At 48.5% G+C, this 144,179-nt stretch overlaps 1 protein-coding gene across 1 annotated transcript; it reads right to left on the bottom strand.

The window, feature by feature from the left end:
* Positions 1–23,439: 23,439 nt before the first annotated feature.
* Positions 23,440–133,271, bottom strand: FNDC1 (fibronectin type III domain containing 1). The gene is made up of 23 exons (XM_058289543.2): positions 133,072–133,271; positions 104,591–104,785; positions 102,225–102,311; positions 101,754–101,822; positions 76,588–76,794; positions 69,289–69,387; positions 67,913–68,030; positions 66,881–67,068; positions 65,554–65,661; positions 62,799–62,987; positions 59,626–61,587; positions 57,672–57,772; positions 55,637–55,748; positions 54,287–54,838; positions 47,406–47,474; positions 45,978–46,121; positions 43,345–43,575; positions 37,404–37,512; positions 30,793–30,872; positions 28,313–28,342; positions 27,404–27,565; positions 25,542–25,664; positions 23,440–24,110 (listed from the first exon to the last, which is right to left on the bottom strand). The coding sequence occupies exons 1-23, from the start codon at positions 133,163–133,165 to the stop codon at positions 23,995–23,997; spliced, it is 5,145 nt and encodes a 1,714-aa protein (XP_058145526.1). The 5' UTR covers positions 133,166–133,271; the 3' UTR covers positions 23,440–23,994.
* Positions 133,272–144,179: the final 10,908 nt, after the last annotated feature.

Raw genomic sequence — 144,179 nt, 5'->3', positions numbered from 1 at the left:
TGCCACAAGCCTAAACACACGCTCCTTTAATTAGCACCGCGTCAGCCCCAGGGAAATTTTGTGGTGGATCAAACCACATTCCCCACCAAGGCATGTTCCTGGCCTGGCTGCTGAGCACGAGTGTGAACTCGTCTGTAAACGGGATCCTCAAATATCCCGGGATGAGGCCACACTGAACCAGGTGGGCCTTGGTCCAGCGCGGTAGGAGCCTCACAAGCCGAGGAAATTCAGACGCTGTCGCTCCATAGAAGCCAGAGAAGAAGAGCGAGCACACGTGGCGGAGGTGCTACCAGAGGGCCACGGATTTCCGAGAGCCGTGGCCTGCCGATGGGCTGGGTTGCTGGTCTCCAAACCGTGAGACGACCACGTCCTGCTGTCGGAGCCGCAGCAGCAGGTGGCGTTTGTCACAGCAGCCCTGGGAGCTGAGACGACGATCCTCCCGGGCTCTTGTCCCACGTCCTGAAACAGGCCCGTGGGCTGTGCTTTGGAGGAGAAAAGCCCACAGAGCCCTGCAGTGGCAGGCAAGATCGAGAAGAAAAACCGGCTCGCCAGATCTTCGGCATGCGTGCAATACATTCTTTCAAGATGAATCTTCTTTTTCCAGTGGTGTCAAATATCTATTTTCTTGCTTCATTTTCTCATCCTGGTCTGGAGCTACTCACAGATTAGGATGGTATTCACAGCAGTTGCACATGGAGGCTAAAGAGCATCTTTCAATATTAAACAATTCGTCTGACTCTTAAATTTGTATAGGTCTAAACAAAATGTGCACAAAGTACTGTACGAATTACCTACATTGGCAACCAAAGAGCCTTTGACTGCTAGTTTTGGAAAATAGTTGAATGTTTCTAAAATATTTAGTTTGCCTAATTAAAATTTCAAAACACTAAATTGAAAATTGGGGGCTTTGTTTAAATATTAATTTAATATTGCGATATTAATTAATCATATTGCCATCCTGCCTTGTAATTTTAATAGATAAATCTAAATCCTTTGGGGGAAAAAAACTCTTGAAAATGTGGGGAAGAACTTTAACTTTCAATTATTTATATTTAACTTACAATTTGATGACAATATCTTAAAATATTGCATACTTTGAATATAATCTATTTCATTTTTAATGCTTTAAATCTACTTTCAGTAGAACACAAATTACACAAAACTGTTATTGTAACAACATACTTTTTACTGAAGTGAAGGCAGGAAAAATAAATCTGGGATAATTATAAAATGATGGGGGAAGTAGTTGGTGTGGGAGGAGTGGGGTTGGCGGTAAGGAGGTATACGGGAACCTCTTATGTTTTTTATAATGTAACCTTTTTTGTGATGTATATATCTTCAAAAAATACAATTTACAAAAATGATGGGGGGGTGGGAAGTGGGTTATATGGGAACCTCATGTTTTTTTAATGTAACATTCTATGTGATCTGTTTAATAAAAAAAAGTGTTACAAAAATATGTAAAAAATATATAAATAAATAAATAAAAGGATCATTGAATTCTGGAAGTATTTATTTACCACTTGCTCAAATACGTCCAGTGCATCCGAGGCCCGAGGCATGTGTGGCCCTCGATGTCGCGTGGCCTCCAGCCCCATCAAAACCATTGCTTACACGTCTTGGTCCGTGCACGCCGACGTCGGTGTCTATTGTTTATTGGGCTGATCTTCACCTGCTGCTCCTGGCTGTGAAGGTGTCCGTGTCGGGTGAGGAGGATGACTTCCGGTTAGTGACCCTGGCGGGGACCTTCAGATGAGGCCCAGGGGTCCTCCGGCCGCAGGGAGTTGGGGGCCGGGTCTGAGCAGCCGCCTGGAAGCCCGGGTGCCGGAGCAGAGTGCCTGGAGGGGTGTGTGCCGCCCCGGGGAGCGGGAGGGGTGGGTCCTGGGGGCTCGGTCTCTGTGTGAACTGGGCACCCACTGTTGAGAGCTAAATGTTCTGGGCACCCCCGGGAAGAGAGCGTGGGCATGTGGCAGACGCAGCGACGGGGGCCACGGCAGGACCCGAGTGAGCGTGCGGCCGGGACCAGGGCACGAGCCCAGGAGGCGGTCAGAAGTCAGCTCTGGATCGATTTTGAAGTGAGACCAAAGATTGGATGTGGTGCAAGAGACGGCAGTGGAGGCTGAGCCCGGCAGGTGGTCCCTTCTCAGGAAAGGCTGGTGCACACTGTCCACCTCCTCATTGCGTAGATGGAGGAAAGGAGCTTAGGGAAGGTTCACAGTGACCACGTGATGGCATCAAGTTTCCCACCCAGGCGGCAGACTTGGCCCAGTGGTTAGGGCGTCCGTCTACCACATGGGAGGTCCGCGGTTCAAATCCTGGGCCTCCTAGACCCGTGTGGAGATGGCCCACGTGCAGTGCTGATGCGCGCAAGGAGTGCCCTGCCACGCAGGGGTGTCCCCCGCGTAGGGGAGCCCCACATGCAAGGAGTGCGCCCCGTAAGGAGAGCTGCCCAGCACGAAAGAAAGTGCAGCCTGCCCAGGAATGGCACCATACACACGGAGAGCTGACACAGCAAGATGACACAACAAAAAGAAACACAGATTCCTGTGCCACCGACAACAACAGAAGTGGACAAAGAAGATGCAGCAAATAGACACAGAACAGACAACGGGGACTGGGGGGTGGAGGGGAGAGAAATAAATAAATAAATAAATCTTAAAAAAAAAAAAAGTTTCCCACCCAGTGCATCTGACCTCACTGCCAAGGGCACGACTCTGCCACATGCTGGTTCCTGGGTCATAAAATGACCTTCAGAGTACATGGAAGGTGTTTTGAATTTCTGAGTAATAACCTGCAAACAAAATATTACAAAGCCGGGAAGTTCCACAACTCTCTTTGTTCCTTCTAGATCTTGCATGGAATTTTAGCACACACTCAGAAGTGATGCAGTCTCAAGGTTTTTCACGCAACGGATATACACAGAGCAGCCTCGCATACCACCGTCTACATACCTCGTGATCAGAATTCACCCATTTATTCTGATACTCTGGCTCTTATTCCCTAGCCATTGAAATCAGTCCACCCAATGTCCATGGACGTCCTTCTTTAGCTTGGGAAGAAGTGCAGAGCAGCCACACAGCAACCTGCAAGCGGAGAAGCACTCAAGCTGGCCTGCTTACAGGGCACTGCCCACGCCAACTGGTTCCTACCCTCAGATGAAGCCAGTAAGCTGCAGAGATGCACAGAAGAAAAACTGCCTTTTATAAAGCTTACGTAAATGTAAATGAGCAGACATGCCAAGCACATCTATATTTAAAGGTTTTTTAAATCTCTTTATACCATTCTCTTCATTTGCTTTCATCTTTTGAAGAATAATGGTGGTGTGCTCTGTGTATAATCCCAAATATTTAGGAAATGCATTTGGAGCAGAACCACAGTTGTAACTGTAGGCAGAAAGGATCTGTATTTCCTAGTGTAGAGTGTAAGCCACGACAAACAAAATACCTTAAGATACCACAGTTTGGGTAGGACAGGAATTCTCTGCCTCCATATCACAGCCCAAAGGCAGCAGCAGGGCTGTCAGGCGCCGGCCCTCTGCACTGGCTTCCATCTCAGCATCCGGAGTTGCTGTTCCAGGTTTGGGTTCTGCTTTTGTTTTCTTGAACTCTTCAATCTGAAGTAATTTCAAACTTACAGTTGCAAAAATAACACAAACCCCATAGAGAGAACGCCAACATACCCCTATCCCGCAGACACCCGGGTCCACCCATCTCTAACAGGGTGCCGCACTTGCTGTATCGTTCCCCTCTAGCTCTCCGTCTGTCCATCCTCTAGCTGTATCACCCCTCTAGCTCTCCAGCTGTCCATCCATCTGCCCATCTGGGCACTGGGTTTCCAGCATTTGAGAGTACACGGGAGGCTCCTGGAACACATCGTCCTTCCCCGTGCTTCCCAGGAACACAGACATCCATTTATGGAACCACCTGAAGCACAGCCATTGCGGCAGTTTGAGGTTATTCATGAGTCCCTGAAAAGAGAAAGAGTACGTCTGTACAGGAATCTATTCCTCCGAGCAGGACACCCTTTGGTTGTATTAAACACAGCTGAGGGGCTTTGATTAGATCACTTGTTAGGATTGCCGCAGGGCTTTTGCTTGAACCACGTGGGTGAGGTGTGACTTGGGCTGAGTCCCCGCCCCCTTGCTGGGTCTGAAATAAATGGAAACATGGAGAGAGACTCAGAGACACAGGAAGACGGAGCGCCGCCATCTTGATCCTGCCTGCGAGAGAAAGGAGAGGCCCAGGAGCTGGGCCCCAGGGAGAGAGGAGCCACTTACCTCAGAGCTTACGGCTGACCCTGCAGAGAGCAGAGTCGCCCAGGCTGCTGCAGGAAGGCCTGCGAGACAAGTCCCACGCCAGCTGGCAGCTGGAGGTGGGGAGGAAGTGAGGCAGCTGAGTGCACATGGGACGGGAGGCCTCCACGCTTGGCGGCCATCTTGCTTCGCCGCGTGGCGGCGCGCCCGGTCAGCAGTAGCCGACTTGGGTGAGAAATCACCCCTGGTGGTACCTCAGAATGGACTTTTTATGACTGTGGGACTGTAAGTTTTTACCCCAAATAAATCCCCTTTATAAAAGCCAGCAGATTTCTGTTACTTTGCATTAGCAGCCCTTTGGCTGACGAAAACAGTCATCAAGTTCAAGAAATTTAACATTGACATAAAACTGACAGTCTATGTGTTCCATTTTCACATCTGTCCCAATAATGTTCTCTTGGGGTTTTCTCCTCCCTTATTAGATCCAGTCCAGCACCCCGTATTGCCTTTCATTGTTATTGTCTTTCATTTGCTCTTTTTTTCTTAATCATGGAAAGAGATATACGATATAACCTTTTATTTCTCACCCTGCCCAAGCACACCACTCAGCGGGATTAGTCACATTCACACTGTTGTGCTGCCCTCACCACCATCCCTTACCAGAACTTTCCACCACCTCAAACAGAAACCCTGAGCCCATTATGCAGTACCTCCCCATCTCTCCTGCCGCAGCCCTGCTAGCCTGCCTCTACTTCCCGTCTCTGTGAAGAGCAACCACACAGCATCTCTTCCTTTGACGTCCTCAAGGCTCATCCATGCAGTGGCCTGTAGCAGAACTCTGTTCCTTTCTATGGTTGAATGGTAGTCCATTGTACATACATACTAACTACATTTTCATGTTTCTCCTTCCATCTGCTGGTGGACCCTTGGGCTGCTTCCACCTTTGGGCAGTAGTGAATAATGCTGCTTTGAACTCAGGTGTGCAAGTGTCTTCCCAAGTCCCTGCTTCCAACACTCTTAGGTATAGACCTACAGTGGGATGGCTGGGTCATCTGGTAGCCCCATGTTTAAGTTTCTGAGGAAGTGCCAAACCATTTTTCTCAGTGACTGCACAATTTTACCTTCCCACCAGCAATGCACAAGGATTCTAACTTGTCCGCATCTTTGCCGGCACTTATTATTTTCTGTTTTTTAAAATAACATTCTAGTGGGTATGAGGTGGTATCTCATTGTGAGTTCATTTTTTTGTTCTCTTTTAGGAGGTGCCAGGAATTGAACCTGGGGCCTTGTACATGGGAAGTAGGCGCTCAACCAGTGAGCTGCATCTGCTCCCTCATTATGGTTTTTGATTTGCATTTCCATAATGGCCAATTGGGGTGGCTTGGAGCTATGTACCCCAGAAAAGCATGGTCTTAAACTTAACCCACTCCTGTGGGTGCAAACTCATAAATAGGACCTTTGGGTGAGGTCACTTCAGTTAGGGGTGGCCCAGCTGAATCAGGATGGGTTTTCATCCTTCCACTGATAGCCTTATGGGGAAGGCCACAGAGAGAAGACACTACAGAGGAAGCAGCCAGAAGCTGAAACCAACTGAACCCGGAAGCGAGAAGAGAAGCCAGGAGAGACCGCCATGTGCACGGCCACTGGTGGAAGAACCAAGGACCAGACCAGCTGGTGGCCAGCCCCAGAATGCCACAGCGTTCGGAGGGAAGCACCGCCTTGCTGACGCCTGGATTTTGAACTTTTCATATTCAAGTCCTTTGCCCATTTTTAAAATTAGGTTGGCTTTTGTTGTTGAGTTACAGGAATTCTTTACATATTCTGGATATTAAACCCTTATCAGACATATGATTTCCAAATATTTTCTCCCATTCTCTTGGTTATCTTTTCCCTTTCTTAATAATACTCTTTGGTGCACAAAAGTTTTTAATTTTTATGAAGTCCAGTTGATTTACTTTTTCTTGTGTTGCTCTGCTTTCACATGAAGTCTAAGAATCCATTGCCTAATACAAGGTCCTGGAAATATTCCCTATGTTCTCCTCTAAGAGTTTCATCATTTTAGTGCTTATTTTTAGGTTGTTGACCTATTTTGAGTTAATTTTTGTATATGGCATATATGCATGTGGATATCTAGTTTTCCCAGCAAAAATGTTAAAGACACTTTCTTTCCCCATTGAGTAGACTTGACTCCCTTGTCAAAATCAATGGCCATAGCTGTGTGGATTTATTTCTGCACTGTCAATTCAATTCCACTGGTCTGTATGTCTGTCCTTGTACCAGTACCATGCTGTTTTGTAGTAAGTTTTAAAATCAGGAAATGTGAGTCCTCCAACTTTATTCACCTTTTTCAAGATGGTTTTGGCCGTCAGGATCCCTTGCCCTTCCATATGGATTTGATGATTAGCTTTTCCACTTCTGTGAAGAAGGCTGTTGGGGTTTTGTTTGGTTCTGCATTAACTGCAAGAAGTGCTGGGCAGTGCTGCCATCTTCACGTTACGTCCTCCCGCGCACGCTGCTCCCGTGTTTGCCATCCCAGCAGGAAGGAAGGGCACATTGTCAAAGGAGCAAATCCTCATTCCTTTTAAATCATGACCTTTAACTTACAGTCATTGTTTCTGTTTTATTGGCCATTTTAGTGACCTAGTCACAAGAAAAGCTTGTGCCCTGCTGAAGGATGGAAGGTAAGCATTGGTGGCAGTCCGTTGCCCTGCCCCAGCTCCTGCGCGCTGCAAGGCCGGAACTCCAGGGCCAACCCCAGGTCTGCCTTCTCACGGAGCCTTGCGCAGTTTCCGTCAGTTTCCACTTCCGTGAGTCAGAGGAAATGGGAGCATCCACCTCCTAGGCCCTCTGTGAGGATTAAATGAAATGCTACTTAGAAAAATGCTTGGCACAAAGTAAAGTAACCGACACACATTAACTTATTATTAAAACCAGTTCCAACCAACAGAACGATGATGATGGGCAGGTCCCATCCCAAAAAGCTGGGAGTGTCTGCAGCGGGGAAAGGATAATTCCTTCCATCTGCCCCGTGGTATCTGGTCCCCGTCTCGGCCTGGGGCTGTCGGAGCAGACGTCCTCCCAAGTCCCTCGGGACTGCGGAGTGAACAAGCATGGGGAGGGGGCTGTGGCCACGGACCAAAGCGGGTTAGTTGTTACTGTGGCTCTTCTGTCGGCGGCAGAGCTTGTCACCTGATATAAAGATAGTGGCTGCCAGGGGTTCAGAGGGGAGGGGCGGAAATGAACGGGTGAGCAGGGCGTATTTGGGGTGGGGAGATTCTTCTGTAGGATATTGCCATGACAGACGCGTGACATTGCTCATTTGTCAAGGCGTGCGGAACTGTACCGCTCAAATGCAAACCATAATGTGAACTATAGACCATGGCTCGTGGCAGTGCTTCCACATTGGCGCATCAAAGGTAACAGATGAGCCACGCCTATCTAACAGCAGGGAAAACGCTGTGTACGGGTGTGGGGAGGTTATATGGGAATCCCCTATTCTTCCAGTGTAATTTTTCTGTAAAGGTAAACCTAAAACTTCTCTAAAAATAAAGTTTTTTAAAAAGTCCCAAATTAAAATGCTTTTCCCCCTCCCCAGTACCTCCTTTATTTGTTTTTTCTCTCTTTAATTTTTTTTAAATGTTACATTTAAAAAATAAAAGAGGTCCCCATATACTCCCCACCCCCCTCACCCCACTCCTCCCACATCGACAACCTCTTTCATCATCGTGGCACATTCATTGCATTTGGTGAATACATTTTGGAGCACTGCTGCACCACATGGATAGTGGTTTACATTGTAGTTTACACTCTCCCCCAGTCTACCCAGTGGGCCATGGCAGGACATACAGTGTTCAGCATCTGTTCCTGCAGCACCACCCAGGACAATTCCAGTCCTGAAAATGCCCCCACAACACGTCTCTTCTTCCCTCTCCCTACCCTCAGCAGCGACTGTGGCCACTTTCTCCACATCAATGCTACAATTACTTCCATTACTAATCACAATAGTTCCATAGTAGAATATCAGTAAGTCCACTCTAATCCATACTCTATTCCTCCAGCCTGTGGACCCTGGGATGGTGATGTCCACTCCACCTCTGTATTGAGAGGGGGCTTAGATTCCACATGGATGATGGATGCAATTCTCCTGCTTGCAGTTGTAGACACTCTCGGCTCCCTGGTGTGGTGGTTGACCTTCTTCACCTCCCTGTTAGCTGGCAGGAGTAAGTCCAATAAACCAGAGGGTAGGTTTATTATTAAAATGCTTTTTTAATATTTAAAAAAAAACATTTCATTATAGCAAAAATTACAAACAACCCAATTTTATTTTCTAGTCAGTATGTAAGAATTTGGACCAAAGAAAAATAACCTGAAAAGATAGTTAACCTCACTAAGATTCAAAGAAAAAAAAATTAAAACAACACTCAGGTATCTCTTTGGCTTATGAAATCAGCAATTTTTTTTAAAAAAAACATAAAATGTCATGTTTGCAAGGGTGTCAGGAAATGGGAAGCTTTCAGCGCTGTGGGTGGGCATGTAAACTGTAGAAGAACATGCTCCCCAAATGTTTCAAATCAAAACCATCCTATGACTTCAGCAATTCCATCACTAGGAATTTATTCTAAGGAAAAAAAGAAAAGCACAAAAAGACACATTAACAGTATTGTTTGTAGAGTGACACACCGAAACCATGCCTAATGTCCTGTGATAACAGATTAAGTAAATCATACTATACTCATATATCAGAATACTAAAGAATCATTAAAATAATAAAATAGACACCCATACTTACTAAAATAATAAACAGTTAAGGAAAAAAGAAGCCATACAATGGCATTTTTTTAAGGAAATAAGATGCAACCATTACATTGACAAACATGACTCGTGGATAGAATCACCAGGCAACCCTGGTTTTTTCTGCCATTTCCCTTGACATCGATTCAGCAGAGCTAGTTTCTTCTCTGTCCTTGGATAAGCACGGCACTGTACTGTAGGACATCTCTACTCATCTTAGGTAGCAGAAAAGCCCATGGTTACTTCTAGGAAAGAGGTCTCAATTTATTAGTAAAAATGTTTAGTCCCAACTTCATTTAAAGTGGAGCCCTGTGTCCTCACCCAAGTTGGGTCTCCTGAGGCTTGCAGCCAGAAAACTGCTCTGCTGCGCTCCGCTTGCATCCCTGCCCCTCTGCTTTGCTAACCTGATTAATTAACTCAAGGTTCTCTCCAGGGTGGGAGCCCAGGGAGGGTGAAGAGGGAAGAGGTGGGGTGAAGGAGTCTGGTCTTGGCTGCTAAGAGCAGGCATCGAACCCTGGATCTCTTCGGCCACGTTGGCTTTAGCTGACTCCTCTCATGGACACTTCCTTGTAGGCTGAGTATTTTTGGATTGTGTCGTGGCTATTTTGAGTGTTACATTGTGTGGAATTTGGATCCTATGTTATATTAGTCAGCCAAAGGGGTGATGATGCAAAACACCAGAAATTGGTTGGTTTTATAAAGGGCATTTATTTGGGATAGGAGTTTACAGATTCTAGGTCATAAAGCTTAAGTTACTTCCCTCACCAAAGTCTGTTTCCACGTGTTGGAGCAAGATGACTGCCGACGTCTGTGAGGATTCAGGCTTCCTGGGTTCCTCTGGGCTCAGCTCCCCTGTTTGCTCCACAAGGTCAGCTGTAAACTATGAGGCTCTCTAGGCTTTGCCTCTCTCCACAAGGTCAGCTGTAGACTATCAGGCAAATGGCTCTGTCTCTCGCTCCCTGGGACTCCAGCTTAAGACTTCAGCATCAAATTCTAGCATCAAAACTCCAACACCAGAAAACCCCCAACTCTGTGCTTTGCCATGCCTTTTATCTGTGAGTCCCTCACCCACCAAGGGGAAGGAACTCAATGCCCTAATGACGTGGCCCAATCAAAACCCTAATCATAACTCAATCATGCCCAGGTACAGATCAGATTACAAACATAATCCAGTATCTATTTTTGGAGTTCATAACTATGTCAAACTGCTACATATGTCCTTCCATAATCCTCTTAAGAGTGTTAATATTTTTAGAGTAGCTCAACTTCGTTGGGTTCAGTCAGCAAGCGCTGCCTCTCCTGCAGGCAGTGGCTCTAATTTTGTCAGTTTCCAAAGCTTTGCTGTGCTACTTTGTGTCTTTCTTGCTCACACATCCCTCTGATGGTATTTGGAATTTGGGTGGTGGGCAAATCTTAGTTCAGTGCTCAGAGCCCTTGCTATGCTGCTTTTGTTCTGTACTGTGCATGTACAGTTTGAAGCCTGGACTTGTGTAGGTTCATATGCAGAAAGAGGGGATTCCTACGTTTTTAAGTTACATTTGGAACTTAAACCACAAGCATAGAAATAATCCATGAGTCAAAGAGAAAATCAAAAGGGAAATTTTAAAATATTTTGAATGGAATGAATATGAAAACACAATATATTGATATTTTGTGAGATGCAGCAAAAGCAGTCCTTAGAGGGAAATTAATGTTATTAAACTGCTGATATTAAAAAGTATGCATTTTTCAAGTCAACAATGTAAGTTTCCACCAAAAGAAATTAGAACAAAAAGAATGAATTAAATGCAAAGCAAGAAGACTCAAGGAAATAATTAAGATAAGAGCAAACATTAATTAAATTGAAAACAGAAAAACAATACAGAAAATGGGCCCAAAATCTGGCATATGAAAAATCAATCAAATTGATAAACATCTAGCCAGATTCACCTAGAAAAAAAAGAGGAAAAAATAACCCATATCAGAAATGAATAAAGGCACACATCACAACACACTACACAAACGTTAAAAGTAAGAGAATATTGTTAAAAATAAGCTATGCACATACATTTAACAATTTAAGATGAAATGGGCTGATTAATTGAAAGACACAAACTAAAAAATTTTATGTAAGAAGTAATAGATAACCAAAGTAGTCCTGTATCTATTAAATAAATTGAATATATAGTTTAAAACCTCCAACAAAGAAATCTCCAAGTCCAAATGACTTCACTGGGGAAGTTTTCTAAATAGTTTCCCCAAACTCTTCCAGAAAATAGAAGCGTCAGTAACAATTGCCAACTCATTTTGTGAAGCCAGAATTATCCTGATACCAAAAGAAAACTAGAGAACTGGAGGCCATTATATCTCATGAACATAGACAAAGAATGCTCAACGAAATAGAATATAATAGCACATGAAAAATAAATAAATAAATAAAATAATAATAATGATAATGATAATACATGGCCAAATGTGGTTTATCTCAGAAATGCAAGACTCATTCAATATGTGAAAATATAACAATATAATTCACCTTCTCAACAGACTAAATTTTAAAAAACTATGTTTTAGTTTCCCAACTGCTAAGGCAAATACCATACAAGGGTTGACTTAACAGCAGAAATTTACTGGCTCATGGCTTCAAGAGCCTGGGAGGCTGCTTCCTCCCAGGGTTGGCATCTCCTGGCTGGGTGGCGATCTTTGGGATTCTTTGGTTTTCCATCACAAGGCATTGCCCATGGCAGCTCCTTCAACTTTCTTTCTCAGGTTCTGTCGACTTTCAGCTTCTTGCAAGTCCTGTAGTCTCCTTTTTGTGTCCAATTTCCTTTGCTTCCAAGGACCTCAGCCCTGTTGGATTAAGGCCGCCCTCATTCAGTTTGGAAACATCTTAACCAATAACATCTTCCAAGGTCCTGTTTACAAACAGGTTCACACCCGCAGGACTGGGGGTTGGGACCTGAACGTGCCTTCTGTGGGAGACACAGTTCAATCCCCAACACTACATAACTATCTCAAGAGATTCAGTAAAACCATGTGAAAAATTCAATATCCATTCATGATAGCAATTCCAAGGAAATTAGGAATAGAAGGGAACATCCTTAATCCGATAAAGGGCATCTGAAAAATGGCCTACAGCTAACATCAGGCTAAACAGTTAAAGACTGATGGCCACCCTCTCCAAGATGGGGAACAAGTAAAGATGTCTTCTCTAAGCATTCATACTCAACACAGACTGGTGGTCCTGGAAGAGAAAAACAAACAAGATGGAAAGGAAGAGACAAATCTACCTCCAAGCATTTTTAGGAGGTACTAGGGATTGCACCTGGGACCCCACACATGCAAAGCATATGCTCAACCACTGAACTACACCCACTCCAGAACAAAGCTATCTTTATTTACAGATGGCATGATTATCCATGTAGAAAATCCCAAAATATTAATGAAAAATCACCTAAAACTCATAAGTGAGGTTGGAAGGAAAATTACAAAATCAACTATTATTTCTAATTACTAGCAACCAACAATTGGAAATCAAAAATATTTTAAAGTACCTGTCACAGTTTGAAGTTCTTTAATGAATTCCAAAAAGAGAAAGATCATGTTTTAGAGCTAATCCATTCCTGTGAGTGTGGACTAAATTGGTGAGGTATGTTTCAGGTTGAGTCTCTGCCCTCTTACTGGAGCTGATATAAACAGAAACAGAGAAAGAGAGAGAGGGAGGGAGGGGAGAAGGGAGCGCTGCCATTTTTAACCCACTTCTATGAAAATAGGACTCATGGCTTGCTAGCACCAAAGCTTAAGCAGGAAACCCCCAGGAGGTTGGGCCCATGGAGCAGCTCAAGGCTGAAGAGATGAGCCATATGCCTGATAGCCCACAGCTGATCTTGGGAAGAAAGTGGAGCCGCCAAGACTGAGAGAGGAGATTCTGAAAGAGACAAGCCCTGTGGCTGGCCACCCTCAGCTGAGCTCCAGGAGATGGTAGATTCTACAGGGGAAGGCCGGGATTTCAGCAGAGATTGGCTGCCATCTTGCTTTGCCATGTGGCAGGGCCCTAGGATCAAAGGCAGCTGACTTTGGTGAGAAAGCATCTCTGCTGATGCCTTGATTTGGACATTTCACAGCCTCGAAACTATAAGTTCTACCCCTAATAAATTTCCCATTTTAAAAATCAACCCATGTCTGTTATTTTGCATCAGCAGCCCTGTGGCAAACCAAGACAGTACCACTTATAGTAGCACGAAAAAGGCAAAAAAAAATACGCACAAGTCCAACAAAATGTATGCAGGATTTGTATCTTGGAAACTAAAATCACTGCTGAAAGAAAGAAATCAAATGAGATTAAAAAAAAAAAATCAGTGGAGAGATATACCATGTTTATGGATTGGGGGGTGAAATGTTGTTAAAATAGGAATTCTTCCCAAATTTACATATAGATTCAATGTAATGTCAATCAAAATCCCAGCAGAATTTTTTGTAGAAATAGATAAGTTAATTCTAAAATTTATATGGAAAGGCAAAGGAACTAGACTAACCAAAACAATTTTTGCAAAAGAAGAACAAAGCTGGAGAACTCATATTACCCGATTTCATGATTTATTATAAAGCTACAGGAATCAAGAGAGTGTGCCGTTGACATGGAGATAGATCAATGGACCAACGGAACAGAATGAGAGCCCAGAAAAAGACCCCCACACATACAGTTAATTGATTTTCAATAAAGGGAAACAAACAGTGCCAAAACAATTGGCTATCCAGATGTAGAAAAAAAGAACTTCAGCCCCTACCTCATACCTTGTACAAAAATAAACTCAAAATGGATTATAGATCCAAAAGTAAGAGCTAAAATTATCAAACTTCTAGAGTAAAACATAGGAGAATATCTTTGTGATTTCTTAAGTATTACGCCAAAGGCATATTCATAAAAGAAAAACAGTTGATAAGTAGGGCTTCAGCAAAATTTAAAATGTCTGCGATACAAAGCACACTTACTGTTGAGAATTCAAAGGACAAGCCACAGATTAGGAGAAAATATATGCTAATTACATATCTGAAAAATGACTTGTTTCCAGAATATATAAAACTCTCTTAAAACTCAGTAACAAAACAAACAACCTAAATGAAAGACATGGGGAAAAGGTTTGAAGACACTTCACCAAAGAAGGCATAAAGGTGGCAAATAAGTACATAAAAGGATGGTCGATGCCATTACTCATTAAGGACGTGCAGCTTAAAACCGCAGTGAGATACCACTCCACATGTATTAGAAGGACTAAAATTAAAAAATCGACAAGTGACGAATTCAGGTGCAGGTTAAGGCATGGAAAAACTGAAACTCTCATTATTGGTGGGCATGCAAAATACAGCAGCCACTCTGGGAAAAGTTTGACAGTTTCTTGACAAAGTAAAACATACATACACTCACCTTGTAACTCACCATTTCCACTCGAGTATTTTTCCAAGAGAAATTGAAACTTACATGTAGGCCAAATCCTGCACATGAGTGTTTATAGTAGTTTTATTTATAATCACCCAAAGCTGGAGATTCCCCAAGAACTGAAGACTTGTTGCTCATGCATAATCAGCCGCAGTGCATTTATCTGATGGAGTCGTGCTTAGCAATAACAAGAATAAATTACGGGGACCTCAACAGCCCGTACGTGTCTTGAGTGCATTATGCTGGATTAACATGCAGGCTGGCCCCGAGGCTGCGAGCTGCATGATTCCTTTAGCATGGCATCCCGGAAAAGGCAAAATTCAGGACACAGACCCACTCCTGTGGTCGACAGTTGCAGGGTGAGGGAAGCAGGATTTGGGGGCCTGGTGAGACAGCTCTTTTTTCAGTCAGAGTGCTGATTATGGAACTGTAGGTGATTGTCAAGGGGCATAGATATGTATGCCACAAAGGGGGAGTTCTAATATCTATAATTTGTTTAAAAGTGAAGAGGAAACACAGAATGAATCTGCACTTAGAAGTGCCCTGGGCACTTAGCAAGCACTTGTTTAAATTAGCAGTTATTGCAAGGGTGGTGGCATCGATAATATCTGCTTTCTATTTGAACTTTGAACCAGATTAGAAACTATTTTTTTCAATTCAGTAACTACAAATTAACTCAGAAATATCCTGACTTCATATGAGTCCTGAATTTATGCCGAGAAAATCTTCTGGACTGGTCAACAAGTTTCGTACCTCTCTCACCACCATTTGTTTCGCATTAACTAGAGCATTCCTAATGAATAAACATCATTTTCCAATTCAACATCAAAACCAGATAGGAGCCCTGGTCACCAAATAAATATTTCCTATACAACAAGACAATCCAGAAATGCTGCAGATGGAATTTAGGAGTCTCAGAGCAGCTGCGAGTCGTGTGGAACTAGAACAGTACAGAAGCCAGCCTGCAGAGAAAAAAAACTAAAAATCCAGCATTTCAGTGTAATTTTCACAGCCTTAAAAAAATCCAGCTTCTCAAGTGTGGTTCGAAACTGGACTCTCAGGTGGGCACGGGCTCTGCAGCGGATACTGACCCTTACCTCCTGGCACACCGTGTACGCTCAATGTTTGTTGAATTAAAGAAATGAATAAATGCCAAAAAACAAAATAAGCTGGACACTCTTTCTAAAAATCCTACATGCTGAGGGTACAGGTCAGTTCGCACTCACTCCCCCAGCGTCCCCGACTCGGAAGCTGGAGGCTCGCAGACCTGGGACGGAGTGAGCACGTGGTATGGGAATGAATGGCCCATGCCCAGGCACGGAGGACACCGCTCATGCCATCCCCCCAGAGCGGCCCTGCCCGGGGCTGCCCTGCACCCACCTCCCAACCAGCTCCCTTGCCACCTGCCTTCCAGGTGGGCTGGATTCGAGGGAACCCTGGCAGGAAATGGGAGGGGAGGGGGGCAGAGCTTCCTCCCTGCAGGGACCCTCGCCTGGCCCGGCCCCAGGTGACCGCTGCTCCCCTAAGGTGGCCTTCTCCTCAGGAACGCCGCCGCCGCTCTCAGCCTCGGCCTCCTGCGTCCCTCGCGCTCAGGTAGCCACGGTCCACTGAGGCAGAACTCCCTGAGGTGCCCTCCCCACCTCCACAGGGTCCTTCCGTTAAATCCCCTTGAATTGCCCAAATTTGAACGTGACACCTGTTGACCCAACACAATGCCCCCTGCAAAGTTAGTGAGGAATCAATGTTTGCTTAATGACTGAAGTACGTAAAGGCCTCTGCCCGTTGACATGCTGGGTCATCTTTGCAGAAATCTGGCTGACGTGGCGAGCAGGGCTAGAGAAGATTTGTCAAGGGGACAGAGGCTTGTCCATACGAGCGAACACCCAGGACCACAGAGAGAGGAAGGCACTTACCGGGCCCCAAGGAGCTTCAGCCTCTCTCCAGCGCCCTCGCGCTCCAGCTTCTCTGTCGGTATTGCTGCTGCAATGTTTTTTGTGTTCTTTATTAGAGCAGTTGTAAGTTTTCAGAAAAATTAGAGTTCCCACTGAGTCCCCAGCGTTGGAATCTTGACTAGTTCTCTCTCTGTCTCTCTCTGTCTCTGTCTCTCTCTGTCTCTCTGCCTCTCTTTGTCTCTCTCTGTCTCCCCCCTCTGTCTCTCTCCATCTCTGTCTCTCTCTCTGTCTCCCTCTCCATCTCTCTGTCTCTGTCTCTCTCTCCCTCTGTCTCACTCCATCTCTGTCTCTCTCTGTCTCTGTCTCCCCATCTCTCTCTGTCTCTCTGTCTCTGTCTCTCCATCTCTGTCTCTCTCTTTCTCTCTGTCTCTCTCTGTTTTTTCCCTCTGTCTCTCTCCATCTCTATCTCTGTCTCTCTCTGTCTCTGTCTTCTTCTCTCTCTCTCTCTCTCCATCTCTCTCTGTCTCAGTCTCTGTCTCTGTCTTTCTCTGTCTCTCTGTGTCTCTCTGTCTCTCTCTGTCTCTGTCTCTCCATCTCTCTGTCTCTGTCTCTCTGTCTCTGTCTCTCAGTGGTGCGGAACGCTGAGTGCGTGAGGTGGGGGCCACAGAGCCAGGGTGTGGTGGGGTGAGAAGGGAACGGGGAAGAGGAGGTGGGAGACCCAAAATAGAAGGGATTGTTTCGGAAGCTTGACTTGAAGGAAGGGGAAGGGGATGGGTTGGAGGGAAGGGCACGTGGGATGACTGAAGATGCTTCTTAAAAAGCCGGGAGAGACCCCACCGGGCCTGGACGCTGGGAGGGACTTCAAGGAGGGAAGACAGTGACGTGAAAACCAACACCGGGGAGTGGCTTGCAGACCGGGGACTGGCCTGGAAAGAGGGCGGCAGGGATGGGGTCGCCACAGGCAGGGATGCAGGAGGTCAAGCACAGGGCGCCTCTGTTTGTTTTGTGAAGTGAGGTCACCTCAGGAGGTGGAGGGTGGAGGGGTGAGCAGTGACAGGGAGTTGAATTCAGAAAAGGGACAGTAGGACAAACCGCTGTGGAAATTGCAGAGTTTATCGGGAATAACAGAAGGGCTGGCAGCTGGCAAGGACACATTTTGCTTCATTGATGGTCCCAGATTGAAACACATTTTCTTTTTAATTGTCTAATTCACTTAATAATTCAAAAAGTATTTATTGTGGGCCTACTGTGTGCCAGAATCTGGGGCAGGAAGGCACTACAGCAAATGTGGTGTGGGGAGAGTGGTGGGAGGGGACAGGTTAGAGCGGAACAGGGGTGCTGAGAGGAGCTGTGAGGAGCTGAGGAGCTGTGAGGAGTTGAGAGGAGCTGAGGAGCTGAGAGGAGCTGTAAGGACCTGAGAGGAGCTGAGAGGAGCTGTGAGGAGCTGAGGAGCTGAGGAGCCATGAGGAGCTGAGGAGCTAGAGAGGAGCTGTGAGGAGTGTGAGGAGCTGTGAGGAGCTGAGAGGAGCTGACAGGAGTTGGGAGGAGCTGAGGAGCTGTGAGGAGCTGCGAGGAGCTGTGAGGAGCTGAGGAGCTGTGAGGAGCTGTGAGTTGCTGTGAGGAGCTGAGAGGAGCTGTGAGGAGCTGAGGAGCTGTGAGGAGTTGAGAGGAGCTGAGGAGCTGAGAGGAGCTGTAAGGACCTGAGAGGAGCTGAGAGGAGCTGAGAGGAGCTGAGGAGCTGACAGGAGTTGGGAGGAGCTGAGGAGCTGTGAGGAGCTGCGAGGAGCTGTGAGGAGCTGAGGAGCTGTGAGGAGCTGTGAGTTGCTGTGAGGAGCTGAGAGGAGCTGAGGAGAAGAGAGGAGCTGTGAGGAGCTATGAGGACCTGAGGAGGTGTGAGGAGCTGAGGAGCTGTGAGGAGCTGTGAGGACCTGAGGTGTGAGGAGCTGAGGAGCTGTGAGGATTTGTGAGGAGCTGTGAGGAGCTGAGAGGAGCTACGAGGAGCTGTGAGGAGCTGAGAGGAGCTGAGGAGCTGTGAGGAGCCAAAGAGCTGTGGGGAGCTCAGTGGATGTTGGAGGTTGACCAAATTGTGTGGGACCTTGCAGGCTGTGGTCAGGAATCTGGCACCTCTTAGCTCTCATTAAAGTTTATCCACAGTTTACTCCAAAGACTTTCAACCCCACTGTGAACATTTACTTGTCAAGAAATTTACTTCTCAAGAGTTTCAATAATTTTCCATCTCTGGCTCATCCATTGTATCTTGTTCTGGAATAATATTCATTATTCACTTCATAGTTGGTCTGATATCAGATAGCTGCAGAGAGACTTTGCATATTTGTTTTCTTATTTCTGCATAAAGGAATTTTCCTTGGGAGCATCTCAGCAAATGAAAGAATGTACTTATTTCTTTTCTCAGAAAACATAGGTGTGGTAGAGTGAACCTAGCCCATAATTTTATTTCAAATACCTGGGATAGTTCTGAAACTTCTTAGCATAAGAAGGAAGGTTATACCACTGGTAGCGAGGAAAGCCTGGAGTGTAGGAAACCTAAGGCCGCTTTTAAACCAATATGGAACTTCTAGAGTATTCTAAGTGAAGTCATGTAAAAATGACCAGTCGCCTACACAATGGTTCGTTTTCTTATCACTTTGTTTCCCATTTGTCTATGAGAATTTGTCCTAGTGATGTCAGTGTCTTCTCACACACCCTGCTTGCACCCCACACAGTTGACTGCACCAGGGTGGGGACCCCAACCCAGGCTGATGTGACCAGAGTCCCACCCCAATCTTTGTCCCGGGTGCTGAGAGCCCAGTGCAGTTGCTGAGAGAAGCAGAGCGAGGAGACCCACGGCGGCCCTGTGTGTAGGCCGGGGCCAGTGGCCTACAGGCGACCTGTGGCCAGAGAACCAGCCCGCAGAGGAGAGAGCGGAGCGAGGGAGAGCCTGTGGCAAGGAGGGCAGCGGAGGCAACGTGGCTGCTGGCTGGCCTCCCACCACGGACCCAGCAGGACCCGCCACGCGCGACTTCCTGTCCTGAGATTGATTAAGTCTCACAGAAATTTTTTACTTAATATGTGAGGGCATTTCTAGTCTTTGCATCAAACAATCTGTGCCTGGAAAAGTACTCCTTTCCCAATCTGGGCCCAGAATGTTTTCTTGGGTTAAATGTATCAGCTTTCATTCTCTATTAATTTTATGTCACTATTATCATAAACCCTATGTGCTTAGCGTTCTTTTTTTAATTACTATTTTAGCATTAATAATCTTACAGCTATGATTTGAGACCACCTCTCTCCACTCATGAAAGGTGTGATTTTGTTTTCATACAGTTTACTGAGCTCAGCCTAACTGGAAAAAAAAGGAGAGGGGGATGGTTGGGAAGACACTTTCCTTTTTTAATTCACTTCTTTTCCCCAGTTGCAAAGCAGTTACATTTCATGGAGATGACCTGAAGGCATCTATAAGGTATAAAATGTTCTGGGAAGGGGGGATGATTCTGTCAGTGGAATTGTTTTGTAATTACACAGCAACTATGCCCCGTTTTCCAGATGGAGGGGCAAGCCTATTTCAACCTCAACTCAACTTGCACATTCTCATAAAATCCCCCTGCCAAAGTGACCAAGATACGTGACTTCAGTAGGTCAGAGGGGGAAAACAAGCCAAACTTCTTCTGCTGAAAGCTGCAAGTTATGTTTTAACCAAATGGCCGTATTAAATATGCATGAAGCCTCCCAAACAGGATGATCCTTTCAGAAGCCACAGCCCAAGCAAGGGGCTTGTCAAAAAGGAAGCTCTGGAACCCAGGACGTAACCACAGACACAGAGTTCAGACTTCAGGCTGGAGGAGACGATGGTCAGAAAATAAATATCATCTAAGCGAGGGAAAAGGGAAACAGCATCTGTTAAGCATTATGTGCTTGTCTTTAAATTAGGCCTTTTTAAAAATGTCATTTAAACCTCAAGAAAACTCTAATCCATGGGTCAGCAAACTTCTTCTAAAAAGGCCAAACAATAAATATTTTAGGCTTTGCAAACCACACGCATCCTCTACCTCATATTCTTGGTTTTGTTAGTTTGTTTGTTTTGTTTACCACCCTCTAAATATGCAGAAATAATTCTTAATGCACAGGCCATGGAGAAAGAAGCTGGGTCCCTCACGCCACCACTTGAATCCTTTCCAGTTTCATGTGAAGTTTTTCAGTAATGGGCATCTCACTATTTTCCAATGAAGCTCATTTGATAGTTGGGCTTTTCTAAAATTCTTTGCCATATTAAGCTGAATTTCCTTTTCCTATGATTCCCACTTGTTTTTAATTCTGACCTCCAGAGTTGTCCAGCTCTCCGCCTGCAGCCTCTCAGCAGATGGAGTCTTCTCGCTGTAGGAAGACTTTCACAAACTCCATCCTACCTTTCCGTGAAATTGTTTTAAGCCCCTTCACCATCTCCAGTGACCTCTTCTGGGCCTCCCCTTCCAACGGCTTCTGAAACGTGGCTTCCAGCATTCAGACAGTGCCAGGAAGGTGCACTCACTGCAGACTCATGAGCTACTACTTAGCCCAATTTGGATAGATTATAAATGATAGTACTACCTAACCTTAAATTCAGCTGGTTGTTTTGGCAACTACATCACCTGGGGGTTGTAGTACTTTCCATTTAAATAGCAAACATTTACATAACAAAGTTCAGAGTCCTAAATCAAACACAGCCTAAAGAATCCAGGCAGGTTCAAAAATCATGGCATAACAGAATGCCAGGAAATTCCTTATACTTCTCTGAAGTGAGCCTAAAACCCCCGGGGTGGAGCAAGCCCCTTAGTGTATGAACTGAGCCTAATGCCCTTCTGAGACAGAGCAAGACCCTTAGTGTGTGAACTGATCCTTTAGCCCTTCTGAGGCAGAGTAAGCCCCTTAGTGTGTGAACTGAGCCTAAAGCCCTCCTGAGGCGGAGCAAGCCCCTTAGTGTGTAAACTGAGCCTAAAGCACCCCCTGAGGAGGAGCAAGCCCCTTAGTGTGTAAACTGAGCCTAAAGCCCTTCTGAAGTGGAATAAGACCTTTAGTATATGAACTGAACCTAAATCCCCCTGAGGTGGAGCAAGCCCCTTAGTGTGTAAACTGAGCCTAAAGCCCCCTGAGGTGAAACAAGCCCCTTAGTGTGTGTACTGAGCCTAAAGCCCCCTGAGATGGAGCAAACCCCTTAGTGTGTAAACTGAGCCTAAAGCCCCCTGAGATGGAATAAGCCCCTTAGTGTGTGAACTGAGCCTAAATTCCCCTGAGGTGGAGCAAGCCCCTTAGTGTGTAAACTGAGCCAAAAGCCCCCTGAGGTGGAACAAGCCCCTTAGTATGTGAACTGATCCTTTAGTCCTTCTGAGACGGAGCAAGCCCCTTGGTGTGTAAACTGAGTTTAAAGCACCCCCTGAGGTGGAGCAAGCCCCTTAGTGTGTAAACTGAGCCTAAAGCCCTTCTGACGTGGAGCAAGTCCCTTAGTGTATGAACTGAACCTAAATCCCCCTGAGGTGGAGCAAGCCCCTTAGTGTGTAAACTGAGCCTAAATCCCCCTGAGGTGGAGCAAGCCCCTTAGTGTGTAAACTGAGCCTAAAACCCTTCTGAAGTGGAGCAAGCCCCTTAGTGTATGAACTGAGCCTAAATCCCCCTGAGGTGGAGCAAGACCCTTAGTGTGTAAACTGAGCCTGAAGCCCCTCTGAGGGAACCAGTTTTAGTGGATGAAGAATGTGGCAAGGAAGGGATAATTGTCTCTTCTCGAGTCTGTGCTGAGCCCCAGTCGCCGTTTCTTTCCAAGAAGGCCCCGAACCAAGCCTGAGCTTGGGATCTGCCCACGTGCTTTCCTCATGCCACCCAATGAGGAGACGTTTTCAGGAAACACGCGATCCGCGGGCTCTCCCCTCACAGCCTCACCTGGCTTCTTTCTCTGTTCTCCAAAAGCGATCGCTGTGGGGGGAGGAGTTATGGGGGGGTGGGTAAAGGAAGCAATTCCCGTAGTCCCAGGAAAGTTCAATCCTATTTAAAGGCCTAATCTTTGGCTTGGCTTTGGGAAGCATATTTGACTGAAAATCAGTGTGAAAAGTCAGGTGTTTTTTGCACACCTTTTTAAAGGTTCCACCTTTCACATACAAAAGCCCCCACAGCAACTTCGAGGCTCCGGCCCCACGGTGCGAACTAGAATGTGAGTAACCTGTGGCCTCGGTATCCAGCGTGCCTCCCCAAGGAATTCCAGCACTTTTGGCGGCCACAAGGCCTGCGCTTCCTCTACCGTGGTTTACGTAGAAGGGGGATCGTGGGATTTGAGGACAGAGCCAGGCGTCCCAAAGACTCCGCAGAGCTCCTGGCGTCCTTGTGGGTGTTACCTTCAGACCCACCAGCTCCACCAGGTCTCACCTCACCAGACCCCCCCCAGGAGGGCAGAGCCGGCTCCACAAGCCTGGGCTATGTTCTGACGGGAAATCACCTAATGGCAGCGCAGCCGCCTTCCCACCGCTGCTTCTCCTGCAGGAAAACTTCTCTCTTTTTATCAGAGAAGTTGTGGGTTTACAGGGAAATCAGACATCAAATACGGGGTTCCCGTAGACCACTCAGCTTTTAACCCAGCAAAACGTTTATGGAAAGAGACAGAGCCTTTGCCCCACAGAGCTGCCCTGACCTGGAGGCACCGAGGACATGGAAAGTACAACGTGTTTTAAAAATAATTAGACTGAAAGGTCTTTAAATAAACTCTCTCTTACGGAGAAGCAAGATGTTTATATTTCCAAGAGTAAATATTAAGATAGGAAGGACGGGGAGAAGGAGTTTTTGAAACTGGCTTATGAAACCAGCGGGGACCTAAAATCTTCATCTGGACACGTCCTGGCAGTGTCCCCAGAGCTGCCAGGCACCCCTGCCCGCCGTCCTGGTGGGAAGCGCTCCACGAGCCTTGCGGTCAGACGGCGGCCCCTCTCCCAGGACCCCGGCCCTGCCCACAGCTCCGAAGCACCCAAGGGAAGAAAGCATAGCTTCACGCTGCCGCTACCTGAGGCCAAGAGCCTGTGCCCCGGACACGCCTCAAGCGTGTCAATAAACAGCCCATTTAGCTGGTGAACAAGTTCAAATTTAGCAATTTTAATTCATATTCTTGCAGACAAGTGTGTATATGTATATGCATATATACATATATATTATATATATCTCAAAATTGAGAATTTACAAATACGACTTGATACATTTAGTCTAGCGGTGGGAGGTCCGTCGGGGAAATCGGAAGGAGGCTGCACGCCCCTCGGCAGGGTTTTGGGTAATTCCGTTTGCTGCCTGGAAAGGGCTCGGAGAGTCAGTTCTGCCGGTCGTGGAGGAGCCTGGGAGGGAGGCGGGTGCCGCGCTCCGGGCCGAAGCAAGCTGGCTCCTGCAGATCCCGGGACCCGGGGTTTGGGCCTCGCAGGTCTGAGAAGCACAGACTCAGGGGCCGTCGCCTGGAGCTGCAGCCTCTGCCGTCCCCAGGGATGTGCCAGTGAAGGAAAGCATGGAGGAGAGAGCCAGCAACGAGACGGATCCCCGTCGGGGCGTCTGGGCCGAGGAGCGCGGCCGAATTCCGGACCGGGCTGGCGTCTCGATGGTCCGCTCCCGGCCCCGGGTGCGAGCGAGCCGAGCGGCAGGTCCTGCGGTCACCACTTCCCTGGAATGGTGACCCCACACTCGTACCAGCCCACGTAGTAGTAGGGGGTTCCAAACCCAATGCGGCCGAAGCTGACGGGCTCCTGGCGGTACTGGCGATGGTAGCCTGGACGGGCGAGAGAGAGGAAAACCCGCCTAAGGCTCCACAGCGGCCTTCCAGCCTCCGTTCCCGCAGGAGGCTGCCGGGGAGGCTGGAGGACCCTGGGACGCCGCTACTTCTGTGCGGTTTATCCCAGGCAGGGCTTGTGCGATCGCCTGGCCCCACGTGTCGGGACGCGGGGAGAGGGTGCCCACTAGTGCCCTCCCCCTCCCTCTGTAAAGTCATCTGAGCGGACGACAAGTGCGCGCTGCCCACGGGCCAGGAACTGGGCACATGGTGTGAACAAGGTCCAGCTGTTCCCGCAGAACTGGGGCCTCCCCAGCCCCTCCCCCCCGTTGCCCAGAACCCAGCCTCCCCGTGGCGAATTCCTAGAATCCGCACAGACTCGTAGATCTTTCCAGCAAATATCTCAACAGAAACAAGTGCTGCAGTACTTCCGACCATCACTCCGTGAGGGGGAATCGATGCCTCACCCTTAAATCCCGGCAGCCTGGGAGCTGCCCGCGCCCCTCGGCCCTGCTTACGGGAGGCGCCCCCTCGGAGAGCCGGCAGCCCTGGTAGAGCTGAAGCAGCAACCCTGTCCCCAAGACACAGTGACATGCGGAGAAACCCCGTAACAGAGCCCCAGGGCCCTGCCAGGTGCTGAAACACGAGGCAACATGGCGTGGCGTGTGGCCATTTTACTCTCTGTGTTTTAACTCTTGAACTGGGTCATCCACAGAGCAGCCTATGGTATTTTTGCTCCAAACGAAAAACCAGAAAGATCAGAACATCATGCGTCCTGAAAACACCAGCGCCCCAAGGGCTGAGGGCTCAAGCAACGAGGTGCTGGGCTGCGGCCGGGCGGGCTGTGTGCGTTCGGGCCGGAGGCGCCGGGGACAGGAGGCGCTGCCAACCCTGAGGGCAGCACATCCGTCCTGCTCACCCCTCCACGGGGCGGGCCACGCTCTCCCGAGGCTGCTCGGGGCAGGAGCGCGTCCCTGCACTTGGCGCTGGCTCTCTCCCCTGGCAGGTGCCCCTGCACGGCCACCCAGGCTCTGAAGCCTCAGGCCCCTGCGCCTTTTCCGAAAACCTTCCTCACAGCCTGCAACGGCCGCCTCCTGTGAATTCACACAGTGACTGCAATCTGTACAGTTACCCAACCGACACCAGCACAATCACATAATTTTTGTGACTGTACTTATTGACATTTTCAAATATTTATTTTTAATTCCCGGCCATAGAGAATGTTCTGGAGAGCTGGGATGAGGCCTTCTATTCCTTTGTGTCCCCACCTCCTCAAGGCCCAACGTAAGACCAGCACGTGGAGTCTTTTTTCACTTTCATGATCCCAACATCCATCTTAAAATGGCAACTCAAAGGCGGAGCCCCAGTGCCCCCCTCCGGGCCCAGCCCCCTCCCACCCTCTGGCACTGCCCCGGCATCTGGTCACAGTACCTTGGATGGCAGGGAGGGCCTCTATGTAGGACTGAGGCCCTGTTCGTCCATCCAGGTGCGAGTCCACAAACTGGCAATGGTCTTCTCCTCTCCCCCAGCTGTCCCCGATGCTGTAGAACGTATCTGCACGGAGGAACATGGAGGGTCCAGGAACAGCCAGAGAATGGTGCTAGGCAGGAGTGGGCGCAAGCCTGGCGCACCTCTGACTTGGGCGTGCTACCTAACCTCTGTGCGCAAAGGGCGACCGTCGTACCAGCCTCGAAAGCGTGGCAAGGGATTTGCTGGACCATGTCTGCTAAATACTTAACAGGTATTCGATAAGTGGAGACTATTAACATGACAGGCAGTTTCAGCCTACAAGGGGCAGACGTTTCACTCCTTGGTTAAGAAAAGGAGGTTTATAAAAATAGGAGACCCTCTTTGCACACAGAACTAGAGGGCGCGTGCCTGCGCCGAGAGGTGCTGTCCGTGGTACTGAACCACGATGGGCCAGGTGGTTCCCCCACTTTGGAAGCCCAGGTGGCTGCAGAAGCACTCCTAGGAATTCTGAAGGAGAAGAGTAAACAGGTGGTGGCAGAAGGGAAAGGAATGAGCAGAGAGAGACAACGAGGCAGTGGGGGCTGGGAGCGGTTTATGTTCACACCCCGGGAGAGATGAGGGTGGGGATGGCGGGGAGACGGCTTTGCACTGGTTTTAAATGTTGGCAGCTAGCCAGGTCTACTAAAGAAAACAAAACCAACCAGCAAACAAAAAGCTGACCAGTGACAAAATACAGAGCACCCAATGGAACAGTCTAAAATCATCTAGAATTAAGAGCTGTGCCAGCTTTGGAAGAGAAGGCAAGTGTGCGGGTGTGAGTCCAGTACAGCATGGCTGAAGTGTGGGCCTCTCAAAGGACTAATGCAGTTCCATCGCGTTGAAAACAACGTGATTTTTTTCCAACACTGAACAGATAATACTTCTGATACTTGTTTTGCCATCTCCATTTTCTTCTCCACAAAGCTGTGGCAGTGGCGGGGCTGGGAGAGGACATTTCCTTAATACTTGTGGTTTGCATTTGTACCTACTGTTATTGAGTTCATGGCAAAGAAAACAGCCTTTACCCAAAGGGACTTTGGACTTTATTCCTACAATGTAGTGAATTTTTAAGAAATATGTTTGGATGATGTAGTAGTTTGATATGGTTATGAATTCCAAAAGTAGGTAATGGATTACGTTTGTAATCTGATCTGTACCCGGGCGTGATGGAGTTATGATTAGGGCTTTGATTGGGCCATGTCATTAGGGCGTTGAGTCCCTGTTCCTTGGTGGGGACTCACAGATAAAAGGCAAAGGACAGAGCTGAGGGTTCTTAATGCTGGAGTTTTGATGTTGGAGTCTGATGCTGAAGTCTTAAGCTGGTGCCCCAAGAAGTAAGCACACAGAGGAAAGAGAAGCCAGCCCCAGGAAGAGAGGAACCTTGAACCCAGAGAGAAGCAAGCCCCAGGAAGAGAGGAACCCAGGAAGCCTTGCACATGTAGGCAGCCATCTTGCTTCAACAGGTGAAAATAGACTTTGGTGAGGGAAGGAACTTATGCTTTATGGCCTGGTGTCTATAAGCTCCTACCCCAAATAAATATCCTTTATAAAAAACAAACCAATTTCTGGTATTTAGCCACCCTTTGGCTGACTAAGACAGGTGCCAATATGAAAACGAGTGACTGACAAGTAGAGCCCCCAGGCTGGTTGGCCTTTGAGCCCCTGGGAGACATGACAGGTTCACACCTCCAGAACACTCTGATGCACCTGCTTTGTTGAGCCGGGACCTTAGAAAACCACACGTCCCCACTCCTCCCTGTGGCCACCCATCCTCAAAGACCTACCTTTCAGGTTGTCGCTCAGGTAGATCTTATACCTCAGGGAATTGCACAGCACGACTCCCACAAACTTCCTGTACCAGGTGCGCTTCACATACTGCCGGCCGTGGCAATCCGTGTAGCTGGGGTCGTGCTTGAAGCTAAACGGGATCCAGATGGGCTCGCCACCTGCACAGCACAGAGCAGACCACGGGTGTGGGGCTTCACGGTGTCCACTCTCAGCCAAAGTCTCCCAACACTGGACTTACTCATTGGCCCCTCACGGGGCTTTCCTGCGCATAGTGTGCCCGATGCCTTCCCACCTCCTGAATCCCGTTTTCTTTCTTAGTACTGCAGTTCAATTCCAGAGGGTTTTTTTTTTTTATTTTACCTAAACATATTTAAAGTATTTGCATTTCAATAAGGGATTCTTGACCTTAACAAAAAGCTTTTAAACCTCACGTAAAACGAGCTGTAAGGGCGCATTCTTTAGCAGCACGGCCCCGCCTCCCAAGTCCCTCTGAGTCAAGTCCTGTTCCGGCCACTCAAGGGCTTGCCCTGAACTTAAGCTACAGGACCTTGTCTGTTTGTTTGAAACAAAGTAAAAATGTGCTGTACACCTAGCGCATTTTGCTGTTTTGAACAATACAAAGTATTCAAAAGGATTACATTAATAAAGTTATCTATTTCACAGATACCAGCTACCCCACCCTGGTTTATCATCAATGTCGATGGCTGTGGAAGACACGACCAAAAAATTCCCAGATGGTTCTTTTCTCTAGATCAGGATGTACAAGGAAACCGTAAAAGTTGTCCCAAAATTCTGAAAATAAAAAGATGGTCTCCCATTTCCATCTGTGAGTAATTACAGTTGTCTCACATTCAGTATGCAACTTGATTGCAAGAAGGTCAATATTACCAAGCGGGGAGACGTACCTGGTGGTCTGACAACAAGCAGAGGATTGTCTGTAGAATGAAAAGGAAAAATTGACTGTACTATCATATTTCACAATCATGCCAAATGGTTGAAATGTTTATTGTACTGGAAACAGCTAACCAAACTGGAAACGATAAAGGAAAACCTAAGGTTTACTTTAGGGATGCCAAAGTTTTTTCTTAGTTTTTATTTTCCAACCATTTCCTTTTGAGAAATATTCATTTCTAGTTATATTGCCTTGTTAATTATGTAGAAACAGTGGGTATTTGAAAATAGTAAGATTTTGCCATGGGGTACTACAAAATAACTTAATAGTCATTATTCAAAAATGTCTATCTTTGGAACAGACATTTATAAATAGACAGAAATAAAAAGGATGAACTATTGATGCAAACGACATGAATAAATCTTAGAATGATCATTGTGCTGAATGAAAGGAGTCCATTCATCTAAAACTCTAGAGAGTGCAAACTATCCATAGTGACAGATGGTGGATCAGTGGCTGCCGGGGGAAGGGGAAAGAGGGGTGCACGGAGAGGGGGCACGGGGAGGGGATCCACAGCAACGGGGAGGCACAGGGGACGGTGGACTCGTTCGGGGTCTTCACCATCTGACGGCTTCGTGGGCGGAAATGACCTCAACGCTTCTTAACCTGCATGCTCGAAACAGGTGCAGGTCACTGTCCGCCAGTCACACCACAATAAAGTGCTGTTTTTAGCATCTATATCTTAGTCCAAATAATGCCATTAAAAGAATACAAAATGAGCTTTATAAGAAATTCTGCTCTTTTTACAAAATGCCCTGGGCTAAGTAAACACAGGCCATTCTGTTTATACTCTATGTTTAAAGTTATTATGCAGTAAAGTTGTGTTCTCGGCGTACAGTTGTATGTACTTTGACACCCGATGCCACCACAGTCAGGCTACGGAAGATTCTCTCTTTGTTCAGACCGTTCATTCCAACATTGCCCACTGTCCATAAAATAAAGGGGCACGCCGTTAGCTTTACGTGCACATGTTTGTCCTGCTCTCCTGCACTGAACTTCTCACATTTAATACTGCTGTAAAAGTCTCAAGTATGCCCGGGCAGAGCTGAAGGGAATGCCCTAAAACAACATGCAAAACTGAGAGGTTTCATGGAGACCCCCAGAGCAGATAATCATCTGTTTCTGTTGTGCATGCGGATCTCCGGGGAGGTTCCTGGAAATGAAGCTCCCAGACTGCCAGGAGAGTCTTATTTGGAGGCAGAGATGACACCCTGGATTTCCAGGGTGGGACCGTGGTGAGAGCTCTTCTTGGAAAAGAGGGTCAAAGAAAAGAGCTGTCTAGTCAAAACTTCATATTGCAGTTGCAGAAATTACACTGAAACCACTTGCTACTCAGGTGGATTTAGGACCCAAGTTTCTTGGTAGACTTCTAGGTTTGTTTTATCTGGCTTTTCTGTAGACTTTTATCATGTTAATTCTGATAGTTATTTTTGGGAAATGCAGCCATAAACATAGATGCATTTCTCATTTAGCAAATTCACCACTGAATGGTGGTTGTCTCTTGCTCTTCCTCAGCTGCTAAAGAGAAACACGCTTCTTAACTGCAGCAGGTAAAAAACCCCTGGAGGGCCTTTGCCTACACTTCCAGTATGAAGCATCTTTTCACAAAAGTTTTGTTTTCGGTAGATTTTGAGTGGTGGCACTTCAGAACACCTCCCACAGGCAAATCTACTGGAATTAAAGCACACGTAGGAAATAGTCTAACCACATGGAAGCCAGAGCGTATCTGCTGCAGAGCTGGCTTGGCCGGGCTGCTGGACGGGGCCACTTTGGAGCCACAGTCCAGTCCGAACTCTCCAGCTGGACTTGCTGTACAGAAAGGTCACTAACGCAAGAAGTGGCCCCGGGGTCAGCTCTCCTGTGTACCGCCTCAGACCGCGGACCACGCGGCTTTTCATCGATGGTCTGGGAGTTCACGCCAGCACCCCAAAACGCAGGCACAGTCTGAGGGATACTGTTTTTGGGGATGGAATAATATTTTAAGTAACTCTCATTACTAAGTAAAACCATCTCTGCCTCCTTGTCCAGAGACCTGACTAATTTCCTCTGGGACCAAATACCATTGATGATCTTCAGCTGTCTGCAATAAAAAACTTTTCATAACTCTGCAACTAAATCTTTTCAGATAGAGTCAAAAACTTGCTATCTTTTCCACATTGAAAACTAGATTTTTGCCTTTCATCAGAATTTATCCTCTCCACTCCACTCCTCTGGCAGTTCCAGGGAAGACTACTTTTAATTAGCCAAATTTTAACCTAGGAGAAAGAAAATAATGTTTATTTTGTACATAGATATCCAATATGATCTTATTAAATAGAAAAGTAAGGATATTACGTCCTTAGCTTTTTTTCTCTATTGTGGTCATTATTCTAGATCATTTGTTTAGTCTTTAGGGAAAGGAAATAGACACGTAAGAGGTAGAGTCTGCCATACCTGATTCTGTAACGAATGAGACCGACGGGCTCACAGGCCCATAGCCATGAGGATTTTGGGCTTGAACTTTGAAATAATACCTGAAATCAGAAGAAAACGTTTTTTGAAAAGAGAAATTTGTTTAATTTCCGTGTAATGAGACAGATTCCAAAACCCCCGAACACCTACTGTGTGCCAGAGCTCGAGTCCTATTTGTCACAAACGCCTACTTGGCCTTCACATTTTTTTCTGAACTTTCTTAGTTTTCCAAAACTTTTCAGAGCAGGACAAGTAACTTAACACAGGCATGTGGCTCAGAGACGCCCTGCGCCGATGCTGGGGGTGCTCGAGGCAGAGATCGGGTGAAGAGTGCGCTTACGTAGACAATCAGGAGCTGCCCTCGCTTGACCCCGGCTCCGCTCGACCCTGCTCCTGCTGGACTCAGGCCCCTGCGTGAGCTCCAAAGCCCAAAGGGGAGTGCCTGGAGCAGCAAAATACTGCAGCGGGCGTTCAAATCCCAGCCCAAGCCTTATCACTGCGATCTGTGGGAAGAGGAAGGCTGCTGGACCCGTGATGAGGCAATTCGTCCAGAGAGCGCTGGTGACAGAGAGCAGATGTTTGACTCTCAGGGGAACCAACATGGCAGTGATGTCCCGGGTGATGACAAGAGCTGGGGCTGGCCCAGAGCTGGCAGGGGAGGCCTCCAAAGGCACTGGGTCGCACTGTCTGAGCCCAGTGCTGCCGGAAAGAGAAGTAAGTCCAGGGAGAGTGCGTGGAGAAAGAGGCTCTCCTGCAAGGTGCAGCTCTGAGTTGGAGGAGAGACGGTGTTAGCAAGAAAGTGTGTCCGGGTTGACTCGTCTAGAGGGAGACTGGTAAGCAAGGGGTCTCGAAGCACCGTCCTTTCCACTCGTGTGAGCTAAAAGACAACAGGTACGGCTCTCTTACGCTTAGCAACCTACAGGTGAAGGGGAGGGTCAAAATCTGTGATGGGTGGCACGTCTCAACTGGAGAGAATTCAGAAAGGACCTGTTCCTAGGACGACGGCACCAAATGTCACAAGTGGCTGCCGTAATTACTTCGGGTTTAATAAAACAATGTAGGAAATGTCATAGCTGAGTCAGAAGATACTCATGAAATTCCTCGTCAGTTTGTAAAGTTACATGTTTTATTTGATCAAGTCAGACACACAGTTATGTGTTTTATTTGTTCTGATTAGAATGCAGTGAACTCTAAAACGGTGAATTATCTCTCTGCCTTTAGAGAGTAAAAGGCTAACAGTTACGCCCCAATACCAAGACTCTGCAGCAGCTGAGACCAGACAACATTTGGCCTCAGAGTACACAGATATTTTACTTTAAGTTGGATGAAACAAAAAGCAAAGGAAGGCGGTGGACTTGGCCCAGTGGTTAGGGCGTCCGACTACCACATGGGAGGTCCGCGGTTCAAACCCCGGGCCTCCTTGACCCGTGTGGAGCTGGCCCATGCGCAGTACTGATGCGCACAAGGAGTGCCCTGCCACGCAGGGGTGTCCCCGCGCAGGGGAGCCCCATGCACAAAGAGTGCACCCCACAAGGAGAGCCACCCAGCACGAAAGAAAGTGCAGCCTGCCCAGGAATGGCGCCACACACACGGAGAGCTGACACAAGATGATGCAACAAAAAGAAACACAGATTCCCGTGCCGCTGATGACAACAGAAGCAGACAAAGAAGACACAGCAAACAGACACAGAGAACAGATAACCAGGGTAGGGGGGTAAGGGGAGAGAAATAAATAAATAAATCTTTAAAAAAAAAAAAGCAAAGGAAAGCCCACTTCCTAAAATTAGTTGCCTGATGGGGTTCACTGCCATGTCAGATGGCCCTTCTTTGGAGCTGGTGTTTCTGCGTGATGGAACTGGACTCAATGGGATCTCTTTTCACAAGACTTTCATGATACTTTACTGGAATTGTAGTTGGTGTTGGGGTTTAAGATATATTTAGGGGATTTGAATCTCTGGACTGATAATATGATAGCCAGGCCCTAAGCCTCAACAGACTTCAGCTTCTACACTCTGATTTATTGGACTTACCCCACTCAGCTAACATGGAGTTGAAGAATGTCAACCACCACACCATGGAGCCTAGAGTGCCTACAACTGAAAGCAGGAGGATTGCATCCAGCATCCATGTGGAATCTAAGTCCCCACTTGACATAGATGTGCAACGGACACAACCAATCCAATGTCCACAGAGAAAATGTGGCATTGGTGTGGGAAGGGTGGCCATGGTGGCTGCTGGGTGCGGGGAATGGGAGGAAGAGATGAGATGGGGAGGCATTTTCGGGACTTGGAGTTGCCCTGGGTGGTGCTTCACGGACAACTACGGGACATTGTAGATCCCCCCAGGGCCCACTGGATGGAACATGGGAGAGTGTGGGCTATGATGTGGATCATTGACTAGGGGTGCAGTGATGCCCAGAGATGTACTTACCAGGTGCAATGGATGTGTCATGATGATGGGAGAGAGTGTTGGTGTGGGGGGAGTGGGGGGTGGGGGCGGTGGCGTTGAATGGGACTTCATATTTTTTGAATGTAATATTTATTAAAAAATGAATAAAAAATTTAAAAAATAAAATAAAATAAAAACTATGACATAAAGATAAAAAATAAAACAATAAAAAAATAAAATTAGCTGCCTTTTAAGCCTTTCAAGAAAGTCAACTCATCCCATGTAGGAAAATTCTTTTTTCAATTTCATTAAAAAAAAAGATGTGCACGATTAAGAACATAAGTTTCCAAATCCAATTCGCTCAGCAGTGCGCATTTCTCCCAATTCCGCGTACTCTGACTCAGGGGCTGTGAAGTTATTTAAGGCAAAGCCCGTCAGTGGAAGCAGTGGATTTGGCATCTGTCAATGAAACTCGTCAAACTGTACAGGGACTTTTTCCCCTTAAATAAAGGAAACCAAAGCCTACGGCATGAGCTCATATTCAGAGGCCCCACGTGAATTCTGTGGACGGGCTTCTTCAGCCGTGGCTGGAGCCAGGGGCGACCATGTGCCCACACTCCGCGGAGGGGACCACGGCTAAGACGCGAGGGAGAAGGCAAAGGGATGACCAACAGGTTGGGACCGAGATTTCTTTTTGGTGTCAATTTTGTTCTACCACCGAAACCTAAGGCTACCCCAGGTCTACCACCCCCAACTGCAGTGACTCTGGCCACGCATCACCCTGCCAGAGACATTTCCATTGGATTTTCATCTCCCGTGTCAAAGGAAACTTAACTATGCTGATCTGGAAAACAAGGAATTATGAGAGAAAGTAAAATTCCCATTCGCAAAACCCACACTGAACTTTTTCTATGGGCTAAAGCCCGTATTTCCTACTCAGCATTCTCTCCCCCAGGGACGTAACGAAAGCAACCCACACCTGGCCTTCTTAGAGGAGCTTCTGGAGCCTTCCTAGGAACAACTGTGACCTGTCTTTGTATTGTGGATGTGGATTTAAAACCAAAGGCTCCAGAAAGCACCGTGGGGCCCTGTTTGGTGAGGGAGTGGACAGCGCCCACTGAGAGTGGACAGGAAGATGCTCCTACACAGGTGCTGGCGGCCCCCCCCCCTCTGGGAGGCAGGTGCCTGTTGGACCTGCTGTCACTTCCCCCGAGAAGCCCTCAGGACTGCGCTGAGTGAAGGAAGCGGCCACCTCCGGGGCCCAGGAGAGTCCTCCACTGGGGGCCGCCCAAGGCAGGTGCCTTAGGAAGATGCCAAAAGGAGCAAGAGGGCCCTGGCACCCAGATCCCAGCCCCCCAGGCCCAGGAAACGGGTGCAGGGAGCCACGGCTGTGCGGCCAGCACGCCCAGGTAGAGGGCAAACCACCAGGCAGCATCCTGGGGCCGGCCGGGCACCCAGAGGCTCCTCCCGGACTGCACGGGGCAGGGGGCAGGTGTGAGGAGGGGACCGGAGGACGGCCGGGGCTGCCCAGCCCCCCACCCTCCCGCCCTGTGGGTCTCCCTCCTCTCACCAGCACGCCAGCCTACAGGCAGCCTCTGCCAGGCATCATGCCCCTCGCACCCCACCCCTCCAGCTCAGCTTCTACGTGTCCCCAGATCTCGCTTTTCTTGGGAAGCGGACCCACTGCCCTCTCACCCCCAGGCTCCATGGGGAAAGAAATTCCCGGGGTTCCGCTCTCATGGCACGATGCACCTCGCCCCCGTGACACCAGTGGAAGGTTGTGTTTACGTCACTTAAAGATGCCTGTCTCCTCTACCAAACTCGAGGCCCCATGTGGACGGGGGCAGGGGTATTTCGCTGTCCCCTCCCCTAGTGCCTGCTGCAGGGTAAACTCTCCATACGGATTTACGGGATACCCTGTGTGTACCCAATCAGTGCCTATGAAAGAAGGGGTACACCGCCACCGTGTACTGCCCGCCCCGACCCCACTCAAAACTCAGTGTCAGGGAACTGGACTTTGCCCAGCAGTTAGGGCATCTGTCTACCTCATGGGAGGTCCGCTGTTCAAACCCCGGGCCTCCTTGACCGTGTGGAGCTGGCCCACGTGCAGTGCTGATGTGTGCAGGGAGTGCCGTGCCACGCAGGGGTGTCCCCCGCATAGGGGAGCCCCACGCACAGGGAGTGCGCCCCGTAAGGAGAGCCGCCCAGTGCGAAAGAAACTGCAGCCTGCCCAGGAATGGCGCCGCGCACCCGGAGAGCTGATGCAGCAAGATAATGCAACAGAAAGAAACACAGATTCCTGGTGCTGCTGACAACAACAGAAGCAGACAGAAAACATGCAGCAAATAGACACAGAGAACAGACAACCGGGGAGGGGGGAAGAAGGGGAGAAAAATAAATTAATTAAATTAAATTTTTAAAAAAAACCTCAATGTCAGCCTGGCAGCAGATATGGTGGACACACACTGGACTGGGGCCTCAGAAGTACGGGGTTCAAATCCTACTCCAAGGAGTAGATCTCCAGGCAATGGAAGAACGCTTACCATTGGTGTAAAGGCAGTGGCCACCAGGGTTCTGAGGTGAGGGAGAGGGAAGAATAGGGGTGACATGGGGCATTTTGGGACACTGGATTTGTACTGTGTGACACTGCAGTGGCAGGTACAGGCCATTGTATATTTTGTCATAAATTACAAAATCGTGCAGGACAGCGTGTAAACTATACTGTAAACTACGGTCCATGGTTAGTAGCAATGCAATACAGGTTCATCGATCACAACAGAAGATGTTGTTAATGTGGGAAAATGGGGGGGGAAGGGGGGCATCTGGGAATCCCTTACATTTTTTTATGTAACATTTATGTAATCTAAAACTTCTTCAAAAATAAAAATAATTAATTAAAAAAAAGGTTCCTAGGGTTTCTTACAGCTTTCTAGGACAGCTGTCATAAACGTGCTGTCACTCTACACACACACACATACGCACAAGGGACATTGTCCCCATTTTCTCTAATTTTGTTGTTTTTACTTTCTTTAATCTGTTTTCACTACTCTTAGGGAAAAATAAAGACAAGTACTTTCTCAGTTTCCTGTTTTGAGACTTATTTTTCCTTGCCAAATCCTGAGATTCCTAATAGTTTATGAAATTTCAGTTCAAGTAAGCCCAAGCAGCACATTCAAATGCCAGCCAGTTCAGAAGCCTCTCTGCCCCCTTGGCCATTGCCCAGATTCTATCCCATTTGGCACGTTTCTCTTTAACAAGAGCGTTTTGTTCCAACCTGCTCTATGTTCCTCCCACTGTGTGGAAAACGAGACCCAACCGTCATGCCACTTGGAGCCCTCTGCTAAGCAAATGTGGCAACCGCAGCGCGCTGGAGCCACTTGCCCTGGCTTGCAAGGGGCCATCATTAAGTGTCTGAGAATTTTGCAAGCCCATTGGTAGCTTGAAAACAGCCACTGCAGGAGTATTTCTACCACCAGAATTGGCAAACGCTCTAAGGCAGGGATTTCTTTTTTCCCAGAAAGCCAGTTGACCAGCACAGCACCGCTCAGCCAGCATGCACCTGGCACTCTGCCCGCGTTCACCCACAGGAAAGCTTTCCTGATGAGCAGAAAATAAGAAAGAGGAGATGCACACTCACCCAGCTGCACCCTGGGGGCCAGTCCTGCACCTGCCACACTGAGGGCTCCCAAGGCCAGCTTGGCGCTGTGGCCAGTGGGTCACCGCCTGGCTTACGAGGAACCCGTGAGGCACCTCTTGTAACATATAAGGCACATCTTTCTCGAATGGTCTGAAAAGCTACACACGGACTTTGAGCACCCGTTAGTGAATGTGTTCAGCAATTGCTACTCCACTGTGTCATGTACGAAGGTGGCACTGCCCAATGCCACCCATGGGTGACTAAAAAGGATCAATTTCCTTTCGACACACGGAACACCTTTTCTTTCCCAAATGGTAGGTAGTGTTTAGTCTTTGGAAAATAGGGAACAAAATATAAACAAAATAAACTGACAACTATAATACATGTGGTAGTTTTCTCCTAAGAAAAATGCATGATGTATCTCTTTGACAGTCTCAGAGAACCAAACAGAAAATGCAAAAAAAAAAAAAAAAAAACATGAAAACATTTTAATTAAGGATATCTGTGACCATGCAAGCGAGGTCTCATTGTTTCGTTTGTCTGTCTCCAAATGACGGACACATCCTACCTTGTGTTTGGCTTCAGGTTCTCGATGGGTAAATGAGTCACCGACGAAGCCTGAGTGGACCACTTGTTCCTGATGAGGTCCTCGTAGGACGCGCTGTAGACCAAGTAGCCTACGAACGGAAAGAGAGCCCAGTGAGCCCCCAGGAGCCAAACAGCTTGAGAGCCACAGCCCCGTGGAGAAGGACGGGGCTGGGGAGACGGTGCAGGTGCACTGTGGGGAAATTCAGGAAATGGGTCGGGGAGACGTCAAACCGGGATCATCTGGTGACTCCAGGAGTGCACAACAAAATTAAAGGTACTTCCTGATAACTTGTGGGCTACCTACTCCTCCTCCTTATCTTTATCTCCCACTCTCCCTGGCCCTACCCATCTGCTCAGAACAAATCATATCCAGTCTTGAATGCACAGAGGAAAAGCAGCAGGAGGAAAAAGCAACGACCTTCACACAAGTGTTTACGAATTGCCTGACAGACGGGCTCAGTTGTCCTTCACGTGAAGGGACGCCACCGCTGATGGCGCGTGCTGGCCCAGCTGTGGGGCTGACACGCCCGACTTGCAGCAGTCTCCTCGCCCGGGCTGCCCTTGCATTTCTAGCTGTCAGTAGCTGTGCCTGCCTGACCCCACTGTCCAGCCGCAGCAGGGCGGGAGGCTCTTCTGAAGGATCCAACCTGCTCGGTCTTGTCCACTATTAACAGGACTCGGCGAGTGGGACCTGCTCTACCACCCGGCACTCAAAGCGGCCTCAGAAGGCTGATGAGGTTCCCATCACAGCTTGGCAGTTTTTATTCGAGGTCTCTGATGGGACATCTGCAGGAAGAAACCCTTTGCCAAGCACGTCCTATACACCAAACGTTAGACGCAACGCTTTGAATGTTTCATTTGATCTTTGCCCATAATCCTAGTATGGAGGTTTGCCATCTCCACTTTGACACAGGAGGAAGCTGAATCTTAGAGATAAGCATCTTGTCGCCATTCAAATGGTGACCAGAAACTCGAAGAGCAGAAGGACAAAGTGTGGCACAGTTGTGGCTCATGCTGTCAAGGAGCCGCCCGCTGTGCCTTAGCAGGTGTGCAGGGACAGCTGACCCCGGCATGGCGGGCATGGGCGACTTCTTGGGTTCCCTAAAACGGAGCTGGTATCTCAAGAATGGGAGAGTAAAGGCTGTGGTAGGAGATGGAAGGGCTGCAGGCAGAGGGGGTACCTGGGCTGCGATGCGGAGATGGGAGGTGCCAGGGGCAGCCTGAGCGTGGTGGGGCCGGGGGCAGCATGGGATGAGGCTGAAGATGCACACGGTGCAAAGACTACCTGGCTTAGGTCACAGGAGGCTTTGCTTTTCATTCTAAAAGCAGGGGAAAGACACTGAAGAGGGCGACAACCAGATTTGCGTCTTCAAAGCATCACCCGGGTACAGAGTGGAGACTGGATGAGGGGTGTGGATTCAGATGAGGCTCTAGCGCAAAGGCTCCTGCAATAGCCAGGTGAGACGGTGTGTGGCTGATGGAGAGAAGTGGATGGGCCCGAGAGAATTCTAGAAGGTAAAAGTGACAGGATGGAATCATGAACTGAATACAGAAGTGAAGAAGAAGAGGGAGGTATGACGAGGCCTCCAAAGCTTCAGTCTTGCACACATGGACAGAAAAGAGAGCCGTTCTGAGACAGGAAACACAGCTGGGGCCAGGTTTGCGAGAAAGATCGTGAGTTTGATTTTAGACATGCTGAGTCTGAGGGGCTCGGAAGACGTGCCCATGGAGACGCCAACTGGGCACCTAATACTACAGCTGGGGCTCAGCGGAGAGGACGGCCTGGCCAGGAGGCTATTCACCTCCAAGATGAAGTAAAGCCAGGTACATGGGTGAAATCCTTAGGGAAAGAGGAGAGCCCAAGAGGAGGACCCAGGAGCAAGCCCTGGGAATTTCAGCACTTACTCTTGGGGTCGAAGAGGGAGAGACAAGAGGGAGAGCCAAGATGGAGAGGACCTGAGCCGGGAAGAGGAAAAGACCAACAGATCACGTGCAGCCACGGGGTCAGCGGCTTGACTCAGCCACGTGTGAGCACTGCCCACCGGAAGGAGCTCAGGTGTGGTGTCCCGGGCACAGGCTAGACGAGGCCACGCCGCTGACCGGTGCACAAGCCGGGCCCAGAGCCGGTGGACTGGGCCCTGCCACCCAGGAAGAGAATCGTCCCCTTCTGGTTTCCAACAGCAATTCAGGGAGAACCTGGGAGGCGCGGCTGCTCTCTCTACGGGCGCCCCCCGCTCCGCGGACGCCTGGACGTCACGGCCCCACGTGCTCCGGTGTGATGCTGCCCCTACAGTGACGCGCCCTGCAGTGATCCGAGGCTCCTGTGGGTGCCTCAGGGAGCCTGGCGTGCGTGGGGTGCCCTCCCCCAGCCTCTGGGTGCCACCGGCTGCTGCCTGTGGAGTGGAGGGCGTTCTCCGCTCATCTCGAGGGCTTCGTGATTTTGAGACGACACTTCCTTAGCACGGGGCAACTCCCTGATCCCTTTTTTTTAATATTAGATTTTTATTTGAAAATAATTTGCAACTTCAGAAGAGTTGCAAGAATAAAATGGATGCAAAGAACAGGCATATACCTTCACCAAGATTCATCTATTATAACCATTTTACCCCATTTGCTTGAATATTTTAACACTCTTTCTATCATCTATCTTTATGAACCATTTGATAGTAAGCTGCATACACCATGGCCCTTTGCCCCCTTTACCTTGGTGGATATTTTCTAGATATAAGGATATTACCTTTCTTTTTAATTTTTTTAAATTAAAGTTAATAGATCACAAGGAATGTTACATTAAAAAACATAAAAAAACAAAAAACATAAGAGGTTCCGTATAACCCACTCCCCACCCCCCACCACATCATTTTTGTAAATTGTTCTCAGGAAAACCCATCCCGAGAGACGGACAAGCTGGGCCTGAGGCCCGAGGCCGGCAGGTTGTCGGCTTCCCCCGCGTCACGCCCAAGGAAGGAGCCTCCCGAGAGAGGAGGGAAAGCGAGCGGGGGAAGGTTAACTCCCCCGGGCTTCACGGCTGGCTCCCACCATCAGGCGGTGACGCGGTGGCCGACGACAGGGCAGCACCCGGCGCCTCACAGCCCTGCGGAGGGTCCCGCCGGGCGGCCTCTGTCCAGGGCGAGGTGCTTCAGGGCACCCACGGGGCTCCTTCGCCCTCTGCACTGCCTTACCGACAAGGAGCCTCCTCCGTGTTCTCCGCTAACCTGCCGGGGTCTCCTCTTTGCCTCCCCCCGCAGGGCTGCCATGGGCTGACACGCTCCCCTGTAATCAGCCTGACAGGCATTGGCACAACTCCACACAAGGAGGGCCAAAGCCCGGGAAATACCCCATCCAAGTTGTCTACGCCCATCGCGTGAGTGCTGAGGATGGGGGCGCCGGGGCTGGTTTCCGGCCGGGTGGAGAACGTGTCAGGGATGTGGTGGCCGTAAGCCTGCCGGGAGCTTTGGAAGGCTGGGGCTGCCTGGCCGAAGGCAAAGCCAGCGAGCGAGCCTTCAGAAGCACGCCTTCTACAGGAAATGGCAGGAATTGCAGGAGTTGCGACCAAAGGCTCTTTCCTCTTTCATGAGCCTCAACCCATGATGATGGGATGACAGCCAATGATTCCGAGGAGTCCAGGGCCAGCAGAGGGATATTTACACCAGGTAAAACCTGCCATGCCAGAGAGCAGAGGCTGCTGGAGAGTGAAAACAATGTTTCCATGGATTTTCTCCATGCGCTGGCTTGCTTAAAAACTGCTGCGCACAAAATCATACTCGGCTCGCAAAGGACACCCTGGTTATCTGGCCGGCATGCTTTCCATCCCCCCGACTGTTCATTTGTTTCACTGGGAACTTGCCAGACTCCACAGGTCTCGGTGGCCACGCGGCAATCACCCCATGGGGTCAGCACTCTTCAGCCCGCCAAAGACTCACACCTCTCAATCCCTCACCTTGCCTGCTACCTGGGCCCTCTCGCCTCCTGTGGAAAATGCCTAGGGGACACCCCCGTCACTAGTCCTGCCTGGTTCGGGCAGCCATGCAAACCTCACAAAGAGATGTTCTTTGGATGTTCTTGGAAAATTTTTTTCTCGTGTTCAGAGATAATATCGGGGCATAATAGAACAAAACTACTAGAAATTTTGAATTACAATATCTATACCAGCACAACAGAGACAGATCAAATGTCAGCCTTTGACTTAGACCATGCCCCCTCCCTTAAGACAGACGCCACACATGTGCTCCTTCCTCAAACCACAGCCAGGGCCAGAAGGAATCATTTCCAAGGAAGGGACTCTTTAAAGAAAATACCAATTCCCTTTCTGTAGAAACTCATTCTAACTAATTCCTCCTCAAATGCATCCTTGGCAGAGTAAGATGAACTCATGAGCCTCTCACAGGCCAGGTCCTGGCAGGCTTTGTGTCTTTTCCCATCACATCCAATTCCCACAAGAGGAATCCAGGAGCACCCAGGCAGGCTGGCAGCCAGAGGCGTGGGACGGGGAGGGACTGAGCCTCCACCCCAAGTGGATCTGACACAGGGTGGCGCACAGTACATGTGCTGTCACCATCCCGGCCACATGATCTGAGCCCCTAGGTGGCTGCTGGTGCTCTGGGTCATCAACAGAGTACAGAATGATGGGGTTACAATGACAGTTTATATGGGGACCCAAGACCATGGAGAGGAAGTATTGCGCTCAAGGCCACCTACACCTAGGACAAGGAGTCAGGTCTGCTGGTTTCTATCCAGTGTCTTCACCACCCCACAGGGCTTCCCTCACTGCCTGGATCTCTTCCTGTTGAAGAATACAGCTGCATCCATCCATTCATCCATCGATCCATCCACCCACCCATCCGTCATCCACCCACCCATCCGTCCATCCACCCACCCATCCATCCGTTCATCCATTAATCCACCCATCCACCCACCCATCCATCCATCTGTCAACCCATCCATCCATCCGCCATCCACCCATCCATCTGTCCAGCCATCAATCTACCCATCTATCCATCCACCCATCCATCTGTCCATCCATCCATCCATCCAACCATCTATCCATCCATCTGTCCATCCATCCATCCATCCACCCACCCATCCATCTGTCCACCCACCCATCCATCCACCAATCCATCTGCCATCCACCCATCCATCTGTCCATCCATCAATCCACCCATCTATCCATCCACCCATCCATCTGTCCATCCATCCATCCGTCCAACCATCTATCCATCCATCTGTCCATCCATCCACCCACCCATCCATCCACCCACCCATCCGTCCATCCACCCACCCATCCATCCATCTGTCCATCCATCCATCTGTCCAACCATCTATCCATCCATCTGTCCATCCATCCACCCACCCATCCGTCCATCCACCCACCCATCCATCCATCTGTCCATCCATCTGTCCATCCACCCACCCATCCATCTGTCCAGCCACCCATCCATCCACCCATCCATCCGCCATCCACCCATCCATCTGTCCAGCCATCAATCCACCCATCTATCCATCCACCCATCCATCTGTCCATCCATCCATCCGTCCAACCATCTATCCATCCATCTGTCCATCCATCCACCCACCCATCCATCCACCCACCCATCCGTCCATCCACCCACCCATCCATCCATCTGTCCATCCATCCATCCGTCCAACCATCTATCCATCCATCTGTCCATCCATCCACCCACCCATCCATCCACCCACCCATCCGTCCATCCACCCACCCATCCATCCATCTGTCCATCCATCTGTCCATCCATCTGTCCATCCATCCATCTGTCTGTCCGACCGTCATCTATCCATCCACCCATCTGTTCATCCATTCGTCCGTCCATCCACCCATCCATCCGTCCATCCATCCATCCACACATTCAGCCTTCACTATCTGTATTTCCCCTGGGAGCTCAGAGCCCCTGCTTAGAACCTACCTGTGACCACATCCCCTGGGGCGGCTTTGTCCCAGTCCACGATGACGAACGAGTGGCAGCCTTCCATTGCCACCACGGTGATGTTGCGGGGCGCATGCTGTGGAGGCAGGCTGCTGCTCCTCAGGTCGTTCGGGATGATCTCAGCCAGGCTGTCCACCTGGAAGTGGTCCAGAGCGTCGGTCAGTGAGCAGGGTGCCGTGGGGTCTTTACTCAGGTATGTCACGTACGGAGCTGGAAGAGAGCAGAGACACCCGGCCTGAAGGCAGAAACGATGCGCGCGCCATGGAGCCAGCTGCCACCCAGCGGCTCCCGTGCAGACAGAGGCTCCAGGGCCACTAGCCCCGATGCCAGCCTTAACGTACATTCCCAGCTCTCTGCAACGCCCGCTCATGGATCCACCTTTATCCTCCAACCTGGTGGTCTTAGAGGCTCCTGCTGACCAGCCGCTGCCAATGACTATGTCCTCAAAGCGATAGTAAAGATCCCCCAAACTGTAAATCAATGTAATGTAGGCCTACAGCATTCTGCCATTCCTATGCCTAAAAATTTGGAGAAGTCAGAGCCAGCAGACACTTGGAGCTCTTGCTACTCAGCTCATTGCCTAATTGCCTAGACCATCCTGGGGGCGGGCGGTGATGGGGAGAACATACGTATATATAGATATACACTGATCAAAACGTGCAGCACTTAGCTCACCCACCCTCAGCCCTGGGGACTTCCCTTAACGGGCCATGACCCCCACCACCGTCTGGAATATGTGCCCACAAAACCAGACCCAGACAGACTTCCACAAGTCACTTCTCAGCACAGTCACGGCTACCCAAGGCCTTTCTGCACACGTTACTGCAGGGGACACGAGCCCTGAGCAGAGCAGGACATGGGCCATTAGCTCTTACAGCCAGGTGACAACTCTGGGAGGAAGCGCCAGGCCCCTGACCACGGGCCGGCCAGGAGACCCTGGAGCTCCAGAGCAATGCCAAGGCACTGAGTTTGGGGCTTTGTGCTGCCAAGAAATCTCTAGTAATTTCTAAGCGTTCCACAGAATCTTTTGGTACTAGGTTCTCGTTCACAGTGTCTGTTGGGACTGAAAGCAATTTCCAGCTCCTCTATTTTCCAATAATTTGTATAAAAATTAGACCTTTAAAGCGTGTCCGCGGATTCCCACAGGAAGTCTGGGGTGTAGCGCTTTTCTGCTTTATAAAGCTATAGACACATGAGAAGAGCCAAGCCACAGGAAGCCCTTCAGGCCCCAGCGACGTTCTCTGGAAGAGCTAATAACCGCGCCGAGCGCACTTCGGTTCTGTCGTGGACCTTCAGAACGCCGGTTAAAGCAACCGGACACTCCTCGCCACGGAGCAGCGTCGGCCAGTGTCGGCATTTCCAGAGGAAAGCTCAGGACAACCTTCTCCTTCTTTAAGTACAGCCGTTCAGTGCTCTACCCCATCTCCGGTGACAAAACATGCCCTGCTCCAGGCAGAACATTTGTTTTGGAAACAGGAAAGCAGGAAGTTGTTTAAGCTTTTGCTCTCTCCACTCAGTAGCGTCTTCGTTCAAGGGTCTCATTCGTGAAGTCCGGTAGGGGCCGGGGTAAAGAAGTCATAGTGGTGGAGTGGACATTACCACCCCAGGGTCCACAGGATGAAGGAATAGAGCATGGATTAGAGTGGACTTACTGATATTCTACTATGGAACTATTGTGATTAGTGATGGAAGAAATTGTAGCATTGATGTGAAGAGAGTGGCCATGGTAGCTGCTGAGGGTAGGGAGAGGGAAGAAGAGATGTGATATGGGGGCATTTTCAGGACTTGGAGTTGTCCTGGGTGGTACTGAAGGGACAGATGCTGGACATTGTGTGTCCTGCCATGGCCCACTGGGTGGACTGGGGGAGAGTGTAAACTACAGTGTAAACCACTATCCATGTGGTATAGCAGTGCTCCAAAATGTATTTACCAAATGCAATGAACGTGCCATGATGATGAAAGAGGTTGTTGATGTGGGAGGAGTGGGGTGAGGGGGTGGGGTATATGGGGACCTCATATTTTTTTAATGTAACATTTAAAAAAAAAATAGAGAAAAAAAAACAGTGGAATAAAACACGTCAGCTAAACAGAAGCTCATGCTTGAAAGGGTTTGAACAGCTGAGAGTAAATCAACTTCCAGAGCCCAAGTCCTCCAGGCTCATGAAAATTCTAGGAAGGAGCTGAAGGACAACAGCTCTGCTCTATGACATTCTAATAAGCATTGGTGGCTCCATTTGGCAAAGGGCTCATTTTTGGATGAATTTAACAAGCTGTGCAGAAAACGCCAAGTGGTAAGCCTCGTTCTGAAAAGTTGGCTACATTAAAAATACTCATTTTGCCTCGTCCAGATACTTTTTACTCTTAGTCTAAACAAGACACATTCTAAGCCCTCGGCTGCCAGATAACAAATGTTCTCCTGCTCCCTCCCCTCTACTGTAGCCGTGTCTCAACACAGCCGCCTCGGGCCACTCCAAATGGAAGCTCGCCAGGGAAAACCTGCTCGCAAAATGCACTGGCAGAGCGAAGAGATGAGTTACGCTCTTCTTTTCCAAAGCACCAAAGAGCACAAGGTGAAAAACGCAGGCTTCTCTTATGAAGGAAACTAGATTTACCAACAAATCGTTTCCTTCCAGCCAGATCGAATTCTTCTTCAGGAAAAGAGCTGATGGAGCCTTCTGGTGACAGGACAACGGGTGCAGCTGCGGTGGTGGAGGGCTTGGTGGTGGCTGGGGCACGAGACGTCTCAAACTCATAATCTGAAAAGGAGATGAAGGTTTGGTGACTGAGCACCTCCAGAAAAGGGGCACCATTTGCAGTCAAAAGGTACTTTCATGAGATTCAATCCTAGTCTAACAAAGGAAAAAACAAGCATACCTACACAAACTAAAACAAACCCTACGCCAAAACAATTTGTTTCTAATAAAATAGCATTATGTCCCATTCCAGTCCCCTCAGAAGAGCAGCTGCAGATAAAGGGGAAGAAGGAAAAGAAGCAGCGCATATGACCAGAAAAACCAAGTCTTAGAATCAGAGCTGAAGAGAACCTTAGAACGCGTCCGATTTTATGCTCACAAATGGCCAGTCCCAGGTCATTCTCCACCTGAATGGTGTGCCCTTGAGAGCCATAAAAGAGACACGTCAGAAAATGGAAATGTGAGGTTTCTTTCCGCCCGGTCTTCTGGGCATGGCCTCTCTGTAGGGGTGGGGCAGGGCAGGGTTAGTCCTGTTTGGAGAAAATAGATCTCAGCTCCCTTGCAACTGCTCAAAGACAGTGAGAAAGGTGGTGAGAGGCTGTGCTGGCTGGTTTTGTTTGGAATCTCAGGATGAAACCGCTACATCAAACTTCACGTTGACGGCCTCAAATGGGACATCCTTCCCGCATGGGACGTAAGACCAGCAGAGCGACCGGTCAACGCAGGCCAAGCGCAGGGCACGGGAGAACACCCCGAGGCCCCCGGCGCGGGGAGAAGGTGCCCACGTGAACTCCTTCAGCGACACGTCAGCTGGTCCGGCAGGCAAGTCCAAGCCCTCCCAGGCCCTGCAGCGCTAGCATCGGTGGCTTTGGATTGAGCGACTGTTCCAGGTCAGTCCAAGGCACGCTACAGTCTCAATCTGATCCATTGATGCTGCGATAGCAGCACAGCTAAAGCATCACGTTTTTTATGCGATTAGAAAAGGGGAGAAGGGGAAAGAATGAGGAAGAGGAGGGCCAAGCGAGAAGTCAGTTGAGCCAAGTATTTTGACAGCGAGAGGTCCAAGGGGCAGCCCAGAATGCAGCTGCCCTAGAATTTCTCTACAGGAGAGATGGAGGGGGAAGAAGGGGGCACGAGGGGCTGGTGTGGGAGCAGCATCTGCGCGTCAAGCACCCCGTCGTGCTTTAGGTCCTGTATGTGTTGGGGGGAACGCCCCTAAGCCAGCCCGGGCCCTGCCACCCCCCCGGCGTTTAGAAGGAAACCGCCCCACCCGCCGTTCAGAAATTGAAAGGAGAGCCTGTGCTCAGGAGAGGAACGGGACAGATGTTCTTAAAACTCAGCCAGTACCGTCATCGTACACGACGTAGGCGGCTTCCGTGGCCGTGGCCGTGCCGGTCTCCAGGCCTGAGAGCTCGTCTAGGAGACAGAGGGCGGGGGTCAGCAGAGGCTCCCGGCTGTCTTCCCAGCCACCGAGAGTCGCCCCCAGGACACGCGAGCGGGTCGCCCCGACTGCTTCGTGGGAGGAAGGCTCCTTCGCTGGAGTCGCATCAGCTCACTCAGAAGCAAGATAATCACAACTGAGAGGGGACCCCGGCTTTCTCTCCGGGTTCAGGAAAGTGCCCGCAAAATGCGCTCCTAGGAGGGCCCCTCCCGGAGCAAGCACCTGCCGACCGTCCAGCATCGGGCAGCGCCCGGCCCCCTCCCCACTCGCCCCCCTGCCCGGGGGTGCTCCCGTGCCAAGGTGTCCCACGAGCCTGCACGCAGACGTTCCCAGGAAGCCAGGGGAGGAGGAAAAGGCACCGGAGGCCGGCGCTGTGAACACCTGTGCCCACTCCACCTGCTGCAGTCCTGTGGCTGAGCTCGTCTAGAACCAGGCGACCACCCACTCTCCCCATCCCTACTCGCGACGGCACTCCCCGTGCCGCAGGATTCCCTTTTTATTTTATTCTTTATTTTCTTTGAAACGTTACATTCAAAAAATATGAGGTCCCCACCTACCCCCACCCCACCCACCCCTCCCACATCAACAACCTCTTTCATCATCGCGGCACATCCACTGCACCTGGCGAGTACATTCGGGAGCACCGCTGCGCCACACAGACAGTGATCCACGTGGAAGGAGTCCCCTTTAACTTCCCTCTCTCACCAACCTGGGAGACACACCTGTACTAATTAGGTTACTTAATCTGCTTATAATACCTCAATAATCACAAATTTCTCTTTACAGACAGGTATCGACTTCACTAACAAAACCAATCTATTAGGACCACAGGATGATACTTGAAGTACAATTGATAAAACGTTAGATGGGATTTTTTAGTGTCTTCCAGGAAACCCTAATTGTAGAAACAATTATTAGAATTCTTATAAAGACTGAAGTGATTTAGTGGCATAGGTCAAGAAAGGTGAGTGGTTAAAGCAAAAAAAAAAAAAAAAAGGTATTTTGCCTCAGTTTTCTGGGCATTTTAAGCAAAAGGCATTTTGAGACATGAGATGAAATCTGTTACACTATTTCCCTACACAGGAAATGTGGAGACAACTGGAAAAAGGAGAACATCACCTTGTAGCTGATAAAATCCTGAGGCAAAAGATTACCTCGAAAATTTCAGGGAAATCCCTTCTCTCCTTTCGACCTGAAGCCCACAGCAACTATGCAGAAGTCTGTAATCTCAAGAATTTCTTAAAGGGATGGGGCAGGAAGAATTACTGGACGCCTTCCGTGCATCTGGCACTTGGACATATGTATTTGTTAACTAAGCCTCACAAAAGACCTGGGAGATACATACATTGTCGGGCTTAGAATCTCTGCACCTCATTCAACTCAAGAGGAGAGGAATCAAGAGACCCAATAACATGCCTGGAGCGGCAAGGCTGGGAAACGGATTTCAACTCCAAGCCCCCTGGTCCCAAAGTCTGCGTACTTCCTGCATCCTAAAACCACCTCCACTTCTTAAAAGTAGAAATAGCCAATCAGATGGTCCGCAAACTTTAAGGCGCTCTATTGGAATCAGCATCCCAGTGCCCCATAACAGGAAAACTGAGGTCGGAAGTCTATAACACATCCTTCACTGAAAAAAGCACGGGCAACAATTCTGAGATGTTTTATTTAGGGACTCTTTTATCAGTCCTCAGAAGTACGCCAATATAATAATTCCACAGGCTCTATTTAAGCCAGTTTGAACAGCGTCATGGATGTCACGGTGCCGAAGCAAACCCACCAGCTGAGCATGCCAGCACCCGCAGCCGCCTGCCCAGCACCTCTGCGTTTTATGGCGCGAAGCCCGGTGGCTGTCACTGGGGCTCCTGGAGATGTCCCCAGCCCCAGCCGTGCCCTGGAGGTCATGGCTCCAGGCATGTGTTCTTGGGACCAAGGAAGGTTACCATGACGAAAAGTGTAAGCATCATCTTCCCGGGTCAGAAAGGACATGTCTGTAAAATTATAAACAAAATTTTATCTTAGGTCATCCCAACGTCAATAAGCCTGGATCCAACAGGAACTACTTCCGAGCTGGCTCAAATCACACCGTTTTCCAGATCATGGCACCTAAAGTTCGAGAGATCCTGCCAATGTTTCCAGGGCTACCATTTTCTGGCCCTTATCAGTTTAACTTTTAGGAATTGCGTCTTTTTCTTTTTCTCCATTATTGCTTCAGATTTGTTTCATTAAGTGTATTCTTTTTAGGAATAAACAGTAAGATTTTTTACATCTCAAAGTGAACACGAAGTGGGAAAATCTGTTTTTTCCTTCACAGATTCCTGGTGTTGGGTGTAATTCCTTGAGTTGCTGAAAATACTCCAGGGCACGCAGTGGCCAGAGAAACGACGCCTTTTATCTGCAAACGGGGATGGCTTCTTGAGTTGAGTACAGTCGATTCTTCCCGCATAAGCAAACATTCCACTGCGTGATTGAGCACTCATTTTCTAGCACCAAATAAAGTCAGGCAGAATTTTTCTAGAATAGCATCATCTTGACTCCAAGTAAAAGAAAAACTGTAACTTCCAGATGTACTGAAGTGAATTTACAAACAAGTTTTCTTTTTTCCAGCTGACCAACAGAATTTGCCACACATGAATGTCATTTGGAACCATTTGGAACTATGTGAAGTGGATGTATTTTAAGTCAACACACCATCAGTATCAAAAGCTTCAACCTCTTCATATGAAAGTACTTGCCAGTCATTAAGCAGATGGTATGGTTGGTTCTCTCAAGTGGTTTAACCAAATGGTCGGGGAAAAAACAAATGACAAGTGTCACCAAAGAATAAGGCCTTAACTCCAGATAGTCCCCCAAAATGAAACCTGACATTTCCAATAAAAGCTGAAAGAGAAGAGGTAAATATGAAATTCAAGAACATTTATTTGCAAACTGTATAGTTGGTCCAGCTCAAGCGATTTTTCAAATATTCACTTTGTATTTTCTGCCCTGAAAGAGAGCTGTAAAACAGCTGAACTGTTTTCAAAAACAGCGGATGTTTTTCTGAAACCCACGGCAAGGTCGTGTTACAAATTCTTGAAGATGTTCAGCTGGCCCACCACCTTTCCAAATACACACAATATCATCAGATCTGTTGTAGGAAAGGAACCTGAAAAGCAAAGATTACCAGCCAATTAGACAGTGGAGCATGCCTGTGGCTTCAGGTATGGTTTGGATTTGCAATGATGCACCATTCGTACCAGAAGGAATGAGAAATGAAGACACTTCCCATGCCCAATTGAGCACAAGAGAGAAGAGTAAATGCACGAGCACGCAGCAAAGATGTCCCTGCCACGCAGCTCTGCCTACAGTGCTGTGCGTGCAAATCCAGCAACCCCAACAGGAGAGGGCGGACGGCTGCAGTGAGCCAACCACACGAGGCGTTTCCTAGGACTTGAGTCTCAAGCAGAGTTCTCAAGGAAAAGAGAGGCACAAGCTGAAGAGAGGATGCAAACCTTGGAGATCTGAAGTGATCTTTAAAATAGAGGCCAATAAACACAATTTTTGGAGTTGGCAAATAGAACATAATGACAAACGGTCAGCCAGACGTGGAGGCTGCAGACGGGGTCTTGGACGGGCAGGTTTTCGCTTACTGAAGGCTCCTCCACGTCCTCAAGTAGAACCACCTCCGTGGTGGACACGGGCTTCTGAGCTGAAGAACACCTGTGCCAAACGCTGCTGGGAGGAGCCCCTGAACTTCTAAGATAAATTCTTCAGTGAACTATGCTTGATAAAACAAGAGGACGCGAGCGTGAGAGAAAACGCGAGAACCCTAGCAAGGGGGAGAGAGGCAGTGCCGACAAGTGCCGGCACCCGGATAAGGAACGATAACTGGACTGTTAGGCCAGTAGGGTCTGCCCAGAGATGAGACAGAGAAGCAAATCTAAGAAATACGATCGAAGGAAAGTCTGTGGGAACTGATGAGACCTGATGACAGGTGAAAAGGCAAAAGGCACCCAAGAGGCACCAAGGTTTCATGACGGGAGGGCCCTCAGGGGCTCGCGGGAAACAGAGCCGAGCCCGGCTGCTCGTTTTAAGATGACCGGTCCTATCCCAACGAGACAGCCTGCTCCAGCTGGACTGTGAGCACTGTCAGGGGCACAGTTATTGCCTAATTTTCAGCTCCTGCCACAGAACCTAATTTACATGGAGTCAGTGATTAATGATCTTCTCAGAATAAAATTGTTGCTACAAAGATAAAGATTAAGGAATATTTAGAACATAGTTCTAAGTCAGCATTTATCTAGTCAACAAAAATGAGTCATACTCACTTCCACTTTCAGGACCTACAAACAGATAGTATAAAAAATGAGTACGTCAGCATTATTAGTTATTAGGGAAATGTGACTCAAAACCACAATACCCACTAGGATGGCTGTAATCAAAAGATGGGGAACAACAGGTGCCGGTGAAGACGCAGGGAAATTAGAGCCTGTACACATTGCTAGTGGGACTCTAAAATGGTGCAGTCACTGTGGAAAATAGTTCGGCAGCTCCTCAAAAAGTTAAACACAGAGTCGCCATTTGACCCAGCAATTCCACTCCTAGCTCTGCACCAAAGAGGAGTGAAAACAGGTATTCAACAAAAACTTGTATATTCATAGCAACATTATTTGGAATAGCCAAAAGGTAGAAATAATCCAAGTGGCCATCAACTGACGGATGGGTCAAGTGTGGCATTCCCACACAATGGACTATCATTTAGGATTTGGCAGTAAAAAGAAGTGAAGTGCTGACACGTGCTACAAAATGGATGTACCTTGAAGACATTACACTCTGTAAAATGAGAAAGACAGAAGGACACAAGCTGCAGGATTCCACTTAAACGAGATGTCCAGAAGAGGCAAATTCATAAAGACAGAAGGGAGATGAGTGTTTGCCAGAGGCCGGGAGAACGGGAAATGGGAATGAGCACTAATGGGTGCAGTTTTCTTTCGGGGGTGATGAAAATGTCTTGGCATTTGGTGTGGTGATGGTTGTACAACTGTGAACATACTAAAAACCAATACAAAGGAGGAGCTTCATCCATTGCCAACTATTACACAACAAAGCTGTTACTAAAAAATTAAAAACAAAACAGCTATAATTAGAAGTAATACAGAGAAGAAAATGTTTAATAAAGTTGTTAGTAGAGCAGCAGAAATTGAATGGAAGGTGGACATGCTGAAGTATTTTTAAAACAATAAATTATAGTATGTTACGGTATATGAGAATGACATGCAGCGCTCTCCCAATTAATTTTTTTCCCAAGACTTTGCACTGACTTGCATTTTTTTTCAAACTGCTGCTTACTGGCATATTATTAACACTTGGATATTTCTTTGTCTTGGATTAGGGAATCAGAAGAATGGACATGAATGTAGTAAAAAAAAATATACACATATACTGTGATTTGCAAAGAAAAGAAGAAACAAAACTTCTAACAAAAACAGTGATTGGTCATGACAAAAGTCTAAACTCACCAAGTAAATGAAAAGAGAGTGCTATAAGCAGATAAATAAAAGCAGACAAATAAAATGCAAATAATAATAAAACCAAATCCAAAATTGTTACTCTTCTGTTTACAACCACTTAATCAGTACTTATTTGCTATAATTCGACTTCAATGTTTCAGAATAAATCCTTTAACATGCGCAGAAGGAAGAGGTCAAGAAAGCACGTAGCATTTCCTAGTAAGGCAGAGGTAAGTCCAAGTTAGTGCTCACTGGGTAAACTGACGGCCCATGGTACTTCTCCTTGGTAGGAGTTTCCTTTTGTCTTTTGGTGTGACTGTTCAGATGTGTCACGTTTTCCTGTTTACTTGGAACTTTTCCACGGAAAGACCGACTTCAAGCAGAGTTTCGACTTAGATACAAGCGTTCGAGCTTAAATCGATGTGGCTTATCATGGCCAAGAACACTCTGAAAATTCCGAGTAAGCTAATAAGTCCGGAAAGGAGGGTCTTCACTTGCCCTTAGCTTCACAGCCAACACCGTGACTCCTTCTCCGTGCCTGACGCAAATCTAGGATGACCTTGCAGCGAGGTTGGCAGAGACGGAGCAGAAAGGAGAGGCCCTCTCCGCTCCCGGTGCCCTGGCCGCGAGGATGCTCGCCGCCCCTCTTCGGGGAGAACGTACAGCTCTCAGCAGGACGGCGGGCGCCGGGGCAGTGGGCGGCGGGCAGAGGAGCCCCCGGGCCCCGGGCCGAGCCTCGCCACCCCAGGAAGCCCAGCACGCGCGGCCTGGCCTTCCAGGGGTTTCCGTGGAAGAGCAGCCCTCCCCTGGCTGAGCCACCGGAAGAGGCACTCAGCTGTCCCACGTGCCTGGGAAATCTACTTTTCACCACGAGACCACACAGTCGTGCAGGAGGAAATTCATTTCCCCTGGTTTAAATTGCATGGTCAATTGGGGTCTTTTGAAAAATGTAACCACCACTGATCTAATGTCCGGTGGAACACATTCTGCGACATGCTGGTCCAAACCCAGGACGCCCCACGCTTGAGCCGAGCTTTGACGTGGGCTGTGGCCAGGGTCGTCGGGTAAACACGGTCACCCAGTTACACTGGAGTTTTGGACACACAGTGGGTACCTGTTAGTGTCAGTGCATCCCCTGCGATGCTGTTATTTGCTCTATCCGGCAGGCCCGGCTGGGACCCAGGAGGGCCCAGCAGGAACCTCCGGGGCCGTTTTGCTGAAGCGGCGTCCAGCTGCGGCCTGAGAAACGCCCCCAGAGCGCAGCGAGCCGCCCCGGGCTGCCGCCAGGACCGGCGCCTTACCTTCTTCGGCGTAGCACTCGGGGGTCCCGTTCGAGCCCAGGATGAGGTTGCCATCGCCATCGTGCTGCTCCAGGGTCCCCGCGGGGCAGGTGGGCATCGGGGTGGTGGGCTCGGGGGTGGTGGTGGTGGTGGTGGGCCGCGTGGTGGTCCGGATCGTGCCCGCTGGGCGCGCGGCGGAGGGCATGCGGCGGGCGGGGGGCCGGCGGGGGGCGGTGGTGGTGGGCCGCCGAGAGGTGGTGGTGGTGGTGGTGGTGGTGGTGGTGGTGGTGGTGGGCCGGGGGCGGGTGGTGGGCCGGGGGCGGGTGGTGGTGGGCTCGGGCGTGGTGGTGGTGGGCTTGGGCGTGGTGGTGGTGGTGGTGGGCCGGGGCGTGGCAGGGGCCCGGGGCGTGGCAGGGGGCCGGCTGGTTGTCCTGACGACCTCCAAGCCCACCAGCGGCTTCCCGCCGAGGCTCAGCACCGGCTTGTCCTGGGCACTGGCCAGCGGCTGGCCGTGCCGCCCCTGCCCAAAGAGCGGGATGCCGTCGGGGCTCACCACCGGGGTCCCTCCCAGATCTGAAACACAAGCAGAGAAGACCTGGGCAGCGGGGCGTGCCGCGGCAGCTCCTCGCACGTGCACGTCCTGCGTTTGGACCAGTCAAGGGCAGAGGAGGGGTGAGAAGGGTTCCGGCTGAGCAGCCATCGCCGCCACCCCAGAAACTTCTGGGCTTCTTACACTGCCCACCGCCCTGTATCACCTTATCCATCTACACAAACGCTTCCCCTGTCCGGGACGTAAGATAACGCCTAGCCAATAGCCGGGAAAGGAATTCCTCCTCCTTCACCCCTCCTACACCCGAAGAGGAAAAGTGTCGCTTTAGACCGGAACGGCAAACTTTCCCTGTCAAGGGCCGGAGAGGGACTAGTTGAGGTTCCGAGGGCCAGAAACCACCCCCGCGAGGGCTCAACTCCGCTGCTGTCGCGGAGGACAGCCGGAGACGAGGGGACACCAACGCGCCTTTCTACGGTCCAGCAAAGCCCTGTTCATGGACCTGAAATCTGAATTTCATTTGATTTCCTCAACAGTTAAAAACTCAAGAGCTGTTCTCAGCCCCGGGAAGCACAGAAGCAGGCCGTGCACAGGAGGTGTCCACAGCCCACAGTGGCCACTCCCTGCTCCAGGCTGCTCAGTTTCAAGAGCACAGTAGAGGGTCCCACGCCTCAGAGGTGGGCATGGAGGAAGACAAAACCGAGCTGGCCCTTTGGAGGTGCCGCCTTCCAAACGGCGTCAAGTACCGGGGCAGGAGGGGACAGAGCGCGTCCTTCCACCGCGGGCCGGCGCCCCTTGGCTGCTGAAAGACCATGCCTGCTTACCCACGATGGTTTGTCCATCTCCTCCCAGTTTGACCCGAAGGGGATTTCCATGGGAATCCTGGAGGTACCTTCCTTCAGCATTCAACACTAACCCCCGACTGAGGTCCACAACCTAAGGCCAGGGCACAGATGAAAGAACATACCGGGCGTTTCAAAACGTTCGTCATTAATCCGGCTATACGTGCTTACGAGCGTCTGCTGAAGGGACCATAATCGGGCAGCAGCATTCAGGAGGTTTAAAAAAGAATTCAGGACAAAACAGACTTGTCTCTATTACAATTGTTTACCCAGATAGCAGGTAAATGGCTTTAAAGTTCTCAAGTATACAAAAGATGCTCAAAATACGCCTACCATTTAGTATACTGTCTAATGACGAAAAGTTAGAATGACCTAAGAATCCGTGGGGGAGTGGGGACAGATTTAAATAAATGACGGCCTGTCCAAAATAGGAATACTACACAGCCAATAGAAAGAATATAGGAATTCTACATATATCAACATATGCTGAGAGGGTGAAGAGAAAACTCAGATCACAGGACAGACATTTTGCAAAAATAAAAATCTATCCATTTGTGTATATAAGCTATAGAGAAAAAGAGTCCAGAAGGATATACCCCTAACTGTTAACAGTGGTTATCTCTGAGAAGTGGTTTGGGGCAGGGAATGCTTACTTCCTGTTTCATATTCTTCTGAATTGTTTTAACTTCTTGCAATGAGCATGTATTGCTACCGTATTAGAACCATAAAATGTTTCAGCTTTCTGTTAATGTTAAAAGTCAAAGTGGCTATGGCCAAAACATTTAATTTGTAATTAAACTGCCCAATCTAGCATGCATGCAAAACTGTCACCTTCTAAGGAGCTATAAAATTGAAAAAAGTGATTATCATCTCTGCTAAGGGCCAAAGTCATGCTCTGCAAGGGGGGTTCTCACAGTGTGGCTCCAGATTACCAGGCCCCACCCCAAAGCTGCACTCTGACAGCCCCCCAACATTGTGATACAAACTAAAGTCTGAGAGCCACTGCTTCACGTGCTTGGGTATCCCAAGGAGCCCCTAAAAAGATCCATTTTGGGGGTGCTGTTTTGGTGATGAAAATAAAATTTATTTACATAAACTCTACTTTGAAATCCTCCCCCATGCCTTTTTCAATCAAAATTGTTCACAAAGAATTTTGCTTCAGTGTGTATTCTTACTATTATAAATTTCTTCTCCTTTGAGAAATGGTGAAATGTATCTTCAGATCACCTAGGCCTAAATGTTTCATGACGCCCTTTAGAATGGTTTCCTGAACTTTATCCCTATGAACAGGAAGTTTTGGCTGAGAATTTCAGCATGAATACTTTTTTTGAAAAAAAGTATTTTAAGTTCTAAAAATTGTAAAGCAATGTGTCCTGACCTATTACCTCCCCACCTCCCCCGCCACCTCAAAGTCCACAAATGTTTATCTTAACCTCAGGCAATTAAAGTCATTTAGTCTAAACATACCTAAAATATTATTGCATGATTTTTATTTGAAACAAATGACACTTAGAGGATTCATGATAAAAATGGCCTCTTTGATTCCGGGCCTTGTTTGTTGTTTTCATTCTGATTCCTTTTATAGAGGAATTGACGTAATTTATAGAAAATACATGTAATACTTAATCAAATGATAAACAAAAAAGAAAGAGAAAATGAAGCTAACAGGAACAGGAAAATGTAAGTTCATCTGAGAGGCAGCAGGTTAAACATAATTAGCTTTGGTTGGACCCTAAATTGTTTGAACTTCCTAGGTAGGTAAGGCAAAGCAAAAACCCAAGATCCATTCCTCAACTTACTAGCTATGAGAAGAAATCAGACTAGTTACTCAGAAGAGCAAGTTTTCTGAGCATTGAAAGAAACTGTATACAAAAGAGCCTTTACATACGAGTGGTTAAAACTAGAGGGCAAAAGAAAAAAAAAAGAGACAGTTCTATTGACTGTTCTACAATGACCACCATTTGTTTCTTTCCAACCGAAGCAAGACAACCGGACTGTGGAAGGAAATTGGCCGTACCCACTTGGTGCCTTGGGGGCCGTTGATGACTCTTCGCCGGTTTTGTTTCCCGTCACTACCAGGAGGGACTTTCCCATCCACGGTCGGTCTGCCATTATAACCTAGACAGGAAGAAATAATAATAATCTGGCAAATGCAACATTCCTGGAAAGTGGGTTTCATACTAAAATATAAATAGTATCACATCATTTCAAATACGACACAGATAAAGCGAGTTTAAGTCAATACTTCATATATATTAGAAATAGCCATGAATTGCGCTTTGTACGTGACAAATATGGGCAAACCTGTTAAAAGTCCGATACTGGGAGAATGAGAGTGTTCTGCATAAGTGAAATTTCCAAAAAAAGCCTAAATTCTTAGGAGCTGCAGCTGTTCTTTTAGCCGTTGGATGACGGGGGGATGGAAACGTACTAGAGGTTTCTCAGCAGATGACGCTGAGCACAGCAACCGTCTCCGTGGACTCGTGGCCGTCACCGACCACCACGCTCAGCCCACTGCTCAGTCTGCATCAGCTGCTGCTTGGGAAGCTTGTGCTGAGAGAGAAAGCCGAGGCTCCAGCCAACTCACAGCTGTCCCCTCAGCGCTCCGTGTCCCTCGGTCCCCTTGGCCTGCCCCTTCGCGCCCCCTCGAGCTGTTTCTGGCCAGCTGCTTGGCAGGAGGTCCCAGTGTAGAGTGGCTGGAAAGCTGACAACCCTGTGACAAGCCTGAGACTTATTTGTCTCCCTCATTCATGCACTGAGCAAACATTTGCAGAGTTCCACGCATTCAGGAAATGGGAGTTTTACGTCTACTTTCAAGGTAGCAGGTTGGCTTGAAAGGGTCAACGTGAAAGAAAACCTGACCTCCACGTGGGGCTTGTTCCAGAGCTTTACTTGGGCCACGATGGCTGCCCTCCACAGACTAACACGCTTACACACGCCTCCCAAAGCTCCCGAGGCTCCAGGCCATGCCTCACAGGAGAGCTCAGGGCACCACTTGACAAAGGCAGCTCAAGGTCGCAAGGACCTTGGACCCACTCTGGGGTGTCCTGGGGTGCACATCCAGGCCAGTTCAAGTGCACGCACCCCACCCACTGCCAGGGTGCACACCCAGGTCAGTTCACACTGCACACACTGCACTCACTGCCAGGGTGCATGTCCACACCAGTTCACACTGCACCCACTGCTAGGGTGCACATACACACCAGTTCAAGTGCACACACCCCACCCACTGCCAGGGTGCATGTCCACACCAGTTCACACTGCACACACTGCTAGGGTGCACATACACACCAGTTCAAGTGCACACACCCCACCTACTGCCACAGGAATTCACAGCACATGGCCACCGTGACTCTCCTTCCCCCCCCCCACCCAGGACGTTCCTCTTTAAAGGCCTTTTCCGGAGATTTTAAACAACATTCACCGACCGCAGGGTGAGAGGAAGTCAGAGCCAAGACATCCTCACCCCTCGCAGGCAGGCAGCGGAGGGCTCCGTGTGCAGACTCAGCGGGCGAGCCTGGGCGCGCTGGCCGCCCTGGGCGTCCCAAGCACACACCTGCTCAGGAGCAGTAACAAATAACCTAAGCCCAGAACCTGAGCGGGCCTCGGCTGGGGCGCGCTTCGGAGAAGAGGAGCCGATGTGAAGGAACTGGAAGTGGCCGAATGGGAGGTGGGGCGCCAGGGCCGTGGAATTAGAGCCCAGGGCCCAGCACGGCCACTCGGCCACCGCCGGCCACCTGGCCTCCGCCAGCCACTGCAATCCAGCTTCCGCCCCTGACCTACGGGGGCAACAGCACAGCCCCTTACGGGTAACCTCTGTCTCCTATAAAACTAAGGCATAGCTTGGACCCAGGAGCAGCTCAATAAAGTAAAAGAAAGCACAGCTCCTCCCAGAAACGGCTTTGGGCGCCACCGAGCACCCTTTGAAAACAGGTTAAGCGACATCTTTTGAGAACCGAATCTCACGTTACCTGGCCCGGGAAGGGGTCTCGCGGGCTGGCGGGACAGGGGGTTCCGGAACCGCGACTGCATCATGCGCTGGCGCAGGGACAGCATCGGGGTGGTCGAGGTGTGGAGCACGGGGGCGCGGGTGCCGGCGGGGGCGGCGGGGCTGCCGGGCGGGGGCCCGGGCGGGACGGGGGCGGCTCTCGGGGGCGCGGCGCTCCGGGCGGCGTCCTTGGAGGCGAAGGGCCCCTTGGGCACGGCCCCCGACAGGGCGTCGTCCTTTCCCGCCTTGGCGAAGGCGCGCTCGTCGTCCTCGGGGGCCACAGACTGCGCGGACTTCCCGGCGAGGGGCCGCTTGGCCGGCGGGGCCGCCTTGGCGCGCGGGGCCGGGGGCACGTCCTTCTTCTCCAGCCCTGGCGGCGGGGGCGCGGCCCTGGGGCGGGCGGAGGGGGGCTCGCCATCGGGGCTGCCCTCCCGGGACCCCACCCGGCCGTCGTGCGCGTGGGACTCCCGCTTCTGCGTGGGGGCGTCGGGCTGGGAAGGCACCGGGGCGCGGGGGCTTTGCTGCCACGCGGGGGGCTCGAGCTTGGACCTGGGGGCTGCGGGCTGGTGGCCATGGGGCGGTCCCAGAGCGCTGGCCCCGGGGCGTGGGCGCGGCCGGGCAGGGGGAGGCCGGCGCCCGGGGGTCGCGCCCTGCCTCGCAGCCTGGGCAGTCGCCGGGGGCGCTTGGCCCGGGGTACGCCCAGCGGCCGGGGCGGAGGATGGCGCCGTGACCTTGGGACTTCCCACCAGGGGCTCCTTTCGGGGAACAGCGGGCCCTCTCTGGAGGATCCTGCTTAGGTGGTCCAGCCCCCCGGAGGGCTGCCTAGAGGTGGAGGGCAAGACATCATTGGTGACCGTGGCCGGAAGTGGCTTTTCAGCCTCTTCTTCCTCATCTCCATCCACAGCAGAGTCAAGCTCGGAGGTGGGGACAGAGCTGGCCTTGGAGAGACCCCCGGGGGCGGTGGTGGGCTGGGGCCGCAGCCCCCGGCCGTTGCCAGGCCTGCTGGGGTACCTGCTGCCTGCAGCAAAGGGCTTGCTTCTGGGCCAGCTCAGATGGCCAGGGACAGGCCGACTGGACGGCCACCTGGCCCGAGACGTGGAGGCGGTGGCCTCCGCCTGCCTCCCCACGGGCCCTGCGTCCACGTCGGCCCCCGGGGTCTGTGTCCTCGAGGAAGGAGGCAATGAGCCCCTGGAGGGGGTCACCCCGGCGTGCGGTCGAGCAGGCAGCGGGCTGGTCGGCCCCTCCCGTGGGGAGGGTCTCGAGGGCTCCTGCACGTCCCCAGGGGGCCAGGCCCTCCGAGCGGGCAAAGCGGGGCCCGCCCCAGGGCGCACTGAGCCTCTCTCCCGCAGGGCGCTGGAGGTCCGCGGGCCTGGCCGGGCACGCTGCCCGGGGCCCAGGGCGTCTCCGGCTCGCAGCTCCCCGTCGTCCTGGCCCGTGGACTCGTTGTCCCTGTCCGAGTGTCCGTGGGCAGAAGGGGCCGCCGTGGAGGGCGACTGCTCTGCAGGTGCACGCGAGGGCAGCCAGGGGCCGGGCTGAGCGGGTCCCCTCCGGGGCAGCTCTGGGGTCCATGCCCTGGATGGGGTCCTCCCAGGCACGAGGCCAGAGGGGAACGACCTGGGAGGTGGGGGCCGCCCGGGCCGCCTGGGCTCCTGAGTCCCCGAGGGCGGGGCCGGGGGGTCCGCGTGGGAATCCTGCTCCTCCTCACTTGTCTCGGTGGACTGGAGGTCCAGAGCCTCGGTCCTTTTGGGGGAAAGCTGGGGCCTTCTTGGCATCCCGCCGTTCGCCAGTATTTTGTTCTTCCAGTCAGCTAAGTGGTTCTTGGCGTTTCTATTTCGGGGAGAAACAGGCGAGGAAGCAGGAACTTTGGGAGAAGGCTTGGGCTTGTCGGGTTTGGAATGATCCTCTGAGTCGGCTTCCGGCTGAACCTTCGGCTCGCTAGTACTGGCTGTAACAGATTTTAAAGAATTTACCGTCAAAGAAGAGCTCTTGCCAAGTTCTATTTTGCTTTAACAGACATATTCCTAGAAAAGGAAATTGAATTTCTGCAAATTGAGTCAGGCTTATGCCACGACTTCTTATGTGAGGAAATTCCGAAGTGAGTGCTTTGAAGCAACTCACTGATTTTGTAAAAGCCCAAAATATCATGTAGGATTTTCTTAATGTAACTGTCAGTATATTACAGATGCATTACAGCTGTTCCTCACCATGTAGGCAAGCTATCCTCCTAAGCCTGCTACGAAATGTTGAATGATCTACATTCAAAACTACACAATGACGCGCTCATCAACGGTGCCCTCCTAAGTGACGGGAATGAGCAACAAATCCGTCCTGTTTGCAGCATTACAAGTTCTCTATTCCCCCAACGTGTCCGTGCTCCTTCCCTCTGGCTTGAAATTCCTTTAACAAGGGGCAAATCTGTAATTCCACAGAAAGGCTGAAAATAAAGACTCCTGGCTAGGCAGGATATTCTAACAGATGCCCTCTCCAGTTTCCTCTTTTTTGGAGAGTGGGCTTGAATGAGGAAAGGGTGCTGGGTGCTGTAAGGGGAGAGAAATTGATAGAGCAATGGGAAATACAGAGGATGCAAGCCTCATCTATTTCACAGTGTTTTTCCAGGGCACGCTGGACGTAATGAAGGAGAGAGATGCAATTATCCGGCCTAAGCGTGGAGAAACAGCAAAACAACGAGCACCATGCCCAAGGCCCCGCCCTCCCCGTTTGGATCTCTAACTCGTTTGGTTTTGATACTGATCAGATAAACCAGGTAAGTGACAATTGTTCTGGGTAAAGCTGTGCTCCAAAATAATGGAAAACAAACTCTTTTTTTTTTTTCAGTGCTATTTAGGAGGTGAAAAGATTATATTAAACACGGTAACAAAAGAGTCACATTCTACCTCCAAAAATGTCCTCAGCACAAAAACTTAAAAAGGCTCAATCAAGCCAGTTGATATTAGACTGGTAGGAGCTATCAGTGACATTTTAGTCTTGGGGGAGACTAACTTACAAAGGTTATCTCGACAATATTTTAAAAACCAATAAGCAAACTTCGTCCTAAAAGGCATCGACGCATCCGTTCTACCCCCGAGACCACAATGCAAAGTAACGCAAGACAAACAGCGTACCGCGGGGAGAGCGGACGACGGGCGCGGCGCTTACCTGCTGGCGTAGCGACAATGAAGGCTTTGGACTGAGGGCCCTGTCCCCTCCGGTTTGCAGCCCGGATTTTGAAGAGATAGCGCTCTCCCGGCTGCAGCCCATCCACCCGGGCAGAGGTGGTCTCTCCAGGGTAGGAGAGGGACTTGGCGCTGAAGGGCTTCAGCGCCGGGGCGTAGGAGAGGACGTATTCTGAAACGATTTGGCAGACGTTGGAAGGAGGAAACGGAGCCGCCCTGGGTCCAGTGGGCAGACCGGACGGGCAGATATCAGCACGAGCTGACGACACTAGTGGCACAGCCGAGGCCAAGGGCCCCCGGCCGCCACGCAGGGCGCTGCCCCGACCAGCTGACCGCTTCCTAATTCAAGCAGGAGGCCAGTCAGCATACAGTTTACCAAAAATATTTACCCTGTGGTTGTTGTCTTTTTTTCCATTGTGTTTATTCACTAATTTTCCATGATGGAAATAACGGATCTTGAAAGGAAGAAGGGAAAAAATAGTGACAACTGCTAGTTAGCGACTGCAAGCAGCTGTCAACACGCTCGGAAGTTCTGGTTGAGGAGGCTAGAGTTATTTTTCGTGAGCACATGCAGCCAGATACATTCCATATCTGGATTGTAATTTCACTTTTGAGGAATTATTAAAGTTCTTACTCCATATACGTCCATAAGGATATGTTCTCAGTCTTTAAAACCATGAGTAAAAGTGGCAAACTAATTTATTTAAGTGATGTCCAATCCATCATTAATTGGCTATAAATCTGTGGGCATATAATGCCCTTTAACTTTGAAAACCATAATTAATTCAGTACAAGGAGCTAAACTGCTCTGTACTTACATGGAAATTTTATAACCTTAAAGTCATATATTAAAGCATAATTTTCACTGTCATCTAAAAACTGGCTGCCTATTTTCCTCTGAATGAATTCAAGATTCTGAAAACTTATCAAAATAATGTGAGTAGAAGCTAGAAAAGCTAATTGAAATTCCAGAAAAATGAAGCAGTTATATTTCTTAGAAGATCATGGGAGATCTTTCCCTTTCCAAAGTCTCAAACCTTTAAAAAGTATATTACTAAAAAACGTTAAACCAAAAATGCTTTTCCAGCAAGGGTCCAAAAAGGCCCAGCATTTTTTTCTCATGGGAATGGAAATGGAAATGAACACAATTGTTATTTGTAGTGGTCAAAGGTAAGAGTTAGGAGAAATCACTGCCTACAAAATGCTGCCATTCAGGTACCTTTTACAGATTTGAATAGGGTAAAAAAAAAAAGGTGATGTATCAAATAATTCTTCTATGAAGTTCCATGTTTCCCACACACAGAAAGTGCCCCCGTGTAATTATGAATTTTGAATCCCACAACTGAATCTTCACGAGAATTTGCAACACAAGGGTAGGATACATGAGCTCCCTTGGCCACACAAACTCAGTAGCCATTATTATTTTTGGCAGTACCATTAACTGACTAGCGGGAAGCTTCCTGCACCAAAGAGCTATAAATACAAACTAAGACCTGGGAGATGGAAAGAAAAGAAGAAGCGTGGTAACAAAGTTGCCAGAGGAGCAATCACTGACTTTTCTAAAACTTAAAATAGCAGTCAGCCAAAAACCATCTTTATCCAATTTTCAGAGGCCATTGCAGCTTCACATACTTACTATGTGAAGCCAATGTTGAACTGTTATAAAAAGAGCAATTAAAAGGGACCAACTAAATATTTATTCTATTTTGTTCCGATTTATTCCAATGGGAAAAAGAGCAAGAATCGTTCACTCTATTCTTAAAAACCTGGAAAATGAGAAAACATAGGCTTGGAAAATACTGTCTACCATCCTTAACTTATTATTCCATGAAAGGGCATCCTACATATCAGCAAAAGATAAGACTGACTGCAAGAAAGAATTGTTCTGTCTTTTTTAATTAAGAAATTCTCCAAGGAGATTAGTGGTAATTTTCTGGATTTCTTTCAGCTTACATAAACTTTTTATGGTCTGGATATATTAGACTGAAAGCTGTCTTCCAAAATCTAAAAAACAACTGAAAGTATTCCTCCCTTGAAGAAAAACCCTACTCCTTTCTACCCTGCGGCTGTGCTTGTGTAGGGAAACAGCCTCAAAATGGCCTTTTAAAATGCCTCCTGGCAGACTTCTGGAAGAGTCTTGAATCCTTTTCCATTAAAAGGAGAGGCTCTGCGCTTTTATTCTCTATTCTCCAGGGATTATATTTTTAAATTTAGCTAGTTGTATTTTATTCTCTTTTTCTTTTTAAGAACCTGCAGTACTTTTTTTCTGTTTTAAGGTAATGGTTTCCTTCAAAAAGAAAAAAAAAAAAGAATAGGAATAAGTCCATTTTCTGGCAATGACTTTTCAAACCCACCCAAATATTTATGGTCCCATCAAAGAAACGTACAATCCCATGAGGTGCCTGCTCAACTCCTACTTCCAGTGGTCTTATTGGCACAATGAAAAGAAAACAGTGGCGCTGCTTGAGTGGGTAAAGTTTATGGTGTCCCACCCCATAAACATCTCCCAATGGCGGCTCCAAAAAGCCTGTGTGGAGAGAAGGTGAGAAGAGCAGTCGTCGTCATGAGCAGCTGGATACCGCTGACAGTGAAGACTGCTGCACCAAGAGCCCCCTGCCCGCGGGCGAGCACCTGCTACTTCTTTTCAGTCCCTGAGCCTGGACTGGGAGCAGGGGTTGGAGTGCATCCACGCGTCTCCCCGCACCTGTCCCTTAGCCCTTCAGTGATGAGACGCCTACCTTTCACTTTCCCCTCAGTCTCAGGCAGTGCATCCCACGAGGCTATGACAGACGTAGGCTTGCCACTGACGGGCCAGACGTTCAAGTTTTCAGGAGCCATAGTAGGAGCTACAGAAGAACGAATTTAAAAGTGGGTATTTTTCAATTCTAAGAGACAACGAGAGCAGGGTATCAGGGTGTGTGGGGTTCCTCCTTGTGGAGTCACGCAAACGTTCTGAAATCGACCCAGCTGATGAGAACACAGCTCTGTGATGAGACGAGAGCCACCGCGTGCGCACTTTGCAGGGACCGTACAAGGCAGGGGCCGTGACACAGGGAGACCCGGGGTGGGAGATGGACTGCGGCCGACAGGACAAACACGAGGACGCTCTGTCGTGAACTGTAACAAACGCACAGCACTAATGCAGGGTGGTACTAATCGGGCGGGTTGCGGGAAAATGCACCAAATGTAAGACGTGGTTCCTAGTAGTAATTTTTTGACGATGCTATTTCATAGTTTGTAGGAAATGTTTTCACAGCAATGCAAGGTGGTGGTGGTGGGGTGATGTATGGGAGCCCTGTGTGATGATGTGCGTGTTTGTTTTGTAAGCGCGCAGCTTTTACTATGCACTTACTATGTTCAAGTATGAATGGTACAGTCAATAAAAAAATTTTAATGAAAAAAGTGGATATCGTAAAAGTAAATGGCACAGTCTCTACACATACATTTTTAATGGAAGAACTACAATGTTAATTCTTATTATACATGGGAGATGATTCTACACTTGCTCTTTTTTAAATACAGCGATTTATATTAACTCATATAGTGAGTTTAGACATATCCAGGGAATGCTTTTAGGTACTGGGAATTTCTCTCATTGCTGAATATTGAAAAACTGCAAAGATTAAAAATCTCCTTCCAAATGCTTTTTAATAAAGCTTTAAAAGATAGAATTTAAAATAAATTATTGCAGCCTTAAATATATAGCAAAATTCTCCCCCAGAATCAAACACAGCCTCAGCCTGTTTTGCGTTCAAGGCCATGGACTCCGGGCTCCTGTCTGAGAAGTCTTCTACACCCAGGGCCTTCCGTGCCTAAAGGCGATTTTCGTAAGCTGCACACTGGGAGCCCAGAGCAGAAGCGAAACACGCCCACAAGAACGCCCAGTGAGGGGACGCCACTCCTTAGCACTTTGGGTTTAAAGCAGAAAATACCAAGATTTTGGGTTAGCTTGGCTGAAAACAATGCCCTGCTGAGCCCTGTCACTGCTGGCCTCTTAAACTGTCCTCAGAGCTCGCTTTAGGGTTAGATCCCAGGTTAAAATTCAGAGGAATCTGAACTACAGACCAGACTCCGGGGTCCTCTGGAAGACCGACGTGCTCCACTTCCCGTCCCGGTCGCCCTGTGAGATGCGCACTGCGAATTCATACATGGTGTCCGGGAGCAGGGTCTCGACCAGCACGCGCCTGTGCGACACCTGCTTGAAATCCCACCTCGCCGATTCCCCTTTCTCCCGATAGCGCACGGTGTACTGTCTGTAAGAGAATACAACAGCGCGCCCCGCTAACCAAGGTCTCTAGAAATACAACACAACAGCGCGCCCCGTTAAGCAAATTCTATAAAAATACAACACAACAGCGCACCCCGTTAACCAAATTCTATGAAAATACAACACAACAGTGCACCCCGCTAACCAAGGTCTCTAGAAATACAACAGCGCGCCCCACTAACCAAATTCTATGAAAATGCAATACAACAGTGCACCCCGTTAACCAAATTCTAAGAAAATACAACAGTGTACCCCATTAACTGAATTCTATGAAAATACAACACAACAGCGCACCCCGTTAACCAAATTCTCTGAAAATACAGGACAACAGTGCACCCCATTGACCGAGTTCTCTGAGGAATGTTTACCGGGGACGAAGTCTTGCGGGGTGTTAGACGAACACCCACCGCTCGACATAAAGGCCCTTCCCACGGAAGCTCTAACCAGGGACCAGGAGAAGCAGCGAGCCCCTTCCCAAGACGTTCCCGCACTCTCCAGGCAAGGAGCGGCATTAATGAGACACAGCAAAACTTGAATGGGGGCAAAGAAGCATAATCTAGGAGATTTCCAGAGAGAAAGTAAAACGTAGAGCAAGCAGGAATTGCGGCACCGCTGGGCGCACCATGCACGAGGCCCTGGTAGTGTACAATTTAAGGAAATGTGTGACCGCACTCGGGAGTAGCCAGATTGCCCTAGAGTGTTCCACACTCAGCTACGAGTTTGGCATTCATGCAGACAATGGAACCATTAAAATAAATACCGATCTCTGCAGGAAGAGAAAGACCCCATCTCTCACGCATAAACAAAGTCTAAGAAGCGAGGACGGGTACCTTGAGGCAACAACCTTCTTCTGCTTCTCCAGAACGGGGTCCACCCAGGTGACGAGCACCGACTGTGACGACATAACTCGGACGCTGATGTCCTCGGGAACGTCCAGTTCTTCCTCCTCTGAAACGACAGTGGGAAGCACAGAGAGGCTGCGGCCGCGGAGGGGCTCCGCCCCGAGCTGCCCTGGCCCCAGAGTCGATCGCTCGCCCTGTACAACTCTTTTAATTGTTTATCTGGACGCAGGCAGAATGAAGGAGGAGGCTACATAGTTACGTGGGGGGTCAGTGTGGTAGAGTCTCACTCTTCTTAAACACAGGCTGAGAGGTGGGGAGCCCACTCTTAAAAACGCTCAACCAAGCGACGTAAGAAACGGTTCTGACCAGGATGCTCTGCCTCAGGCAAGGGCAACCCAGGCAGCTCCGTGTTTCCTCAATATCCATTGGACATTTCTGGAAAATAATAAGAGCTCTAGCGGAAGAAAAGCTCACTTCAAAGTACTTCTCTGGCAATCACGGCATGAAACGAAAATCCTGGTTCACACAACTGTCAGAATCACATCAAGCTCAATGATTTCACATTCTAGAAAATGCAGTTTCAAGACAGATCAAAATGTGTATTTTGCTGCACGTAGGGAAAGTACAGATGGAAATAGTTAACCTGTTTCAAAAAGTTACACAAGGACTTTTTCTAGAGCAGCAATCAATGAATAATAAGAGTGAAACTTGATATTGTGGAACTTCTGGTATACAATGTAAAAAATTATAATAATGCTTTACTGTGAATTCATGAAAACAATTATGTTTGGGTTGCCCCCTTGAATTAAGGCATGCGGCCCAGGAAAGGCATAGATAATTTGTTAATCAATGGGTAATATTTAAAGAAAAAATCCCTGAGTGGTGTGGAAAAAACCTCTTAGTGCGTGACCAATGATCAGCGATGAACAAATCACGACTACATCTTTTCTCGCTCTTCCCAGTACTGTTTAAACGGAACTTTAGCTGAAGTAACGACTGAGTGTGTTTCTCGCCTGCCGCTCCGGTGGCCCCTTTTCTTCTACATCTCACTTGGTCACAGCTGTCCCCAGGGGCATTCAAGGGGACAGCAGGACGCGCCTTGGAGCGGAGCACGTGCTTGGCTGCTCCCGCCTCGACAACTCTACTGCACAAGGCGCCCCTCAAAACCCACGGTGACACACACGCCAGGGGTGGCGTCAGGAGCACGGCCCCCGGGCACTGGCACCTTGGAGCAGAGAGGGAGCCCAAAATACAACCAAGTTTGCCCTGGGAAGGGGCGTGGGGTCTGGCGCCCGCCGGCCTCCTGGGAACCGGCCGTCGTTCCTGCTGGGCCGCGCCCGACCCGCACGGGGCTGGGGACCTACCTGAAATCTTGCGCTTGGTCAAGGCGGCCCTGTAGACCGGCTGGCTCTGGCCCTGGGAGTTGATGGACTGCAGGGAGACCACGTACACCGACTCGGACGCTAGGACGACAGAGCGAGGGTGTCACGGGGCGCCGCGGGCCCCTCCCTGCCCGCTCCTCCCGCTCCGTCCTTCTGGAGCATCCCCACTTCCTAAGGACAAGGAAGGCGTCCAAGAGGCGGAAAGAAACTCAGAAAGAGCACCGTCTTGTCAAGGGTTTATGTCAAGTGCGGACGTGGTTTCTCCCCGATTCCTGAAAACCTGGTTTCTATCCATCTCAGCAGCATCGAAGACCACGTTTTTAAAATACAAAAAAAGAAAAGCTTATTTACCCACGTGACTGCCCCATTTCCTTTGACTCCCAAAAGAGAGAAGAGGGGTCAGCAGTCCTGGTTGTCCTTCCCTGCTAGTGGGATGCGTCCTCTTCGAAGCCGAGATCTCAGAACAGGGCCTGAGGCCCAGAGGAGACCCTGCCCCTCTTCCAATCTGAACTTCTTACTTCATAAGCACAGAGTGCCAGAAAGACTAGGTCACCCCTAAAACCGAACTGTAACATCTCCTGAACCCAGCACCGCTAAGGTCAGACTGTGCTGGCCAAGCTTGCATAGCATCCTTCTTCAGCTGAAGAATAAAGATGCGGTAACCTGACATACGTCACGTGTAAATATTATAATATTATAATAGTTATATCATTGGGGCATATCCAGTAAATTAGAGGCTATGCTAAGATCCTACAGGAAACTGCAGCCCTGGAGTCTTCCCTTTAAGCACTGGCTCTTTCTGGTGGCGGCGGGAAAATAAACCTTTTGTTTTTACCAATAACTTGTCAAGTGAAAAGTAAACGTCGACTTGTGTCCAAAAACCTCACACAAAGAGACCTACTTGGGGAAAGCAACAGAGATTTCAAGGGATGGGGATAATGTCTGACAACTTGCAAAGGTTAAGCCAGGTGAGTTGCAGGTCATACATGAGCAAATTAGACTAAGGCCCTCACCTCTCCTTATACCAGGGAAGCGTGAAATGTAGTTTTTATCAAAGGGAGGAATCCATTTTATAATCCTTGGCTTCACAGAACAGCCAGCCACGCTTCTAAACGGAGGCGTCCCTTCCGAGCTACTCGTCCCTTGGCTCTGTTGACAATGGAAGCACGCCAAGAGCAAAGAAAAAAGACGCCACTCAACCGCAAAACCATGGACCACGTATCATCACCAAACCTGAATGGCAGCACCCCATCGCTCATCAAGCAGCACCAAGAAATGAATCATTTCCCACAACTGAAATTTCTACATATTTGCAATGCATTTCTTAAAGCTCTTAGATTTTTTTTTTCATGACCAGATTCTTGATTTACTGAGTTCCTTGCAAACTAACCCTAGCTCAAGATTATCACTAAGGAGAAGTGTTGTACCGCAGTATATTATAATGATAGCTCACCTGTGCTATCTCTATGGAGAAGAGTTGTACCACAGTGTGTTACCTGGATGGGGTTAAGCACCTACCTGGTGTGAAGCATTTCACATGCAGTCCTTCATTTCATCCTAACAAAAATCTCACGCAGGAGCTACTATTGTCTCCACCTCACAGGTGGGGACACAGGCTGGGAAGGGTGAAATGACCCACCCAAGGTCATGGCGGGAAGGTGGCAGAGCTGGTCTCCAGCCCCGGTCTGAGCGGCTCCAAAGCATCCTCGGGATAAATTCAGATGAGAGGGTGCAGGGCTCTGAGCTGAACGGGCGCTGGCCCACGACAGGACCTGGGATTTGGCATGCTCAGGAAGTCCCTACAGCTGGAGCCGCAGTAACCTGTCCCCTTTCTAAGCAGTGCAGTTAACACTCTGCAGAAGTATAAAAATATCCTTCTTCCAATACAGCTGGTTACTGAATGAAGGGTGGCCATCAAATTCCACAGGGACGCCTGCCTCACCAGCCCGGGAACCCTCAGAGTCAAGGCACCCTCCGTTTCTCTGGCCCAGTATGTGATGTGGCATAATTTTCCCACGCGCCCTCACTATCGCTCCCACCTCAGGTCCCTGCCTTGCTGTTTCCTAGACCCTGGACACTCCCCCTCAGTATCCCACCGGCTCATCCCCCAGCCAGCACATCTGGCCCACTATCACCTTTTTTGAGGGTCCCTCCTTCCAGCCGATTTAAAACCAGCTCCTGGCCCAGCTCTGGCAGTTCCTGCATCCTGTGCTGTATTTCTCTGGGCTTGTGAGCACCACCTAAAATCTGTGCATGCTATTCACTTTTTGGTTATTGTCTGCTTTTCCCACCTAGAATGTAAGTCTGATGCGGGACCGCTGGAATACCTGGAATCACGCTGACATAGAAGATGCTTGCTTCAGTTTCCTTGGCTATTCAAAGTATTAGGTTGGTGCAAAAGTAATTGCGGTTTGGCATTGTTGAAATCTGCCGTTGGATAATGGCATACATTCTTAAATAAATGTGGTTATGTTATACATCATTTTAACGTGCGTCTCTCGCTTTATGTTTTCTGCTAATGGGTTATTACTTGTTAATATTTATTTTAGACTATGGAAATTATGTTAGACAAAAAGCAAATCTGAGTGATTTTCTTATTTGAATTCAAAATGGGTCATAAAACAGTGGAGACAACTCACTACATCAACAACACATTTGACCCGGGAACTGCTAACGAATGTACTGTGCACTGGTGGTTCAAGAAGTTTTGCCAAGGAGACGAGAGCCTTGAAGATGAGTTGTATAGTAGCCAGCCATCGAAGTTGACAACAAGCAGCTGAGAGCAGCCACTGAAGCTGTCCTCTTAAACTACACGAGAAGTTGGCGAAAAACTCAACGTAGACCATTCTACAGTCGTTGGGTATATGAAGCAAATTGGAAAGGTGAAAAGCTCAATAAGCAGATGTTTCATGAGCTGACCAAAAATTTTAAAAATTGTCATTTTGAAGTGTTGTCTTCTCTTATTCTACACAACAACGAGCCATTTCTCAATCAGAGTTGTAGTGCGACCAAAAGTGGATTTTATATGACAACTGGCAACGACCAGCTCAGTGGCTGGACCGGGAAGAAGCTCCAAAGCACTTCCCAAAGCCAAACGTGCACCAAAAAAATGTCATGGTCGCTTTTGGGTGGTCTGCTGCTGGTCTGATTCACTACAGCTTTCTGAATCCTGGTGAAACCATTACATCTGAGAAGTATGCTCAGCAAATTGATGAGACGCAGCAAAACTGCACCATCTGAAGCTGGCACTGGTCAGCAGAAAGGGCCCAATTCTTCTCCACGACAATGCCCGACCGCACGTCACACAACAATGCTTCAGTGGTTGAACGAATTGGGCTACGAAGTTTTGCCTCGTACGCCATATTCCCCTGACCTCTCACTAACCAACTACCACTTCTTAAACTTCTTGACAACTTTTGGCAGAGAAAACGCTTCCACAACTAGCAGGATGCAGAAAATGCTTTCCAAGAGTTCACTGAATCCCAAAGCATGGATTTTACACTACAGGAATAAAAAAATTTCTCATTGGCAAAATGTGTCGATTGAATTGGTTCCTATTTTGATTAATAAAAATATGTTTGAGCCTGGTTATAATTTAAAACTCACAATCCAAAATCCCAATTCCTTTTGCACCGACTTAAATATCATGAACTGGTTCAGCTTGAACAATGGGAATTTACTTGCTTGCTGTTGAAGTCCAGGAAAATGTCCAAATCAAGACACCATCAAGGTGATACTTTCTTCCCAAAGACGAGCTGCCGGGGATCCTTGGCTCCTCTGCCACATGGCAAGGCACGTGGCGGCATCTGCTGGGCTCTTCTTCTCTTTTGGGGTTCGTTGATTTCAGCTTCTTGCTTCAGGGGCTTTCTCCCCTTTGAATTTCATTCTCTTACAAAGGACGCAGGAGGATTACGGCCCGTCCTGATTGAGGTGGCCACACCTTCACTGAAGAAGCCTCATCAGAAGGCTTACAGTGGGTCCACACCCACAGGAGTGGGTCAGTTTTCCAAACATGCTCTCATCCTCCACCATGCCCAATGAGCCGTACCTAACGAAGGATTCGGAGGTGGGATTGCAGGTGCATTTTCCTCCGAGTTTCTTTAATGTGCGACAATTCTCTGCAATTACACATTTTCAATGGCATCTCCAGGTTTAGAAACAGGATTTTAAGATAAGGAGATGGGACTCCCCTGGCGCAGCAGTCCCGCCAAGGCCCCCTTCACACTTCCACCACCTCTCCAGTGACGGGCTAGCTGCCAGGGACACCTCGTCTCACAGCAGCCACCTGTCATCCACAGTGACAAGCCATGCTGCCAACCTGGTGGGAAGGAAGACGCTGAGACACTGCAGCCAAAGCCCAGGAGGCCTGCCCTGCCCATTCAAGCTGGCTCTGGAGACCAGCCCTGACCACAGGGCCAAGATTTTTGCTCAAGGTCAGGCAGGGAAATACAATCCCTCCACTAAGGTCAGGTAAGCCTGCAGTTCCTGCCAAAGGTACGAAGACAGCCGACGAGTCAGATGAAAACCGTGGCAGCTCTAAAAGCCTTGCTAATCTTTGTCATCCGTGAAAGGCCCAGAACAAGGATGTTTTCCCACTCGCAAATGGTCCCCTGCCGTGTCAGGGATGAAAATAAAACAAGAATCTACCCTTCTGCTAATATTCTGAATAGGATTTGGCTTGCATCACCAGAACCGACCCGTGCCCTTAACTGCGTGGCAAAGCTATCCTGGAAGAAGGGGTGGACTCACGATAAACGATTGTGGAGTGGAGGTGGTTCCAGCGGTTGAGTGCCTGCTTCCCACATGGGAGGTCCAGGGTCATTCCCTGGCCCTGGCACCTCAAAAGAAAAAAAAAGAATAAATGACTGAAAAGAGACTCCGAATTACTCGGAGGCTCCAGGTGTGTGAGTCTTGCTGCTGGTGCCAGTGGCCCTTGACAAAGCCTGCAGACTGGGGTTCCACCTGCTTCCGGGGCCCCTTCGTCGATTCGTGCAGCGTCTTTTTAATGAAGGAGAGGTGTCTGGCACCTTCCCCCAGGAAAGGCCTGGCGGTCGCCTGAGAGTCGGCCACTCTGCTCTGCCCGGCTCCCTGCTGCTCAGGCCGCAGGTAAGGGCCACGGTACACGCGACGCCGATGTCCAGGGACGACCACCACGGGAGCCGCCGGGGAGCGCGGCTCCAGCAGGCTGCTGGGCAGGACCTGAGAGGGTCTTTTGGGGAGTGGAATTAGGCCTGACCTTCCGCCAGGTGAAACCCACCTTCCGCAGGGTGGCCCGGGGACGCCCCTTGGGGGCCCATTCCGAGGAGATGGGGCTGTTTGCTCTGCAGCCACGCCTTCTGCAAAGCTTCGGCAGCAGATCCCCTCCCAGCACAGCCGCTCCTGACCGCCCGCTCTCTGCTGGGGCCCAGGCCACCGGTAATCGCTGCCGCGCGGCCAGAGCACAGCCCTGGAATGTGCTGGAGGCGGGCGGCCACCCCTGTCCCTCCCGCCGCGGTTCCTCCTTGGCCAGCGCCGCTTCCCGCCGTTCTCGCACCCTGTCTGAGGGGCCCCACCTGGCCTAGAGGAGGCGCCGGCCGGGCCCCCGCCTTCTCCTGCCCGCTGCCCCCCCCCCGTGCACAGGCCTCCCACACCGTCTGCCCCCGCTGCAGCTGCTCCGTGCAGCGCCCCCTCCTCTGCAACTGCACCACAGCGGGGGCTGCCAGTGGAGGAGGCCTGGGGGAGAGGCGGGTGAGAAGACGGCGGCTCCCGCTGGCCCTTCCGGCAGAGCCCGGCCAACGATGGCCTCGTCCTGGACGCGGCCTGGGTATGGACCCAGGAGAGCGAGCGGTGGGGGGCGAAATGCTCGGGGCTGACTGCAGTGGGCTCACCTGTGCACCCCAGGAAAAGGCATGTTCCGTCCTCACCCACCCCGGGGGGTGGCCCACCGTAAGGTGCTATTTTCAGTTAAGGTGGGCCCACCTGCGCGAGGCTGGGCCTGACCTGTTCCGGAGGCTCCGTGAAGACAGAGCCACGTGGAAGAGCAGGAGCCAGGGGTCCACGCGCAGGAAGGGAATGGAGGGGCAGGCCGCGGCCGGGGCCAGTTGCCAGGACACCGGCGGCAGGGAGCGCTCAGCATAGGAGAGGCGAGCGCTGTGCTGTGTGGGACGTGCCAGCGCGTCACGGAGCCCACATCCCGCACGCACAGAGCTGGAGGTGCGGTTCACACGGGGGAGGACTTTCTAAGGCTGAACCCCGGAATTCAGAGGCCCTTCCTGCCCCAGCAGCCGGGGCGCTGCAGGCTTAGCGCGGGAGAGTGGGGAGGATGGTGTCTCCTGCAGCCGGTTCTCCCCAAGAACAGGAGGGGATGGGCAGGACGGAAGAGAGGACCAGAGTGTCAGCCACGAGGAGGGACCATCGTAGGTGCCAGCCATCTTGGATCTGTGTCCCCGTCCAGGCCTGCTGAGCCTGAGTCCCCATCCAGGCCTCCTGAGCCTATGTCCCCATCCAGGCCTCCTGAGCCTACGTCCCCCATCCAGGCCTGCTGAGCCTGAGTGCCCCATCCAACCCTCACAAGCCTGTGTCCCCATCCAGACCTCCTGAGCCTGCATCTCTGTCCAGGCCTCCTGAGCCCGTGTCCATCATCCAGGCCTGCTAAGCCTGAGTCCCTCATCCAATCCTCACAAGCCTGTGTCCCCATCCAGACCTCCTGAGCCTGCATCCCCATCCAGGCCCCCTGAGCCTCATCCCCTACCAGGCCTGCTAAGCCTACATCCATCATCCAGGCCTCCTGAGCCCGCGTCCATCATCCAGGCCTCCTGAGCCTGCGTCCCCTGTCCAGGCCTGCTGACTGACAAGCAGAGCCAGCACAGATCAGGCTAGAATGATGTATGCCATCCTCTGGCCACAGCCAGCACCAACAAGGAGTTGGAAGGAGAGGAGGGCAGATCAGACGTCAGGCTTTGCACCAAGCCCAGTGTCCTAAGATTCTAAGACAAAGCTTCATAGATCAAAGGATGAAGACAGAGGCCAGGCAGGACAGCAGGAATCCCCCTCCCCTTCCAGAAAATTCCTCTTCTTGGAATCCGGGCGACCAGCCCAGGAAGCTCCTGGAAGGCACTACTAACTAAAGGTTACCATAATGGAAGGTTGGGACAGAGGACTGGACAAAGAGTCTAACTTTCAAATAATTGTAAAAATGAAAATTACAGCTACAAGGAGAAGTTCAGTACTGAACAAACTTCTAAAAATGGAAGCAATTGCAAATAGCATCAAAACACTGAACACGACGAACGTGAAACTCACCTAGCTTTTTAATTTCGTGCGTTCGCTCATCTCTTGTCAGTGGAACGTAATTCATCTTCCGGCCACTTTCCCCGTAGCCCAGAAGGAAACCTCGGGACCTGCGTGGGCTCTTGGCTCCGGACAGGCGCGGCGCTTTCCACTGGATGGAGAGCTTGTCGTCAGAGGATCGGATGCGTACACGCAGGGGTTTATTTGGAACTTCCTTTTCTTAAGGAAAAGGACATGACATAGTATGCCACTTAGATGTTTACCATAAGGTATATCAAGTCTATCAACACAACAATTAGCAGCTGGGCTCCAAACATCAATTTTCAGTAACCAGTTCTTTTCAGTAACCATACTTTTCTTTCTTTTTTTCCTTTTTTTTCTTTCAGTAACCATACTTTTCCACTGTGCTCACCACATCATCCACACTCAGGAACTGATAATGAAAGCACACCCTGTTGCGAGGCTGCCAGCCAGAAGTCTCAGTGTTTCCTAATGTTTCTTTTCATCTATTTCTTTGTGCTTCCTTAGGGCCAAAACTACATATTCTCTGGCAAGAGTGAAAGGTATAATACCTACAGTAGAGACACGCGTTGCTATTTATAACCACCCTCCAGAAATCTTTTTATTCCATAATGTTGAAGAGATGGGTTTTCATTGCTTTGACAATAAAACCACAACAGCTCAATACTGATTTCTGGTTTGCAGTCTTAATTTTTCCTACATGTCTTGCCACACTGCCACTGCTACCTTCCGTCCTGTGCTTCCTTTTTGCTAAATCAATCAATTCTAAGAAATCCTCTTGCTCAATAAATCAATCTCTAAAAAATTGGCCCCCTTATTAGATTTGTCACAGTCATGCATTCTGGTGGCCAATGGTGAGTATTTAAGTTTTGTGTTTACACCAATTAAGAGCTGTTAGGCATGTGTAAGCGCAACCCCTCTGATGACCTCCCAGCTCTTTTTTGAGGACTCTTAGCCATTTCCCCCTTTTATTCAAGGTCAAAAAGCAGTTTTTAACACACGATCCTACATGTAAGCTGAGATATTCTGCTGGTCTGAGTTGACCCTTTTATTCAAGGTCTCTTTCTAGTTGCATCACCACTTAATGATTGATAGTAATCCTTCAGCACCAGGGAGGCTCATCCCCGGAAGTCATGTCCCACACTGGGGGGAAGGTAATTCATTTACATGCTGAATTTGGCTTAGAGAGTGGCCACTTTTGAGCAACATGGAGGCTCTCAGGAAATAACTCTTAGGCACCTAGTGCATATTTCAGGCACACAGGCTCATAAGCATAATCATCAGTATCAAGGGCGCATCATTGGACCATCCTTCTTCATTGGTCTTTGCCATTGCACTTGAGGGATTTTTGCTGTTCCATTGGGGAATGTGATAGAGCTCCCCTGGGTAGGAACTCAGCACTCCCTCTGTTGTTGTTTGTAACTATAACTACTATGAAAATACCTAACATACATCTGAACATTTTTATGTACCCTATATACATGCCCTAGAGAACTCCCTCCCAACCATGTGCCCCCCATCAATAACACCCCACACCAGTATTCCTCCCCTGTAATAGTTGAACCTCTCTGTGGTCCAAACTTCTTGAAAAATGAAGCCTAATATATTGCCAAATTCAATTAATAGGAAAATGAAATAAAGTAATTGGTTTAAAGATTAGAAATAGAATACATACTAATTTAGAAAAACTAAAAGTAAAAATAAATTGGGATATTAAAAATGAAAAATATTATAAAACTTTGTTTTTGCCATTTTGTCTTTCATCACTGTGGTAAGCGTTGCCCTGTATGTACAGTGGCAAGGTAATTCTTTCATTTCTTCCTCAGTGTCTATATCCTTTCTTTTTTTTTCTAATTTTTAATTTTATCTTCAAAAAAGTTTTAGATCACAGTAATTCACATATACAATATAGGGGCCTCCCCTATATACAACATCAAACCCTTTTCCCCCTTGCCCAGGAATGACCTTTTTACATGTTCATGTTATATTTGCTGAGGCCGATGTGCAGATATTGAAACAGAGCTATCAAACATGGTTCCATTTTGGTTTACATTATGGGTTATATTTTAGACTGTACAATTTTCTAAATTTTTAGTTACCTTATATTTTACATTATGGTTTACATTTTAGCCTATAGACTTTTATACATTTTTGGTGTAATTTAACATGTCCTATATCCATCATTGCATGATCTTGTGGAGCACTTCCATTGTCCCCCAGTTGCCCTGCTTCCATCTATTCTATACCTCTCTCCCCCTCTCCTCAGGGCCCACAGTGACAATCAATCTTCACCACTTGAAGGACCAGAATCACAGATACTTGCAGCAATGCTGAGGGCTTGACATACTAGACTGCCCTAAACCACTGGGAGCCACCAATTCTTTTGAGAGACACAATTCCCTCAGTTTGAGAACATCAGGCCTCCCCAGGATGTGGGTACTACACCTTCACACTCATTGTATGGATCTCCACGTAATGATATAACACACTATGACAAGATGAGCACTCACGCACTCCCTAGAAGACTGTCCCTGTGCCAAATGCCCCCATAATCCACTAAATGGACTGGGGGAGAGTGTAAACTACAATGTAAACTATTGTCCATGCAGTGCAGCAGTGCTCCAAAATGTATTCACCAAACGCAGTGAATGTGCCACAATGATGAAAGAGGTTGTTGATGTGGAAGGAGTGTGGGGGGTTACATGTGAACCTCTCATATTTTTTGATTGTAACATTTTTTGTGATCTATGTATCTTCAAAAAATTACAATTAAAAAAATTGATGGGGGTGTGGGGTGGAGAGTGGCGTATGTGGGAACCTCTTATGTTTTTTAATGTAATGTTTTATGTGATCTATTAACTTTTAAAAAAGATAATTTAAAAATAAAATAAAAAATAAAGTTACTGGTAGCTGTGCTAGTTAAAATAAATAAATTTTAAAAATGAAAAAAAAAGAGCCATTATGACCTCGTGACGACCCCACTATCCATTTCTAATAGTGGACCACGTTCTAGCATTTACTCAAGGATCAAGTTAGGTTAGAGGGTGTCTCTCAAATTACTCTAAGCCAGTTACTCCCCAAGCACTCTTCCTCCATCATACTCATTAAGCCCGTCATCAGTGCCGCCCGATTTGATTAGACCAGGAAATCCCAACTAAGCTAACATTTTGACCCTGAGACACAAAAACAAAAACTAACGCAATGCCTTAGTGCGAGCTGCAGTAACACAACAATAAGACGCCATTACGGCTGGTTGTCCTGAAAGGCTGGACAATGGGTTCCAACATTCAGCATCTCACCAAGAGGAATATCCATTTGTAGATTAGCCAGAGTTACCTCATCAGTCACTGGGCACCTTCCTAAGTGGCTACTAAGAGAATACCAAGACATGGGCCAACAAGCCTTTTCCCAGAAATGCAGAGAAGTTTGTGTTTTAATCCCGTAATACAGCCAAGAGACTGACCATGAACTGCCCTGCATTCTGGTGCCATGAGTGCAGCCACTTTAGGGTTTCACCAACCTGATCACAATACTGAGCTGGGCTCTTTGTCTCAAGGTCTCACCTCTAAAACTATCAGGGACTGCAAAGAGATTATGGAAATAACAATATGCTCAAAGGAAATAATTTGCATTAAGTGGCCAACACTAATTATCTGACTCATGAATGACTCAACAGCTCAGCTGATTAATCATGTGCCTTGCCATTTGACCTTCTTGGGGCATACTCATTACAGTGTGATAGCCAACGCACCTAGAGAAATCCACCCTGCCTCATCATAACTGTTGAGGTCTCCATGGATGATCATGTCATGGAAGTGGACATGTAATGCCTTCATCAGCAGGTGTCACTGCTGAATAGACCTTGTATGGGGTTAGGGTAAGAATAATTCTTTTAAAAATACCAAGGAAACTACCTTGTAAAAATTCTTTATGAAAAACAAAATTTGTTAAAGGAAAAGCATGTTCAGTCTCATTTAACAATTGAAGTTCTGATAGAGTTAGAAGTCAGTTGGTGCAAGCTCCATCCATCTGCCCCATAGGATCTAAACCCCCTCTCAATTAGAAACAGAGTGGGCGTCACATCCAAGAATCCTTAAGATCGGGGAATGAACAATGGACTAAGGCAGACATTATTATTCTATTATAGACATTACTATTCTAGCAATGGAAGAACTTTTATCACTGATATAAAGAAAGTGGTCTCCAGAGGTTCTGAGGAGAGAAAGGGAAAAATAGGTGTGATATGGGCACATTGGAATTGTCCTGTATGACATTGCAATAACAGATACAGGCTATTAAACATTTTGTCATAACCTGTAAAACTGTGCAGAACAGAGTATAAACGATAATGTAAACTACAGCCCATAGTTAGTGTTAATAGCAATGCTTCAGTATGTAAGAAATGCACCACACTAATGAAAGACGCTGTTAATGTGGGAAAGGGGGGGAGGGGAAGGGAGTGCGGCAATTGAGAATCCCCTATATTTTTGATGTAACATTTATGTAATCGAAAGCTTCTGTAAAAATAAGAAAAAAAATGTTTTTGAAGTTATTTGGCAGATTTTTGGAAAACATTTACCAGAACAAAATATATAACTAAGATTAATTTTTCAGGAACAGTGTTCATTCATTTTCAGATTTATGTAAAGTAACAAGATAAATTTTACCTGCCATGAACATAGAAATAGAGGACTAGAAAGAAAATTTTAAAAGAAGCAAAAACCTTTATGTCACTCTTGCCACATCTTCTAAGTCCTGTTTTTCTCTTGAGTCTCTCCAGTAAAAAAAATTCAGTTTGAACAAAAGACCCGTCTCATCACCGATGCTTGAAACTACCCACCTCGGATCATCTGGGCCTGTGAGCACTAGTTTATGGCCATCATCCTTAGGACAGTCTGAGGCAACCAGGAGAGACATTATCATAACCCGCCCCCACATGAGGAAACTGAGGTTCCAAACTTACCCAAGACCACACAGCTGCTCAGCGCAGCAGGGATCGGAATCCAACCACTCTCACTCCAAGTGTCACTGTTGAACCTGCCACGTCCGTGTAAGCTCTCCTCTCTCCCCTCCCACGACCCCAGCATTCGCCCAGCCTCCTGCTAGTGAGCGGGAAACAAAGGTTCTGAGCCCGGCAGGCCTCCTGTAGAGGGGGAGCATAAGGCCTTGCAGAGTGGGCACTGGAGAAATAACTTTTTAAACGACCCCAACAGTAGAGCCAGCAGGGAGCAAATAAGTCAAGAACTCTTGCCGGGGGCAGCCCTGTGGCAAGAGGACCCCACAATGGAGGCCCAGGACGGGGGCCACGCCTCCGTGAAAACCGCAGCTCACCCTGACTTGAATTGAGAATGCCGTCGCTCTAAGCACAGTAGTCCAGCTCTCAACTCTTCGGGTTTAGAAAAGCCAACCACATTTAGTTCAAGTCTTTTCAACTCTTTCCTTCTTTAACATTCTGCATCACGTCTCCCGTCAAACATCTTTTATAAATCAAATTGTAATCCTCTTCTCAGCTGCTAATGTATACGTCAAGAAAAATAAAATCCACATGCTTCAAATTTGTTTGCAATTAAATTATTTAAGTGTTTTTTCTAAGCTCTATATGATATCTTCACCAAGGCCTTCTGAAATTTTCTAATAAATCTCTGTAAGTCTTTTATCTTGAAAACAGGAAGGCAGAATTGCCAAGAGTAATCAAATTCACATCCATAATTGGAGAGCGTATTTTAAACTTGGCAGGACACATTCCCTCCATTCTTCTTAGGGCAACATCATCAGGTAAATCTTACTCAGAACTGGCTGATAACAGAACTGTAATTTAATACACACCATCCACTTGGCAAGGGTGATGTGTGAAAGAATTACCATCTAGATTTCCTTAGACATAAGAAAATCAGACAGGATTAAAGCGCTTCCTAATGGTTTGTATCACCAGTGAAGCAAACTGGCAAATATTCCAAAATAATTCAAAATCAAAATCTGTTCTTTTCACAAAGGAAAGTGATCCAAAGTTCAACATGATGCTTGCCCATTTAAGATCAGATGCTAGTGCTGATTATAAAGCAAAGATGGAGAAGCTCCAGGTACCAGTTTCTCCAGAAGAACAACCATTAAACAGACAGGAGCTGTCTGAATCAACTGTTTTGAAGCTCTGGAGGCCAGTAGAACCCTGCAAAGCATCCAGGGAAGGGTGGGAGGAGGAGGCTCCTAAGTTTTGGTGAAGACCAGAGAATGGCCCTCTCCATGCGCTGCGGTAACTGGTGCCCATACCCCACTCTCGCAGCAGGCAGCAGAAGGATCCACCCCCTGGCGAAGCTTGCCGGTGTCAGATAAGGACATCAAAAAGCCAGTTCCCCAAGATGGGGGGTAGATTGGAAGTGGGGGCGGGGGGCCAGTCACTGGTCACTGCTCTAAGGGCGGCCATTGTTCCAATCTGCCCCAGACAGAGGCAGTGGAGGAGACTTAAAAACAGCACACTTCCTCAGAGCTGCAAAGGAGAGCTGAAGAGCTGCATGGGCTGAACGGGGACCAAGACAAGAAAACGCAGGTGTGGGGAGCAGCGGAAATGCTCCTGGCCCCTCCACATCCGCTCCCCTCCCTCCCAGGGCAGTGTGGAGCCACTCAGTACTGCCTTTGTGGACTTCCCACCAGAAACCATGGTAGTCTTGCTCCAGCTGGGAAAGACTGACTTGGGAAACTCCTTCTGGCATGTCTCCCCTTCCAGAATTTACTCTCCAAGCAAAAGCACCTTGAGACAAGGAAAGCAGTGTAAGAAACAACTGAGGCGGATGGCCTATGGCAAAGGATTATCTGCTCTTAAGTCCATAGTGGAAGAACTGGGAAAGGAAGAAGAGCTGTGCTTTGGGAACAACGGGGGCATTCAAACTCCAGTAAACAGGGGAGCTCCTAAGGCCACCAGCAATGACATGGGCCACTCTCTATAAAGAACCCTGAACTCTACATTCACCTTGGGCTGGCCTGCCTGATGGGAGAGCTGAATGCCGAAGCACGGCACCAGCCAACACAAAGTCAATTTGCAAAGATGGTAAGAGGAGTTTATTTCTTAAATTAGCTTGGTTTTGTTCACTCCTGACTCGAGAAAATCTCTGTCATAATGCCAGCTAGTTACAAACTCAAGAAACAGACTAATCAGGGAATAAATCACTGAGCTAACGTATTAGAACATTAAAATGTACAGTGTGCAAGAAGAGATTATGAGGCAAAGAAAGAGGAAACAATGGCCAATCCAAAGGAAGAGAATAAAAATCCAGAAAATATCAGTGAAGAAGACCAGGCTGTAGGCATAGCAGACAAAGACTTTAAAATTATGATTTTCAATATGCTCAAGAAGATGGAGAAAAATACAGAGAAAGAGCAAAGGATATTAGGAAAACAATGAATGAACAAGATGAGAATCTTGATGAAAAGAGAGATTTTAAAAAGGAACGAAACAGGGAAGTGGATTTGGCTCAACCGATAGAGCCAGGGTTCAAACCCAGGACCTCCTGGCCCATGTGATTAGCTGGCCCATGCACAGTGCTGATGCGCACAAGGAGTGCCCTGCCACGCAGGGGTGTCCCCCATGTAGGGGGGGCCCCACACACAAGGATTGTGCCCCATAAGGAGAGCCGCCCAGCGCAAAAGAAAGTGCAGCCTGCCCAGGAGTGGGGCTGCACACACGGAGAGCTGACACAGCAAGATGATGCAACAAAAAGAGATACAGATTCCTGGTGCCACTGACAAGAATGCAAGTGGACATAGAAGAACACACAGTGAATGGACACAGAGAGCAGACAATGGAGAGGAGGCGGGGTGACGGGGAGAGAAATAATAAAAAATAAATCTTTTGAAAAAAAAAAAGGAACAAAGTAAAAGACCACAATAACTGAAATGAAAAATTCCCAGGAGTGTTTGAACAGGAGATTGGAGCTGGCAGAAGAAAAAAATCAGTGAACTCAAGGGCAAGACAATTGAAATGAGTCAGGCTGAAGAGAAAAAGAAAAAGGAACTTTAAAAAATGAAAATAGCCTGAGAGACCTCTGGGACACCATCAAGCACACTAATATATGTATTATGGGAGTCCCAGAGGAAGAGAGAAAGGGGTAGAGGGAATATTCAAACAAAGAACGACAGAACACTTCCCAAATTTAGCAAAAGACATGTAAATGCACATCTAAAAGCCCAGAGAACACCAAACAGGATAAATATGGAGAAAAATAGGCCCTGTAACATATGGATCAAATTGTCAAATGCAAGAGTCAAGGAGAGAGTTCTGAAAGCAGCAAGAGAAAAGCAACATGTTATATACATGAGAGTCCCAATTATATTAAGTGCCAATTTCTCATTGGAAACCATAGAGGCAAAAAGGCAATAGGTAGAAATATTTAAAATGCTGAAAGAAAACAAGTGCCAACCAGGAATTTTGTATTCTGCAGGACTTTCTTTCAAAAATGAGAGAGAGAGTAACACATTCCCATATAAAACAAAAGCTGAGGGAGTTCGTCACCACCAGACCTGCCCTGTGAGCAATCTAGAGGGATTTCTACAGACTGAAAGGAAAGGACAAAAGACAGTGGTTCAAAATGGCATGAAGAAATAAAGACCTCCAGTAAAGGTAACTATTTAGGTAATTATAAATGCTAGTACTATTTTATTATATTTCTTGGCATGTAACTCCACTTCTTACTCCTTGCAGGTGCTAAAATGCAAAAGCATAAAAAGCCCATGGTAAGTCTATGATTTATGATGTAAAAAAGTACAAAGACATAATTTTTAATATGCACAAAAAAAAGGTGGGAGGACAAAGGAGTATAGAAACAGTGTATGTGTATGCCCTTGAAGCCAGGTTGGTATCAAATAAAATACAATTGTTATATATTTAGGATGTAAAAATTTAACCTCATGGTAACCACAAGGAAAATATTTGAAAAATATATCCAGACGGAAATGAGAAGGGACTCAGTAGTGCAGTACATAAAAACAGATAAATATGAAAGTAGGCATTAGCAGAGAACTGAGGGACAAAAAAGGTGTAAGCCTTACAAAGACTAAATAATGCCTTTTGTCTGTTATATTATTTTTTGAAGTTGAAAAAAGTTTACATAAATTTAAAAAAGACTAAAGAGCAAAATGGCAGAAGAAAGTCCTGCATAATCAGTAATGACTTTAAATGTAATTGGATTAAACTCTCCAGTCAAAAGGGCAGAAATTGGCAGAAAGGATTAAAAAAAAAAGAATGACCCAACTATATGCTATCTACAAGAGACTCACCTTAAATTTGAAGACATAAGTAGGTTGAAATTGAATGGACAGAAAAAAATATATACTATACAAGTAATAACTAAAAGAGAATGGGGTTAGCTAAACTAATGTCAGTTAAATAGGCTTTAAGTCAAAAACTGTTACAAGAGACAAAGATGATCATTATATACTGATAAAGGGGTCAATTCAAAAGGAAGATGTACCAATTATAAATATATATGCACCTAACAATAGAACCCCAAAGTATATGAAGCAAATACTGACAGATTTGAAGGGAGAAATTTACAGTTCTACATTAATAGTATGAGACATTAATGCACCATTTTCAATAAAGAATAGACCATCTAGAGAGAAGATCAATAAGCAAACAGAAGACTTGAGCGATACTCCAAACCAACTAGACCTAACAGACGTATATAGAACATTTCACCCAACCACAGAATACATATTCTTCTCAAGTGCACATGATTCATTCTCCAGGATAGACCATATATTAGGTCACAAAACAAGTCTCAGTAAAGTCAAAAGACATTGAAATCATACACTGTATCTTCTCTGACCACAGCAGAATGAAACTAGACATTAATACCAGAGGGAGAAATGGAAAATTCATAAATACATGGAAATTACACAATGTGTTCTTAAATAACTAATGGGTTAAAGAGGAAATCACAAGGAAAATTAGGAAATTTCTTAATTTCCTGAGGTGAATGAAAACAAAATACAATATACTAAAACTTATAAGATGCAGTAAAGGTAGTTCTGAGAGGGAAATTTTTAGCTCTAAAAGCTTACATTAAAAAATAAGAAAGATTTCAAATCAGAGACTTAACCTTAAAATCTCAAGTGCTAGAAAAAGAAGCAAAATTAAACCCAAATTGAGCAGAAGGAAGGAAATTACAAAGATTAGAATTGAGAGAAATGAAATAAGAGAATTAAAAAACAAGAGAGAGAACCAATAAAACCAAAAGTTGTTCTTTGAAAATTCAATAACATGCACATTTGCCCAGAATGACAAATAATTAAAATGAGAAATGAAAAGGGGACAATACTACTGGCCCCACTAAAATAAAAAGGACTATAAAAGGATATCATGAAGAACTGTATTCCAATAAATTAGATAACCAAGATGAAAGGGACAATTTCCTAGAAACACACAAACTACCTATACTGACCTAGAAGAAGAAATAGAAGTTCTCAACAAACAAATAATTAGTAAAGAAATTGAATCAGTAATCAAAAACCTCCCAACAAAGAAAAGCCCAGGACCAGATGCCTTCACAGGGGAATTTTACCAAACATTCCAGGAAGAAGTGTCACCAATGTTGCTCAATCTTTTCCAAAAAGACTGAAGAGGAGGGCACTCCCTAATTCATTTTATGAAGCCAACATCACCTTCACATCAAAGTCAAATAAAGATACCACAAGGAAAGAAAATTACAGAACAAAATCTCTTACGTATATAGACGCAAAAATCCTAAAAAATAAAAATAAAAAAAAAAAATAGTAGGAAACCAATTCCAACAGCACATTAAAAGAATTATACACCACAATCAAGCTGGTTTCATCCCAGGTATGCAAGGCAGTTCAACAAAAGAAAACCAGTTAATGTAATAGATCACATTAACAGAATGAAGGAAAAATACCACATGATCATTTCAACTGATGCAGAAAAGTCACCTGACAAAATCCAGCACCTCTGAATGTTACCAGAATAAAAATTACATTAAAAAATCCATGGAACTGCACAACACAGTGAACCCTAAGTTAAACCATGGACTACAGTTAACAGTATAATTATAAAATGTGCTTCCACCAGTTGTAACAAATACCCCACACCAATGCAAGGGGTTATTACTAGGAAGGTACATGTGAACTCTGCATTTTACGCATGATTTTTCCATAAAGCTACAACTTCTCCAATTTAAAAAATGGGGGAAAATTAAATGCTAGTTAAATATGGTAGCTTCTGAATTAGGCTTACACAGACTCTAAAATCAGAGGCTGAATCTGAGTCTGTTACTTACTACCTATGTAAGTTTTAGGGTCCTGCCCGAACCTCAGTTTCTTCTACAAAACAGTTCAGAGCTTACCAGTTTTCATCATACAATCCACATGAAGCATCTAATTCAGTATCTGGCATATGTGAAGCACTTGTTAATTGTTAGTTGTGGTTGCGATACAAGTGAAATCACTCATTCATTAGATTCACCAGATGAGTGGGCTAACGTGAACCACAAGTGCATCGCAGAGCGTAGCAAATGCCTTCCACATGGCAGAGGGGGAGGCGGGACAGACTAAAACGTGTGTTTCAATGAACCAGATACAGACAAAAGAGAAGGACTTATTGCCAAAGTCTGTTTACGTTGAAAAGCTTTTCAAACACGAGGTTGTCTACATCAGCTGTCTCCTTCTGCCCCATGAACTGGAAGCAATACCTGTCCTCCTCCTAAACATCTAACAAGTATCCATTACTCGAGCAAGTCCCCACTCTTCTTGGCATAGAAGAGTCCATGAAAGCTGCTGTCTGGTGCCTTACTTTCTCCAGGTCTTGGCTAGCAGGACTTTCTCAATTTCCAGCAGAGTCTACATCTTGGAAGAAAAGATGGTTTATCCCACTGGCCACATCACCTCTCACTGCCCCTGGCCTCCAAGCTTCTCAAAGACGGTACCTGACCCCTGTCAACATGGCCTGAAAGAGCACGTCTCTGTCCTCTGATCCATCCAGGCCCAGCAAGAAGCCTGGGCTGAGCAACACTTCTAAAGCACGACAAGGAAAGGAAGAGGAAGCACTAGAGGAAGCTGAGAGAGGGGGCAGGATAAGGAGAGAGAATGCATTAAGAGGGCAGAGTGAAGGTGATCCGTCCAAGCCAGAAATGGAGACGGAAGATGAGCTCTGCTGGCCACTCTGAGTTTAAGCCCCAATGACATCCCTTACGGGCCCAGGCCCAGTGCTGACTGATGTCACTCAAGGCAGGTTGACTGGAGTTCACCAGCCACTATCCACCAAGGGCTCATTTCCTGGAGCACTCTGACAGACAGTCCTTCTAAACGATTGATTCACACAACTCTTCTATATACCTTGTATTTGTGATAATTGCTCTGAAGTCTCCCTTTAACACTATGTTGACTTCTCCAATAAACAACCTCAATACTTTCAATTATTTACTGATTTTTTAAGGAGGTACTAGAGATTGATCTGGGTACCTTGTACATGGGAAGCAGGTGCTAAAACCACTGAGCTACACCTGCTTCCTAAATGAGTTTTGTGTAACATTTAGGTAGGTCCAGCAACTTTTTTTTTTGAATAGTATCTGTCAAAGTGTCACCAACCTTCATGATTTATTGGATCCCTACTAGGTATAAGGCACTTGACATATATCCTCACAATAGCCCAACACCTGCTGTTAACAGACAAAGAAACTAAGGTCAGAAAGGTAAGAAAACTTGCAAAGCCAGACAGCAGTAGGCACTGAGCTAGAGTTGGAGCCCCAGCCTATCAGATCTATCCCTGGCTTTTTCCAGTTCAATTCTTCAGTTTCTGTTCACAAGGCCACAGTCATTGCAGAGTTAGTACCTCCAGTGGCCACATTCTGGCATAAGCTTGGCTCCTGCTCTAGGGGAGAGCCCCCAGGTGCCTCACAAACTCCTCTTGGTAAGGGTCTGGTTGGCACACCAGCAATCACTGTCCAAAGCGTTCATGCCTCAAGTACACCCACCCACTGAGACGTCAACAAGTTCCCAAGGACCTGGGAGCCTTACAGGGAAAGTTAGTGGCCCAGTCCCATCAGGATCCACTTACTGCCCCATTTCTCATTAGGAGTGTGCTGAGAGAAGATGGCAGAGTGGGAGGCTTCAGGGCTCCATCCCCCACGTAAGCTCTGCACAACTAGCACTAAATGGCAAAGACATCTTTCTCAAAGATCCAGAACACAGTGAAAGGATTACAGTAAAGCACCAAACCAAGAAAAGGACTACTTAAAAGCAGTAGGACCGTGTGGCCCCCGGCTGGCCTCTCCCTAACTCCCCACCGGCTCGGCATGAGGCTGGCCCACACTCTTAGAGAACTTGAAGGTAAGGCTATTGAAACCATCCATTCTGAGCAGCAGAAGGAAGAAAGCAAGGATAAAACAAACAGAGCCTCAGGAACCTGTAGGATAGCATCACGCACGCCAATATACGCATCATAGAGGCCCCAGGAGAAGAAAGAGCAAAAAGGGCAGGGAGAATATTCAAATAAATAATGGATGAAAACTTCCCAAATTTGAGGAAAGACATGAATATATACATCCAAGACACTCCATTGTCTCCAAACAGGATAAACCCAAAGAGATCCATGCCACAACATATTATAATCAAACTGTCTAATGCCAAAGACAGATCAGCCCTACAAGTGATGCTAAAGGGAGTTCTGCAGGTTAAAAAGAAAGAGCATTGAGTTATAATCCTATATTGCTTTATTTATTTTCTATATAATATAAATAAATGGGGAAGTGACCAACCTCCTGTGCAGATGATTCAAAAAAATTTATATAGATTCTCCCACCTCAAGTAAATGGAGCACCAGTGGTCCTGTCAAGTGGGTTATGCTTAGTGATTTATAGCCGGGGTGTACAATTGGAAACGTGAGAAACAATTAACTTCACAGTGGAGAAAACTGTAAAGGACTAAAGCCAGTAGGCCAAGTTTAGCTCATCAGAACATATGTTGATAGCATGTACCTTCATATGAGTTTTGAGAATTGCACTTCACCAATGGGTTTTTCTCCTAGAAACTCATAACATCAGACGAAGCCTAAAGAGCACATCAGACAAACCCCAAAAGAGGGACATCTCTAAAATACCTGACCAGTACTCCTTGAAATTTTCAATGTCTTCAAAAACAAGGAAAGTCTGAAAAAGTGTCACAACCAGAGGACATTAAAAGGACAATTAAGTGTAATAGGACACCTTGGATGAGATGTGGGACAGCGAAAAGAACTTAGGTAAAAACTTGAAAAGTTTAAAATGATGTATCAATATTGATTTATTAATTATGATGAATATTCCTTAGTAATTAATATTAATAACAGGGGATGCTGGGTGTATGGTATGTGGGAATTCTTTCTACTATCTATTATCTACTACCTACTATCTTTGCAACTTTTCTGTAAGTATGAACATATTTCTAAATAAAATAAATAAATACAAAAAAAAATGGAAAGGAAAATAAAGATCAAAACCACATGAAGAAATAAAGATTTCTGGTAAGGGTAATGACAGGGGTAAATATAAATGCCAGTACTGTTATATTTTTGGTTTATAACTTCACTTTTTACTTCCTACAGGAGATAAGAGGCAAATGCATAAAATGTAATGATAAATCATAAGTTTTGGACTTAATGTATAAACAGGTAATTTGTGACAAGAACTACAAAAAGGTAGGGGGACAAAGAGGTAGAGAGCACAGTTTGTATATACTGTTGAAGCTGAGTTAATATCAAAGCAAATGAGACTGTTACATATTTAGGCTGTTAGATTTAGGTCCCATGGTAACTACAAAGAAAATTGCAGAGAACATATAAGCTCATAGAGACAGAAATTAAAGTACAGGTTGTCAGGGGCAGGAGGCAGGGACAATGGGGAGTTAATGCAAAATGGATGCAGTGTTTGGGTTTGGGGAGATGGGGAAGTTTTAGAAATGGAAGGTGAGGGCACCACAACATTGTGAATGTGATTAATCCTACTGAATGGTGTGCTCGGGAGTGGCTGGAGATGGGTAAGTTCATATATATATTCCCACAATTAAAAAAAAGAAAAGAAAGAGCAACTAAAGAGACAATGACAATTAAAGGCAATGCATGACCCTGGGTGGGATCCAACAAGAGAGGACAGAAGACTCAAAAGGACTTTATTGCGGCACATGAAAAGTTGGAATATAAACTAGAAGTTTTATATTCAGATTGCTTGAACTTGATAACTGCACTTAAGGTGGTGACATAAGTGAAAATCCTTGTTCATAGGAAAAGTACATGGCAGTAGTAAGTGTTCAAGGAGCAAAATGTATACAAGCTACACTCAAGTGTTTGGAAATGGATTGACAGATAGCTAAATAGATAGATGGACAGATTGATTGATGGATAGATAGAATGATATGGCAAATGTGGCAAAATGTTCAAAATTGATGGATCTGGGTTCCTGCAGGGAGAAGGGTATGTTGGAGTTCTCTGTATGGGGTTTGTGTTTATTTTTGTAACTGCCCTATGAGCTTGAAAGTATTGCAAAATGAAAAGTTAAAAAACCAAAACAAGTGTGCCAAGGAACATCTTGATGAAGAGCCCAATACCGGTCAGCCCCCTCCCATGGTATGGCTGCACGACTTGTACTGGGAAGAAGTCAGGATGCTAAGGAGAGAACCGGCACATCTGCATGCATCCCTCCTTGCAGCAGGGACACAGAGATGTCAGCTCCAAGCCAACGCCTGCAGTCAGTACATCCTCACTCCATTTTCAGGGGGTGGGGGAAGAAATAAGATCTCTAAATAAAAAGTAAGAGAAGAGGGGAGGGGAGGGGGGAACCTTGATTTCCCCCAAACCTAATCAATGCCTACTGCTGATAATGCTATGGATTATGGAAGTCCAACAAGCCTTTATAAATAAAGCAATTTTAAAAATCTAAGTTTGAAGCTGGGTGGACTCCAGAAGATCATGTCCCTGGAACTAATCTATTCCTATGTGTATAAACCTATTGAAGACAGGACTTTTGATTAGATTCTGTTAAGGGACTTACTTTTGATTACATCCCTTCAGTAGGGCATAGACCAGGGTGGATCTTAATCCTTTTACTGGAATCCTTTATAAACAGGAGAAACATGCAGATGTGGCCAGGCAGAAAGAAAGCCACAGAGATGGAGAGAAGAAACCCAGGAGCTCAGAGAGGAACCTGGGAGAGAGAAAGCCACAGGTGGAGCAGCCCAAAGCAGACCAGCAATGAGGCTCCGAGGAGAGGGTGGAGGCGAGCAGACCAGCACTGGTGCCCTGCCGTGTGCCTGGTCGCCCACAGCTGCACCTCGGTGAGAGCACCTCTTGGTGGTTCCTTGATTTGGACACTTTCACAGCCTTGGAACTGTAAGAGTTTAACCTAATAAATCCCCATTATAAAAGCAGCCCATTTTTGGTAGCAAACTAAATCAGGGTCTTTTGTTCTAAATTTCTGCTGCCAACTGGAACCATATTCAGTACTTTGGAGACCCTACTTTCTATGATCCCGTGGGAAAGCCACAGGAAGTCCTACTTGATTGACATTGAGTATAAAAAGGGACTGTGACCCTGTAGTCAGAGGCCACACCTGCAGGTGGTACTCAGAATCCAAGAGGACTGCCTCAAAATAGAGGAACGGCGTCAAGCCATCCCGGAACCAGAAAATTTCAACCGTTCACCAAAGTATTGGACCCTTTTCTCACTTAACGAATCTCCTCAAACTTTTCACCCAAGTTTACCCAAAAGCATAGAGAACGAGCCCAATCCCCCAGAGCCCGGAGCACGGCAATCCATTTACAATCTCAGTTTTGTCTCAAACTTGCTTCTGAATTTTGGGGTCTGTACCGTCATCTTTCAGCATTTGCTTTAAAGTAAAAATTACATTTTAAATGGCTTCCTGCAAGAACCAGCTTCCAGCTGGCTGGGGCTAGCTCACCTAAGACATTCCTGGACCCCTGGTGGCACCGGACTCCCGACTTCTGAGGACCCAGTTGGAGAAGGCGCAAGGCTCCCGGGCTGCCACCCACAATGTCCAGTACCTGCTTGCCTGTCACTGACCCTAGGATAATGCCACGAATGGCAGTGAAGTCCCTTCCTGCCGTGGACTCCAGCTTCCTGGCCTGGGGCTGAGCTGCCCAGTGGCCTCGAGACACCAACCGTTGATGACAATGTTGGGTTTTGACCTGAGCCCTGTGTCCCTGGGAACGTGAAGGTGAGGAAATGCCCCCACTGTCCTCCAGACACAGGCTTACGGCACCCTTTCCCCTAGGACTCAGCTAAAGCTCCTGGACGTTCCCTTCCTACAAACGGGCAGTCCCAGAAAACTCGGGCGCCCCATCGGCAGGTCAGACACGGAGGGCCCGGCCAGGAGGCTCCGCCCACAGCAAACACCCCAAGAAACCGCTCCCGGTGACAACTGCCCGCATCAGTACCCAACGGCCTTCCCAATGTCTGCTCCACTTCCAACGTGGGGGGCCAGGCAGAGAAGGCCTGCCACCCACCCCCAGGATGCCCGCTGCCCGTCGGTGCCTCCCATCAGGCACAGCCGGAGCCCCCCTTTTCCCACGGAGCACCCCTCCTCTGCCTGCCAGGTGATGGGGGCTTCCCTGCCAGCACAGAACAAATGCCTCTGTGTCGTTCTCATGTGAAAATTCCTTTATTTCCACACTCACTATCTTTTTAAGATTTATTTTATTTCTTTCTCTCCCCATCCCCCACTGTTGTCTGCTCTCTGTGTCCATTGTGTGTTCTTCTGCATCCGCTTATCGGGCGGCACTGGAAATCTGTTTCTCTCTTTGTTATGTCATCTTGCTGCGTCAGCTCTCTGTGTGTGCGGCGCCACTCCTGGGCGGGCTGCGCTTTTTTCACATGGGGCGGCTCTCCTTGCAGGGCGCACACCTGTGCACGGGGCTCCCCTATGCGGGGATGCCCCTGTGTGACACGGCACTCCTTGTGCGTAGCAGCACTGCGTGTGGGCCAGCTCACCACATGGGTCAGGAGACCCTAGGTTTGAACCCAGGGCCCTCCATATGGTAGGCGGACGCTCTATCAGTTGAGCCACGTCCACTTCTCTACACTCACTATCTTAACAGGAGCAGACACCTGGCGATGGAGCCCTTGTCCCTACTGCAAGAGCCACGAGGCCCTCGACTGCTTCCGGGGACAGGTCTTGGCTCTCCTGCAGGTCCCTGACCTTGCCGGGGACTCCCTCCTCACAGGCCACCGGAAGCCCCATTCTGCCACCGCATAGCTGGAGCGAGGCCTTCGGGTCCTGCTCGCCTTCGGGCCACCTTCAGCCTGGCCGGCCGGCGCCGACGTCCTCAGCCACCTCGTGCCTTGGACAGGAGCTTCCTGTGCCACCGGCAGCACGAGCCCTGGGCACCCTCCTCCGTGCGTGGCCTGCCCAGCTCGCTCCCGTGCTGCCACGCCTGCCACCGTACGAACATCACTTGTGGACGTCTGCCCCGTGGGGGGCATGGGGGCTGCAGGCCCACCGGAAACGTCCACTCAGAGGCAGCTGAAGTCCTCTCCTCCTCAGCTGCACTCCTGAGGGCTGACGAGGGCCACGGCAGGCAAGGGAGGCAATGGGCCTTTTCCGATTCCTCCGAGAGGAAGGCATCTGCGTTTAAGCAGCTACTGGTGTCACAGAGAGGCGGCTCACGGACACCCGAGCAAAGTGGAATGGCTCTTAAAACGTTCCAGTCTTGGGTCAAAGGGGTTTTGTTTGGTTGGGTTTTTTTTCAATGTTGTTTGAATTTGTCCGTTTTCGTCCCTAACGTTCTGCATTGGTTTCATCTGGAAGTAGAAGGGCAAGTACCACACACTTACCAATAAAAGACCTTGTTTGGTTGAAGAGCTAAGGGCTCTTTTTTATTGTTATCCAACACACCACCGACAAAGGAAGACCCGAGGACACTCTGTGATGTGAGTGGGGTGAAAACCTCACGAAGCAAGACTTCTCTCTCCGGAAGCAGCCACCCTGGGCAGACCTCTGCAAGGGGACGTTCCTTCAGAGGCCCCATCCTGGCCCACCCTCCTGTCCTCGCAGACATCAAGAGAAAGGCCCAAGTGAGGGAGTCCGTGGGGAAATGGCGCGGGCCCCAAGGCGCCAGGTTCCACCAGACAGCCATGGTCCACCCAGGGCAGGCAGACAGAGAGAGCGGGCAGCTCCTCCACGGGCCTCACCAGGCGAGCCGCCCCCAGCCCAGCAAGCCCCGGCCCAGCAAGCCCCAGCCCACGCTCCTGAGCGGTGAGCGGCTCAGCCCCCGGACTAGCCAGCCACAGGGTGCTGCTGCAAAACCCCAGAAATCTGCTGGGTGTTATAGAGGGTATTTATTTGGGAAGGAGCTTTTACAGATACCATAAAGCATAAGTTCCTTCCCTCACCAAGGTCTATTTGGAGCAAGATGGCTGCCGACGTCTGCGAGGGTTCAGGCTTCCTGGGTTCCTGCGTTCCTGGGGCTGGCTTTCCTCTGGGTTCAAGGTTCCTTCCTTCCTGGGACTGGCTTCTCTTTTCTCTGTTTCCTCCACAAGGTCAGCTGTAGACTATGAGGCTCTCTAGCCTTTGCCTCTCTCCAGGCGAACGGCTCTGTCTCTTTCCCCAGGGCTCCAGCTTTAGACTTCAGCATCAAACTCCAACACCCAAACTCCAACATCAGAAACACCTCAACCCTGTCCTTCGCCATGCCTTTTATCTGGGAGTCCCCACCCACCAAGGGGTGGGAATGCCCTAATCATAACTCAATCATGCCCAGGTACAGATCAGATAACAAATATAATCCAATATTTCTTTTTGGAATTCATCAATGATATCAAACTGCTACAGCCACTGAGACAAGCATGTGCGGTGGCCCTGGGGAAAGGGTGGCACTCCCAGGGCTTGCTGCCCAAGAATTTACTGCAGGGAAAGAATCTATGACCATATATCGACATACACAGATGTAGACCCTAGCGGGCTGCCGTGATGAAATGCCACAAAAACACCACAAAAATGTTGACCGCAGCCCTGGCGGAGGAGAAGGGCGGCTGACAAACGTTCCCTTTGCCAGCCAGCTCGACCATTCCCGAACCCACTCCCAGGCCCTGGGGGCCTCCGGGCTGCAACTCCGCAGCCCCCTGCGGCTCCCAGGGCTAAGTGGAGTTAGACACCTCCCCACCGCTGCTTCCTGATTACGAAGGAAAGGACCCTAAGGCTTGTGCCGTCTGACCATACTTCAGTTTAAGAGGTGGTGCTGACGCAGGACACGGGACCGAGAGGCAGGGGGGCGACCTCACAGCGGACAGATACAAAGAGCTCATCTCACAGGCCAGCCTCACGAACTCCGTCGTTGAGGAATTCCAACTGACCAGTCCCTCCAAGCAGCGGGAGGCGAGAACTGGCATCTCCGACCAAAGTTACAAGCGCCCTGTGCAGACGTAACCTGCCTGGCCCACCGCCACCCCCTAAGCCAGCCCCCTCTGCTGCGGGCAGCTCTGCCACCCTCCTGCCCAGCACCTCTCCAGGGGTCCATCCCCCCTCCCCCGGGCAGAAGCAGCCTCCAAATCCTGCCCCCTGCTGTGTGATTTACGAGTAAATCACCAAGAGCCCTGCTAAAAGGACCTCCCCACCCAGGCCATACACAGGAGCTGGTCTCTGCCCTGAAAATCCACACTTAACTGGATAAAACTCACAACTGCATGCGACAGCGCCACGGACTTCGTCACTCCCTGTTGGCCGAAGACTTTACTGAAATTAGTCTGTGAAAAGATGACAGATTCATCATGAATCAATAAAACCTTGTGAATTGAGGTCACCGTTAAGCACCGGTCAGGACACAGGAGCCCATGACCTTGGCTCCAGGGTTGTCTGATGAAGCCCTGCAGTGGCAAGGCTGTGCGGGACTTGCTTATCATTTACTGTGCTGGCACCTTTTGCCCAGAGTGACAAGGACACACGTCAGTTTACATAAGCTAGCTCGCCATCTCCACGACCCATTGGCAGAACCCCTGCCACCATAGATGGAGAAGGGCAGGCAGCACCAAAGAGGGGGCTGTGGGAGAGGCACTTTCCACCTGTCACAGGTGGCACCTTTGGGCACCCAGGCACACGTGCAACACCCAGAAGCTGCTTCAGTGTCTTTTCCTTCCCTCTCATGAGTTTCAGATTTGCTGACAGAAAACCTTCAACGTGGCGTGGAGAAATAGGTAAATACCCAATTTTCCATAATACAAATGGTTCCCGTTGCTTGCTCTTTGGAAGTAGTGGAACCAGTCCACTTCATCAGATTCACGAAACGTCCGAGCAGGAAGGACCCTTCGGAAGCCGCAGGTGGAATTCCATCCTCCGCAGCGGAGGCGCCGACTCAGCACCGTGCCTCCTGCCGGGGCCTGAGCCCAGAGCCGGGTGCAAACATGGCCGGTGTCCGTGATGGTGGCTTCAGCAGCGCCTGCTGCACCCATCGCAAGACTCCAGGCTCAGAGCTGTCAGATGCCCCATCACATTTAAATAAACTGGCCGGCAAGAACGCAGCAGCGCTCGTTTTGATGAAATGTTGGCAGAAGAGATAGGTGCCGGCTCGGGTCCCCATTTCCACTGATCTATTGGGGATGCCTATGAAGGGCGCCGGAGAAGAAAGCCAGAGTGCCCCACTTTGGTTTGTCACTGTTTCACTGTTTCACCGTTTCGGTGAGAAATCGGCTCAACGGCAGGATTGACTTCTTGATCCAGGGCCCGGGGTGTAAGGTGAGGCTTAGAGAACAAACATGCCCTGTACCTGCCCTCAGGCCCCAGCAGAGAAGCCGCACGAGGACACCGACCGTGCCCTCGGCAGGGTGTCGGGTGCATGATGCGCCAACTGCCAGAGGCCACCCGGATGGAGGGAGCAGGGACTGGCAGGGCCACGGGCGGGTGCCAGGCCGGTATCCACTGAAAAGGACCCAGGTCTTTGCTGAACTTGACCCTGAGCTATAATTGAACTGTCCAAAAACCGAACGAGCTTCGTGAACGCAAACGTGAAGAAAGCAGGAGGCACAACCTCGGCCGTTTATCTCAGCGCTATTGTCTGGCTTAGGTTCCACAGTTTCAGAAAAGCACAGAGAAGCAGATTCTTAGAAAACCATACGATGATTTGAAAGATTTACGATAACAGCCTGAGCTAAAATTAACTGGAATCTAACGCTTTCCAGATGGACACCGCGGTGACAGCAGATGACGGGCTGGCTGGGAGCACAGCTGGGAAGAGCCACACGTCCTGGCCCCCAGATGCAGTCGCGGGAAAGAGCTGGAATGAGCTGGAGCAAAGAAGGCGGCAGAGAAGCTAAAGAAGAGGAGTCAGAGACACCCCGGAGCTGTGACAGCTCTGTCCTAGGGTCAGGACTTAGGGACATGGGTCGAGCTCCCCATGGGCTGGCTTCTACGGTCAGTGCAAAGCAAACTCTGCTCCCCATGGGCTGGCTTCTACGGTCAGTGCAAAGCAAACTCTCTGACTAAAAAGATACCAAAAGGTCTCCCCGGGAGCTGCACTGGCGCCCACGGGAGCCGCACTGGCACGCAGGCCTGTGGATGTCTCATTCCTCGGAGCTTTCCTACGGGGACGAGGGCTGCTCTGACACGCTCTCAAGCCTTGCCCTACCCAGGACTCCTGGCCCTTCCTCCTCACAGCCCAGGAGACAAGCTCAGCTGGTGCCACCTTCTTATCAGCACCTCCAGGCCCTAAGCCCAGGCCCTAGCTCAGCTCCCCGCTGCCTGTTCCAGGCCACGGCGCTTACGCTTCAAATAATGCATCGATATTGGCATTATTATTGTTGGCTTCTTATTATCTTTCTTTCCCACTGGAATATAAGTTTCACGAAGGTGAGCCCTGTCTAACTTTTTCACCAACATCCATGGGCACTGAACATTGGTGGAATCAATTAAATAATTCAAGCCCAATTTTTAGGTAAAGGCAAGATGGTAGAGACAGATCTAAGCCGGCAAAGGGAATGTGAAGTGAAGTCACTGTTTCCAGCAGAATAAAACAATGGATTTTCCACCAGTTTCAAATGAAACACTAGAAGAACATGAGATTCTGTCCATCAAAGCACTAAAGCAACCCCCTTTGGGGCCACGCCATGTATCAAAGCCACACCTGCGTTTTGAGGACAAATCCCTTCCTTTGAATGAAGAGATGTAAACTTGAGAATACTTCTTTTCTTGGATGGAATTATCATATATTTAACCACTTCTCAGAATAACAGCTTACTTAACTTACTTTGCAAGCCCCGTAACAAAGATATATATAGATGGATATTGAACATTTATTGAAAATTTCTCATAGATTATTTTCTTTGAAAGAAAATTTTTATTTCATTCTTAACAGCCAATTACTAATGAAATGTGTGTGCCTGTTGGGCACTGGGCAACTTCTCAAATCTTGGAATCACATTGAACATCACCCCTCACATTTCCCATTCCATAGTGTTTTTCACATGAAACTTGCTTTTTATCACAGCAAATACCAAGAACCTAACTTCACAAGGATAATAAATTATTCCTCTTAACAACAAAATGCCACTTTTTTCTGGGGCATTTTGACCAACTCTATGCATTCTGGATATATGCAAGATTTTTTTAAGGTCTCCTTTATATCATGTGTGGCAAATATTTTCAGTTAGCAATTTATTTTCTTCTAATATCTTTTTATATCATAATGTATGGCAAAGGTAGCAGAGCACTCTGTGCCAACGAGGGCCTACAAATACTCCTGCAGAGAGAAGTTAAATTAAATCACAGTGCAGAAAGCCAATGATGAGTTGAGCACAAATGTCTCCAGTCTCGATTCCCAGGCACACACTAGCATGTGTTAAGGCATTAACTAAGAAAAAGTAAGAAAATTACTTGTTCTAAAACTAGTGTCATTCAGAAAACTTCAACAGGAAGATTATAAAGATTATAAAGATTATAAAGATTATAAATTTAAAATACAAAATATAAGTTACAAATACAAGGTGCAGTACATCTGTCAGTCAAGCTTCAGGTGTGTCTTTGAGAGTTTGCATGTGTGGCTTGAGGGCTAAATAATCTCCAAAATTAGCATCCCCTTAGATTGTATACCTTTCCTAGGTGTGCTAACTTCACCTTTTTACCACAAATGTTTCCCAGTGGATTTCTACTCTTCTCTCTTAATTCTCTCCCTTCAAAAACACTTCCATGAGCTACTCCCAAAACCATGCCTACCTCTTCCTTCTCTCTTCCAACGTGCATTCCCTCATCTCCAAACACCCACAGGTCAGTCCATTACAGCACCCTAAGGTCAGCCAAGTCTAACATATTGATCAAGAACTTGACATCTTTCCTTGTAAACAGGTTTCCTTCTCAGATTGTTTTTGCTCTCCCACCCCCTTTGCATATAAAAGAAACTTGGAAAACGGCATTTGCCCGTCAAATATGCTCTGAGAAGCAGGTGATGGGTGATTAGTTAACAGGGCTAACATACTCACCTTCCTCTCAACAGTATCGGATTGATTGATTTAAAAGCGTACGTGAAAATAAGACACAGCTCTTCCCAGCATTGCCTTTGGGATAGTACCACCTTCTGAGATAACCGCATTCATTTTGCATCACTTTTTCACCATGAATGAAACATATCCAAGGAACACACAAGAAACACCAACACATCTCTCAGTGAGTAAAACAATAAGACCAGACGACACCGACATCCAAATGGTGAAACACACGTATTTGCAAATATGGAGCAGAGATGAGGCAGGTGTCTGGCAGATCACAAAATATGCCAAGCCTTTGTCAGAGAGAGCCAGACTCGATGCAACGTATCGGTCGATAAAAGCCCCTGCTCGGTGGGGCCCATTGGTCACGCCATCCGCAGGTTAGACGGCCAGGCGTCCTCCTCGGGCCAGCTCTGCCGTCATCTCGGCCACCATATCTGCCTGCTGACAAGACCACAGTCTCTCCAGAGAGCGCACGAGGACACGAAGACGCAGGCGGGGAGGGGCAGCGAGAGGGGACAACACTGACCGCGGACGGGTGCGCCGGGGGCGGGGCGGCCGACCAGAAACGTGGGGCACGTGTGTTAGTTGAGCGACGGCCACGCAATGAAGGTCTGTGAGAACATGTGTGTGACAGAAGCAGCGCCCTCTTGCGAGATTGTGCTTCAGTGAAGACACGAACCGAAAGAGCAAAGAGTACCTGTGACGGGTTCGTGAGATGGTCCTGGGCCCTTAACGGGCAAACCATCAATCTGGATCCATTCACCTCCTAAATCAGGAAAACGCAACTTGATCATTGGAAACGGGGACTGTGGGGTGTTCCACATTTCAGTGCATCCCTGCACATACAATTAAGTGACTTTTGCCACAGCCTGACTGCACACCTCCACTTTATGGACAACACATATTATTCATCTTTTGCACATCATGGTTTACTCTAGCAAGTGCTCAAAGGTGCAGACAAAATCCTAAGAACATACATTTAAGTTAATTTCAAAGAAGGGTCTTCTCTCCTAGGTGGCAATCTTTCGGCTTGTTAGACCAGCCTAAAAACTTCTCGTACGGGAGCTCTTTAATAATTCTACATTTGTGGGGGCTTGAAAAAGCAAGGAGAGGTGCCTCTGCCAATCTAAGTAACAAAGCACAGTCTCCAGTTCTAGGGAAGACTTACCCGGTGGGCGCTCAGCTCTGTAAACTGGACGGCTCACTCCACTGAGGTTCTCCGCAGTAACCAGCACAAAGTACACTACCCCCGGCTCTGAAACACACGGTTCACATCAAGCCACCGTCGCAAACCTCCGAGAAGGTCACGGGTGCTCTGGCTTGCTTACACCAGTAATAACAAAACATACAAATCCGAATTAAGTGACAAGTCTTCCTTTAGCGTTCTCTCTTTTTTCATCAAAATCACTCCCATTTCACTTATCCAACTGAAATGTACCTGATCCAAAGAAAGCGAAAGTTACTTCATACAAAGCACACAGCCTGTGTAACCAATCTGGATTTATGAACAGTCAAAAGGAGAAGCCTTTTAACGTGGCATCCAAGTAGGAAATAGGGGAGCAATGTCCACTGAATGTTTTGACATACAGTGTCAGGAGCTACAAATAATATTTCCCCATGGAAGTACCTAATAGAAATCTCCAGAAAATAATTAGGAAATGTAAATGTAATTCAGAAAATTTATTCATGGAAAATGTTCCTTGCAATATGTTATTTAAAAAAAACAAAGCTTCCTGAAATTTTCTCCAGGTCACAATAAAATGCTCTCCTTACTATCTCCACATGTTGTCTTTGACAATTGTAAGAAAAAGGTGGCAAAATAATCCCTGGGATCTTAGAAACACTAATCTTGAGATAAGTGGGCTTCACTTTTGACTTGCACCTAGGGGTCGAGGTTAAATAGCAGAGGTCATGAGCTCCTAACGTTGTCAGGAGGCAAAAGGAAACCAAGAGGAAGCAAAGCAAATGGGCCCTGAACCTGCACCTTCTAAAGACAAAATTCTAGTAGCACTGGTTTTCCTCAAAATAAATCTGTACCTTACGAAAAGTAAGTGACAGTGTCAACTCCTCAAAAAGACGGACATTTGTGGGCATTTGAGGGTACAGGGGGCTGGGGAGATAAGTGGTAATTCTGCCAAAGGCAGGGGCATTCCTCCGACAAAGCTCCGACAAAGCCAGAGGCCCCCGGGGCAGCGTCACAGCTGATGTCGCAGGTGCCTTCTGTGGCACTCAAGACTCGGCAGGGCCTGGTGACATTTAGGGTTTGGCACGACCTGCTGGACTAACTGGGAAGTGCTCAAGGTTCGGACAAGATGCAAAATCACACCTCACCAGGCACTTTCTCTCTGTATTCTGAGCTTATGTGTATTTCAAAGAAACGACAGCAGCATGTCTCTGATGCCCACACGGTGAGCTCATCAGAAAGTTGCTGGGGAGACACTGTTTGTTTTCCAGTGAGCTCTGCACATGTTTTCCTTCTCTGCAGCAATCATAACAACCCAGGGTTTTGAGCAAGCAAATACCCTGCTCATACCTTGAGTCCGAGACAAGCCCCACTTAACCTCAGAGCTGGACTCGGGAGGGGGCTGCAGGTATGTGGAAGAGATTCAGAGAAATGTGCCTGTAGCTGAAGCCACAAGGAAGGGCATCTGTTCTCCTTCACCACCTCGGAGCCACTTCCTGTTCCGTTAGCCAGAGACTGTCATATCACAACGCAAGAGGTGGAGAAGGAGGACGCGTGTGGCCAGGGGCTCGATGCTGAGCCGCCATGGGCTGGTTATAACCCACAGACGGTCGGCCGCAGAATGCCGGCCTGGGGCAGGGGGACCTGGTTTTCCTAGACGCTGGCTCCTTCTACACCCTTAGGATCATCTTAAGGTTGGACCAAATGAAGATGGCAGGAAAAAATGGAGTTCCAGGCTACAGGCATCCAAAAAGCAAAGACAGAGAATCCACAGGATGCGGTTCGAAGGCTGGGTTCAGACTCACCCACGCCTGCACCTGAAAGAACAGGTGGAGGCAGAACTTCACAGATGCCCAACTTCTAAAATCAAGGTGGGCAGGGGAAAGCAGTACCTCTCCGAACCGGATGTGGCTAAGAACGCCCTATCACGCACAACCCTACAGGGACCTACTACTTAAGCAGACCCTAACTATAAAATGGTTTTCTAAATTAGAAACCTCAGTAGTAGGCTGTTGAGTTCTCCAGTTGACAAGTTTCCATGAGAAAAAAAGGGGGACCAACGTATTTTCCAAAAGCCCATTCAAAAACTAAAAGTTGCTTCCTCCGCCAGTTTGGGGAGAGAGGTTGGAAGATGTAAGAGTTAAAATGCACAGTGGGAAGCCCAGGTGGCAAGATGAGGGGCTTCGGCCAACAGCGCTGGGGAGGAGAGCCTCAGAATTTGACGGCCAGTTCCCAGGGAGCCACGCGGTACCCTGCGCCCAAGCCATGTTCTGCGTCACCAACAGTCACCCCAAGATGGTAGCTGAGGAGGCTGGTTTACACTTACATCTGACTGTGAACAAAACACTTACCCACATCCTCAATACGGAAGGAGTGCGTCTCTGCATTCACCTTGCTGTAGCTAAGGCTTTTCAGGGACTTCCCGTAGGCAATGTTGTAATACTCCACGGGTCTACTGGTGGCATCTTTGGGCGGGTCCCACGTGACTTTCAGGCCCATTTTAGTGGACAGCAGTTTCACATTTCTCGGCTTCAGTGGGTGATCAACTATGTAAACAGTGCAACTATCAACTGAGGGTCATGGCAGACCGGGAAGACGGGGTTTGCCCAGCATTCTCGGATATTATGAATGTTACATGACTTTTCATTTTTTTGGTTCTGAAGACATTAAGTACAGTTATATTTGGACATCATTACCATATAACAGAAAAATAAGCATACCGAACCCACAAGCTTTTATGTATTTTGGATAACTGTGGGTGGTAAATTTACCCTGAAAATGAAGTAAATCAAAATAAATGCTAGGCATTCTGTCTTGATTATGTGGTCTTGCTATTGCAAGAACAAGAATTAGTAGTTTGACATATTCTTTAGATGCATTCTTATATTGAGTAAGCTTTTAGTATCTTGTGCGATATACTTGAACAATATCTTTGAAACTCCCTGAGAAGATGAAAAATACAAAACTATCATGATTGAGAAATAATGTCCATTTACTCAAAGTGGATTAATAGAAGCATTCATTTCCATGAAGAATACAAACCAAGGTCATAAACAACTTAAAAGGGAGGTAAAACTTTGGTTTTATCTACATATACCTATCTAATTTAAGGGTTTCACTATTTGGGCCCAGAAGAAGAAAAACAAGTGATTAGAAAGCACAATCACAGTTTTTATCTTAAGTTATAAGGTTCCAGAAAATATAATGTGGATTTTCAAAATAACATTTTGTCAAACGAATACTCTCAATTCACTATGTAAATGATACTATAATGTAATGCAACACAAATGTATGCTAACTATGCATGCAATACCCAAACGTATTTTGAGCACACTGACTATTCAATGATGCAAGGCGCTCTCAGGAAAGGCAGACATCCACTAAATAAAACAAAACTTTGTAACACTACAGAAAGTGAATTTGGAATCTAGTGGGGAAAGAAAGGGGAGGGAGAGAGTTTCACGTTGACACATACATTAGTTAATATTTGATTTCAAGGCTGGATGAAAATTCTGAACAGAATAAGGTCAGAAGGTTCTAAAATATATCAGTTTTTCCTCCCCAAATTGCCCCTCTGCCTCTGGAGTAAATCAGTTAGCAGAGGACAGCTGAGCTCCTGCCTAGAGAAAATTGAGGGATGAAAAAAGAGCATTAATTGGATGATTTTCGAAGTCTTAGAGAAAGAATGTCCATATCAGAGTAAAAAGAACCAGGGCCACAGATCAAAACCTAAAAAGCATTCCCTCTCATCTCCAAAGGTGAGATTCCTGTAAACCACGGTGGGAGATTCACAGGTTGGAAACCTAGCAAGGTAGCTCTTCTCCAATAATTTCAGGTACCCTTCCTTGCCGACAAGAAACGTTCCAGGATTTTCTTTTCCCTCAGTTTCCTTTTTTCTCCCAAGGAGTCCCTGCAAAAGCCTCTCCTCCTTCTCTACCATCTGACTATTTTCTAGTTGCAATCCCTAGTTCCCTCCATAGCAGGAACCAAACCTCACATTGACCAAAAGGTGTCCAGAAGAAGCAAAGCAAGGGATCCAAAAAACGACCCTGTAAGCAGGGGCTTGTGGTTGGGTGTGCCTCCCAAGTGAGAAAACAAATCAATGAATGTATGAATAACACTCTTCTTTACAGCTCAATTCCAAATCCCCTTTAAGAAAAGTTACATCTTCAATAGGCGTACCAAAGCATAAGACCTGAGATCCAACAACAGCAAATTTTTTACTGACAGGTGATTCCATCGGTACAGGTGAACTAGGCTTGAGATAATTTACTTTTATCACTGATATCCAAAAAGAACAACTCCTAAAAATATGCACTGTTCTACGTTGCTATGCCTCGCATTTATCCTTGGACACAGCACAGCATAACTGCCAACTCCCATCCCGACTTCAGATGCAAATGGCTGCATCTGTGCAGTATAAGGGCAGCCATTCAGACACAGCAAGGAGCTCTGAGAAGATGAACAAAGCAAGGGAAGAGGGAAATACCCATAAGCCACTGGGTTGCCAAAGTGTAATGAGTATCGTTTCATTGCTTATCAAGATCAGAATTCCCATGTCCACGCTTGAGCTTGTTAGGTTTCCTATGGCCAACAATCAAGTACCATTAAACTCAATAATGGTTAAGAAAAAGGAATACACTGTATTTCTGTTCTAAACCACGTAAAGATGGGTGCATGAAACAGAAAATAGAAAACAGAAATAGAAAAATGGGGGGGGGGTTATTGAGGGTCACTCTGTGCCACCCACTGCTCTAAACATTTCAACTTACGTCACTGCCTGAGACGCCCGTGAAACACATGCAGGGAGGTGCCACTCGCCCTGTGCATGTCACCGTTGAGGAGGCAGAGGGACTAGCCGGATTGCCCACAGCCACGGAGCTGCACAGGTGGGGGGTTTGGTCATACCCCAAAGCCACGCCCTGCTGCAGGCTCTGCCCCCAGTCCTACATGACCAAATCCACAGACAAGTTACTAGTTTAAGGAGTCCCTGCCATCCTCCAACAGGGCGAGAGGCCTCCTGGGTTGTGCCTGCCGTCTCTACCCCTTCCCATGGCGGGGGAGGTCACAGGTCCAGCAGTGGCCTCTTGTGCTCAGGGGCCTCAACTCCCCCCACCCCTCTGGCACAGACTGGAATAAGGGGACGTTGTGCCATCTCCTGGGAAAAGCCGCACACTGCCCACAAAACCTCGAACCAGAGGAACGACCTTCTAACGGTGGCATCGTAGGCCTAGAGAGTTCCCTGGCGAAGACCAGAGACTTTGTGCCTTAGAGGTTGCTGGGCAGTGAGAGGATTCCTTGTAAGATCAGTCCCGAGCCTCAGTTTCCCAAAAAGCCTTGGGCCATTTTACCACTGCCCCTTCTTCTCACCCCACCATCCCCAACGCACAACAGCGTAAAGATAACACCGCAGGGACTTGAGGAGATACTTCCCTCCCCTGCCGCTCCCGTCAACCTGGATGCTTAGGTGACACTTGGGTGTCCTCTCTGACACTGCTGAGGGAGCACCTTCCACGACTAGCTCAGAAGGACCTGGATGGAAAGAAGAGCAGGGCGGCTCATAAAAGGCCATCTTCTCCATCATGCCACCTCGCCCAGGAGCCTCGAGCCCTGCCACAGTGAGCGTCTGTAATAATTTCAGCATTCTCATCTCAGGAAGATGACACGGGGGGCATCCCTTAAAGCCACACACCCTACAAACTACCTCCTAAAGGAAAAAGGAAAACTCCAAACCTAAATACAACGGTAACTGCTTAGCCTGCTCGCGGGAGCGCTGGCGGGAGCTTCCCAGCTAAAGCACGCGTGGCAGGTTAGGGTGCGGCCAAGTTCTTTTTCCATCTCCCCAGCATGAAAAATGAGGAAACGCGCTTGGGCTGCTGCAGATTTTAGCTTAAATAGCAAGAATTTCCTGTCTGTGGCCTCGCCCATCTCCACCCATTCCAGGCCGTCTTTGTGAACGGAGACAGATGGTAAGATGCTCCAGACAGAAGGAAGGTGGCGAGGGCTTGTTATGACTCAGGCAACCTGATCTGACCGCAGCGTTCACGCCAGGAGGCTTTATCCAGACTCAAGACTATTTGGCCAGGTACCGAGAGGCAAATGGCATTTTGGGGAACCATCAGCGCCCTGGGTGTTTTCAGGTTAGACATTTCCATGTCATGGCTCCTGTGAGGCCCCAGTGGGTCTGTCTGGGGATGGAAATTAAGGCATAGTCAGCACCTAGTTCTCCTACTTTGGTCTTATCTAAGAGGGCCCCAGGAGGCCAGTTGAAGGTCAAAGAATGGACCCAAATGGATACCAAAATTCCAACATCTGTCTGGGGGCCTGCAACTCTGCAGAGGGGCCTCCAGGGCTCCTCCAGAGCTGAGGACACCCTCAGCAAGCCTGAGTCCAGAGCGTGCTCCATCAGTGTGGGGAGATACAGGCCCACCTTCTTCTTCCCAGCCCCGACCACACACTAGGTGCTCACCTAATGGCTGGCTGAGTGATGAAAAAGATGTTTGGAGGGTTTAGCCTATTGAGGTCAACTGGGGGTCTCAAAACTCAAATGGTTCAGACCAGGAAGATAAAGCAAACAAGTAAAAACATACTATGGCAAAAAGGAGTGCCTATACTCTGTCTTTGTTTCAGGCTCCTCTTGATAAAAAGGAATTCAGGCCCCATATTTTCAGATATTCTGATTTTTTTTTTCCCAAAGAAGTTAGAATTCATGAGTTTTGTGTGAAATCTCCCAATTTTTACATTAATTTGAGTGATAGTTAAGTACATGTGCTAACTTGGATAGGATATGGTATCCAGTTGTTTGGTCAAGCAAGCACTGCCCTGATTGTTACCATGAGGGTATTTCATGAATTTAAATCCTCAGTCAATTTATTGCATCTATGACTGATTGCATCTACAATCAACAAAGGAGATTGCCTTCAGCAATGAGAGAAGTTTCATCCAATCAGTTGAAGGCCTTAAAGGGATGGCAGTTAGAAGGGAGAATTCCCACTGCTACTTCAGCCGGACAGCTTCTCCTAGGGAATTCATCGAAACCCTCATCACAGTTCCTGACTTTCAGCCTGCCCTATAGAATATGGACTCGCCAATCCCCATTGCTGCATGAGCCAATTTTATAAAGAATGTCTTAATATTTATTCATGCAAAAAGATGGATAGATTGATAGATAGATACATAGATAGATAGATAAATAGATGAGCGGACGGATGGATGGATGATGGATGGAAGATAGATAGATAGATAGATAGATAGATAGATAGATAGATAGACAGATAGACAGATAGACAGACAGACAAGCCAACCAACTGAACGACTCTGTTGGTTTCTCCGGAGAACCCTGACTAATACAACTGGTGATGAGTTCAACTTTAGAAAACACTATGTGGGGGAACACACATGCACAGTCCAGTGACCACTGGCTCAGTCACCTCTGCACTGGCCTTAAGAGAAACCCTTTATTTTGCTGATCCAGACAACTTTCCCTTGCCCTACTCAATACTAGACTCTTCTGAGAGTCTGGGTCCATGAGAAGTGTCTAAGGATCAAGATTAAAGCTAAGGACTGGAGAAGATCTGAACTCTCCTAGTTCAGATCTGGGTAAAGAACTGTGCAATGGCAAAGACCAATAAAAAAGGATGGTTCAACAATGAGTCCTTGATACTGATGACTGTGCTTAGGAGCCTGTGTGCCTGAAATAGGAACTAGGCCTAGAGCTGCAGGGTGCTTAAGAGTTACCTCCTGAGAGCCTCCATGTTGCTCAAATGTGGCCACTCTCTAAGCCAAACTCAGCATGTAAATGCATTACCTTTTCCCCAGGGTGGGACATGACTCCCAGGGATGAGCCTCCCTGGTGCTGAGGGATTACTACCACGCACCAGCTGATGATGTAACTAGAAAAAGACCTTGAAAAAAAAGGGTCAACTCAGACCAGCAGAATATCTCAGCCTATATGTAATATCAGGTGTTTAAAACTGCTTTTTGACCTTGAATAAAAGGAAAGGACAAATGAGTTTATATGGCTATGAGTCTCCAAAAAAGACTCAGGAGGTCATCAGAGGGGTAGTGCTTATGCACACCTCAGCAAGATCCCAGAGACAGCCAAAGTAGATACAACCCCAGGTACTGGTCCTCCTGAGGGCTACAGAGACCCACAGGTTCTATGGTCATGGCAGATGGCTCTGGAGTTCAGTGCCATGTCAGTTGGACCTACTTTGGAGTTTGTGTTCCTGAGTGTGATGGAGATGGACTCAGATGTGACCTTTCTACACATGTCTCTTCTGTCACTTTTACTGGACCTGTGGTTGGTGCTGGGGTTGGTGTATACTCAGGAGACCTGAATCTCTGGACTATCCATGTGACAGCCAGGCCCTGAGCCTCAGCAGACTTGCAACTCCTACCCTCTGGTTTATTGGACTTACCCAGCCAGTAAATAGGGAAGTGAAGAAGGTCAACCACCACACCAGGGAATCAAGAGTGCCTACAACTGCAAACAGGAGAATTGCACCCATCATCCAAGTGGAATCTAAGCCCCCTCTCGATATAGAGGTGAAGTGGACATAACCATCCCAGGGTCCACAGGATGGAGGAATAGAGTATGGATTAGAGTGGATTTACTGGTATTCTACTATGGAACTATTGTGATTAGTAATGGAAGAAACTATAGCATTGATGTGGAGAAAGTGGACACAGTTGCTGCTGAGGGTAGGGAGAGGGAAGAATAGATATGATGTGGGGGCATTTTCAGGACTTGGAGTTGTCCTGGGTGGTACTGCAGGGACAGATACTTAACATTGTATGTCCTGCCATAACCCACTGGGTGGACTGGGGGAGAGTGTAAACTACAATGTAAACCATTATCCATGTGGTGCAGCAGTGCTCCAAAATGTAGTGACCAAATGCAATGAATGTCCCAAGATGATGAAAGAGGTGGTTGATTGTGTGGGAGGAGTGGGGTGAGAGGGGTGGGGGGCATATGGGGACCTCTTATATTTTTTGAATGTAACATTTAAAAAAAAATAGAGAGAAAAAAAGTATCAATAAAATTAATTTGCTAAAAAAAAAACAAACTGTGCACCTCCAGACCTCCCTTTCTCCTCTGAGAGACCGGAAGGCTGGAAACTAACTGCCCTGGGCTGAAAGAAACAAAGAAGAACCATCCCAGGACTCCCTCAGGGATGTGGGTACAGGGTGCAGCACAGGCTCCAGTACTAAAATAATGGTGACTTCCACTTGCCCCTCTATGGGGTAACTATTCCAGATCAGAACTGCCCACTGCCTGTGTGCCAGTCTCGTGTGAATGTCAACTGAACTTTTATGCTCCACAGCTTGGTCTGAGCATCACCAAGCACCCAAGATAAGTGCTCGAGGTCATACCTGAGAGTGCAGAAATTTCTACAATGGACATAAGTAAATATATTTCCTGGAGAGAGAACTTTATCAAGGGCTATTTCTCAGAATAAAAAGAAAGGAAGTTCAGAAATAAATTCATAAAATGAATTCATGATCAAAGTAATCCAATAATGACAATTAATGGACAAAACAAGCTTAGATGACAAAGACTGCAACTCAACATAGGACCTGAACCTTCCTGGATCCAAAGTGCTGCTTCTGTTTGTTTCCTTCTCTGCTGGTTTTGTTTTACCTTTTTAAACGACTTAGAGTTAGCTTTGTTAAGTTCCCCAGGTGGCTAAAAGGAGAACAGAAGACAGATGGATGGTAGATGTGAGCCAGAGAGGAGGTGAGAGACTAGTAACTGGGGAGAAACAAAGAAAGAACTGTCTCCCACTTGGCACGCCTCGTTTGTATTTGTTCCATTATAACTTTTAAAGTTGACTGTTTTTGGCTAAATACGCTACACCAACAAAAGTGCTGGCATGAAGTCTGCATTTAATAAATATTAGATGAATGCATGGGTCCTTTTGGTTTGGTTTGCAGTCAATCTACCATCTTAAAACAGAGACTGATCAACACGCTCACATCTGAATTTCTATGATTGTGCTGAATCAGAGCTGGCACTCACAATCGCTGGAGATAATGCTAAAGCCAAGTTGAGGTAGATAAATCCACCAGGGAAATGGTGAATAGGTAGAACCCAATATTTTCTGAGGCAATTACTGATGCAATGGTTGCAAGAAAAGCAAATGCTGTTTCTTAGTTTTTCTACCGAATACTTACTAAAGAACATTTCTCAAGAAACTAAAAGGAAGTTTGAGTAGATTTGAAAATCATTTTTAAAACATAGATTTGAGTTACGCTTTGGATTTCAAAGCTCATCTATATACTCTACTACACAATCCACTGAGTCTAAGAGCCCATCTAAATAGAAAATGGAATATATTTTGGCAAGTAATAAGAAAGGACCTGTATGTTTCCTCTGCTCTAATAAACAGCCAATCAATTTTATGTGTCATGTCTAAATGGATGAAGCAGCTTTTCCTGAATTTTAAGGATGGGGCACAAAATGCTTATTATGAACACTTGAGTTCAAAGGCAATTTGAAGATGTGGATAAAATAGTGGAAATTAAAATACCAGGTTTATTATGGATAAGGTGGAACTGGAGAACGTGGCTCTAACACAGTCGTGCTTCCTACTTCCCTTCTCCCCTCTCCAGTTCTAGCCTTTGGGATGAACACGGAAGGGCCAGTTAAACCTGGAGCTCAGATTCCCCAGAAGAGCTGCCCACAGGTGGGGACAGAGAAATGGGACTGGCCATCACCCAGTGTGCAGCAAGTGGACACCAGAGGTAGGGAACGTGGACACCAGGGGTGGGACATATGGACACCAGGGGTGGGACACAAGACATCAGGGATAGGACACGTGGACACCAGGGGTGGTACACGTAGATGCCAGGGGTGGGACACATGGATGCCAGGAATAGGATATGTGGACATTAGGGGTGGGACACAAGACACCAGGGGTGGGACATGTGGACACCAGGGGCAGGACACAAGATACCATGGATGGGACACGTGGATGCCAGGGGTGGAAGACATGACACCAGGAGTAGGACTTGTGGATGCCAGGGGTGGGACACATGGACAGCAGAAATGGGACACGTGGATGCCAAGGACAGGATACATGACACCAGGGGTGGGACACGTGACACCAGGGGTGGGACTCGTGGATGTCAGGGGCGGGTCACGTGGACACCAACTGTGGGACAGAGGGACAGCAGGAGTGGGACATGTGGACAGAAGGAGTAGACACATGGGCACCAGGAGTGTGTCATGTGGGTGCCAGGAGTGGAACACGTGGCACCAGGAATGGGACACATGGACCCAGGGGTGGGACACGTGCCACCAGGCGTGGGACACGCGGATGCCGGGAGTGGGCCCAGCACAGCCTTCCCTGCAGGATGCAGACCCCACGAGGCGGTCTCTGGCTTCTGGTCCATTAACACCGCCAGGTGGGGAGGTAGACCATGGGTGTCAGATCTGCCCACGCCCATCAGACGCAGCAAGGCCAGGGAGTCACTCGAGAGATGTCCCCTTGGAGAAACATAGGGCGAGGAAAACGAACGTCCCCTCGGCCTTCCCAGCTGGTTGTTCTTGACCCCATAGGGCGTGGCCTTCAAGCCGGTGGCCGAGCACAGCTGAGGCCGCCCTCGGGGGACCTGATCGGACGCTCTGGGCCACTGCCCCTTCAGGGAGCTTCTTGGGGTGACAGGTCCCCCAGAAGGTTCTAAAATGAGTAAGACTCATGCTTGAACAAACTCCAAAGCCAAGTTGAACTCTAAGGCTGAAAATTCACTCTCGGCCAATTCTCCTCCAATCCCAAGTTTTGCCCAGATGACGTTGCGAAGTTCAAGCAATGAGGTTAAATGAAAGTATGAAGATATTCTGATCATACAACAATAGCAACACAGAAATGCCCCAATTTTAATATAAATCTTCCCATCCCAAAATTCCCAGGGAAAATCTAAAGTCCAAAAGTTAGGCCTTCTCTCTTGGACAGTGCAAAATTTAAAAGAAATTAAAATCCAGTAGCTTCTCCTCTCTGCCTTCTTATTCATGAAAACACCTAGATGGAGACAGGTTCCCTCAGCAGTGGTAGCCTGCGCCATCTTTCACAGGAACTGAGGTTGATTCTTCAGGATTCCCCAAAGTAAAAAGGGTTGAATCCCAAGTCTCCCACTTGCCTAAATTCTTAGAGAGTCCCAAGACCTCAAAAGAGCTATCAGGCAGCGAATCTAAAAGGAGCTGGGTAAGGTCATGTGTTTGTCTACCCAGTAGAGCCTCCTCAGTTCTTCTGGTTACTGACCCACGTCTCTGTGACCCGGCTGCCAGCCAGCCCAGGAGACACTCCTGGAACTGCTCTAACTGGAGCAGGAGAGAGGAGCTGGACCCGCCTCGGCCGGTAAGACTGGATGTATCGCGCGGAGACCAGAATGCAGAGAGCCTGCCTGATGGTTAGCGCCTGGGTCCTGGGCCTCCCAAACGCCCGTCCGTGGTCTGGCTACACAAGGCAGGAATCCTGGGACTCAAGCTGGTTCAAGGCAGGCTTATGCATTTGCAGTCGGAGCCCGGCGGGTCGGTGCACTCTCCATCAACGTCTTCCATGAAAGTCAAAAATAACTTTTGGAAGCTGCCCCGGCAGCCAGGCCTTTGCTCACGGAAGGCTGCCAGTGAAGACATACGAAAAAACAATAATACCAACGCCACCTGGTCCTGCCTGTCGTGCCACACTGACCGCTCACCCAGGTCAACCCCAAGGCAGGTAAGGACAGCCTTGGTGACGAAGAAAACGCCTCACAAACATTAAGTGCTTTTGAAATAAACCGGTCCCTCGAAACCCCAAAAATGCTAAAATTATTTAAGTACACCAAGGATTGCCTTTTAATGCAACAAAAGCTTCATGTTTATGTAAGTCATTCTACTCCATCGTTGTTTGAAATTCAAGTTAAACTTTCCACTGGAAACTGCCAAATGCTTTCCAGATTCTGAAATGAAGAAAACACGGATCTCAGTGTAATCACAAACCTATAACCAAAAGTCCAATAGGGAAGCCAGAAAAAGTTAGGATTTACTAAAATTTCAGTAAAGCTTGGGGGTAGAAAGAAATAGGTTTTAAATTTTCTGACTATTCAGGGAAAGGGTGGAAATATCCAGCTATTGCCCGTGATACCAGACTGCACAGAAATTCAGAAACGTACAGATGGTGGGCAGCATGTGAACAAAACTTGGAGGTCACTAGCTGCATCTTAAATAATTTTTCAAATGGATGTTGGAGTCATATTTGCAGAAAATCAGTGAAATCAACCACAGGCTGCCTGGTGAGACATAAAGCCAATACTAGGAAAACTTAGATTGTCGATTGAATTTTCCACCTAGGAAGCTGACATTGGGCAGATGCAGTCTGAGCAGTAAAATAATAGCCTGGCTCTGCTCCTGACACCTCACTCTATGCAGGAGTGCCATAAAAATGTTTTGTCAGTTTGCAACTGGTTCTTTAGGATAACAGGATGAAAAATAAATCAAAGCCCAGGGCTTGAGAATCTTTAAACTTACACAATACTCCAGAGAGGTGAAATCTCTGGCCCCACCAAGGGAAGCCACCCAAGCCCCCCCCATCACTGAGCATGCCAAGGTGACAAGAGGTCCAGTTGCCATGGTGCCAGAGGCACTGGATTCTACCCTGTCCCCCCAAACGCTCCTGGGGGTCCCCCTGGTGAAGGTGTACTCCCATACCTGAGTGAGAAGCTCGAGACACTCAAGCCCTGGGCTGCCCCTGCCTGTGGAGCTGGCGCGACCCCGTCCCCTGCCCATCGGCATTTACAGATGGGCAGAGGCGCCAGGGCCGGGGGGCCAGCTGGCCCCCGCCTCTCCTGAGCGCCCTTGGCTGAGGCTCACCTTTCCTCCAGCTAAACCCAAGACCCTGCTGTTTTTCCAAGGTCCCCCTGGCATTTCCCAGGGTTTTGATAACAAAGCATCATTTCATTCAGACTCAAAGGGCAAGTTCAAATGCAAGCATGCCCAAGTGCTTAGAAAGGCCCCTGCTGGTCACTGAATACAATTGTGAATCACATTTTTTCTTCGTCAGCTCAAAGAAGCCTAATGGTGAAGTCGCCCAAATCTCAAAAGGGGAGCCACTAGCTAATCTTTCTATTTTTTATTAAAGATTTATTTTTATTTCTCTCCCCCTCCCCCCCCCCCCATTGTCTACTCTCTGTGTCCACTTGCTGTGTGTTCTTCTGTGTCCACTTGCACCCTCGCAGCCCCGGGAAACGGCATCTCTTTTGTTGTTGTTGCGTCATCTTGCATCAGCTCTCCGTGTGTGAGATGCCACTCCTGAGCAGGCTGTGATTTTCTTCACACAGGGTGGCTCTCCTTACGGGGCGCACTCCTTATGCGTGGGGCACCCCCACGTGGGGGCACCCCTGCATGGCAGGGCACTCCTTGAGCGCAGCAGCTCTGCACATGGGCCAGCTCACCACATGGGTCAGGAGGCCCTGGGGATCGAACCCCGGACCCTCCATATGGTAGGTGGGCACTCTATCAGTTGAGCCATGTCCACTTCCCAAGTGGAGTCTGTCGGAGTCCACTTCCGTACCCTCCCGTCTGTCAGTGCCACCACCATCTTCCCCAGCCCCTGTGCAAGCGTCCTCCAATCTTGGTGAACTCCGACTGACCACGCTTCATGCAAAGAGGTGGTCCTGCATGGGGGCTTCGTAAACTCCACCCAAAATCCCAGGACCGCCTGGCTCCACCGGGGTCTTGCATTAAGGTGGGCGCACACGAGCCTGCCAGGGACACCCCACCAATAGGGCGCCCCCAGGAAAAGAATCCCAACACCGCATCCACAGCTCTTTCTCTCCTTTGTCCCCTTCTCCCCAGGACTTGGTCTCTAGTTTGCCACCAACGGCCATCTGCACTCTACCTGCCGCTACAACCCCTCAGTGCTGGAAAACAAAGGCTCTCTCATCACCTCAAGGGTTAATGGCTCCTTACAAAGTTTGTCCCCAAATGTTTGAGTCTAGCTTATTTCTATTTTGGGGGAAATAAGATGAAATGAGGGAGACAAAATATTCATTAATACAGTTTACTTTCACATTATTTCTTGTCATTATCTTCTATTTTTCTCTCTTCCACTCTTCCTGCTCCCACTCTTAACTTGAGAAATATCTACACAGCAGGAATACACAAAAATGGCACATTTAAATGAAGCATTAAGGAACTGTGTTCCAAAATAAATACATGGAGCAAAACTGGAATCAAAATCTCAAGCCCATAGGAACTGACTGTAGGTTGCCCAGATGAGTCTCACTAAATGAATCTTCCTTCTCCCTCGAGATGTTTCCTGACACATTTTAAGTTGGATCTAATGACCCCATTCCAGTCAAGTTTGCCAACTAATTTTTAACATTTTAGCAGCTTGCATCAAATTCAGAAACTGCCATGGCAGACATGAAGGATTGTCCCCTGCTGCTTTCTCCTTGCCTTCTTCTACTCTAGAGGCTGGAATACTAAGAATTCACGACTCGTCAGGCCTCCCTTGCAGCTAGAGAAGGGTTGGCAATCAATTCTAGACAATGAGCTATAAGAAGAAGTTCCTACTTGGCACAGCCAGGAAGACATTTTTAAAAGCTGTAATGCAATCCTTGCCCTTTGAGCATTCCTCCTCCTTTCTTTTTTTGGTCTGTATTGTCAACATGTAGCTAGAGATGCCTTCTTGGAACATGAAGAGACAAATCTGAGAATGATGACTTGACCAGTAATGACAGAATGGAAAAAGGAAAAAATCCTGAGTCCCTGATAGCCTTGTCAGGCTCTGGTCTCTGCTCCCAAGTACATTAGTGAGTGAGATAAACAATTCCTTGTTTACTTAAGCCACTGTTCATCAGATTTTATTATTAGCAGCCAAATTCATTGCGACCTCATATCACAACTTTCGGATCCATAAAATCGAGACACATTTTCACTTGATTTCTAAATGAGAGCCGCTTGCTTTAACTTTAATTTCTTTCTGCTTGCTATTTTTAAGGGATCCACTCTGGGAATCTTAATTTTGACATCGGCAGAGCTTTACTTGTCAATATGTCAGTGACATACTGGCAGTACCAAAAAGAGTGAGTACCTCTGTCCAGAAATGATGCAACTGGAAATCTGAGTCAACCTAACCAACAGAGCTGGTAGAATGTGACCATTAGGATTTGAAAGTTCTTGGCTACTTTAGTCAGGAACCAATGTAAACAAAGCTACTGTTCCACAGATTAAAAATGAAAAAAACGCAAGATGTTATCTTTTCCCCTGTAAGCCACCAGCCTTTCCAGAATCGCTTAGTAAATGGAATTGGAGGGATTCCATAGATACATTTAGCTTTAACGATCACAAAAATGAGAAGTCCTGAGGAGCAAATGGCTAATGGACAAGGAAGGAATAAGGACCCAGCTGCTGCCGAAGGGTTTCCGAGACTAGAAACGAGAACGTTCCAGGGTTTTGTGGTATCTTTTGCACATTCTTTAAATTCAGTTCGCAACTGAGAAATAGTTTCTTAAAGAATCACCATTGTTTCTTGGTCCAACTTAAACTCAGCCTACTAGAAACTGCTTGACATGCCAGCCTGAAAAAAAAAGCCCCTAAAAATTCATTCCTTTTCCCAAAACATGAAAATCATTGTCTAACTATTTTAGACAGCCGGGCATTCCTGTCCCCGAAATCACCAGGCATCTTGCTCAAAAATCTCCCTGGAAATTACCCTTAGAAGAGAGGCCATGCAAAAGCTGAGGAGGGAGGGCCATACAAGCCAGACTGCCAACGAATCACTTTTTAACATCTCAGAAACCTAGTGAGCAAGGTTCTAAGTTTTTGCAGTGGGTCCCTTCGTGATAAAGGAAAAAAAATATAAGGAAGGAAAGGAAAGAAAACAAACATTTCTCGAATACCACATAGTGCCAGCCATTCATTCACTTAACCAGCAGATATTGACTGAGTCCCTCCTCTGTCAGACTCTGAACTCAAAAGTGGGGTACACAGGTGATGGAAAAGAATTCTGCATTATCCTAGTGTCTCTTAAATCTCTGCAATCCTGTGAACTAGGTTTGGTTATCCCTTTTTTACTAATCAGAAAACTGAGTTTTAGAGAGTCAAGTCATTTGTCCAAGGGCACACAGCTAGTCAACGATAATGGCCAACCCCAGACTTGCCTGAAACCATAGGCTATGCTCTTCCAGCCCTGCTTTGCTGCCTCTCAGCTTTAATTACAGCTCAAAGAGATAGAAGTAGGACTGGAAAGAAAAGGGAATTGTTGGGGATTGAATCATGCCTCCCAAAAAAGACAGGCTCAAGTCTTCATGCCAATCCTATGGGTGTGAATCCTCTCATAAGTAGGTGCAAATCCATTTGAAGATGGTATAACAGTTAAGGAGTGGTCAAACTGAATCAGATGGGCCTCAATCCATATGACCTGAGGCCTTAGAAAGAGAGGAAGCAGTTTGGGAAAGCCAGAGGAAGAATCCAGAAGCCACAAGCCAGCAGAAACCAAGAGAAAGAGACCACCATGCCACAGAGGACTGCCATCACCAAAATGCTGCTGACCCCAGGAGAAAGCTGGGCCTTGCTGCCATCTTGATTTTGGATGTCTAGCCTCAAAACCAAGAGACAATACATGCTTGCTGTTTAAACCAACCTATTGTGTGTTATTTGTCATAGCAGCACTGACAAACTAAGACAGAACCAAAGGGATAAAATTGAAAGTCATCAGTGGCAAATGACTTCATGGGGACACATGAGCTCATTGCACTCAACAGGTTCTTGTGAATGTCAAGAAGACTCCATCTGGCCAAATCCTCATCTCTTGGATTTCAAAGTTCTCTACTTCCATCAACAGCTGACTGCTCCTCTTGGAAAACACCTCTTCTCCTGTTGTCCCTGCTAACACAGTTTCATGGCTTCCAGAACAAGCCATCCTCTCCTGGTTTCACATCTTTAGCCACTCCTTAGTCTCCTTAGCTGGCTGCTCCTCCTTTACCAGAGCTCTGAATGTTAGAGAGTCTGGGAGTCCAGCCTGTGGCCCTCCCTCTTTCCTGCAAGCACTCCCTCTGCCTTCTCTAAGTTAGCATATCCAGTCCTGTGCTTGCAAATACTAGCTATGTGCCAATGATTCCTGCATGCTTCACTCTAACCCTAGGTTCTCATCAGAGCTTCAGTGCATCAATCTGTCTACTTGACATCTCCAGGGGAACCCACCAAACACAAATGACTCAGGAATGGCAGGGGGAAGAGGAGGCATTTTAAATCTGCAATAGTAGTGATAAGGAGGAGAACCAGAAAGCAAGCTGCTTCATGGGAGCCCGGAGAGTTCCAGGTAAAAAGAAAGGGTGTTGGTGTCAAATCAAGTCAAGGCTGAGAAGAGCGCATTTTTCTCCTTTTGCAATTAGGAGAGCATCCACCGCCCACTTAAGGACCCCAAACAAAGCAACGGTGCCACTCAAGATTCTCTCTGCAAATGTCAACCTTAATTAGTTCTTGCACCATCAATGGAGCTAACAGCCACACTATCTACCCCATAGGGTTGATATAGGAATCAAACGGGAAAGAAAATCATAAAGCACTCCATAAGTATGAAGTAAAACCAGTACTAGGAAGATGGGCCACCGAACTGCTGGTGTCACCTGTTAAAACCCAACAGAAAATGGCCAGCATGGTGGCCAGGGTCTTGGCTCTCAGCCCATTCCCCTCCTACACAGCAGGAGCAGTCTTCAGCTCCCATTTTCCTCTGTCTTGGAAACACATTTTGAATTATACTTTAAAGATCTGGAGAACCGAAAGGAAACATAGATCATCTGATCCAACCTCCTCTCTTCAACCTGCCTAACAAGTGGATGCCCAAAATAGTCTTTAATACTCTAATGACTTGGCAGTTATACCAGTCAAATCCCAACAAGATTCCCCCAACTTCAAACGCAAACATCTGTGAGCACGGTATTCAATTAGGCACCAGTGAGTGGCCAAGCAAGGGGCTGTGCCGGGGTAGCAGTGGATAATTTAAGGCTATGGAAGAAGGCAGCGGTCTTCCCTCTACCGGCACGTGAAGGAGGAGCAGGGCGTCGACAGTTTCTATCAGATGAGCACTGTTATCAAGAAACTCTATCGTGGCCCGAGGAGTGGGGAAGGGGAGTGCTCCCAGTCTCTCTGCTCATACAGCAATGGCTGGCACTGGTGGGACCCAGAAGCACTGGGCCACCACCTGCACCGCCTGAGTTCTAAGCGGACAATTAGTCAAGCCCTTGCCCCGACCCTAGCCTCCCCTTTACCCTACAGAGGGCTCTGGATGCTCCTTCTAATGAGAACTCTTAAAATTCCCGAGCACCTGTGGACTGTCTAGGATTGTCCCACATGGCCCCGTTAAAACCCTGATGTTCCCCAAGAGAGAGGTGCGATCTTTCCAGACCCATCCCGTGTCCCCTTCTCCCGCCAGCGTCCTCCCCGGGTGACGGGGTCAGAACTGCAGCCCTGATGCGGCTGTGCGGTTAGGACGGGCCCCACGCCTCCGGGGTCAGGGCTGTCAGCAGTCCCGGCCTCTGCCTCTCCTCCTTTGGGGGTGCCTCCTTCCTCCTCCTTTGGGGGTGCCTCCCTCAGGTCTCCTTAGTACTATGAGGAGGACAGCTGGAGGTGTGGCGCCTCCCAGTCTACAGGGATATAACAGAAGGAAGCTCTCGGGTGGGGTAGAAGCAAGTATGAAAATCCACAAAGGGTCCAGGGCCAGTGTTCAGGAGAAAGGAAACCTGCTGCTTGAGCGCTTCAGGACAAGAGAGGGCCCCGGGCCCACAGCAGATGTGGGGGGGCAAGGCTGCCTTGAGCTCATCACCGAGAGGGTCCCAGCCAGAGAACACAGTCTAGGAGAGAGGAAGCGACGGCACCGCCCCGGGCTCACTATAGACGAGTCAAGTCCAAAGAGCACCTGCCAGGCAGTGTCCTCAGGCACACCTGGTGGCTTCTCTCGCTGATACCAGTGTACATCAGGGAGCAAATCTATCAGTGCACTGATATCTTGCACTTACACTGTATCTGGCAAGCAGCAGTTGGATAGAAAGCACTAGGTGACCCCGCATTGCCACATTTATCACACGTGGCTGTCGTTACTCAGTGCCCACCAGTGCCCACCTCTCCGTCGCCTGTGCCTTAGAGCTTAGCACGGGGCTTGGCCCAGGGACCATCTGAATGAATGGGTTAGTTACTTATTTTGGGCAGGAAGGCCGAGGCAGGCTTGATCCAGGAACTAGTTCGCTTGAATGCCCGGCGCTCTTTGGACCTCCAGGGGGACGGTCAGCGCACAGGACACGGTGGCCGCGTCCGCCCCCACCTCAGCCGCCCGCCGCAGGGAGCTCCGTGAACCCACTGGAGCCATTCCAGGCGACATGGCGGCACGGCGGAGGCTGCGCGTCAGCCCCAGCCGCCCCTCTCGGAGGATGTGCGGCCCGGCGCGGGCAGGGTGGGCTGGGTGCGGGCCCGCCGCTCGCTTCGCCCCACCCCTGCATGGAAAGACCTGGGAGTGCACCCCTGCCGGCGGAGGGTCCACACGCACCACGGACATTTAACGCACATCAACTCGAATTCAGCAAGGAAAGCTCAACTGGCCGAGCACCAAACCAGGGAGCGCTGCGCTCCCGGGGCCGGAGGAAAGCGGCACGTTCTACCCCCGTGGAGCTCTTCCTTGTGGCAAAAGGCAGGCACTTACCACGTAAGTGACTGAAACAGATAAACACCAGGTGACAAGGGTTGTGGAGAAGCAGCGGAGGCTGCGAGTGGCTGGGGGACGGGGCAGTGAGGGAACAGGCTCAGGTAAGACCGCACGCGAAGGCGACCGGCAGAGAGACCCGGAAGAGGGTGAGTGACAACAAAGCCACAGCTATCTAGGGGAGGGCGAGCCGGGCACGAGCACGGCCAGTCCAAAGGCCCTGGGGCCAGAGCCGAGAGCGAGGCTGAAGAAGATGATCAATCCCACTGGTTAGGGCTTTGTCCTCCGAGGGAGGTGGGAGCTTCTAGAAGCTTCTGAGACCCCAGCATCACAAGGCTCGCTGTGGCTGCTGTTTTGAGAAGAGAGGAATAGAGTGGGCGGCAGGGGGCAGGAGCAGGTAGGCCAGAGAAGAGGTCCTCACAGTAACCCAGGGGAAGGTATGAGCTGGCTCAGAGTGGCGGGGGGCACTTCCTGTCTGTCCAGCACGTGCCATGAAATCACAGAAAACACAAGCCTATCTGCAGGCCAGCAGAGCAAAATAAATGCTTCTTTAAAAATGGGCTATTACGTGGATGTAACATTTAAAAGAAAATAAAGAAGAAAAAAAGGGGCTATTACCCATCTAGCAAGGTTCCTAGGCATACAAGTCCACTTATAAGGCGTTTTCGAGACCTGCAACGAGAAGACTGCAGAGATGAAAGGAGAGGAGAGGAGAGGCTGCAGGGCTGCGGGCGCGGGGGCTGGGGCGGGGGGAGGCAGCGAGCGCCATCCGCGAGAGGTCCTGGCGATGGTAAACTTTCCTGGACCCACACACCCCGGAAGCCTGTGGAGCCGGGCACGTCTGGACAAGGCGACGTCAGAGTGGGCGGCAGCCTCCAGCTCCGCAAGATGCCATCGCGGAGAAAGGCCCGCAGGCCACCAGGGACCTCTCCGCAGTATTTCTTGCAAGCGCATGTGAGTCGACAACTTTCCTAAGCCTGTTTTTAAGTGAAACCATCTTAAAAGTGGGCTTTTAGGCCATGGGGATCCAGAGGGCCTTGGCTGGGAGGGAAAAGAGGGCCCGTGAGTAGTTATTTGAAGGCTTCTAGGGAACGGAGCTCAAGGACGGCCACCTTATTTCAAGGATCCGTAACACCTTCACTCAGCCGTGCTGCGCGGCTAGAGGGCTGTGCTCGCCGCGGCCCCCCCCGAGAGGCCAGCGTCCACGTGCTGCGTGGCGCCAGCAGCCGCTCGCCCTGGCCTCCCCGGCACGGTTCACGGTGCCCCCGCCCCGCTCGGCCGCCCTCGGGGCAGGGAGGAAGGTCCTTCCGCCGCTTCGGGGCGCCGGGCAGGCCTCTGAGCTCCGTGGTCAGGAGGCTTCCCTCTCCAGCCAGTGGCCGCGTCACCGCGGAGGACCTCAGCTTGTCTATTCAAACGCTCAGCGCTGCCAGCCGCAGCCCAGGCTCCGTGAAAGTCTAAATAAATTACACCCATTGACTTCCTTTTTAATTCAAGCTTATTCCTCTTCCTCACCCACCCCGAACTCCCAAAATTCTCAAGCGGCTTTCCCGTGCTGGAAACCACAATGATTTCTGCCCTCGAAGCTAACTTTCTCAACTGTCCAGTGCTCTTACCGTAACGGTACCTTCTACCTGACTGCCCAGAGCTCCCGAGGCTCAGGGTTCCTTTGGAACACTTTCCAAAAATTAGATTGTTCTAAGGAATGTATGCACTATCTCAAAAACCACAGACAAGGAGGAGTCTTCAACTGAGATAGAACTGAAGGTAAACAGAGCAGTTGGTAACTGGTTCTTGGCCTAAACTCTGAAAGCCCCAAATGAACAAGCAAATATACAAGAACCCCAAACACAATGAACCATGCCACGAACTGCCCCATGGGCCCAGATCCAGGCACAGCCCTCCGCTCTGCCAGCGCGTGGCCTCCCGCTAGCCCCTGGCTGTGCGCCCTTAAGCGGCCATCGCTGTGGACTGAGGTCAAACCCCAGGGCCTTCCTGTCTAGCTGCTGTGACCCTCCCACCCGGAATCCACCATTCCTGCAGGCGGCTGCCCACAGCAGCCACCCAGGACATGTGTGGTCCTTGTTCGCCTCACGCTGCTGCAGGCATCTGTGCCTTCACATGCACACAAGTGCAGTCCCACGCCCTGAAATATCCTTCCTCACTGCCACGGGTTAGGCAGGAGCCCCCGAAAGTTACACTGATGTTCTCACCCCACTCCTGTGAGAGGGAACTTATCTGGAAATAAAGTCTTTGAAGATGTGATCAGTTACAATGAGGCCAAGCTGGACTGGGGTCTTTATAAGAAGAAGAACTTTAGACAAACCCAGAGAGGAGAAGGCCACATGACAATGCAGACAAAAAAGAAGGACACAAAACAGAGATGAGAAAGACCACGTGACAATGGAGACAAGAAAGAAGGCCACAAGATGATGGAGATGAGAAAGAAAGCCATGTTAAGATGGAGACAAGAAAGAAGGCCATGTGATGATGGAGATGAGAAAGAAGGCCATGTGATGACGAAGATGAGAAAGAAGGTCACATGGTGATGGAGACGAGAAAGAAGGCCACATGATATGGAGACGAGAAAGAAGGCCACATGATATGGAGATAAGAAAGAAGGCCATGTGATGATGGAGATGAGAAAGAAGGTCACATGGTGATGGAGGTGCGAAAGAAGGCCACATGGAGATGGTGACGAGAAAGAAGGCCACATAGAGATGGAGACAAGAAAGAAGGCCACATGATATGGAGATGAGAAAGAAGGCCATGTTACAGAAATGAGAAAGACCCTGTGGCAATGGAAACAAGAAAGAAGGCTACATGATGATGGCAAGGAGAAAGAAGGCCACGTGATGATGGAGAGGAGAAAGAAGGCCACATGATGATAGAGTCAAAACAAAGGCCATGTGATGATGGAGACAAGAAAGAAGGTCATGTGACAATGGAAACAAAAAAGGCAGCCATGTGACGATGGAGATGAGAAAGAAGGCCATGTGACAATGGAGATGAAAAAGGCCACGTGATGATGGAGATGAGTAAGACCACGTGACGATGGAGAAGAGAAAGAAGGCCACGTGACAATGGAGATGAGAAAGAAGGCCACATGGAGATGGAAGCAGAGATGCATCCACAAGCCAAGGAATGCAAGCAGGGCTGGAGAGCCCAGGAAGGACTCTCCCTGCCACCTTCCAAGGGCACAGGGCGCTGTTGACACCCTGACATCAGACGTACCTCCAGAGCACCAAGAGGACACATAGCTGTTGTTTGGGGCACCTAAGGGGTGGTTCTGCATTAGGGCAGCCCGAGGGAACCAGACACCTGCCTCCTTTCTCTGATGCCGGTTCCCTCTTCACAAAACAGCTCCTTCAGGACTGATTCGCATGGCAGCACCTAAGCACCCTGCGCCCTAACATTTCCCCTCCACCCACGCCCCCGTGCTCTCTAACGGTGGGGCCATGTGTGTTTGGCTTCACATCCTGGCACCCGGCTCTCTCTGTCACCTGTGTGACTCAGGCCAGCTCGGGCCCCAGGCAGCCTCACACGAGCCCAGCGCTAGACGGGGCCTGAAGCAGAACCAGGCAGCCCCCTCGCTTTTCAGAGAAAACTGAGCCCAAGAAGCCACAAGCTGCCCAAAGTCACACTCTAGTGGCCGGGTGCAGCCTAGGAAAGCGGGAGAAGACATGTCGGACTCTAAATCGTTTCCTGAAAACAAAACCTGGCATTTCAACGACACATTTCTCCAGAGCAGTTCATGGCACGTTACTACAGTAATCACGGTCTCACCGCCTCTACCAGAAGAGAGAGGTGCCACCCTCCTATCAACAGCTAACGGTTCTCAGCATGGCCCAACTCAGTAAAGAAACTTGACTGTCTTGGCACAAGGGGCGACTCCTGGGAACCTTCTGGTTAAAATACAGTCTGACAGCTTCAAAGTTTTGATTCCTATATTGGGATCAAAGAGTCTCAGAGAATCACCGTATTAAAGTTAGGGTCTCGGCAACAAGGTGGACGGGGCAATTGACCTCAAGGGGGCTGCGCTGCGGGTTTTCCCACTGGGGAAAGGGCACTTCCCACAGCGAGGACCTTGCTGTACACAAATGCCAACTACATTGTGTAAGAACATCAGGGTCACTGCGCTTCACCTTCATTCCCGTCCCACCTGGGTCCAGCTGGGGGCAGCGTGTGGCAGGACCACTTCCGAGCAGCTAGCAGCCATGCCACAAGGGCACGCCTGGTCGGGCATCCTGGGCAAATCAGAAGGGGCAGTGCTGGCACTCGCCTCCAGCCCAAGGAAGAAAACGAGGGAAATGCAGTCCATTTCCAAGCCAACCAGAGCTGGGGGCATCTGCAGAAGAGCATGGGATTCGAACCCAAAACCTAAGCGTTCAAACCTGAAACTACCACGTGCTAGGTTTTTAAAACCACTTAGCCTCTGAGCTCAGTTCCCCCAGAAGGTACCTGCTCCGCAAGACTGCCTGTTATTACGGAAAGCAAATCAAACTCAGAGATGGAGAAGGAAGGCTGTGGAACGGACTCCCTGGACGACGCTCTGGTTTGACCACTTCCTCCACACGCAGGAGACCGCAGCAGAAAACGAGCTCCGCTCTCCTCGCGGACGTCCCGGTGCTCACGTTATTTTGCCACATTCACACACATGCTGCAGCACTGCCATCACTCGCCCTCGTGACACGGCTCCACGCCGGGGGGGGGGGGCAGCGAGGGCTGGAGGCTGACCTCTGAACTCGCCAGCTGAGCCGTCCCTCCCCACCCACTCCCTGGGCCTGGCTCCCCGCTGCAGCTCCGGCTCAGGGCGGCCAGGAGCGCCCGGTTCAGGCTTCGAATGCTGCGCGGGGCGCTCCTGGCACGTAGGCGTGGTGGGCCTCGACCTTCCTCCCAGCCCAAGGACGTTCCAACGAGCGGTCCAACGCGGACGTTCCAACGAGCCGTCCAACTCCAGAAGGGCAAGCACCAAGGGCAGGGACAGCCAGGCGGCTCAAGTCCGGCCTCCTTTTCCGGCCTCTGTGGAGTCACCGCCACCGCCAAGCGCTTCTCCCAGACCCGGAGGTGGACACGCCGAGGGCCAGGGGCGCCCTCTACAGGCCGCCCGGGGGAAGGCGGCTCCCGGCCGAGACGGGCGCGGGCCGGCTGCGTGGACAAAGTGTGTTGTCCAAATGACATCACCTCCTACTCAAGAGCACCGAATTCCTTACTCAGAATTCCGACATTTTAACCATCTGGTTCAGATTGAAGCGTTCCCTTAATGAGGAAATAATAATACAATTCCCAAACCCGGAGTTCGATTCAGATTCTTTGTAACCTAAAATAAGGACAATTGGAGAAGGAAGGAAGCAGCGACGCTGGCTCCTTGCAGCCACTGCCTCCCCGGTTCCCAGGGCTTCGAAATGTGTCTTCTAGAGCTGGTGAAAGATGACACGATCCCCATCGCCACCCCATCCTCTCCAAAGGCACCAGTTTCCAGTTATGTATCCTAACACGAGCATTGTATGCATCCAGAAATAAATATATATGCATGATTCCCTTCTCCCCTTTGTTTTAAGACCTTTAAATACCTCCACGTTTTCTAGCTGAAATGAAAGCACTTGATGACAGGTTTAATCATAAAATCCCTAAATTCCCCAAGGAAGAGAGATCTGCTCCTTAGTCAGCCAAAGCCTGAGATGTTTGCTTGAGGCCCCCACCACCCTCACCTGCTGTGGGCAGGTGGAAAAACAGCCCCCCAAAGTTCCGTGGCCTCTTTTCTGGAGCCTAGAGGTGGCCTTGCAGGCCGAAAAGGGACTTTGCAGATACAATGAAGCCAGGGGAGGGTCTCCTGGGTTATCTGGTGGGCCCAAGGGCATCACAAGGGTCCTTGTAAGTGAGAGAAGGAGGCAGGAAGGGAGGGGAGGACAGAAGCAGAGGTCAATGATGTAGGACCATGGGCGCAGGCCATGTCACGTGGGCGGCCTCTAGGAGCCGGAAGAGGCAAGGAAGTGGGTTCTCTCTGAGGACCCCAGAAGGGGCACAGTCCTTGCGTTTAGCCCAGTGGGACCCATTCGGGCTTCGGACCTCCAGAACTGCAGGTTAATCAACTGGTGTGGCTTTAAGCCACCAAGTTTATGGCAGTTTGTTTAATCAGCCATAGGAAGCAAATTCCCCACCCCCATTCCCCAGCCTTCCCTGTTTCCGGCGAGCGGTCCTTTATGACTTAACTACACACGTGGAGGAGACGCGCATGGTGGTTCTCTGGAACTATCTGGTGAAAGCATGGACTGTCACAGGGTTAACTCGCATAGCCACACTGATGGCCCTCTGCTGTGCCATCTAATTCCATGGTGAATTTCATGCACAACTGATGAAGCAAGCAGGCCGACCACCTGGTGGGCCCCAGTGCACAAGGTAAGATGAAGAGGTAGTTCCACCCCCTGCTGCCAAAGAGGTCAGAAGTGAAGGGAAATGAGGAGGAGCACTCTTCCCTACCACGGACCCTGCAGGGCTGGGGCAGGCTGGGCATAGAAAAGCCCCAAGGCCTTCTGGGGACACTGTCCAGCTCGCGGCCCCTGAGTGGGTGAACTCAGTGGGTGAACTGAGTGGGTGAACGAAGTGCGCGCCTTGAATTTTAACCCACTTCCCTTCCTATACACTAGCAGTTCTCAAACTGCTTGGTCTCAGAGTTCTTTTCTACTTTTAAATTGATGAGGACCCCAAAGAAGTTTAGTTTATATGGGTTTCATCTGATGACATCTACCATATTCAAAATTAAAATTGAGAAAACATTAAAATATTGACTGACTCATTTTTAAATAACCCAAGTCAGAATAATTCTAGTTTGCCTGCAGTCATTCTTCCAGGTAAACATGGTGCGCCATGGACAAGGAGCTAGTTCAGCTGGTAACTTGAGCTGTCGCACCAGGGCGTCCGCTCAGGATGGCACTGCACTTCTTAGTCAGGAGAACACTCGATGCACTCTTCCCACCTCTTCACACAGAATGTGAAAAAGGCAAGCATTCAAGGGTGGAGATTTGATTGAATCAATTAATTTTATGGTTGCATCCAGGGCATTCTTAATTGAAACTGGCACCTTTTTTCTTCACTGCAAAGGCGTGAAAAAAATCCACGATTAGCGTGCTCAGGCACCAACAGACAGACTCCCCAAGCTGTGACACTCTCAGTGCAAATGCCAACACGGTGGAAAGGGCACACAGCTTAGCATTGATTAGGAAATATTTTTGACCTCACGATCCTCGGATAGGGTCCCAGGACCCCCCCCCCCCCCACCGCTGCTACCTTCCACGCTGTCACAGCGCCTTCAGCGACCGCCCACCTGCTGGGTGGGTCTTAGTCCCCCTCCTCCGTGGCCCCCCCCCGTTCTCCTCCTCCAAGGAAATAAGCTCCCAAACAGCCATCTCTTGCTACAGCCGATTTTTCTTTCCTGCATAAAGTTCCTATCCTCATCACCTCCTTTCTGCAATTACCAAACACACTTACACCCAAACGAAGACGCCTAACACCTGCTTAACGCGCCTCCTCTAAGGGGTGCGCGTGTTAGAAGTGCGCTGTTCCCAAAGGAACAGCTCTTAATAAGGCACAACCTGGAAAGGCCTGAGCCGTTCCCCGGATTTCTTAAATTGCCCCGGACATGCCGCCACCAACTGCCCCTCCATAAGAGGCCGGCGCCATGGGGCCGGCCAGTTGACGAGATCAGCGAGGACCGAGGGCACAAAGGGGATTTAACAGACACCCACCTTTTGCCTTTGCCCTTTCCCTTCAAAGGGCTTTCTTGTAATGTCATGCCAAGGTGCCAATCTCACCACAACCAAGGAGAACAATGGGAAGACAGTGCTCTTCTATTGAGCTGGAACAGAACCCCAAGTCCTTACTCGGGAGCCCCCCTGGGGCTACGTCAATGGATGGGCTCTTAGACAACCCTTTGAAAGGAAACTCCTTTGTTAATTATAGGAACAACAACATGGAAATCAAAAATTAGATAATATCCTGGTTTGGCTTTGCTTCTTTTCACTGAAATACCTTCACCATACTTTTTGGTATTAATGCCCACTCATGGTAAAATATTGACAAAATACAGACATTTTAAAGAAGAAAGTAAAATGTACCCATAACCCTCTGGAGAAAGCCACTGTAAGTGTGTGTGTGTGTCCACATGCTTTTAGAGAAATGTCTCCCGGCTGCCTGGGAGCACCAGCATAATTTTAATTTTGCATCGTAGTCCACTGGAGGATTGCATGTGGGGTGAGGGGGGCACTGCTTGTTTGTTTTTTTTTTTTTTTTAATTAATCCCAAGTCGAAGCATTTTCATAGGTCTACAGGGAACCCTGTAAGTCTCCTCTATTTTAAGGAAAGTGCCTCTGGAATTGTGGCATTCTGCCACTAGGAATGTGGCTCTGCGGTCATTTTCTTAGAGACTGTGGTCCCCAGCCTCTGGTGGGGGGAGGCCTGGCAGGCCGCTGGGTGGTCTCCACACATTAGTTCAACCAGAGAGGGAGCAGTGTGCCTGCAGCCAGACCCCCGGGTCCCAGTAAGTCAGGGAGCACGGGCTAGCTGCGGACGGCCAGGCAGAAGGAGCCCCCCCCCCCCCAGAGGCAGAGGCGGGAGCCGGCCCCCCACGGCCGCTCCCGCAGCGCGGGCCGCTCTCCGCAGCTTGCTAACGCCTGCTTCCTGCTTCCTCTGATTTACTTTGAACGTGGCCGATACTCGTTTCAAAATACGCTTGTCCTCCTTTGTCCGCTTCTGGTGGGGTCATCGCTTTCCTGCTAATCCCACGTCAACACAGCGGGGAGAAGTGCCAGCAAGGCGCTCCAGCTGCAGCATTCCACAGCCCAGGGAGCTGCAGAGCAGCGGGCAGGGAGGGGCGCGGGCATCCCAAACGGAGCCAGCTCCCCACGCAGGTGGGCTACGCGCGACAGGGAATCGGGCTGAAGCACCAGGACGCCGGCCCCGCCGGTCCCAAGTCCAGTCCCTTTTCTGAAACAAAAACTCCTTCATCACTCAGAACAGTTCAATCTGGGGGGGGATGGAGAAGCACATGAGTTGTAGCCGTGGCAGTTGGAAGGCTTCAAAATGGTTTTATTCCCTTCAGATGCTGTGTAAAATATTCAGGGATTGCTTTCCTAGAGATGACTAAGGGAGGGGAAAACCCAACAGCCTGGCACTGCCCTTTATGAGAAAAGTGGCATTTGGCACCGGAGCGCCCGGCTGTAAATCTGAGTGGCGCAGGATGCCTCTGTCCGATGGAGTCGCCCCAACATTTTTCCCCTTCCCGGCTGTCGTGAGAGACCTTAGAGAGGGAGTAACACCATGAGGCAAGCAGCCCTCCCTGGAACAGCATCTGCGTTTTCGTGACCCGGCTGGCAAGGACAAGCAGGCACAGAGATGCGCGAGTCTTAGACCCCGACGGACCGTGACAGGGACAGAAGCCGCTCACTCCAGAGCGAGAAGAAGCCGGCACGGAAGGCGGGGTGGGGGCCCCCAAGGCTGGCACGGGGACCCGCCACAAGCGCGCCCGTCTATGGGAAGCGTGACGGCAGGGCACGGCTCAGTCATTGTCTGGAAAAGCCCTGGCCCCCAAACAGCACCCCCCGGGCTCCAGCCCTGGCCTTGGGAGAAGGACGCCTTCCCCGCACCCCCGCCGCCCGCGCCCTCCCGCCTGCGCGCGCCCCCTTCCCGGCTTCCCACGACCACAGGGGCGCGGGCTCTCCCGGGCACCCGGCACCCGACGGCTCGGGCGGCTCGGGCTCCCTGCTCTTCTAGTCCTGCCTCTGCGCCGCCTCCCACCACCGTCCCTGCCCCGCACAGGTCGGCGCGAGGAGCAGCGGGGACAAGCCCTGGGCGGCGGGGGACACTGCACCGCGCAGGGGTGTCGCCTGGGGGTGTGATGCCCGGAGCTCCCCGGGAGGGCACGGCCCGCTCGTCCCCCGCCCCGCGCGGCCGCCAGGAGAGACCCACGGCGCCGAGGGCCCCGCGCCCTCCGCCCGGTGTCGGGTCCCGCGGCGTCCCCGGCCGCCCCTCCGCGCGCGGGTCGCAGCAGGACGCGCGGCCGGCCCGGGGCGGGGGACCGACGGGGCGGGTGGCCCCGGGCGAGGCCAGCAGGAGCGGCGGGGAGGGGGCCGCGGGCGGGCGGGCCGGCGCGGGGCGCGTACCTGGGGCCCCCGCCGAGGAGGCGGCCGGGAGCAGCGCGGCCAGGAGCAGCAGCAGCGCCCAGCGCAGCGGGCGCGCGGGGGCCTGGCGCGCCATCGGGGCGCCCGGGTGCGGGGGGCTGCGCGCGGGCGGCCGGTCGCGGGGCGCTGGGCCGGGGCTCGGGGAGCAGGCGGGCGCCGCCGTCGGGTCCCCGCCGCGAGTCCGGGTGGCTCCGCGCACTTCCGCACGCCGCCGCCGCGCCCTGGCCCGCGCGCCCCGCGCCGCGCCCCGCCACTGGGGCGGCCCCGCCGCGCCCCGCGCCTTTCTAGCCGCGCGCGGGCGCCCCCTGCCGGGGCGCGGGGGCGGCGCGGGGGCTCCGGGGGCGCGGGGCGGGGTGGCCGAAGGGCCAGCGGCTCCCGTGCCGGCGGGGAGCGGCCAGGGAAGTCCCTCCCCTGGTCTAGCCTCCCTCGCTCTCTGGCTCGCTCAAACGCAGGCGGGCGCTTTGCCCCCCTCCCACCCCCACCCCCACCCCCACCCCCACCCCCACCCCCACCCCCACCCCGGATAAAGACCCCTGGGGAGACGGCTGCGGGGTCCGCGGGCCTGCCCTCCCTCGGCGCGTCCAGGAGTGCCCGCCGCGCCCTCCCCGCACAGCCCGCGCCCGCGGAGGGAGTCGTTTGGATGGCCGGGGACCCTTGGTGGCTCCGGCCGTCACCGTGCGTGCACGGCCCTGCTTGGACAGGACGCGGGGGGCCGCGCTTCCTCCAGTCTCCGCACACCTCACGCAGCCCTCGGACCCCGGACTCAGGGTCCCCACCTCGCCTGGGATAGCGCGTCCGCTGCGGGCTGAGCGCCCCTGGAGGCAGCGCCGACCCCTGGGCGCGTCGCGGGCCCTGGCCCTCGTCCGGTCACCCTCTCCATCCCGGCCACCCGAGGCAGGGCCCGCGTGCTCGGCAGGGAGGGGTACGCCTGGTCACTCGTTAGTAGACGGCGGAGAAAACGGGAAGTAGGGCATCGCTTTCCTGAAACGGCACGTGCGCGCCGTAGAGCCCTGGCCCGCGCTGGCCTGAGCTGCATGCGGTTCAAAGCCCCGGGCCTTCCCTTGGGGACAGCCGGCTCCTGGTTCCCAAGGGGGAAGGCTGCAGAGCGAGCGTCCGCAAGCAGTTTAATGTTTGACTATTAAACACCTTCTTACATCCCTCCCGTTTTGGGGGAATAGAAGTCCCTTCCCTATCCGCCCCCCCACCAATGGCTCTGCCTCCCTCCCCCCCTCACTGCCCTCCTGGACGCATCCAGGGCATTGGTGAGCAGAGCTGGACCAGTATCCAGAGTCCTCTAAGTGAAAACCGCTGGTGGAAAAGCCTCTTCCTCCTCCAGGCACTGGTGGACGTGGAAGGGTCAGCTGTGCAGCTGATCGATGGCCCCACCTACAAGCGCCCGCGCCCTCTTCCCAGGAACCTGCGCGCATTATCCTGCGTCGCCAGGGGAGGTCTGTGCAGATAGGATGACTGGAAGCATCTCGAGCTGGGGGGCTAGCCCGGGCTGTCCCCTGGGCCCTGAATGCTGGCGGGTGGGTCCTAGTGAGAAGCAGGCAGAGGGAGTGGCCCCAAACGGAGGAGGTGGGGGCCCACCTGGGGCGGGCGTGGCAGTGTGGGGCCACCAGCGAGGAGTGCCGCAGCCTCCAGGCGCAGCCCACCCCTGCCCCTGCCGATGGCCCGCGCCCGGCCCACACCTTGATTTTGGCCCAGCAGTCCTGACTGTGAATCCGAGCTCAGGAACCGTGAGAGAGCACACGTGTGTAGTTTTACCCAGCGAGCAGCCCCAGGAAGCCTCGTGGCTGAGGCTCCAGCCTCCAGGGACACCCACCCACCGGCTAGTGGGAAGCCAGGATCTCAGCTTTGCGCCTTTGCTTCCTGGAGATTGGTTCTGAGACACGAGAGTCCCTTTTTTTAAGTCCAGGTGGGACTGGCCTTGCTGGTAACTAGTCCAGACTAGTGAACTAGTGCATTCACATGGCCTCGGAGGAAGGGGCCAGCGTTTACTGTTTTCATTCTGCCTCTGTGTTAGTTAGCCAGAGGGGTGCTGATGCAAAATACCAGAAATCGGTTGGTTTTTAGAAAGAGTATTTATTTGGGGTAGGAGCTTACAGATCCCAGGCCGTAAAGCGTAAATTACTTCCCTCACCAAAGTCTATTTCCACGTGTTGGAGCAAGATGGCTGCCGACGTCTGCCAGGGCTCAGGCTTCCTGGGTTCCTCCCTTCCAGGGTCTTGCTTCTCTCCAGGCTCAGCGTTCCTCCCTTCCTGGGGCTGACTTCTCTTTCCTCCGTGTGCTGACTTCCCAAGGCTCCAGCTTAAGGTTTCAGCATCAAACTCCAACATCAAAATTCCAACATCAGAAACCCTCAACTCTGTCCTTTGCCATGCCTTTTACCCTTTGGTGGGTGGGGACTCAATGCCCTACTGGCACAAGAAGTTTACGTAATTACTTAATCAAGTAAACCTATGAATCCAATGTAATCTAATATGCCCAGAGGAAAAGACCAGTTTACAAACATAATCCACTGTTTGTTTTTGGAATTCATCAATAATATCAAACTGCTCCAGCCTCCCAAGAGAGGCGAGCATAGCCCCAGGTGGTAGTAAATTCCAGGAAATGCTGATAGATCTGTTGCCACCGTGTGTCTAGTACTACCAGTCAGGCACTGCCCTGGGCGGGGGGGACGGGCAGGGACAGAAAGCAGGCAGGTAGCAGGGGGTGTTTGAGAGAGGAGGGGGCGGCCTTGGGCTTTCTCTCTGAGAGATACGGGCAGACTTGGAGAAGACTCAGCAGAGCCGGAAGCGGGGCGACCTGTAGGCAGCTCTTCCATCCAGGGGAGACACAGTGGAACTGTGATGGCCACGGAGGGAGGAGCGGTCAGGAGCCAGGGACACCTTCGGAAGGTCCAGCCCAGGTGATTTCCTGATTACCTGGATGCAGGTGAGCTGGCACCGTGCCAAGTCTCCCGGCTCGTCTATTCTCCACGGGAACTCTTGTGATTCCAGGGTCCCCTTCTTCCATTTCACATTCGCAAAGTAATCACGTGACCTGATTTGCAGAAGCACATGGCAAAAGGTCATCCAAGGGCAGTTTCCTTTCTCGCTCAGGAAATGCATTTGCATTTCTCTATTTAGTAGAGCAACTTGATGTGGCCATTTCAGAGTGAAGCACAGTGCAAAATTATGCCCACATTTAGAGTGCTAACCACTAGATCACAATAATCACCCGGGACTGCTAGGTAGTAAGTGAAAGTACTCATGTTTATGTGTCCCCTTCTGTTTCAATGACATATTTGAAAATGCATGCATAATTTTTAAATGTCCTTTAAAAACTTCTCAAGACTTCACTACTTTTTCAGTTAAAGACCTGAACAAAACTGACCTAAGAGTCACTGTCATCTGACCTGGGCGTGAGTATCTCAAGAGTACCAGCCCACTGATGTTTTCTTCCTATTAGTCAATTTTGAATTCATCTGTCACTATTATATTCCTGATAGATTTCACTATTTTTTTTTCACACAGTGTCTTAAACTTTAGGCTGCTGTTTAATGTTGTTTATCAAAACAACACATCTGTATCTCCCTCTGGGACTGGGAAGATCATCCACTGTTAAAAAGAGTGGTCCTTGACTAGCCTGCCTGCAACTTAGTTCTATTGTTCTATAGCTTTACGAATCAGTCTGCATCCGTGTAATTTATCTCTGGTTCTAGTTATTTTTTAAAAATAACCATTCAACCAAAGAGTTCAGTCTCAATGCACATCGTCATGGCATTCCTATGTGATAAGGCAGACTAAAATGCTATTCTAATTTTTAATAGGGCTAAATGGAAACCAAGTTTAAATGACCGTCCAGTCCAAACCCAAGTAGAGTTTTGAAAGTACAGAGTGCATTCCATTTGTCTGACATCAAATGTTGTTCAAACTTTAATTTGGCCTATTGACTCTTTAATTCCTTTTTAAGCACCACATTTGAATACATATCAATCAGCCTCTGCCTCAAAGAGCTCACAATCTGATGAGCACAGTCGGGCATTGCACGATAGCCAATGCTTGATAGTTATGTGCACACAACTTTTCAAAGACTGTACATAAAAGTAGAGTAAAAAATAGATTGTCCATATGGTGCCTGGAATGGTTGGGGAGAGAACATTAATTCAGGGACAACTGATCTAAAGGGAAATAGCCATCTCGAGGATTCCTTGAACAGAAGGAAAGGAATGCTAAAATCGATGTAGGCCAACAGTCACCTCCATCCTAATTCTCCTTGACATGGGAGGAAAAAGACATGGCATCAGGCTGGCAAAAATAAATCAATAAAGTAAAATAAAATGCTTTCAACTGTACATACTCTACACTTCATGAAACTTTTCACGTGCTGCGTCTGTTTCATCAGATCCTCCCAACCTGGGAGGTCCTTCAGATAGTAAACTGAGGCGCCGAGGAGTTGCATGGTTTGTTTGGGGTCCTTTGGCTGGTAAGTGTGAGAGACAAACCCCAGGCCCCAAAACCTAAGTGCAAGTCTCTCTCCACTGCACTGAGACACCTCCACAGTCCCCCCATCAGATTTTCAAAAAAAGCATTGCAATCAAGGCTGAGAATACAAATAATTGTTTGTTTTGCTCAACCCCTGTCCAGTACAGATTTATCAGAGACACTTCTTTATCATCCAAATGGTGATCAATCATTCTTGACAAACAGCTATGCAAGTCCCCCGTGTTACATCATTTGTCTTCTCAGCATTTGGAAGGTACCAGAAAGAAATGGTGTTTCTTAGAAAATCTGCTGTCGATCCATCACTGCCCGAAGCATGCTTCCTCTGCACAGAAGTTCTAACTCGTTTCCATGGCAAGGCACTGCCGAGGCAAGTTCTCTAGTTTTGCATAAATACACTTGGAATTAGTAAAACAGAAAGGATTAAGATGTCGGACATTATTCTGAATTAATTTCAAACTTACAGGACAGTTGCAAAAGTAATACAAACTCCTTACAGATAATTCCAACATACCTACCACCACCACCTCCAATACCCAGACCCACCAGTTTTAACACTGTACCCCATGAGTCTATCTCCCTATCCATCTCTCAGGCCATCACTGATCTATCTACCTTCTGTCTTCTGAACCTTTGAGAGGAGTTGCACACATCATGCTCCTTGAACACAGAACACTTCCACGTACACTTCCTGAGAACAAGGATGGCCACTTATGTTGTCGCCTTAAGCATAGTTATCATGCTCAAGAAATTTAACATTGAAACAAAGCTGACCCTCTATATTCCATTTCTTCTTCTGTCCTAATAATGTCCTCTTGAGACTGTTCTCCTCCGTTCTGAGATTCCAACCAGGATCATGTATTACAGTTAAATGTCATTATCTCTTTACTTTCTCCTTTTCTAAATTGTGGAAACAGATATATATAAATTGTTCCATCCCAATCCTTCCCACTAATATCATTTATCTCTATGTTGAACAAATATTAAGTGTGGGTGTTGGAGAGAACAGAATATAGTAGGGTTTCTTAACAAGGAGTCTGTGAGCTTGAGTTGAAATTCAACAGAACATTATTCTTGTGAGGATGTGTAAGTACAGGTGTGATATACTTATTAAATATTACACAGTATAGTGTGGCCTTGTAAGGGGTCCCTGGTTTTCACCTGACTAGCAAAGGGGTCCATTGAACAAAAAAGGTTAAGAACCCCTGGAATAGAGGAGTGGCTACCAAGATGAAGTAGAACCTGACCTCATAAAGCAGCTCCAGAGTAATTAGAAAGAAAGAGAAACACAGTCCAAAGACAAAGCACAAAGTGATTATTTCCTGATAGAAGGATATAGTAAGACTGGCTAATGCACAGGAAAGATAAAGCATGTTCAGCTGAGAGGCAATGAAAAGTGTCTAGGAAGAGTCAGTATTTGAGCCAGACTTTGAAGGAAAGATAAAGGTGGGACATCAGTGATGAAAGGGCATTTTCAACAGAGGGACCGAGGTGATGGGGGAAAGGCGAGACTGGAGAAGCTCAGCCTGCACGGCAGGGATTAGCAGGGGAAGAGGTTTGAAAGGGCTCCTAGAGCTAGGGGTAAAAGCACTTGAGTGCAGGCCTGGAAGATTTGGATTTAATCTGCAGGCAAGGTGAAGCTGCTGAATAGGGAAGCTATTGTGGGTGCAAGGAAAATAATGTATGTGGCAAGTGTATTGAAAATGGTAACAAGCTATGCACACCTGGGAGAGTTACATGATGAAAGTCAAAACTGAGGTCTAGAAAAATTAACCTGGCAGCCAAGTGCTGAATTGATTGGATAGGATAAGAATTGAGGTAAAGAGGCAGTTAAGCTGAAATTATCAAGTTGAGTGGCCATAAGCGCCTGAGGTAGAATTCAGCAGGGAAATGAATTTATAGAAAAGATACTATGACGGTAGAATTAACAAATCATTGCATGTGGAGGGAAGGTGGCTTAAGGGAGCATCCTAGATCAGATACACCTTCTGTCCTTGGCAGAAGCAAGCGTAAACCTCTCTGGAGGAAAGCATCCCCAATTTAGGCCCTTAGGATTTCCAGTTTAAGATCTATCAAATATGATCAGAAAACCCTTAAAGAAACACCATGAGAAGTATCCAAAGAAACAAGATTTGGACTCTCAAGTGCTTCAGGTATTAGGGTTATCAGGTTTAAAATATAAAATAATGTTTAATATCTTTAAAGAGGTAAATATGTAATAAATATAAATAATGGTCTGAATAGTCAAATACATCTTAAAGACATTGAAAATATTATTATTTCAAAAAGCTCAGTAGATGGCTAAATAGTTGATTAGACATAGCAGAAGAGAAAAGGAGAGAGCTAGAAGTCTGATGGGAAGAAATTATCACAATTGCAGCGCAGAGGTACAAGAATGTTCCAGAAAATTGCAGAAGAAAAGAACAGAGAGAAGAAGCAATGTTCAAAGAAATAATGGCTGAGAACTGGGGAAAGATATGACTCTACTGGTAAAGGAGGTACGACAAATACAAGGTAGGATAAATAAAAAGAAATCCACAACTTAGTATATTGTAGTGACATTGAGAATACAGAATGTAAAGAAATGATTAAAAGCAGCCAGAAAGAAATAAGAGATCACCTACAAAGAACTAAGAAATTAAACAGCAGACTTATCAAAAAATCAGTGCCTGAAAACAGTAAAATAATACCATCAAATTTAAGAGAAAATAACTGTAAACTAAGAATTGTATGCCCAGCAAAATTATCTTTCGATATTTAGGTAAAATAAAGACATTTTCAGGTCAGTAAAATCTGAGAGTATTTACAAATCTTTACTGAAGGAACTTCTAAAAGTACTTCAGGAAGAAAAAATAGACCTCCAAACAAAAGTTCTGGGATGCAAGAAGGAGTGGAGAGCAAAGAAATTTAGAAATGTGCAGAAAAAGCTAAACAAGTATCAATTGTATAATATAATAAGATAATGTGTAATTATGGGTCATAAAAGAAGACAACTAAAATACCAGATCACAAAAGATTGAAAGTCAGTAGGAGTAACCATTGTTAAAAGTGTTTAAATGAACTTGTATTGTTCAGGAAGGAGGTTAGAAAATTAACTTTAGAATTTTTTAAATTATGGGAAAATTTTAAGAGCAACTACAAAAAAATATGGCATGTATACCTGTTAAACCAAAAAACAGGATTTCAACATTCCTTTCTCAATTATGGATAGATAAATCAGATTAAGTAGGAAAGCTGCAAAACATTTGAACCACACAATTATCAAGTTTGATTCAATGGTCTTATAAAGAATACACATTATTCTCAAACACCTGTGGAATATTTATAAAAATTGACCACTAGGTCATAAGGAAGTTATATCAAAAATTTTAAGATAGGTATATTATAGACTTCATTCTCTGACTACACTGCAACTAAGTCAAAAATCAAAACCAAAAAAATTTTAGAGCATATTTTTTTAAATTAAATCATATAAATGTGAAATGCTCAGAACCAAACAATAATAAATCTTATAAATAGAACTTGTAGGAAATTACTATATAAAAAATATATAGCCCTAAATATTTCTACATGAGGGAAAGATATAACCTTAAATACTTACTTGTATTAATAAAAATAAGAATGAAAGTGAGTTGTATGTCCAATAAAGGTGTTAGGAGAAGAATAAAAGAATAAACACTTATAAAGGAGAAGGAAGGAGACAATACATATATGAGCAGGAATTAATAAAACGGAAAACAAAAGTACAACAGGGAGTACAATATCAAAAACTTTGTTCTTAGGACTTAGGAAAGACCAATATAACAGCTAAATCTTTAGTGAGATTTAGCAAGAAGAAAGGAGAGAAAGTGCAAATAAATAGTAATAGGAAAAATAAAAAAGGGTATAACAGGAGATATTTAAAAGAAGAGATTATTTAGAATTATTTTATCTGCTTATCAAATATGTTAATAAATTTGCAAAGTTAGGATAAATTTTTAAAATTCCTGGGAAAATATAACTTACTAAACTTGACTCAAGGAGAAAGAGAATGCCTGAATGGTCCTACAATAATTAAAGAAATGTAATCAGTAGTTTAAAATCCTCCCATAAAGAAAATCCTGGGCTGTCAATTTTATAAGTGAATTCTACAAAACTCCCCCAAATTCTTCAAATGTTCTAGAAGATAGAAGAAAGAGGAAGTGCTCCTCAAGCGGCATTCTATGAAATTACCATGATCTTTCTTGATGCCAAAGACAAATGTGATGAAAGAGAATTATAATCTCTCCAGTAAACACTGATACAAAATATCCTAAAGAATATTAACAAACCAAATCCAACCAAGTATCAAAAAGAAAATCTGTATCTTGACCAAATTTGAACTATCCCAGGAATTCAAGAGATGTTTATTATTAGAATAAAAGCAATTTATGACATTAATAGATTAAAGGAGAAAAACCATATGGTCTTCTCATTTGGCTCAGAAGAGGTTTTTTATAAAATTCACCATCCCTTCCTGTTAAAAACAAAAATTCTGAAGACACTCAAAGCACCATGGAAAGTCCGTTAGCTGATGAATAGTGTCCTCCAAGAACCCAGAGCAAGCACCCTTCTTGATGGAGAAGTGTGAGGCACACAGGCTGCCACTGTCACCACACATCCTGGAGGCGGCCAGCTGTTAGCTCTTTACGTGCTTGACAGCTCTCCTGTGTCCAGCTGGATCGCTCCGCACATGAGAGGAAATCTTTTCCATGTATCTTGGGAACAGAATGGAACACAGCTTTATTTGCTTAAGGATTCTTCCTTTCTAAGGTCCTATAAGGGACTGAGGGTTATTGATCTAATTTTCTTTTTATTCACACGGGCTGTCACATGTTTTGAATAGTACCCTTGTACTTATGCAAAACTTCGCAAAGCCCCCGTTCCAACATTATAAATCGCTCTCCTGTGGACATTTTCCATTCTCTTTTAAATCTGAACTAAAATAGGCCATATAAGGAGAGGAGATAAGAGTCAAATGTGTACATTTTGTTCCTTATTCATGCAGTAGAAAATGCTTCAAAAAGTTGGAGGTGGGCCTGAATTCATTTCTTCATACTCTCCCCAATACACCCAATTCTTGGTGATTGAGTAGTCACTATAATTCATCTTTTTTTAAAAAAAGATTTACTTAATTTATTTCTCCCCACCCCCTTGTTGTTTGCTTCTGTGTCTGCTCTCTGTGTCTGTTCGTTGTGTGCTCATCTTCTTTTTAGGAGGCACCAGGAACCAAACCTGGGACCTCCCATGTGGTAGGCGGGCAGCCAATTGCTTGAGCGACATCCACTTCCCTATAATTCATCTTTATTATGATTTTCTTTGCACCCAGGGTAAAGAACCCTAAGTGCACTGCTTTTTCTGTGGTGTTACTCATCCAGTTGAGAATCTAAATTCTTTTTCATGTGCCTTCAATTCGAAACACAAATTGTTCTACTTCCACAGCTGGTTTTTCTAATATATATTTAAAGTAAGAATAAAGCAAGGGGTAAACATGATGTTAAATTAGAAGAACTTTTGTACCATGCTTAACCATTCTTTAAAAAATAATGCTGGTTTTTGTCAATTATGTCATTATTTATAGTTGCTAAGGGGATCATATAAGAACACTCAGTTTTGGAATACTTGTGGTCTAAGTACATGGCTCATATTCTTGTGAATCACTCCACTTATAAAGAAAATTAATTTGACCCTGGGCCATTTCATCAATTATACCTCTGGCAAGTCAATACAAACCACTTGTATTCTGGCAATACTAAATGGGTTATTTGTTGGCCAATCCACCATAGCAAATGAAACTTCAGTCACTTAGAAATGAACAGAAGCAAGCCATCAGGAAATCAAGTGGCAGTGAATTAGGGAAATTAAATAAAAGCAGACTATCTATCCTTACTGTCTTGCATAACCCCAGAGAACTGTTCAACAAGTCAAAAAGAAATGCAGCCCAGAAGTTTCCAGCTGTTAGTGGAAATGCAAATTGTTACCTCAGATTTGAAGGGCCACTGGAGGTAAATAGCCTTTATTTTTTGTTTGTTCTTATCTTTGTTTTTTATTGTCTTTTTTAAAAAAAGATAAATACTTCACATAAAACCTTACATTAAAAAACATAAGAGGTTCCCATATACCCCACTCCCCACCCCAGCCCCGCTCCTTCCACATCAACATCCCCTTTCATCAGTTAGACACATTCATTGCATTTGGTGAATGCACCCTGGAGCACTGCCATACCACGTAGACCATAGTTTACTTAGTAGTTCACACTCCCCCCCAGTCCATCCAGTGGATTATGGCAGAATATAAAATGTCCTACATCTGTCCCTGCAATATCATTCAGGACAAGTCCGAGTCCCGAAAATGCCCCACATCACATCTTTTCCTTCCTCTTCCTGCCCTCAGCAACTCCCATGGCCACTGTCTCCGTATCAATGATACAATTTCTTCCATTGCTAGAGCCACGACAGTTTTATAGTAGAATACCAGCAAGTCCACTCCAATCCAAATTATATTCCTCCATCCTGTGGACCCTGGGATGGCGATGTCTTCTCCACCTCTAAATCAAGAAGGGACTTAGATTCCACATGGCTAATG

The sequence above is a fragment of the Dasypus novemcinctus genome, chromosome 28, assembly GCF_030445035.2.
Source record: "Dasypus novemcinctus isolate mDasNov1 chromosome 28, mDasNov1.1.hap2, whole genome shotgun sequence".
Taxonomy (NCBI): domain Eukaryota; kingdom Metazoa; phylum Chordata; class Mammalia; order Cingulata; family Dasypodidae; genus Dasypus; species Dasypus novemcinctus.
This window is presented reverse-complemented; position numbering and strand designations above follow the sequence as displayed.

What these genes read in the sequence shown, in the direction of transcription:
- FNDC1 (XM_058289543.2), bottom strand. Translation starts at nt 133,165, where the DNA reads ATGGCGCGCCAGGCCCCCGCGCGCCCGCTGCGCTGGGCGCTGCTGCTG. An exon ending in CTCCTCGGCGGGGGCCCCAG is followed by an intron (nt 104,786 to 133,071) that starts GTACGCGCCCCG and finishes CTGTTTACATAG; the next exon opens with TTGATCACCCACTGAAGCCG. An exon ending in CTTCCGTATTGAGGATGTGG is followed by an intron (nt 102,312 to 104,590) that starts GTAAGTGTTTTG and finishes CGTGTGTTTCAG; the next exon opens with AGCCGGGGGTAGTGTACTTT.